The sequence below is a fragment of the Somniosus microcephalus genome, unplaced genomic scaffold (genome assembly GCF_052327205.1).
Source record: "Somniosus microcephalus isolate GS21.2 unplaced genomic scaffold, FLI_Smic_1.0 unresolved_chr6, whole genome shotgun sequence".
In the NCBI taxonomy this organism is placed as follows: Eukaryota; Metazoa; Chordata; class Chondrichthyes; order Squaliformes; family Somniosidae; genus Somniosus; species Somniosus microcephalus.
The window spans coordinates 48617137-48729269 of NW_028225184.1; the positions used below are offsets into that span (position 1 = coordinate 48617137).

Consider the following 112133-nt stretch of genomic DNA (forward strand, 5'->3'; position numbering starts at 1 on the left):
AGCAAGGATATACATGCCTTAGGAGTGGTGCAACGAAGGATCAATAGATTCATTCCTGAGATCAGGAGGAATAACTTCATTCAGAGGGTTATGAATCATTGGACTTCTCTACCCCAGAGGGCTGTGGATGCTGATTCGTTGCGCATATTCAAGGCTGAGACAGATTGATTTTTGCACTCTAGGTGAGCCAAGGAATATATATCTTCTCAGATACCTCGATCTCAATTTTTTTCTGATTACCTTCCTGTGAAACACCTTGGACCGTTTAAGGAAAGGATATAAATGCAAATTGTTTTTATTGGACTTTCAAACCTCATGGGACCTTGTAGTAAATAAACAAACACCACTACTGTGTAATTAGACTTCTGCGAAATTGTAATGCCTTTATTCAGATATTGAACACATGACATTGCTGTACGCTAAAATGCATATGCTATTATAAAGCTATTAAATCATCTTCCATGCCATTAACAGTTATAATTATTTCCTGCAACAAAGCATCACCCGGGCAGAGCGCAGAGAGGAAACTCTGGCAGGGCAGGGGGGAATCGCACAGTTTTAACATAATAAACCCCGTTTTTATCAGTGAAAGGAAAGTCAATCCCATTCCTCAAGGTGCGCGCGATACTCTGCGCCAGATTTAACATTCGGCGCTCTGCTATGGTGAAACTTAGCACCCAGGCAGTAAGAGCAAAAACATATTTTACACCAAATTATTTAGAGCAGAATTGACTTCCTGGAGGAAACTCCAGCAGTAGCGGAGAGGGCAAAGATGTTCATGAAGTTTCCTGATCTATTCTAATTTCCCCAAAGTGAGGTCCGTTCTGTAATGTGCAAGCTTAGTAAGAAGTTTTACTTTACTAAAACACAGCTTCTACCCTCCTGCTGCAAGGTGGTGCCGAGAGTATTGGCGAAATTGATAGCCCCCAATCCGGTGGTTAATCGATTATTCAAATTCATGGACTGGGGGCCAAGTTTGCATTTTGTGCCCGGCTACAGAGAAACAGCGATTCAGTCACAATTATCTCAAGGAACATGGCAAAAAGGATGGAATTTAAACTTGAGCTGTACAAATCCTTGGTCAGACCCGGTCTGGAATACTGCGGTCATTTCTGGTCATCGCTCTTCAGGAAGGATCTATTGGCCTTGGAAGGGGTGCAGCGCAGATTCACCAGAATGTTACCGGGGCTTAGAGAGTTACATTCTGAGGATAGGTTGCATTGACTTGGATTGTTCTCCCTTGAGTACAGGAGATTATTGTGTAAATTAATCATGGTTCTTAAAATGTTTACACTATCTGATAGGTTGGCTATAGGTAATCTATTTCTTCTGGTAATGAAATCTATATCAAGGTAATTATAAAATTAGAGGTAGGCCGCTCAGAAGCAAATTCAGGAAGCACATCTTCACGCGAAGTTTTGTAGAAATTTAGAAGTTTACCCGCAGAAAGGCTCTGTGCTGGGGGACAATAGGAGATTTCGAGAGAGGGATTGAAAAGTTTTGTTAGGTCAGCGTATCAAATGATTAGGCACAAACCGGGTAAACCGAGTTGAGGTTCAGACCAACCATGATCTCATTCCATAGAGAAGGCTCGAGGGGCTGAATGGCCGGCTCCTGGTTACCATGTTCTAAAATGTTTGTTTAAATTACGCACAAAGTAAACTAAATACCTGGAGTGGGGTCAGACATTTCTCACAGATTACATTTCTATAGATGGCTTCTTGCAAACACAAAGTCTCGCTGAATAATATTTTAATGGGTGAAATGCTGATGACCATGGCATTGTCCGGTACTGTTGAGATGGATGTGCCTGGTCTTCTAGAGCTTCACTGCTGCATAGAGGACGCAGTCCTCACCGAGGTTTTGGACGGTGTCTCGCTGACTCTGAAAGGAATGGTGCAAATGGTCAGAAATGCAATCGAACAACTACACTCTGGTAACAGTTCAGCGAAATTCTATCAGCTGATGCTCCAAGGCAGAAGCCGAAAAATGTCAAAAGCAGCGTTGTTGGAGTGAGCAGTATTAAACGGGGAATATTGCACTGCTCTAAAGGGTATTAACTGTCTGCTAACGGTTACATTTGCAGATGAAGTTTTCACCTCAGGTAATGCTGTTTGTTTAAAACAAGAAGGGACACTCGAGCAGCAGCAGGGCAACAGGACATGATGGAAACAGAGAGCGGGAGGAATTTTCTACTTGATCAGAGGTGCTGAAGGGACGATAAGGGTTCGGCCACCGATCACTTTGACATCGATGGAAAGGGACATCAGTAAGGTGTAAAATGGGCGGCTGAATCCAGATCACTGTTTTAGGCCCACTCTAAGCCAAAAGTTCCAGCGCCTATCTCTGACAGCATCGGAAAATGAAGGGACAACTTAACTTTCCAGGTGGGATACTAGGATGTTGTGTGTAAGACGTGGAAACCGCATGTTGGTTCAGTGGGTGAAATAGAAAATGGTCTTGTTTATGTCAAAATGCTCTGCATATTCCAGATATTAACCAATTGTTAAACTGTAAATGCTGTACACTGCCTAGATTCGCTTGTACAGGAGTGTGTTTGCAGCTGCATTCGTGGTAATTGAACTCTGTAATTTCCCTTCAGTTCCTATAGCGGGCCGAAATCTACACCTCACCCCTCAAATATTATTGTTCTATTGCAAATACATTTGTTCAATCCGCTTAGAAAAATAGAGATCCGTTCATTATTCTGCATTGGACATCATTCTGTCGCCGTTTAAAGACATATTGAAGTGTGATCAAAAACATTTTTGTCCTCATGTATATTAATTACTGGACAAGGCAATTGTGATATTTCAAAAGAAGAAGAACTCTGTTGGAGAAGGCAACAAATATTTGGACACATCGTTCCAGGAGATGGAATGAGCGAGATAAAAGTCCACATCAATGGAAAAATAAAATCCCAGTGCATTTTTAACTTACAGCGTTTACTCTCGGCAATGTTTGCAGGTTAAGAACAGCATCTAAACAAAACAAAACACAATAACAAATGGATTGATGTTTAAATACTTAGAGCATTTCCCTCTTTTATTAAAGAGTTTTATTCCTATGGAGGTTTTGTTTATCATCATATGGATGGGACACCATCTCCACACTCAATAGTGGGAACTAGCTGGCCATTGGCAACTACCAATGGGTATTTGACTATCCACTAGGAAGTGAATGCACCTCCTATGCTGAGTTTCTCTTCTCAATTCCTCGGTTTCTCCAGGAAGTGGATGGGTTGGCTGAGGTTTCTCTCGACATGGGCAGTAGATTTTCACTGTATGACTTAATGTTTCTCGGATTATCGCTGATGCAGCGATAGCTTGCCTAATCTAGAGTTGTCCTGTGATCTCAATGAGTGCTAAACTCTCGATTGTTGAATATTAATGCATTTTTATCCATGATAATAACTTTAGCTATTTGAATAAGGAAACACTTGATTCCGAAATATTTACATCATACAGGCATGTTGCTACCTCTCTACAAAATCTTACTTGCTGTTGTAAAAATGTTGTCATCCTTTTTGTTCAATCTTTTCTCATTATAATAACCTATGTGATCCTTTATTCTGGAAACTTTATATGTAAATGTCTCACACTGTTGTTACACCATCTAACCACGGGTGGCACTACAACGCATTAAACGTTACTGGAGAAGAAGTTCGATGCTCCTCCTAACCCAATGTGTTAGCTTCACATCTTTGAAAGGGTTTTGCTATTTAACATTAAATAACAAAAAAACGTGAAGTATTGTACAAAAGGGAAAGACGGCCAACATTGGAATTCAATTACATCTGTGAACCCCGGTCCAGTAATCCACTACCCTACAAGAGCAAAAAGTGGAAGGAGCGCACGTCAACCCATGCAGCCCAGCAACCCACCCCTTCAACCACCGTCTGCCCCACCTTTGACAGAGCGTGTAGTCACCTGAGAACTAATTTTTAGTGTGGAAGCAAGTCATCCTCGGTTCCGACTGACACCCTAAGAAGATGACCCTGCAATGCTGCACTTGAAGACTCTACATAGCCCGGACTCCACATGCCTATTGCACTGCGAATTCGATGAGCAATACCATACAAATCTTTTGTGCTCTTTATAAATCGCACTTCCGATTGTAATTAGTTGCTTCACATTGCTCATGATAAATTCCTCTGCTTGATTCACTTGTGGAATCAAAATCTGCGACAGAAATTTGGCATACTGTAATTACATCTATCCACCAGTGGTGGCGTGGTGCAGCTTCTCAGCATGTTTGCAAAAACCTGTGATGCTATTACCGACTCCACTTGCTTCAGCAATTGCCATCTATTACACTACTGTACTGTAAATATATAAATATTTAAAACAATGCATGATCAGATTTCCTATTAGAAACAAATTAGCACAGTGGGTCGGAATAAAAAAGGGGTTTGTTTTACATCTATGTGCCGGGTCCAGCGACCTCTTTCCGACTATCCTCTCTGCATCTGTTGACGACACTCCCTCATCACTCCCTGTCTGAAAAATCACTTTCATTGAATGATGAAAATATATATTCAGAGTTTATTTTGATTCTTGGTCAGATTCACTAAATGATTCAGAATGATTGACAGTATATGTGATTCACAGTTGGCTTGCTAATACAATAAAATGTCTACAAACGGTTACTAGAAATGTAACAATAATATTGTGTTCATTCCTTTTCGTTAACTGCAAGAAAAGCTAAATGCAAAGGAGAATTTTGGATGTACGAATACAAAACTGAACTTACATGTTAGGGTCTCACTGCTTTGGTCACCAGGAGGCGCTGTGTTCCTTAAAACAACATATATCGTCAATTAATCATTTTATTTTCGATGGCACAGATCATTAAATTTTTGATACAGGTATTGATTGGATTTCAGACATGGATCCCATGTTATATGTAGAAGTATCTCTCTGCCCACGTCCTGGAACATGTGTTTATCCAACTGTTCCCAGGCCAGGTTATTCCTTGTTACCCTGGAACTAATGATTAGTTTGACATCTAGGGTGATTAATGAGGACCTCTCTCCTGCTCTCACCATGTGGAGTGGCACCATTACATAGTTTGTGAATATTTCCTCCCGTTGGACAATCTTTTTGGCGAGCAGAATTTCCATTGGGCTAAAAATAAGAATTTGATGAAATCATCACAAACCGATTCGCGATATCGATTCAGGGAGCACAAAGAGGGATTTCATCTCTCATTGAGCTGTTGTTAATATGGGATCCCCAGATGAGAAAGGCTATAGTTTAATGAGATAATGAACAAAAACACATTTAAAGGGATGTAGTGCAGATGCAAACAAAATTACTGAAGTAAGTGAAAACTGCCTGGATTAGTGTTTGAATATAGTTGAGTTTGTGTGATTGTGTGTGTGTTTGAGTGTGTGTGTGTTTTATTATGATTGTGTGTTTGAGTGTGTGTATGTGTGTTTTAATATGTGTGTGTTTGAGAATGAGTGTATGCTTTATTATGAGCGTGTATCTGTGTCTTTCACTGAACGTATGAGAAAATATATGTGTCCTTGTGTGTGAATTTCTGTGATTATGTATACCAGTCTGTGTATATGTATATGAATTTGTGAGTGTATGTATGTATATACATCTAATTGCGTGTTGGAGTGTGTGCGTGAGTGTGAGTGGGGGAGTTTCTTTCTAATATGAAAAGGAAGTGAAGTATACAGGGTACAATTATTCCTGAACATCTGCATCTGAGTTTTATCTTGGCCAGGTGTGGTTGTAATTGACAATTCAACAGTCAATGATCTCACCTCATTTCTCTGCTGCTTCTCCACTTCCCTGAGAAGAAAATGTAAGTGTTAGAAATCTGAGCCAAATAATGGTTTGCAAAATAGGAATAAGAGTAGAGTCAATGAGCTGAAAAGGTCTTTTGGACACAGAAACCTGTGCCCCAGCACCATAACTGTCCCGACACAACCACCCAATGTTTTATGAAGGAACCCGAAGGGGGTACTTTTAAATTAACCCACCGGTGGGAAACGGTCGAATTCAGGCAGGATTTCCATTGTACACAGCGCCCATCTCCATTGCTGTGTTGCAGATTTTCCTCCTCCATACTCATGTACTACCCTAACCACCTCCACAACATCACCTCTCAGCCATCTCCTTCCAGACTAAGAATACCGAGTTTTTCGATTCATTCGTTACAATGTGACACTGTGGGTTGGAATTCCACTTGACTGGTAAAGGAAAATGGGCGGTATCGCTCACTCTGCAAGTTCTACACCCCACAGGACATTCAGTTCCATACATGGGGAATACCATAGGTGGCAAATGCGATATCATCCATCTTGCACGATCAAGTAAGACACATTTGTACCCCAGTAATGCAGTTGCTCAAAATTAGCAGTAGCGTTGAGCCGCCCATTCTACGTTAAAATCTATATTCTATTGAAATCAATGATACTAAATATCGGATGGAGCAAATAACAGGCGGCTATTTAAAATACTCCCGTTATGTGCTTCCACCAAAGACGCATTTCTACCCAGGACCCTTTCCGATTCGACCCTCGCTATTTCGCCTGTCAGTCAACGATTTCCAAATATTTACAGTCCGAGCTTATGGGTGAAGTGGGAGATGGTTGGAGGAGGTTGTCAGTACTGTGTTCATGGAGAGGCGGCAGTAAGCATGGTCTGCGTGTCTGTAATGAACGGATAATGCATGTTGATTAACCCACCTTTCTTCCAGAAGCACACACCCAACAGAACAAAGATGAGAATCAGACCCACAGCAGAGCCAACACCAGCCTCCAGTGCAAAGGATTTATCTAAGTGAGGTAAAGGGACACAGCGTAACCAAGTTAAACAACAGTTTCTACAAAAAATAGATAATCTGCAGCTTAACAGAAGCCACCGATAGGCAGTGGATCCGGAGTGAATTTCAAAGCAGAAAAAATACATAAGAAATTAAAAGGTTGATATAATATCATAGAATTGCACAGAAAAGAATGAGTCCATTTGGCCCATCGTGCCTGTGAAAGAGCTATACAAATAGTATCACACCTCTGCTCATTCCCCACAGCCCTGCATTTTGTTCTCACTTTCAAGTATATGTCCGATTCCCTTTGGAATGTTACTATTTAATCTGCTTCCACCTCACTTTCAGGCAGTGCATTCCAGATTACAACAACTCGCTTGTTTATTTAATAATTTTATCTCACCTCTGTGTTTTGCCAGTGATCTTTAATCTGTGCCCTATGGTTATCGACACTACTGCCAGTAGAATCAGTTTCTCCTTATCTGCTCTATCGTAAACCCTCATAATTTTGAACCATTCTATTACATCTCCCCTTAACATTCTCTGCTCTAAGGAGAAGGACCTCAGATTCCCTTGTCTCTTCACATAAAATGGCATAGCATTTCCAACACTCGCGATACTTAATGTTAGCGGTTCCTTGGATTTTCACTGTTTCGAAAACGTGCCTCAGATGTTCAAAGTCGTTCTCTCCTCCTCTGTTTTTTATAATAAATGACCCGCATTAAATCAGTGCTGCAATATCAGCGAATCAGTAATAAAGTCGGCGGGGGGTTGGCATGCAGTTGACGTCACAATGCATTGGGAGAACATGACGCAGCACGAAGCTGATTCTCATTGTTCGATTGATTAGTTGCCTCGTTCATTCTTTGATTCTTTCATTGGATATTAACCGTGTTCTGGGACAAAGTGACTGTTCCCAGCTGGCGGCAAAAATATAACAGATTGCACGTAAATTAGTCAGTTTCATTCTGTAAGTTTCATTCTGGTCATTGGGTCAAAACTGCGCATGCGAGGAGAGAATGAGTTGAGCTAATTTTTTCGGCGCGGACCTTTGTCACAACATCCTGCTCTCTCCACAGACGCCGACTGAACTGTTGTATATTTCAAACAGCAGATTGTTTGTTTTGCTTATTGCTTACCAGGTTAAAATGACCTTTTGTTAAAGTCGGTAACGTGAATATTTTTTTTTCTCAGCTTCCCTAGGGTTAATCTTGCACTATTATAGAATCGATGAGGAACTACAGGAGAAAGCGAGTGAATCAAACTTTTAATCGGAGTTGGAGAAGTAAAACCATCCAATGGTTAGCGCTTTAGTTCTGCCATCAGTCACGCAGTAAGTAGCAAACACTTAATGGAATAAGAGTCAAAGGGTATTCAAGCACTGGCATAAAAGTGGGCAGTGTCACATCGCCCACCTGTTCAGTCCTGTATGACGGGGTGTAAAGTGGGCAGCCTATGAGTCAACATCCAATAAGAATTTTAACATATTGATGTCATTTACATGCCAGTTTTAATCCTTAAACAGAACAACTGATGCACACTAACTATGATGCAAGCACCCCTTGTGCTGGGGTCCGATAAATACAGTGACTCTGTGAATCTCACTCACCTCCTACAGTTATATGTACAGGGTCACTCAGAGCCGATGTTAGCCGCCTTCCGCTCACATCCGCTTTGTACAGGCAGGTGTAACTTCCTCCATCGGAATGACCTATATTCCTGATGGTGAAGGTGAGAGAATTACACCCTGCAGCAGCATGCTGGACATCCGAGTGATTCGTTTCTCCATGTCTGTATAAGTAAAATGTGATGCCAGGAAGCTCCCGTGGGCTTGTACAGTTAAAGGTGACTTCTCCACCCTTCACAAGAACATTGGAATCCATTGATATATTTGGTTTGGGTAGACCTGTAATTCGAAAGGAACAAGTAGTGACCATCGATTCAAAATGCAATATAGACTTATTCTTGAGAACCAAAATATGAATGAGCTGGCCTTGTGTACACAGGGGATAACTGAAACGTTTGGAGAAGACAAGACAGTCGAAAATATAGTGAGCAGTGAGGATGATATCAACACACATCAAGGGGACCTGATTCTGCTATTCCTATTTACACTTCCTCTAGGCCCAGCTTTTGTTTCTTTACTGGTCCCATACCATCTCCTTTTGCATTGTACAATCAGACCTACTGTAATTTAATCTTTCCTGCATTCCAACCTAACACAGACCTTCCCATTTGATCTTTCCTCCATTCCCCCATTTCACTGCCTCTGCATTTGCTTAAAATGTTTTATAACTCTAGGTTTTCCAGTTCTGAGGAAAGATCATCGATGTGAAACGTTAACACTGTTTCTCTCTCTACAGAGGCTGCCTGGCCTGCTGAGTATTTACAGCATGTTCTGTTTTTATTTCAGGATTACATAGAGAGACTGGTGAAATTGAGAGAAACATGGCAGATGAAATCTAATGCAGATAAGTGTGAAGTGACACAATTTCGTAGAAAGAATTAAGAGGGAATGTTTAAACGAAATTGTACAATTTCAAACGTGGTGCAGGAACAGAGGGACCTGGGGTGCACATGCACAAGTCTTTGAATGTGGCGGGATAGGCTGAGGTTACATTTAAAGAAAAGCTGTATCAAACAGAGGCTTAGACTACAAAGTCAAAGAAGATATGCTAAAGCTGTAGGAATCACTGGTTAGACGCCATGTAGGAATACTGTGTCCCAGAATAGGGCACTACACTTTAGGAAGGATGTCAATGCCTTACAGATGGTGTAGAGGAGATTTACCAGAATGGTTCCAGGGAAGAGGGATTTCAGTTATATTGAGAGACTGGAGAAGCTGTGATTGACTCGTCAGAGCAGAGAAGGTTGAGTAGAGATTTAATAGAGGTGATCAAAATCATGAAGCGTTTAGATAGATTAAATAAGGAGAACGTTTTTCCAGTGACAGCAAGGTAGGTAACCAGGGGACGCAGGTCTGATTGTACAAATCAAACTTCCTCTCCACCTTCTCTGCTCTAAGGAGAACTACCCCAGCTTCTCTACTCTATCCACGTAACTGAGGTCCGTCCTCCCTGGAATCGTCCTCGTAAATCTTCTCTGCCCTTCTCTAAGGCCTTCCAACCCTTCCTAGAGTGCGGTGCCCAGAATTAGACCCAATGCTCCAGTTGAGGCCGAACAAGTGTTTTATAAATGTTTATTATGACATCCTTGCTTTTGTACTTTATGCTGCTATTTAAGAAGTTCAGGATCCCGTATGCTTGTATAACCGTTTTGTCAACCTGCCCTGCCACCTTCAACAATGTGTGCACAAATACCTCCAGGTTTCTCTGGTTACACATACACTTTAGCGTTGTAGCTTTTAGTTTTTATTGTCTCTCCTCGTTCTTCGTACCAAATATATCATGTCACACTCTTCCACGTTGATATATTTCGTATTGTTACTGCATCTGTGGTAAATGAATGTAAAGAACAACAGAAATGGATTTCTGCATGTTCTTGTGCCATGAAAGGCTGGTAACTCAATAACGATTGTGACGTGTTTAATTGAAATGTTCGTATCGGCAATTGAGATTCGACAAAAAGGGAACTGATGGTTTCAAAAAGAAAATAAATCAGTTGGGGATCTTGTTCCAAAATCTGGGCTTATCGCTGAAATTACCATCTTTGATACCAGGAGAAGATATTTTCCTTTGAAATTCACATTTCTGCTAACTTAGTCGAGCCATAACCTGAATAAAAACAGTGAACAACTCCCATAAACTGATTGGATTTACATTTCACATCAGGCAGTGCAGAGTTGCTGGGCTGTAGGATGTGGGCTTCGCTGGCAAGGCTGGCATTTAGTGCCCGAACCCAGTAGCCCTTGAGAAGATGATGTTCAGTCTTCTTCTTTAACCCATTTATGCTCCCACAATGCTGTTCGGTATGGACTTCCAAGATTTTGAGCGAGCGACGATGAAGGAACGCCAAATATATTTCCAAGTCAGGATGGTGTGTGACTTGGAGGTGGAACTAGGAGATTATGCTGTTCAGATGCTACGACTGCCATCGTCCTTTTTTATGATGGAAGTCGAGGGTTTTCGAGGTGCAGACGAAATCCATTGAGTGATATGAAACCTTAAATGTACTTAAGTTAAAATATTTTGCGTATCAGGGTGTTTTTGTAAATCTCATTCCACTGTTTCGGTTATCTGACTGAGAATCTGTAATCTGACAAGGCCACCCACACTGGCGGTGCCTCGTGAGGTGACCATACATTCAGTGGAGTTAAAACTTTGGCAGGAAGAAGCCATTTGACGTTAAACATTCCACTGTGGTAGTTCCAGACATTTAGTGAGTAAAATTGGAAATCAGGGTCAGATTTTGCGTGATTTTAAGAGATAGCCGGCCGCCCCCTGTCAGAATGTGTTGTCTTCACATCGCTAAATATCCAATCTCTCAGCTCCATCAAACAGCATTCCCTCAGTACTCAGTCACAGGGACAATGGTAAACTAGCACGATATTAGATTCCATTTAAGTCAATGGAGGGTATAATTGGGCGGAGAGTAAAATGGAAGGTCGATCCCTATCCGCCTCTTTTCCACCTGGAGGATGTGGTTAAAGTTACCCTCCAAGTGTCGCCATGGACTGTGAGCTCATGTTTTCCGTCGGGATTGAATGCACAACATTCAGACGCAATGGAGTATAAATTCGTCTTGTACAGTAGCCTAAAGCAGGCGATAGCTCAACATCAGCACGTTTTACACATCGCCGGATTTCCATTTCAATTGCCTGCAATGGAATCAGAAATCTGTCGGGTGTGAATCGGGCGGCTGTTTCGCTTTCGCCTGTTTTACGCTAATTCCCGTGAGGAATGTCACAGTATCTCCAGTAATGCCCTTTGCGGTGAGCAGGTGCACAGCGAGTGATTGCAGGGCATGTTACATGAATCCTGTCAAGAGTTGAGGAATCAGATTAAAACCTAGCCCCACTATGTATGAAAGGAGGGAGAGAGGAAACGAGGAACTACAGGCCAGTTAGCCTGACATCAGTAGTAGGGAAATAGTTCGAATCTGTTATTGAGGAAATGGTAATAGGTCACTCAGAAAATACAAATAGCATTGACAGAGTCAACACGGATTTATGAAAGTGAAACCATGTATGACAAATCTGGTGGAGTTTTTTGAAGTTGTAAATGGCAGAATTGATAAGGGGGAATCAGTGGAGGTGGTGTATTTGAATTTTCAGAAGGCATTCGATAAGGTGCCAAACACGAGGTTACTAAACAGAATTAGGGCTCATGGGATTGGGGATAATATATTTGCATGTATTGAGGATTGGTTAACGGACAGAAAACAGAGAGTTGCAATAAAAGATTCATTTTCGGGTTGGCAGGCTGTAACAAGTGGGGTTATGTAAGGATCTTTGCTTGGGCCTCAGCTTTTCACAATCTACATCAATGGTTTGGATTAGGGGACCAATTGTAATATATTCAAGTTTGCTGATGATACAGAGTTGGTGCAACTTAAGGTGTGAGGAGAATGCAAGAAGGCTTCCAGGTGATATAGACAGGCAAAGTGAGTGGGCAGGGACAGGGCAAATGGAACAGAATGTGGAGAAGTGTGAGTCTAGATCCAAGGTCCACAGTCTCAGGTTAAGGTTTCGGCCATTTAGGAATGAGATGAGGAGAAATTTTTACACTGACTGGATGATAAATCTTTGGAATTCAGTACCCCATAGGGCTGTGAAGGCTCAGTCGTTCAGTATATTCAAGACAGAGGTAGATAGATTTTTGAATATTAAGGGAATCAAGGGATATGTGGATAGTGCAGGACAGTGGAGATGCTGTAGAAGATTGCGAATGATCCTACTGAATGGCAGATCAAGCTTGAAGGGCCAAATGGCCTTTCCTGCTCCTGTGTCTTATATCCTTATGTTCTTAAAACCAATTCTGTTTTATTCCTCTCTCCAAATATTAAACCATTAATTCAGTTACAGTGATAGAAGCATGATTTTATAAACATACCAAGAGTGCTGGAAAAATACTAAAATCCTCTGCTCCCTGTCACTCACCTGCTACAGTGACCATCACAGACTCACTGCGCTGAGTTTCTAACCACCTTCCATTGACGAAGGTCCTATATTTGCACTGGTACCGCCCTCCTTGGTCAGTACTGTTAACCGGGATTGTTAAAATGTTGTCCTTTCTGACCATTTGATCAGATTGCAGGTATTGATTATCTTTGTATAAGTAGAACGATTTGCCTCGATAATCTCCGGTCACATTGCAGGTAATGGTGATCGCCTCTCCTACTACATACACCCCACTCGGTTGATCAAGTGATATCATTGGTGTAGTTAGCGGATCTGTGGTAAAATAAATATAAAGTACAGTTAGAAATGGATCTGCGGATTTCCACGTGCAGTGCAAGGTTGGGAACTCATTGATGATTGTGCGGAGTTGAAGCACAGTTTCCCATCGGATACAGAGATTCAGCAATAGGGGAGTTCGGGAATTGATTATAAAAAAAAGATTGACTAGCATTTCTCTAACGCCATGCATAACCATGGGACGTCCCAAAGCAGTTTACAGCCAATTTAGTAATCTAAAGTGTATTCGCTGTTGTTATGTGGGAAATCAAATGGTGGTGCCAAAGAACCAAAATCCACTCAAGTTCTCGGTCCAAAGTCCGGTTTCAGGCCAAAGATTTTACTCGGGGATGCGAGCGGAATAAGGAAATGGTTGCTTTGAAATGCCCAGTGCTGTTACTTTAGCAAGGTGAAGATGAGATCAGAGAGAGTGAAAGTCTTCATTATTCCCATAGCAGCGACTGGTACCACTGCAAGTATGATACCCCCGCCAACAGAAGGCAGTGAGCAACCAATCTAAGCGAGGCTTTGAGTGTCACACTTTTGAAGTAATTTAGCCGTTTCTGCGAGCACACAATTATTTTTATATATACCATTGTGGTTGTCGCTGGCATGTCCAGCAACTACTGTCAATCCCTAGTTTCCCCTCCAGAAGGTGTGGGTGGCCTTCTAATTGAACCTTAGTGAGGCCAGTGTGGTCAAAGTGCACAACAATGTAATGAATTGTAAGGGTTGGACGTACCAACGATGAAGGAACAGCGATATATGTCCAAGTCAGGATGGTGTGTGACTTGGAGGGGAACTTTGAGGCGGGGATGTTCCCATGTACCTGCTGCCCTTGTCCTTCTAGGAGGAATAGAACGCTGGTTTGGGAGGAGCAGCCGCAGAAGCCTTGGTGACTTGCTGCAGTGCATATTGTAGATGGGAAACACTGCAGCGACTTTGCGCCGGTGGTGGACAGAGTGAATGTTTAATGTGTTGCATGATTTGCCAATCAAGTGAGCTGCGTTGTCTTGGGTTGTGTCACGCTTCCTGATTTGCAGCTGCTCTCACCCAGAGATGTGGAGAGTATTCAATCACACTCTGGAGTTGTGCAAGGAGATGGTGGAAAGGCTTTGTGGAGTCAGGAGGTGAGACACTCGCCGCAGATTTCCCTGCCACAGACCTGCTCTAGTAGCCACTGTGTTTATTTGAAGGTGAATTTGGAGTGGATGTTGTTCCCATGCACCTGCTGCCCTTGTCCTTCTGGCTGGTGGAGGTCCCGTGTAAGTGAAATGCTGCCGAAATGCAATGAAGAGAGAGATATGGAAACCCACAAAGTAATTCGATTAAAATATCATACATAATAGGATCATTTTGAAAGTCTTGGCACGCAGATTCTGTTCTCGGACAGAGAAACCTGTAATCTGTTGTGGCCAGCCCATCTGGAAAGCTTCTGGAGCTGACACTACACTCAGTGGAGTTAAATCCCACACGCTGTGCTTTCATTGTGGCAATAAAATTTAAAGTTTAAACATGAAGTGGGACATTTTTTTGGAGGCGGATCCTTGAACATAGTATTTATGATTCGATTTTTACACATAATTAAATGGAAAGCTTTATCAGGCAGAGCTGAAAACGGGCGGCCGAATCGCTAGCGCCCGTTTTGAGCTACCGCCCGTGACGAATTTCATCGCCTTATCTCCAGTAATGCCCTTTGTCGGTAATGGATTCACATCAATTGAACACAGGTCCAGAATGACATGAATCCTTTCGAGAATTGATCAATAGGTTCAAAACCCATTCGGTTTCTTCCTCTATCCTAATATTAAAACATTCATGTTGTTCCAATGATTAAAGCATGATTTTATAAAAATTCCAAGAGCTTGATAAAATCAAACAAAATCCATTGATCCCTGTCACTCACCTGCTACAGTGACCGTCACAGACTCGCTACGATGAGATTCTAACCGTCTTCCCTTGACAGAGGTTTTATAGTGGCACTGGTACCGCCCTCCCTGGCCTTTACTGGTAACTGGGATTTTTCCAATGTTGTCCTTTCTGATATTTTGATAGGTTTGCAGATATTGATTATCTTTGTAAAAGTAGAACAATTTATCTCGATAATCTTCAGTCAAGGTGCAGGAAATGGTGACCGTCTCTCCTACTACATACACCCCACTCGGTTGATCAAGAGTTATCACTGGTGTTGTTAGCGGAGCTGTGGTGAAATAAATAGAAAGTACAATTAGAAATGCATCTGGGGATTTTCATGTAAAGTGCAAGGTTGGGATCTCAATGATGATTGTGCGGTGCTGAAGCACAGTTTCACATCGGATACAGAGATTCCACAAAAGGAGAGTTGGGGATTCGATTATGAAGAAAAAAAGACTTGCATTTTTCTAGCGCCTTTCATGATCTTGGAACGTCCCAAAGCAATTTACAGCCAATTTAGTAATTTTAAAGTATTTTCGCTGTTGTAATGTAGGAAATCAAATGGCGGTGCGAAAGAACCTAAATCAGCTTCAGTTCACTCTCCAAAGTTCGGTTTTAGGCCGGAGATTTTACTCTGGGGTACAAGCGAAAAAACAAAAAGGTTCCTTTGAAAAGCCCACTGCTGCTAATTTAGCCCAAGTGAAGATGAGATCAGAGAGAGTAAATGTCTCCATTATTCCCATAACAGCGTCCAGCAGCAGTGCAAGTAAGATACCTCCGCCAACGGAAGGCAGAGAGCAACCAAAATCAGCGAGGCTTTGATAGTCACTCATTTCAAATAATTAAGCCGTTTTTGTGAGCACGCAATTATTGTTATCTTTACCGTTGTGGTTGTCACTGGCGTGGCCAACAACTACTGTCAATCCTAGTTTCCCCTTCAGAAGGTGTGGGTGGTTTTCTAATTGAACCTTAGCGAGGCCGGTGTGGTCAAAGTGCAAAACAATGTCGTGAGTTCAAAATTTTTTACCTACCGACGATGAAAGAACAGCGATATCTATCCAAGTCAGGCTGATTTGTGACTTGGAGGTGAACTTGGAGGTGGTGGTGTTCCCATGCGCCTCCTGCACTTATCCTTCTAGGTGGGAGAGGTTGCAGGTTTGGGAGGTGCTGCCGAGGAAGTCTTGGTGACTTGCTGCAGTGCAACTTGTAGATGGTAAACACTGCAGCCACTTTGTGCCGGTGGTGGATAGAGTGACTGTTTAAAGTGCTGCATAATTTGCCAATCAAGTGACCTGCTTTGTCTTGGATTGTGTCACGCTTCCTGAGTTGCAGCTGCTCTCATCCAGAGATGTGGAGAGTATTCAATCCCACTCTTGACTTGTGCAAAGAGATGGTGGAAAGTCTTTGTGGAGTCAGGAGGTGAGACACTCGCCACAGAATTCCCTGCCTCCGACCAGCTCTAGTAGTCACAGTGTTTATGTGGAGGTGAATTTGGAGCGGATGTTGTTCCCATGAGTCTGCTGCCCTTGTCGTTCTGGCTGGTGAAGGTCCCGTGGAATTGAAATACTATCGAAATGCAATGCAGGGAGAGAGATGGAAACCCACGAGATAATTAGATTAAAATATCGTGCATATCAAGGTCTTATTGAAAATCTCAGCACGCAGATTCTCCTGTAAGCTTGCAGAGCTTCTTGAGATGACAGTACACTCAGTGGGGTTAAATCCCTGGCGCCGTGCTGTCATTGTGGCACTAATCGTTGATTGTTCGAACCTCTAGTGATAAACATTTTCTTAGGCGGATCCTTGAATCAGGCGGCCGCAATTTGATTTTGTACACATAATTAAATGGAAAACATAATCAGGCGGGTCATAAAACGAGCGGCAAATCGCTATCGCCCATGTAATGCTACCGCAGGCCATATGTTTCATTCTCCGATATTGTCATTATGTGAGAGACAAGCAGTGATATCCGATTGTATTACAGTGAAAAAATTGATTCTTACCCATTACCGTTACCTCCACGGTATCACTTCGGTCTGAGGTTATCTGCCGCTCTGACATTGTTCCCTTATACACACAGGAGTAATCTTCTGACCCAGTCCCCATGCTGTCCGTGATGTCAAAGATGATCGCGGATTCCCATGAATTGGCTTTGACCATTTTGATTGGATTATTTTGCCCTCCTCTGTACAAATAGAACATGCTCCCTGAATATGGAGATCGGGCTCTACAGGTAACTCTGACCATCTCCCCTCTCACAAATATTTGATCCAGAAGGTTAAGTGATATTAATGGTTTGTGAGGATGAGCTGTGAGGATAACAAGAAATCAATATCCCGCCGGGCGTGAACGGTTCTGCAATCCGCTTTTCACCCCACACTATTATACTCTCCTTGAAGTCAAATGAAAGTAATTTCCGAAAGGTTGTGACCCAATCAGCCGACCCGATTTTACGTTGTACTGAAGTGAATTAATGGTAAAATCGGGCGGAGTGTAAATCGTGAAACCGGCCCGAAACAAGCTCTTTCCCGCTTGGTGGATTTGCTCACAATTGCCCACCATGAGCTGTAAGCTGTGAGCTGGATATAGCCAGGACAATGTAAATGACCACCGGCCAGTTTTCTGCTGAGCGAGTAGGTTTAATATCACACACAATGGAATCGGATAGCGTAAAAACGTGCAGCCGATTCACTTTCGTCTTTTTTGCTCCTCCACCCGAGACAAATTTCAGGTGCAATATCTCAGTATTGCTGTTAATAACAGTAGATGCACAGCAGTGTATTCAGGGCCATTGTTACACGGATCCTGTCAAACTTTGAGCAATGAGATCAAAGGCCATTCGCTTTTATTCCTTTCTCCTAACGTTAAACATTTCATTTTGGTATTGTGAATAACACATGGATTTTTGAAAATACCAAGCATGTTGCATAGACATATTAATAAACTCTGCCCCCTGTTACTCACCTACTATTGTCATCGTAATAGCCTCACTCAGCGGGGAAAATAATTGCCTTCCATTGAAGGAGATTCCATATTGGCATTGGTACCGCCCTCTTTGGTTACGCTGTGTAATCAGGAATGTTGCAATGTTGCCCTTTGTTATGATTGGGCTAGAGGACAGCATTGGGCCATCTCTGTCAAAGTAGAAGGCTTTATTGCGATAATCTCCGGTCACAGTGCAGGTAATGGTGACCCTCTCTCCTACTACATACACCCCACTCGGTTGTTCAAGAGACATCACTGGCTTTGTTAGCGGATCTGAGGCAAAATTGACGGAAAGCACAATTAGAAATAGATCTGCGGTTGTTCATGTCATTTGTTCACTCAAAAGTGATTGTGCTACTTTGGAGGGAAGTCCTTTCATTGGGGACTGAGATTCCACAAAAGTGGAGTTCGGGACCTGATTAAAAGCAAGAGAAAACTTGCATTTATATAGCAGCTTTCAGGAACTCAGCAACTCCTAAATCGCTTCACAGACAATGTAATACTTTGGAGCTCAAGTCACAGCTGAAATGTAGGAAATCAAATGGCAGAGTCAAAGAAAATAAATCAGCTTCGATTCTCTTTCCAAAGTCAGATATTAGGCCAGAAAATTTACTCTGGAATACAGGCGGAACAAGGAAAATGCTTAATTGGGCATCGCTATTTCTGCTAATTTAGCGAAGATGAACATGTGGTAAGATTACTGAACCTCCACGTTAACTCTGCGGATTCGCATTTCAAATAATGGAGTTATTTCGGTGGTCCCAAAATATTTTTGAATGATTCCAGATGAGGCCGCTGATGGTAAGGCCGTCATTTGTTCCCTATATCAAGTTGGCCTTGAGAAGATGGGGGTGGGTATTCTTCTTGATCCGACGCAATCTGTGTGGGGAAGGTGCTCACACAGTGCTCCCGCAGGGAGTTCCACGGTTTAATGCAATGAAAAATGAAGGAATTACAATATATTTCCAAGTCAGGATGGTCTGAGAGTGGGAGGGGTGCCTGGTGGTGATGGTGTTCCCATACACCTGAAGCTCTTGTCTTCTGGTTGGTGGAGGTCGCTGGTTTGGGATTGTGTAATTGTCCTCCGGAGGTCTATTACTGTCCTCCTCATGGCTCACTATATTTCCGAGTTTCCTCTCGTCTGCCAACTCTGAGACTTATGATCTGTATAACCAAGTCCAGGTCATTACTATGCATCAAAAATGTATTCCCTCTTGAATGTTGCTATTGAATATGTCTCCAGCACCCTTCCAGGCTTGGCATTCCAGATCACAACATCTCGCCGTGTAACACATGCCCTTTAGTTCCTCTCTGGATCTTTTGCCAATGATCTTAAATCTGTGCCTTTGGTTCAGTTTCTATTTTATTTACTCTGTCGATAACCCTTATAATTTTGAACATCTCTATTGAGCCGCCCCTTATTCTTTTCAGCTTTAAGATACAAAACCATCTCATCTAGTCTCTCCAGATAAATAAAAAACTTACCAGTTGTGATATTGCAAAAACGCTGCCCGTCTCACTCACCTGTTAATGTTACTCACACCGAGGCACTAAGTGAGGACCAGGTCCATTGCTCGTTGACAAGTTATCCATACTTGCACTGGTAATCTCCTTGCTGATATCTGCTGGTTGACGCAATGTAAGACACTCTGCTGGTAGTGGGAAATGGAAGTTTGCCCCCATCTTTATAAAAGGTATAATCGCTACCCGGGGAATTTATGTCGCCATTGCAGGTAATTGTGATGTTCTCTCCGGGTAAATACACGCCAGATTCTTCATTCAGGGTAATTTCAGGTTCCAGCTGAAGTTCTACGGTAAAAATCATGCTAAACATTTATAAAGCATTGACTTGCTGGCAGCTGGAGTATAGTGTAGTGTTCTGGGCACCAAACTTTAAGAACGATGTCAAGGACTTGTGTAGGGTAAAGTGAAGTTTTACCAGGATGATCCGGGAGTGAGGGACTTCAGTTACGTGGAGAGATTGCAGAATCTGCGATTGTGCAGAGAAGGTTAAGGGAGAACCTTATTGGTGTATTCTAAATTAAGAGGGGTAAGTTTGAGCAAATAGGGAGAATCTGTATCCTCTGGAAACTGGATCCATAAATAGAGCTCAGTGACTTAAAATAATTGAGAAAGGAACAAGAAGGGACCGGCGGAGAATTTCTTCACTCAGATGATTTTAAGATTGGTAAAGCAATAAGTGAAAAGGTGCTGGATACAGATTCCACAGGAACACTCATGATTCAATTGGACATGTATTGAAAGGCGCTAATGTCCAGCTTTAATTTAAAACCTGGGGTGTGGGACTCAATTGTACAGCTCTTTCACACAGCTTTCACAGACATGATGGGTGCAGTGGACTACTTCTGTTCCTGAGAGACGGTATCATGCTTTGAATTTATGCTCTACCGAAATAGAAAGTGATTGATGTTAGTGACCTGCTTTTGTGATGGCGTTGTTCGCCGACAGAAGGCGCTAATGCACTTTTCAGGGCATCTAAAGTTGCAAGCAAATGGTGGGATAACCCATCAAAGCGAGTGGAGAAACATCTTAGAATTCTCCGTCTTTGTGATGTGCGAAGTTCAGTGCAGTAAGTGTTTATCACTCTCTCGTCTCTGAGTCAGATGATTGTGGGTTCGAGCCCCATTCCAAACACTGGAGCTCATAATCTGGGCCGACACGCCCACTGCAGTACTGAGGGAGTGATGCACTGTGGAGATACCAAACCTTGGATGAAACTTTAACCCGAGGTCCTTACCTTCCTCACAGGTGAATGGTAAATATTCCCTGGCACTTTCTGCAGAGCAGGGAGGTACTTGTGCTCTCTTGTGTCAAGGGAGTAGGAGGTGGTGTTCGTGCTCAGAACGAGTTCAGATAGGGCATATGGGGAGATGGGAGATAATAGGAAATAAAATGCAATTCAAGTTCAGGGCAGGGTGAGCGGGATAAGGGGATGGTTTCTTTTGCAGGGCAAGGGAAGGAGTTGAAGGATCAGAGGCAGCTGAGTGGATGATCTTAGGAATAGAGGAGTGTACTGAGATGAAAATTTCTAGGGGAGGTGATGGTGGGTTTGGGTATTAGAGGAGGGAGAGGTTTAGGAACATAGCCGAGCTCCGAACACACGGGGTGGGGAGAGAAACTGACATGGGAACTGAAAACACTGAGGACAAGGACTCGCTCAATGAACAGGTCCTGGGATGAAAGGGAGAAAGCATATCTTAGTAAGAGACTCGGATGGAACTGGAGTTTTTAAGGCAACTATGTCTTGTGGAGAGACCAGGAGCGTGGATCATGTTGAGGGGGTGAATGTAAGTGTAGGTAACAGATGAGCAAGAGTAGAGTCTGCATTGAGATTTGGTGATTAGGGCCACAGTGCTACCACAGGTGCTAGAATGCGGAAGCACGTTGGGAGGCTTCAGCGAGGTTCATGATGTTGCCATTGTGAGTCAAGTCTCAGGCAAAGCCAATAGATCAAAGCAATTCAGCAATCACCCACATGGATTGCAACTGCCTTGTTTCTTTGCATTACATTATACGGCAGCACAGAAACAGGTCATTCGACCCATTAATTCCATGTCTGCTGTTATGCTCTACACGACCCTCCTCCCACCCTCTCCTTCTGACCCCATCAACATATCTTTCTCCTCAACTAGCGAGTTCCATATTCTAACTACTCTCTGGATAAAGAGGTTTTTCCTGGATTCCCTATTAGATACATCAATGACGATCTTATGTTGATGGACCTTAGATCTGGTCTCCCACGGAAGTGGAAAAATGTTCTCTACAACTGCCCTATCAAACCCGTTCATAATCCTAAAGAGCTTTTTCACATCACCCCTTCGTCTTTATATACCTAGAGAAAAGTGCCCGAGCCTTTTCAATCTCTTCTGATAGTTACATTATTTCAGGTCTGGTATCATCGTAGTAAATATACATTGCACCTTCTCCAGTGCCTCTATATCCAATTTATAATATTAAGACCAGAACTGTTGAGAGTGCTCCAATGTGGTCTGCCTTAAGAAATGAATCCCAGGGCGTTCTTTGTTTTGTTATGTGTTAATTAAATTGTGTCTCAAATTTTAGTGATTTGTGCCCTGTTCCCCCAGATTCCTCTGCTCTTCAACCCCATTTCGGAAATTAGTTTCTATGTAGTAAGAGTTATCCTGATTTCACTTACATACGTTGATCCACGTATATCCTTCCACTTCACACTTTGTACATATTAAAATAATAGTGAACAATTAATCCAGATGGAAATTGGTAGCGGTGCTGGTTGACACATTGAACAACCCAAGGGGTTAGTGGTGAATTACTTGACTGGGATGGATAAATAGATTGTGTGATTAGGCTTCAGCAAGAGTGATGGGTGTCGTGATCAGCAACAGAGCAGGAGCGGGACTGGGCGTTGCTGCTCGTATGAAAAGATTGACAGAAATCTCGATGGACCTTTCAGAGAATGCCAGGAGAGGCACAGAATGCCGCTGTGGAATGTTCACCAATAAATCATTCATGCAAATTAAGGAGAGTGGAATGCCAGGGAAGCTGGATAAAAAGGGACTTGAGTTGTTAACAAAATTATACACAGGTTAGATCAAAATAAGTTATCGTAATATTAAGTCGAGCATTTGTCCGGTAAAGCGCATGGAATTGAAAACAAATTGTTGACATTGGTACTGAATTGATTAGCAGTTACGAATCATAGAGCAGCGATAATGTGTCTGTAATCTAACTGGCAAAAAGTGACAAGTGGTGTCCCCAGGATTCTGTAATGCGGCCTCGTGTTTTAACTGCATTGATCTATGAGTTACAGGAACGAATAAAGTTCCAGATATCCAACTCCACTGACGGCACTAAGCTGTATATTCTGGCGATAGCAGCAGACCGTTGTAATGGGACATTGCTACCTTAATGAGTGGGCAAAACTCTGGGCAATTTAGTTCAGTGTCGGGGGCTGTTTGGTCAACCAATTTCGACCTAAGCAAGATATATATTACACCTGGAATACTGTGAGCACTTCAGCAAACCACACCATAATTAGCATATAGGAACATAGGAATCGAACTAGGCCATTCAGTCCCTCGAGCCTGTTTCTGCCATTCAATTCGATCATTGCTGATCGGTATCCTTACTCCTTCTAACTTCTAGCAGATTTCAGTGAACAATTCTGTACTTTCAACATAAAGGAAGCACGGTGGCATAGTGGTTAGCACTGTTGCCTCACAGTGCCAGAGACCTAGATTCAAATCCAGCCTTGGGTGACTGCCTGTGTGGAGTTTGCACTTTCTCCCTGTGTTTGTGTGGGTTTTAGTCCGGGTGCTCTGGTTTCCTCCCACAGTCCAAAGATGTGCGGGTGAGGTTGATTGACCATGATAAAAATAGTGGCCCTTAGTGTTAGGGGGGATTAAATACGCGGGGTTACGGGGATAGAGCTTGTGTGGGATGGCTGTCGCTGTAGGGACCGGGTGCTAGGGTTTGGATGATCAGCCATGATCTCGTTGAATGGCGGAGCAGGGCCGAATGGCCTGCTCCTATCTTCTATGTTTCTAAAACAAACAACATAATCCCTCTATAACGTGGAGAGCAGATTTATTTATTAACAGTCTAAATGATGTCTGAAAAATATATTTTGATACTGGAAATTAACATTGAAAATATGGCTGGGAATGTAATTCTGAAGTTCAACAGCATTACCTGTAGGAGATATAAAACATTGTAAGACTTTTTCTGGGTGTCAAAACAAGAGGTTGTATAGCGAGGGACCAATAGATTGTGGTTTTGATGAAAACAAATAAAACAAACGGCGGATATATAAAAAAGTACAAGCACCAGTTAGTTAAATATTTTTAGAAGTTCTTAGAAGTTTGGAAAGTTTTTTAAAATGTAATTAAAATGGAAGAGACTGAAAGAGTTTAATGTGGGCGTGGCTTAGTTTGCACTGCTTTTGTGGGCGTGTCTTCACTTACTCATTAGCTGTCGGCTGCACGCCTGGCCTTAGTGATGTCATATGCTGCCCACAACTAAGCAGTGCCGAAGAGCAAGTCTCAGTTCTCTGCAGCTCCATCGAGACTGACCGCCATTTTTGGGCCTTCATATCATTCATATGGTCCACTGCCCAGAACTAAATGCAGTTCCACCAGACGGGGTCTATCATAGAGAATATAAGCAGGAGTAGGCCATTCGTTCCATCGAGCCTGCTCCACCATTCAATATGATCATGGCTGTTCCTCTATCTCAATACCATATTCCCACTCTCTCGTCATATCCCTTGGTGCCTTTTGTGTCTAGAAATCTATCTCTCTCCTTCTTATATATATTCTGTGCTATGGCCTCCACAGCCTTCTCCGGTGGAGATTTCCAGAGGTTCAACACCCTCTGATGAAGAAGTTTTTCCTCATCTCAGTTCTAAATGTCCTACCCCGTATACTCAGACTGCGACCCCTCGTTCAATTCCCCACAGTCAGGGGAAACATCCTCCCTGCACCCAGTCAAACCCTGTCAGAATTTTATACGTTTCAGTGAGATTCCCTCTCATTCTTCTAAACTCTAGCGACTACAGGCCTAGTCGACCCAATCTCTCCTCATACGGCAGTTCTACCATCACAGGAACCTGTCTGGTGAACCTTCGCTGCACTCCCGCTAGGGCAAATAAATCCTTTCTTAGGTAAGGAGACAAAAACTGCACACAGTACTCAAGGTGAGGTCGCACCACGGCCCTGTATAACTGTACGATAGCAAAATACTGCAGATGTTGGAAATCCGAAATAACCCAAGATCCACAAACAGGACTGCCCTGGTAGACCCATCGTTTCACCCTGTTCTTGCCCTACGGAACTTATCTCTTCCTATCTTGACTCTATCTTTTCTCCCCTTGTCCAGTCTCTTCCCACCTACATCCGCGACTCTTCGGACGCCCTCCGGCCACTTTAACGGTTTCCAGTTTCCTGGCCCCAACCACTTCCTTTTCACCATGGACGTACAATCCCTCTACACCTCCATCCCCCACCCGGATGGCCTGAGGGCACTCCGCTTCTTCCTCGAACAGAGGCCCGACCAGTCCACATCCACCACGACCCTCCTCCGCCTGGCTGAACTTGTTCTCACATTGAACAACTTCTCCTTTAACTCCACTCATTTCCTCCAAATCAAAGGTGTTGCCATGGGTACCCGCATGGGTCCTAGCTATGCCTGCCTTTTCGTGTGCTATGTGGAACAATCTTTGTTCCAGTGCTACTCGGGTCCCCTCCCTCACCTCTTTTTCCGATACATTGATGACTGTATCGGTGCCGTTTCCTGCTCTCGCCCCGAACTTGACAATTTCATTCACTTTGCCTCCAATTTCCACCCTTCCCTCACCTTCACATGGTCCATCTCTGACTCTTCCCTTCCCTTCCTCGACTTCTCCGTCTCCATCTCTGGGGATAGGTTATCGACCAATATTTACTACAAGCCCACTGACTCCCACAGCTACCTGGACAACACTTCCTCCCACCCCGCTTCCTGTAAGGACTCTATTCCATTCTCCCAGTTTCTCCGCCTCCGCCGTATCTGCTCCGACGATGCCACCTTCCACACCAGTGCTTCAGACATGTCTTCCTTTTTCCGCAACCGAGGATTCCCCTCTACCGTGGTTGACACTGCCCTCGACCGTGTCAGTTCTATCTCCCGCACCTCTGCCCTCACCACTGCCCCTCCCTCCCGGAACCATGATAGGGTTCCCCTTGTCCTCACCTTTCACCCCACCAGCCTCCACATTCAACGGATCATTCTCCGGCACTTCCGCTACCTCCAAAGTGATCCCACCACCAAACGTATCTTCCCCTCCCCTCCCCTTTCAGCATTCCGCAGGGACCGCTCTCTCCGAGACACCCTAGTCCTCTCCTCTATCACCCCAAACAGCCCTTCCCCTTCGCCTGACACCTTCCCGTGCAAGCGGAGGAGATGTAACACCTGCCCCTATACCTCCCCCCTCCCCACTGTCCAGGCCCCCAAACACCCCTTCCAGGTGAAACAGCGATTTACTTGTACTTCTCGCAATCTAGTATACTGTATTCGCTGCTCACGATGCGGTCTCCTCTACATTGGGGAGACCAAACGCAGATTGGGTGACCGCTTTGCGGAACACCTCCGTTCAGTCCGTAAGGGTGACCCCGAGCTTCCGGTCGCCTGTCATTTCAATTCACCACTCCATTCCCACTCGGACCTCACCGTCCTTGGCCTCTTGTACTGTTCCACGGAAGCTCAACGTAAACTCGAGGAACAGCACCTCATCTTCCGATTAGGCACTCTGCAGCCTTCCGGTCTCAATATCGAGTTCAACAATTTCAGATCATAACCTCGGCCCCTATTTCATTTTTACTTATATTTTTCCACTCCTTTCCTCCCCCCCCCCTTTCCTTTTGTTTCTCTCTCACACCTGGCAGCTATCTTTTGCCCTGCCAGTACACTTTACACCTAATCCCAGCCTATTACCATCTCGTCTAGCTTCTAATCTCTTTTACTTCTTTTGGTTCTTTTATTCTTTTGTCCGATCGCAGCCCTGCCTTCGATCTAGTTCCTTTTCTCTCCAGTTTTGAAGAAGGGTCAAACCCGAAACGTCAACTCAAATTTCTCTCCACGGATGTTGCCTGACCTGCTGAGTTTTTCCAGCATTTTCTGTTGTTATCCTGTATAACTGTAGTAAGACATCCTTGATCCTGTGCTCAAACCTCTTGCAATGAAGGCCAACATGCCATTTTCCTTCCTAACCGTTGCTGGACCTGCATGTTTACTTTCAGCGACTGGTGTACAAGGACACCCAGGTCCCTTTGTACATCAACATTTTCCTATCTATTACCTTTAAAGTAGTACTCTGCCGTTCTGTTTTTCATACCTAAGTGGATAACTTCACATTTATCCACGTTATACTGCATCTGCCATATATTTGCCCTCACTCAACTTTTCTAAATCGCCTTGAAGCCTCTTTGCATTCTCCTGACAAATCACAATCCAACCTGGCTTTGTGTCATCAGAAAACTTCACAATAATACATTTTGTCCCTCATCCAAATCATTGGTATATTTTGTGAATTGTTGGGGCCGCAGCACTGATCTCTGCGGTACCCCAATATTCTCTGCCTGCCACCCCGAAACAGACCCATTTATTCCTACTCTCTGTTTCCTGTGTATAACCAATTAACAATCCATGCCAGTATATTACCCCCAATCACATATACTTACTTTTGCACACAAAACTGTTATATGAGACTTTATCAAAGGCCACCAGAAAAGCCAAATGCGACACATCCACTAGGTTTCCCTTATCTATTCTACCAATTACATCCTTAAAAAACTCCAGTAGGTTTGTCAAACACAATTTCCCTTTCATAAATCCATGTTGACATTTTCTAACCCCGTTCATATTTTCTAAGTGTCCGATTACCACATCCTTTATAATAGACTCCAGTATTTTACCTACTGCTGATGTTAGGCTAACCGGTCTGTAGTTCTTGGTTTTCTCTCTCCCTCTATTTTTAAATAGTGGGGTTACATTTGCCACCCTCCAATCTGCAGAAATTGTTCTATAATCTATAGAATTATGGAAGATGACAACCGATGCATCCACAATTTCCATGGCTACCTATTATGGTACTCTGGGATGCAGATTATCAGATGCTAGGGATTTATCGGCTTTCAGTCCCTTTAATTTCTCCAGCACTATTTTTTTACAAATACTAAATTATTTAATTCCTCGTTCTGCCTAGACCTCAGGTACCCTACAATTTCTGGGATGTTATTAATGCCCTCTTACGTGAAGACAGAAAAAAGTATTGTTTGATTGCCCAGCCATTTCTTTGTTCCCCATTATAAACTCGCCCGTTTCTGGCTGTAAGGGACCTACATTTTTCTACACTAATCGTTTTCTTTTTAGATACTTGTGGAAGCTTTTGCAATTCGCTTTTATGTTCCTTCCAAGTTTACTCTCATACTCTATTTTCCCCTCTTTATCAAACTCTTGGTCCTTTTCTGCTGAACACTAAGCTGCTCCCAATCCTCAGGCTTGCTACTTCTGGCAACTCTATATGGATTCTCTTTGGAACTAATTCTATCCTAAATTTATTTGCTTATCCATTGTTGGGCCGCTTTTCCTTTTCGGTTTTTGCACCAGAAAGAATTTTATAACTTTTGCAATTCTTGCTTTCGTTCCTTAAACGTTAATCATTGCAATCCACTCTCATGCAATTAAATTAAGCTCCCAAATCTATTATATCCAACTCCCTCCTCATATTTCGTACTTTCCTTTGTTTAGATTAAGGACCCTACTTTCGGATTAGAAACATAGAAACATAGTAGATAGGAGCAGGAGTAGGCCATTCGGCCCCTCGAGCCTGCTCCGCCATCCAATGCGATCATGGCTGATCATCCAAATTCAGAACCCGGCCCCTGCTTTCTCCCCATACCCCTTGATCCCTTTAGCCTTAAGAAATATATTCAACTCCTTCTTGAATATATTTAATGAATTGGCCTCTACTGCCTTCTGTGATAGAGAATTCCACAGGTTCACCACTCTCTGGGTGAAGAAATTCCTCCTAATTTCTGTCGTAAATAGCCTACCCCTTATCCTTAGACTGTGACCCCTGGTTCTGGACTCCCAGACCATCGGGAACATCCTCTCTGCATCTAGTCTGTCCAGACCTGTCAGAATTTTATCACTTTCAATTAGATATCCTTTCATTCTTCTAAACTCCAGCGAGTACAAGCACAATCGACCCAACCTTTCCTCACCCGTCATTCCTGCCATCCCAAGTATCAGCCTGGTGAATCTTCGCTGAACTCCTTCCATGGCAAGAACATCCTACCTCAGATAAGGCGACCAAAACTGCACACACTACTAAAGATGTGGTCTCACCAAGGCCCTGTATAACTGCAGCAAGACATCACTCTTCCTGAACACAAACCCTCTCACTTAGAAGGCCAACATACCATTTGCCTTCTTAAATGCCTGCTGCATCTGCAGGCTTACCGTCAGCGACTGGTGCACAAGGGCACCCATGTCTGGTTGCACTTCCCCTTCTCCAAATCTATTGCCATTCAGATAATAATCTGCCTTCCTGTTTTTGCCACCAAAATGGATAACCTCAAATATATCCACATTATATTGCATCTTCTATGCTTTTGCCCAATGAGCCAACCTGTCCAAATCATCCTGGAGTTTCTCAGCATCCTCCTCACAGCACACACGACCACCCAGCTTTGTGTCATCTGCAAATTTGGAGATATGACATCTAGTTGCCTTGTCTAGATCATTATTATATATTGTGAATAGCTGGGGTCCAAGGACCGATCCCTGCGGTACCTCACTAGTCACTGCCTGCCACTCGGAAAAAGACCCACTTATTCCAACTCTTTGCTTTCTCTCTGCCAATCAGTTCTCTATCCAATTCAATACCTTGCCCACAATCCCATGTTGGTTAAATTAACACGCTAGTCTCTTAAGCGGGACCTTATCGAAAGCCTTCTGAAAGTCCAAATACAACACAACCACTGGTTCTCCCTTATCTATTTTACCAGTTACATCCTCAAAAAATTCCAGTAGGTTAGTCAAGCACGATTTACATTTTGTAAATCCATGTTGATTTTGTCCGATCCTGTCACTGTTTCCCAAGTGCTCTGCTGTTACATCATTTATAATGGACTCTAGCATTTTCCCCATTACCGATGTCAGGCTTACCCGTCTGTAATTCCACATTTTCTCTCTACCACCTTTTTTCAATAGTGGGGTAATATTAGCTACACTCGAAACCATGGTTACTGTTCCAGATTCCATCGAATTTTGGAAGATGATCAGCAATGCATCTACTTTTTCTAGGGCCACTTCCTTAAGTACACTAGGATGTAGATTATCAGGCCCTGGGGATTTATCCGCCTTCAATCCCATCAATTTCCCTAACACCATTTCCGTACAAATACTGATTTCTTCCAGTTCCTCCCTTTCATCAGGCCCTATGTTCCCCGACATCTCTGGGAGGTAATTTGTGTCCTCCTTTGTGAAGACAGAACCAAAATATGTATTTAATTGGTCGGCCATTTCTTTGTTCCCCATTATAAATTCCCCTGATTCTGACTGCAAGGGACCTACGATTGACTTCACCTATGTTTTTCTCTTCGCATATCTATAACAGCTTTCACAGTCGGTTTTTATGTTCCCTACAAGCTTACTCTTATTTCTATATTCCCTTTCTTAATTAATCCCTTTGTGCTGCTTTGTTGAATCCTAAACTGTTCTCAATCCTCACGTTTACTGCTTTTTCTGGCCAATTTATATGTCCTCTCCTTGGATCTTATGCTATCCCTAATTTCCCTTGGTAGCCACGGTTGAGTCACGTTTTTCGTTTTATATTTATGCCAAACTGGGATGAACAAATACTGTAGTTGATCCATGCGGTATTTGAATGTTTGCCATTGCATATCCACCATCAACCCTTTGAGTGACATTCCCCAAGCAATCCTCCCCAACTTGCGCCTCAGACCATCGTAGTTTCCTTTATTTAAATTTAGGTACCAAGCCTGTGAGTCGACAACGTCATTCTCCATCTGAATGATGAATTCGATCATATTATGATCGTCTGACTCAAGGGGCCTCGTACAACAAGATTGCTAATTAATCCTTTCTCGTTACAAAATACCCATTCTAATATGGCCTGATCTCTGTTTGGTTCCTCGACATATTGGTCCAGGAAACCATCCTGTAAACACTCCAGGAATTCCTACTCCACAGTAATGTTAAAAATTTAGTTGATTGGAATTGTTCACTTTCCATCGTAATGAAGAATTGCATCATATTATGGTAACTCTTCCTAAAGTATCCATAACAACTAAATTATGAATTAACCCCTTCTCATTGCACAATACCCAATCTAGGATAGCATGTTCCCTGGTTGGCTCCTTAACGTACTGGCCTAAATTACAATCTCGTGCACGCTCCAGTAATTCATCCTCCACTCTAATAATGCTAATTTGGTTGGCCAGCCTATTTGTAGATTAAAACCACCCATGATTACTGTACAACCCTTGTTGCACTCATCTCTATTTTTCGGTTTGATGCCATCCCCTACAGATCCACTATTGTTTGGAGGCCTACAGACAACTCCCACCAATGTTGTCTGCCCCTTGGTGCTTCTTAGCTCCACCCAAACTGATTCTACATCTTGATTTTCGGAGCAAATATCCTTGCTCACTATTGCTCTGATATCATCCTTTACTAACAGTGCCACCCCACCTCCTTTTCCTTTTTGACTTTCCTTCCTGAATATCAAATACCCCTGGATATTCAGCACCCAGTCTTGGTCACGCTGCAACCATGTCTCCGTAATCAAGTGCTCTGTACAGCTACAACTTTCTTCCACCACTTCGAATTCCAGCTATCTTGAGATAAAACTATATCTTGAGATAAAACTATATATTGAGATAAAACTATATATTGAGATATAAGCTGTGTCTTTATGCATTCCTCTACTTCACCTGACGAAGGAGCAGCGCTCCGAAAGCTTGTGATTTCAAATAAAACTGTTGGACTATAACCTGTTGATGTGTGACTTCTTACATTTGTCCACCCCAGTCCAACTCCGGCATCTCGACATCTTGAGATAAAGGCTAACATTCCACTAGTCTTTGTAATTATGTTCCTACCTTTCCACTAGATTTTACTAATTTCTGTACTTTGATTCCTAAATCTTTGCGATCCTCCATTTTCCCCAGTTCTTCACCAAATAAGAAATACAGGAATCTTGTTTTACGTCCAAAGTGGAAGATCTCACACTTTTTCACTTTACATTCCATCTGCTACATTTTTCCCACTCACCCAATCCATCAATGTCCCTTTACAACTTTCTGCTCAAGAGTGCATTATTCACTGCGTCAGTTAAATTAATTTCACCAGCACACTTAAATATACGACTCCCTATTCCTTCTTTCAAGTCATTGTTAAATTTACTGAAAATCTGAGATTCAGTTCAGATCCCCGGTGGACACCACTAATCACATCCTGCCAGTGTGATTACAGAGCCATTATTCCTACTATCTGTCTCCAGCAATATAGTAAATTTCCTGTCCTTGAAGTCTATAAGTTTCCTCCAATTCCATGCACAAGCTAGTCGAATGCCTTCTGAGATTCCATTTAAATAACATCCATAGACAGTCCTTTAACTACCACTTTAGGTATCTCCTCAAAACGATGAACTAGGTTCGACAGAGGTGACTTAACCGTTACAAATTCATGCTGGATCTCTCTGATCAGCTCATTTATTTCCGAATGCTCTGTCACTCTGTCCTAATAATAGATTGTTGTACATTCCCCACAACTGAGAGCAGTCTAATGAGCCCATAATTTCCTAGTTGATCTCTCGTTCCCTCTTAAATAATGCTCTGCGTCTTGCTATTTTCCAATCCAATCGTTCAATTCTTCAATCGAGAGACTTTTGGAAGATGATGACTCGATAGGATTACATAGGATTTCATCAGATATACGGCACAGAAACAGGCCATTCGGCCCAATCAGTCCATACCGGCGTTTATGCTACACTCGAGCCTCCTCCTGTCTAAATCTAAATCTGTCAGCGTAACACTCTGTTCCCTTCTCCCTCATCTTCATGTCCTGCCTCCCTGAAATGCATCTATACTATTCGGTTCAACCACTCACTTTGGAAGCGAGTTCCAAATTCTCACAACTGTTTGGGAAAATAAGTTTCTTCTCAATTATCTATTGGATTTCTTGGTGTCACTCTTCTAGTGATGGCCTCCAGTTATGCTCCTCCCCACAAGTGGAAACATTCTCTCCTTATCCAATCTATTAAAACCTTTCATAATATTAAAGACCCATATAAGCTCACTCCTCATCCTTCCTTTTTCAAGAGGAATGAGACCCAGCAATTTAATCTTTTCCTATATGTATACCATCACATTTTTGTATCATTCTTGTAAATCTCATCTGCCCTTTCTCCCTTGAATCTAAATCCATTTTAACATATGGCAACCAGAACTGCAAGCAGTACTCTAAATGCAGTCCAACAAAGGTTCGATGCAGGCTCAGCATAACTTCGCTACTTTTCTGTTGTGTCCTTCTAGAATAAACCCTAGTGCTTGATTTGTTTCTAAGTGGCCTTGCTAACCTATGTCGCAAATTTAAGTGAATGTATGTATTTGAAATCAGTGGAAATGTTGTTCCTCTACCCCACCTAGATTCGAACCTACCAAGTGATAAGTGACCTCCCTATTCTTCCTGCCTAAAGGTATTACCTCGTATGTATCTATGTTGAACTTAATTTGCCAATTATTTGCTCATTCTTCGAGTTTATTAACATCCCCCTATAATGGATTGCACTCCTCCAGATTATTGACTATTGCCCCAATTTGTTATCATCTGCAAATTCAGAAATTGTGTTTTGATTGAATAGTTTAAATCGTTAATGTAAATTGTGAACAGCAGTGATCTCAGCACTGATCGTTGTGGAACACCACAACGCACCTTCTGCCACTGTGAATAGCTAACCTTTACTCCCACTCTCTGCTTTCTGTCTTGAAGCCAGCTAGCAACCTATTCTGCTACTTATCTCCTGACTCCGCATACTCTGACCTTATTCGGTGGTCTATTGATTGGGCAAATCAAATTCGCCAAGGTAGCCTTGAGGAGGAGTTCATAGTGTGTATCTGGGATGGTTACCTAGAACAGTATAGAAACATAGAAACATAGAAGAGGGGGCTGGTGTAGGTCATTCGGGCCCTCCAGCCTACTCCGCCATTTAATGAGATCATGGCTGATCATCCAAATGCAGTACCTGTCCTGCTTTCTCCCCATATCACTTGATCCCTTTAGCCTCAAGAAATGTATCTAACTACTACTTGAATATATTTAATGATTTTGGCCTCAGCTGCCCTATGTGGCAGAGAATTCCAGTTTCACCACTCTCTGGGTGAAGAAATTCCTCTTCATCTCAGTCCTAAATGGTTTACCCCTTATCCTTAGACTGTGAACCCTGCTTCTGAACTCCCCGCCATGGGGAACATCCTTCCTGCATCTAGTCTGTCTAGTCCTGTTAGAATAGTACAAGTTTCAATGAGATCCCCACTCATTCTTCTAAACTCTAGCGAATGTAAGCCAAATCGACCGAATCTCTCCTCATACGTCATTCCTGCAATCCCAGGTATCAGTCTGATGAATCTTCGCTGCACTATCTACATGGCAAGAACATCCTTCCTCAGATAAGGCGATCAAAGCTGCACACAACACTCAAGGTGTGGTCTCATCAAGGAATGTACAACTGCAGCAAGACATCGTTGTTCCTGTACTCGAATCCTCTCGCTAAGAAGGCCAACATACCATTTGCCTTCTTAAAAGCCTGCTGCACCTGCATGCTTACCTTCAGCGACTGGTGCACATGGACACCCAGGTCTCTTTGCACTTCCACTTTTCCCAATCTATTGCCTTTCAGGTAATAATCTGCCTTCCTGTTTTTGCCAGGGACGTAGATAATCTCGCATGTATTCACATTATGCTGCATTTGCCATGCATCTGCCCAATCACCCATCCTATACAAATCGTACTGATGTTGTTCTACATCCTCCTCACAGCACACACGCCCACCCAGCTTTGTGTCATCTGCAAACTTAGAGATATTATATCCAGTTCCCTCCTCTGGATCATTTATATATATTGTCAATAGCTGGGGTCCTAGCACCGATCCCTGCTGTACCCCACTAGTCATTGCTTGCCACTCGGAAAAAGACACATTTATGCCAACTCTTTGCTTCCTGTCTGCCAACCACTTCACTACCCAAGACAGTACCTTACCCCAATCCAATGTGCATTAACTTTACACACTAATCTCTTACGTGGGACCTTATTGAAAGCCTTCTGAAAGTCCAAATACACCACATCCACTGGTTATACCTTATCTATTTTACGAGTTACATCCTCAAAAAATTACAGTAGGTTACTGAACATGATTTACCTTTTGTAAATCCATGTTGACTTTGTCCGATCCTGTCACTGTTTTCCAAGTACTCCGCTATTACAACTTTTATAATGGACTCTAGAATTTTCCTCACTACTGTTGTCAGGCTTACCGTTTCTTAATTCCCCGTTTACTCTCTACCGCTCTTTTTAAATTTTGGGGTTACATTAGCTATCCTACAATCCATGGGAACTGTTCCAGAATATTTAGAATTTTGGAAGATGACCAGCAATGTATCTACTATTTCTAGGGCCACTTCCTTCGGTACTCTTGGATGTAGATTATCAGGCCCTGGGGATTTATCGGCCTTCATTCCCATCAATTTCCCTGACACCATTTCCCAACAAATACTGATTTCATTCAATTCCTCCCTCTCATTATCACAGAAATCACAGAAATCACAGAAACCCCACAGTGCAGATAGAGGCCATTTCGGCCCATCGAGCCTGCACCGACACACATCCCACCCAATCCCCGTAACCCCTACACCAACACATATCCCCATTTAATCCCCCTAACACTAAGGGTCAATTTATCATAGCCAATCAACCTAACCCGCACATCTTTGGACTGTGGGAGGAAACCGGAGCACCCGGAGGAAACCCACGCAAACACGGGGAGAATGTGCAAACTCCACACAGACAGTCGCCCGAGGCCGGATTCGAACCCGGGTCCCTGGCGCTGTGAGGCAACAGTGCTAACCACTATGCCACCGTGCTGCCCTATTAGACCTATGTTACCCGACGCTTGACTTCACCAATCTCTTTCTCTTAACTAATCTATAGAAGCTTTTACAGTCTGTTTTTATGTTCTCTACAAGCTTACACTAATGAACTATTTTCCTATTCTTAATTAATCCCTTTCTCTTCCTTTGCTGAATATTAAGGGCTCCGAATCCTCAGGGTTGCTGCTTTTTCTGGCCAAATTGTATGTCCTCTCCTTGGATCTTATGCAATCCCTAATTTCCCTTGTTAGCTACGGTTGAGTCACATTTTGTTTTATTTTTATGCAAGCAGGGCTGAAAAAATTCTATAGTTCATACATGCGATCTTTAAATATTTGCCATTGCCTATTCACCGTCAACCCTTTAAGTAACGTTCCCCAATCCATCCTAGCAAACTCTTGCCTCATACCATCGTAGTTTCCTGTTTTTTAATTCAGTACCCTTGTCTCTGAGTCAACTACTTCACTCTCCATTTTACTGAAGAATTTTATCATATTATGATCGTTCCTCCACAAGGGGCGTCACACAACAAGATTACTAATTAATCCTTTCTCATTAAATAATACCCAGTCTAAGATGATCTGATCTCTAGTTGGTTCCTCGAATATTGTTCCAGGAAACCATCCCGTATAAACTCTAGGAGTTCCTCCTCCACGGTATTGTTACTAATTTGGTTAGCCCTATCTACATTTAGAATAAAGTCACCCATAATAACTGCTGTGCCCTTATTGAACGCATCTCTAATTCCCGGTGTAATTCCATCGCCAACCTCCGCATTACTCTTTGGGGGTTTGTATTCAACTCCCACTATCGTTTCCTGCCCTTGGCATTTCTCAGCTCTGCACCTACAGATTCCACATCATCAGAACTAATAAACTTCCTTACTATTGTGTTAGTCTCATCTTTAACCAGCACTGCTACCACACCTCATTTTCATTTTTTCCTGTCCTTCCTGAATATTGAATACCCCTGGATGTCGAATTCCCAGTCATCGTCACACTGGAGCCATGTCTCCGTAATCCCAATTATATCTTATCCCTTTACATCTATTTGCACAGCTAATTCATCCACCTTATTAGGAAAGCTCCTCACATTAAGAGACAAAGCCTTCAGGCTTGATTTTTCATCACTCTTAGTACTTTTAGAATTCTTATTTACTATGGCCCGGTTTGATTTATAGCCTTGATTTCTCTGCCTTGCACTTTTGCTTTTCTCCTTTCTGTCTTTTGCTTCTATCATTGCTTCCCTTTCCTCTGTCTCCCTGCACAGGCTCCCAACCCCCAGCCATTTTAGTTAAACCCTCCCCAACAGCACTAGCAAACACTCCCCCTAGGACTTCAGTAATGGAACCAAGCAGGCTACCTTGTATCTGGTACTGTGCAATATGATAGCATTAATTAATGACCTCATACAAAAGGATCCTCTAGGAAAGAGTGATCATAACATGATTGAGTTTCAAATTCAGTTGGAGGGTGAGAAAGTTGTATCTCAAACCAGTGTCCTGCTCTTAAGCAAAGGTGATGTCAATGGCATGAGGGCATAGCTGGCTATAGTGGATTGGAAAAAAACAAATTAAAAGGAAAGGCAGTTGAAATGTAGTGGCAGATATTTAAGGAAATATTTTATAACTCTCAACAAAAATATTCTCCAGTGAGAAAGAAATACTTTAAGAGAAAGCAGCACTATTCGTGGCTAACTAAGGAAGTAAAGGGTGGTATCAAATTGAAAACAAATGCAAACAAGATTGGTGGGAGGCAAGAGGATTCCGATTATCTTTAAACCAGCATTGGATTACTCCAAAAATAATAAAGTGAGAGAATATGAATTACCAGAGTAAGCCAGGAAGAAATATTAAGTCAGATTGTAAGAGCCTCTACAACTACATAATAAGGAAAATAGTAGCTAAAGTAAATATTGCTCCCTTAGAGGGTGAGAATAGGGAATTAATAATGGGGAATGGGGAAATGGCAGAGACTATGAACAAATATTTAGTATGTGTTTTCACGGTAGAAAACATTAACATTAACCCGCTAATGTATAATCAAGGGACAACAGGGAGGGGGGAACTAAAGACTATTACTATCACTAAGGAAAATGTATTTGGTACAATAATGGACTAAACGACGAAAAGTCCCCTGGACCAAATTGGCTGCATTCCGGTGTCTTTAAATAAGTGACTGCAGTGATAGTGGATGTATTGGTTGCAATCTACCAAAATGCACTGTACTCTGGAGAGGTCGCAGCGGATTGGAAAACATCAAATATAACACACCTATTTATGAAAGGGGGGAGTCAGAAAGCAAGAAACTATAAACCAGTTAGCCTTACATCTGTCGCTGGGAAAATGCTGTTGTCCTTTATTAAGGAAGCAGTGGTAGAGCATTTGGAAAATCATAATGCAGTCAAGCAGAGGCAGCATGTTAATATGAAAGGGAAAACATGTTTACCAAATTTGCTGGAGTTCTTTCAGGATGTAACGAGTTGGGTGGATAAGGGTGAGCCAGTGGATGTGGTGTATTTGGATTTCCAGAAGGAATTCGATTATGTGCTACATAAAAGGTTACAGCATATGATAAGAGCACACAGAGTAGCGGGTAATAAATTAGCATGGAAGATAATTGTCTAACTAACTAAAAGCAGAGAGTCGGGATAAATGGGTCATTTTCCAGTTGGGAAACGGTAACTAGTGGGGTGCCACAAAACTCGATTCTGGGGCCTCAACTACTTACAATCTACATTAATGACTTGAACGAAGGGACCGTGTGTCATTTAGCCAAGTTTGCGGAAGATGCAACAATAGGTGAGAAAGCAAGTTGTGCAGAGGTCTAAACGAAGCTGCAAAGGGATACAGAGAGGCTAAATGAATGCGCAAACATATGACAGTTGGAGTATAATGTGGGAAAGTGCGAGGTGATCCACTTTGGCAGGAAAAATAAAAGTGTCTTGATATCACATCCTTTATAATTGACTCTAGCATTTTCCATACTACTGATGTTAGGCTAACCAGCCTGTAGTTTCCGGTTTTCACTCTCCCTCCTTTTTTAAGTAGTGGTATTACATTTGTCACCCTCCAATCTACAGGAACTATTGCATAACCTATAGAATTTTGGAAGATGACAACCAATGCATCCACTATTCCATTCTCCCGGTGTCTCCTTCAAACTTGCTCTGACGATGCCACCTTCCCTACTAGTGCTTCTAATTTGTAATTCGTTTACCTCAGCCGAGGATTCCCCTCTACCATGGTTGACATGGCCCACTGCTGTGTTCATTCCAGTTCCCGCACTTCTGCTTTCATTCCATCCCAACCCTCCCAGAACGACAGTAGGTTTCGCCTTGTCCTCAACTTTCATCCCACCAGCCTGCACCTTCGATGGATCATCCTCCAGGATTTACGAAATCACCAGCGTGATCTCATCCACCAAACACATCTTCCTCTCACCTCTGCTTTGTGCATTCCAAAGGCACTGCTCCCTCGTCGACAACCTGGTCCACAGCTCCACCCCCCCACAACACCCCTCCCCCTTCGCCCAGCACCTTCCCGTGCAAGGGCAAGAGATGCAACAACTGCCCTTTTACCTCCTCCCTTCCCACTGTCGAGAGCCCCAAACACTACTTCCAGCTGAAACAACGATTTACTTATATGTCTTGCAAATTAGTATATTGTATTCGTAATCACGATGTGGTCTTCTCCACATTGGGGATACAAAACGCAGATTGTGTGACTGCTTTGTGGAACTCCCCCATTCAGTCCGTGAGGGTGCCCTGAGCTCCCGGTCACCTGTCACTATAATTCTCCACTTCACTCCCACTCTGAAATCTCCATCCTCGGCCTCTTACACTGTTGCAGTGAAGCTTAACGTAAGCTCGAGGAACATTGCCTCCTCTTCGATTAATCACATTACAACCGTCTGGACTCAACATCGACTTCACCAATTTCAGATCATAACCTCTGCCTGTATCAATTGGTTTCTTTCCCTCACATGGCAGCTGTCTTTAATTCAGCAATTGGCTTTTACATTTCATCTAGAACCATCTTTAAAACACAACAGTAAAATATTTTACAGGCACCTCAATAAGTAAGAAAATTGGGATGGGAATAGTGCCATTAACGGGTAGATAGGATAATACCACAGGTAACGATAGAGAGATGCCAGAAACATTAAATAATTATTTTGCTTCAGTATTTACCAGGGAGATAGAACAGGTGGGCATCTCATTTGATGATGAGATTAGTAACGAGATAAGTGCATTTAAAATAAAAAGGATTTATTAACTAAACTAATCAAACTCAAAGAGAATAAAACCCCTGATCTGGATGGATTGCGTCTACACATTTTAATAGAATCTAGCGAAGTGATAGCAGAGGTATTACAACAAACATTTAATAATTCGTTTAAAAAAGTGTTGTGCCAGAGATTTGGCGGATAGTGAATGTAATACCTATAGTTAAGAAGGGGCATAGAACATGTCCAGGGAATTATAGACCAGTCAGCTTAACATCGATAGTAGAAAAAAATGGAGCACTTACTAAAGGATAAAATAGAAGAACATCCCGAAACAAAAGACATAGAAATGATTAGTCAGCATGGATTTCAAAAGGGAAAGTCTTGCTTGACCATCATCATTGAATTTTTTGAAGAGTTAACAGAAAGTGTCGACAATGATAATGCAGTAGGTTTAATTTTCCTAGATTTTCAAAAGGCCATCCATAAGGTAACCCATAATAGACTGATATACAATATCAGATAATGTGCAGTCAGGGAACAAGTAGCAGAATGGATAGTTAGCTGGCTTCAAGACAGAAAGCATTGAGTGGGAGTAAAGGGTAGCTTATCACAGTGGCAGAAGTGTGTAGTGGTTTTCCACAAGGATCAGTGCTGGGACAACTGTTGTTCACAATTTATATTTTCGAATTAGATTTGAAATCAAAAACACAATTTTTAAATTTGTGGATGACACCAAATTGGTTGGGGTATAGTCAATCCTGAGGAGGACTACAACAAATTACAGGCTGACATGAATAAACTTGCAGAATGGGCATATAATTGGCAAATGAACATAAACACATATAAATGTGATGTATTACGTTTTGGTAGGAAGAACAGGGAAGTCAAATATTAATTGGATGGTGCGAGTCTAGTTTGGGTAGAAGAGCAAAGTGATCTCGTAGTACAACTACACAATTCACTAAAAGTTGCGACACAGGTTAGCAAAGCCATCAACAAGCAAACCAAGAATTAGGGTTTATTTCTAGAGGTTTAGAGTTGAAAAGTAGGGAAGTTTTGCTAAACCTGAATCGAAACGTGGATAGACCACACTAACTGCGCTCAGTTCTGGTCGCCATATTTTAAAATAATATAGAGGAACTGGAGATGGTGCAGAGAATATTTCCAAGGCTGATGCCAGAAATGCGAGGGTATACATATCAGGAAAGGATGAACAGGCTGGGTCTCTTTTCTCTTGAAAAGAGGAGGTGGAGGGGTGACCTGAAAGAGGTCTTTAAAATTATGAAAGGTTTTGATAGATTCGATAAAGAGAGAATGTTTATAATTGTGGGGAAGTTCATAAATAGAGGCCATTAATATAAGATAGTCACCAAGAAATGCAATAGCGAATTCATAAGAAACGTCTTTACCCAGAGAATGGTGAGGATGTGGAACTCGTTATCACAGGGATTGGTTGAAGGGAAAAGTAACGATGAATTTAAGGGGAGGCGAGTTTAGCATATGAGGGAAAAGGGAAGAGAGGTTTATGCTGATAGATTTTGATGAGGTAAACCGGGAGGAATCTCGAGTGGAGCATTAACGTTGGCATGGACTGGTTGGGCTGAATGGCCTGTTTCTGTGTCGTATAACCGACTTAGTCCTATGTAATCCTATGAAAAGTAAATCTCCTCTCAACCATCACTGCTCTCAGCTCAACAACTCCAACTTCTCTGCTGAATCCACGTAACTGATGTAATTCACCCTTTGAATAATTCTCGTAAATCTTTTATGCACCCTCTCTACTGCCTTCACATCGTTTCTATACTGTGGTGCCAAGAATTAGACATAATCGCTTTGAGGCCGAACCAGTGTTTTGTAAAGATTCATCATAACTTCCTTGCTTTTGTACTCTATGCTTCTATTTATGAAGTTCAGGATCCTGTATGATTTTTTAACCGCTTTCTCTACCTACCCTGACACCTTCAACGATCTGTCGACATATAACCCCAGATGTCTATGTTCATGCACTCATTTTGAATTTTACCATTTATTGCCTCTCCTCATTCTTCTTGCCAAAATGTATCACCTCGCACTCTTCTGCATTAATATATTTGCTGCTGTTAGCGAATCTGTGGTAAAGTAAATGAAAAGAACAACAGAAATGGATTGCTGCATTTTCTTGTGCCGTCAAATGATGGTAACTCAATTACCATTGTGACGTGAAAAATTGAAAGGTCCGTATCAGTGGTTGAGATTCTATAAAAGGGGAACTGATGGTTTCAAACAGAAGTGGGACATAAAATAAACCAGCTGGGGATCCAGTTCAATAACGTGGGCTCATCGATGCAATGTCCCTCTTTGATACCAAGAGAAGGGTTGGATTGAAATTCACATTTCTACTAACTTTGTGGAGCCATAACCTGATTAACCAGAGTGAACAACTCCCATGAAACGTGGGGATGTGCATTTCATATGAAGGAATTCATTTTTGCTGGAATTTAGGACGTGGGCGTCGTTGGCAAGGCCGACATTTACTGCCCAACACCAGTTGCCCTTGAGATGATTGTCAGCCCACTTCTTGAATCCACTTGTGTTCCCACAATGCTGTTTGGTACGGACTTTCAGGCCTTTGAGCGAGCGACACAGAAGGAACGCCAGATACAGTTCCCAGTCAGGATGGTGTCTGACTTGGATGTGGAACTGGGAGATGATGCTGTTCCCATGCAGCTGCTGCCATCGTCCTTTCTGATGATGGAGGTCGTGGGTGTGCGGAGTGCCGTCAAAATGCAACCCATTGAGTGATATGGAATGCTACAATGTGCTTAAGTTAAATATTTCACATATCAGGATGATTTTGAAAATCTCATTCTGCAGTTCCGGTTTTCTGACTGAGAATCTGTAATCTGACATGGCCAGCCAATCTGGCGGTGTCTCGTGAATTGACCATACATTCAGTGGAATAAAAAAATATCAGGATGATGACATTTGGCATTAAACATTTCGCTGTAGTAGGCCCAGAGATTTAGGGAGTAAAATTTGAAATCAGGGACTTTGATTGTGTAATTATAATAGCCAGCCTGCAGTTCCCCTGTCAGAATGGCTTGTCTTCACATCGCTAATTATCGGGTCTCTCAGCTCCATCACACAGCATTCCCTCAGTACTCAGTCACAGGGGCAATTGTAAACTAGCACGATATTACAATCCATTCAAGTCAATACAGGTTATAATTGGGCGGAGAATAAAACGGGAGGCCGATCACTCTCCGCCTCTTTCCCGCCTGGAGAATGTGGTTACAGTTACTCTCCAAGTTTGGCCACGCGCTGCGCTGTCATGATTCTTTGGCCGGGTTGAATTAACAAAATTCTGACACAATGAGGTAATCATTAGTCCTGTACAGTAGCCTAAAACAAGCGATAGCCCATCATCAGCCCGTTTTACACATCACCGGACTTTCGTTCCCATTGCCTACAATGGAATCTGAATTCATGGGGTGTGAAACGGGAGGCTGATTTGCTTTCGCTCGTTTTGCGCTTCCGCCCGTGACGATTTTCATCCCATTATCTCCAGTAACACCCCTTGCCGCTAATAGGTTCATAGGGTCTGAATGCAGGGTCAGTGTTACAGGGATCCTGTCAAGATTTGAGCAATAAAAACAAAACGTAACCCCACTATTTAAGAAAGGAGGGCGAGAGAAAAAGGTGAACTACAGACCAGTTGACCTGACATCAGTATTCGATAAAAAGCTAGAATCTATTATTAAGGACTTAGTAAAAGGGCACTTCGAAAATAATAATAGGATTGGCAGAGTCAACATGGATTTATGAAATGGTAAACGTGTTTGCCAAATTTGTTGGAGGTTTTTGAGGTTGTAACTAGCAGAATAGATAAGGGGGAACCAGTGGATATGGTGTTTTTGGATTTGCAGAAGGCATTCTATAAGTTGCCACACAAGAGGTTATTAAACAAAATTAATGCTCATTCGATTGGTGGTAATATACTAGCATGTATAGAGGATCAGTTAACGGACAGAAAGCAGAGAGTAGGAATAAACGGGTCATTTGCAGGTTGGCAGGCTGTAACTGGTGGGATACCGCAAGATCAGTGCTTGGGCCTCAGCTATTCACAATCTATATCAATGATTTGGATGAGGGGACCGAATTTATTATATCTATGTTTTCTGATGATACATAGCTGGGTTGGAACATAAGTTGTGAGCAGGATGCAATGAGGCTTCAAGGGGATACAGACAGGCTATGTAATTGGGCAAGAACACGGCAATTTGAACATAATGTGGAGAAATGTGAGGCTACCTCCAAGGTGCGCAGTCTCAGATTAAGGGGTCGGCCATTTAGGAATGAGATGAGGAGAAATTTCTCCTCTGTGAGGGTCAAGAATCTTTGTAAATCACTACCCCAGAGGGTTGTGAAGGCTCAGTCGTTTAGTATATTCAAGACAGGTAGATATGTTTTTGAATATTTAATGAATCAAGGGATATGGGGATAGTGCAGGAAAGTACAGATGATGTAGAACATTAGCAATGGTCTTATTGAATGGCGGAGCAGACTTGAAGGTCCAAATGGCCTACTCCTGCTCCTATTTCTTAAGTTCTTATATTCGTAAAACCAATTCTGTTATATTCCTCTCTCCTAATATTAAACCATTAATTCTGTTACAGTGATTAAAGCAGAAATTAATAAACATATCACGAGTGATGATAAAACATATCAAAAATCTCTGCTCCCTGTCACTCACCTGCTATAATAACCATCACGTACGCGCTTCGTAGGGAGTCTAACTGCCTTCCATAGACGGAGGTCCTATATTGGCACTGGTACCGCCCTGCTTGGTCTGTACTGGTAACCGGGATTGTTCCAATGTTGTTCTTTGTGACAAATTGTTCGGATTGCAGATATTGATCATCTTTGTAAAAGTAGAAGTTATTATCACGACTATCTCCAGTCACGTTGCAGGTAATGGTGACCGTCTCTCCTACTACATATGCCCCAGTCGGTTGATCAAGCGATATCAGTGGTATTGTTAGTGGACCTGTGGTAAAATACATAGAAAGTACAATGTGAAAGGATCTGCGGATTTTCATGTGCAGTGCAAGGTTGGGAACTCACTGATGAATGTGTGGTGTTGAAGCGCAGTTTCATATCAGATAGAGAGATTCCACAAAAGGGGAGTTCGGAATTTGATTACACAGAAGGAAAGCCTTGCATTTCTATAGTGCCTTTCATGACCTTGTGACGTCCCAAAGCAAGTTACAGCCAATTTAGTACTTTTGAACTGTAGCCACTGTTGTAACGTAGGACATTGAGTGGCGGATCAAAATAACCGAAATAAGCTCCAGTTCTCTGTACAAAGCCCGGTTTTAAGCCAGAGATTTTACTCTGGGATACAAGCGGAACACGTAAAAGGTTGCTTTCAAATGCCCAGTGCATCTAATTTAGCCCAGATGAAGATGCGATCAGAAAGATTTAAAGGCTCCATTATACTCACACTGCGAGCGCTACCAGTTCAAGTATGAAACCTCCGCCAACCTCAGTGAGGCTGAGACCGTCACACATTTCCAATAACTGAATTGTTTTGGTGGGCCCGATATTATTGTTATCGTTACCACTGGAATAGTCGCTGGCATATCCAGCAACTACTGTCCATCCCTAGCTTCCCATTCAGAATGTGACGGGTGGCCTTCTAATTGAATCGCAGCAAGTCCGGTGAGGTCAAAGTGTAAAACAAAATAGTGAGTACAAAGATTTGGATCTAGCGACGATGAAGGAACAGCAGGATCGTGTGTGATGTGGAGTTGATTTTGAGGTGTTGGTGCACCCATGCGCCTGCTACCCCTGTCGTTCTAGGAGGGAGAGGTCGTGGGTGTGGGAGGTGCTGCTCAAGAAGTCTTCATGAGTTGCTGCAATGCATCTTGTAGATGGTATGCATTGCAGCCACATTGCGCTGGTGGTGGTTGGAGTAAATGTTTAAGGTGGTGGCTGGCGTGCCAATCCAGCAGGCTGCTTTGTCCTGGTTGGTGTCAAGGTTCCTGAGTTCGTGCTACACTCATCCAGGCAAGTGGAGAGTATTCCATCACATTCCTGACTTGTGCATGCAGATGGTGGAATGCCTTTTCGGAGTCAGGAGGTGAGTTATTCGCCGCAGAATTTCTCACCTCAGATCTGCTCTAGCAGCCGTAGTGTTTATATGGAGGGAAATTTGCAATTGATGTTTTTGTTTGTGAATTTGTTGGTGATGGTTACCCCATGTGCATGCTGCCCTGGTCCTCCTCGGTGGAGAAGGTCACCTGTTTGTGAGTTGTTGCCGAAATGCAATGCAGAGACTGATCTGGAACCTCACAATGTAATTAGATTAAAATACAGGACCATTTTGCAAGTCTCGGCACGCAGATTCTGTTCCCTGACAGCGTAACCTGTAATGTTTCAACGCCAGTCAGTCTGGAGAGGTTTCTGAGGTGACGTTACATTCAGTGGATGTAAATCCCTGGCGCCGTGCTGTCATTGTGGCATTAAACTTTGATTGTTCGAACATGTAGAGGATAATTTTTCTTAGGTGGTTCCTTGAAACAAGTGGTCACGATTCGATTTTACACAAATAAATAAATGGAAAACATTATCAGGCGAGGCATAAAACGGGTGGACAAATCCTGTCTACAGTTGAGCAATAAGATCAAATCCCATTAGGTTATCTTCTTCTCTCCTAATATTAAACCATTCATATTGTTCCAATGATTAAAGCATGATTGTATAAAGAATTTCAGGAGCTTGAAAAAAACATACTAAAATCCTCTGCTCCCTGTCACTCACCTGTTACAGTGACCGTCACAGACTCGCTGAGGTGAGATTCTAACCACCTTCCATGAACGAAGTTAGCATATCGGCACTGGTACCGCCCTCCTTGGTCTTTACTGGTAACCGGGAATGTTCCAATATTGTCCTTTGTGACAATTTGATCGGAGTACAGCCGTTGATTATATTTGTAAAAGTAAATGGTTTTATAGCGATAATCTCCGGTCACAGTGCAGGTAATGGTGGCTGTCGCTCCTACTACATAAAGCCCAGTCGGTTGGTCAACAGATATCACTGGCGCTGTTAGCGGATCTATGGTAAAATACATAGAAATAGCCTTTAGAATTGGTTCTGCGGACTTTCATGTGCAGTGCCAGGTTGGGAACTCAATGTTGATTGTGCAGTGTTAAAGTGCAGTTTCACATTGCTTACAGAGATTCCACAAAAGGTGAGTTCGGGATTTGATTACAAGGAAACAAAGAAAGACTTGCATTTCTGTAGCACCTTTCATGAACGCGGGACGTCCAAAATCACTTTGCAGACAATTTATTACTTTTGCAGTGTAGTCGCTGTTGTAATGTAGGAAATCAAACGGCGGTGCCAAAGAACCTAAATCAGCTCGAGTTTGCTGTCAAAAGTCTGGTTTAAGGCTGAACATTTTACTCTGGGATACGAGCAGAACAAAGAAGTTTGCTTTGAAAAGCCCAGTGCTGCTAATTTAGCCCAGGTGATGATACGATCAGAGAGAGCGAAAGTCACCATTGTACCCGCACCGTGACTGGAACCAATGCAATTATGAATCCTCCACCAAGGGAAGGGCATTAGAAACCAATCACAGCGAGGCTGTGACGGTCACACATTTCAAATAATTGACAAGTTTTGGTGGGCCCGCAATATTGTTATCATTACCGCTGTGACAGTCACTGGCACGGCCAGCAACTACTGACCATCATTAGTTTTCCCTTCAGAAGGTCGGTGGCCTTCTAATTGAACCCATTCAGGATGGTGTGGAACTTGGAGGGAACTTTGAGGTGATGGTGTTCCCATGTGCCTGCTGCCCTTAATTCGAAAAAAAGGAGTGAACAACCTGCTAAACTCCTTGGATTCACATTTGAAACTGTGGGCCCACCAAAAGCTTTCAAAGAGATTTCCAATTAGTCTCAACCGCTGCCCTTTTCCCGGAGCCATACAGCTATTCCGTTTTTAGGTATTCATTCAATTCTATTTGGAGGGTAATATTCAATCTGTTTCCACCACCAATTCAGGCACTTCATTCCAGAACATAAAAACTCGCTTTGGAAAACAATCCCCTTTTTATCCATCCTGGTTCTTTTGCCAATTAATTTAAATCTTTGTCCTTTGGTTGCAGTTTCTTATTATTGATTCTATCGATATGCGTCATAATTTGGAACAACTCTATTGATACTCCACTTATTATTTTCTGCTCCAAGCGTATAAGTCCACCTTATCTAGTCTGTCCACATCAAACTACCCGGGGTTATAAGGCACAGAGCTATGTGATGGCTAGCAGAGAGAGAAATACAAAGAGAGGGAGAGAGATTGAGACAGAGATAGACAGGAACAGCGTGGGAGAGGAAGAGAGAGAGATCACGACAAATCAAAGATAGCATCCAGAGAGAGGAAAGAACAATTAACAGGTTAAATGGATTCGCAAATGAAGTGGAAGAGAGCACACGATAGAAAGAGAAGACGACAGAAAGATGAATAACAGGATTGGGAGAGAAACAGAGAGAGAAGGACTGCGAGAATCATTGAGCAATGGAACGAGGGGGAATCAGCGAGACTGGATAAGGGAGATAAAGGGAGAGCGAGGGCTGAAGGCCGTACAAGTCTAAGCTCCGGACCGTACTATCTGACAGGGTCGTGGTAACAGATTCCAGAGGAACTCTCGAAAGGCAATTGGACATGTACTTGAAGATGACTAATTTGCAGGATTAAGCGAAAAGCTGAGGAATGGGACTAAAATGGGCCACTCTTTCCAAAAGCCGGGACAGGCAGGCCGGGCCAAATTGCCTCCGTCTGTGCTGTAAATCTTCATGATTCCATGATTGTATGATCAACCGAAATATAAAAGGGATTTAAATTACTGATCTACATTTGCATTGGTGTCTCTCTGGGTAAAGAGTTTCTCTTTAATTCCCTATTATCATCATTAGTGACGAGCTTCTATTTATGGAACTTATTTCTGGTCTCCCCCACATGTGGACTCATCTTTTCTGCGTCTGCCCTGACAAAACTTTTCATAAACTTAAAGACCTACATCAGATCCCCGTCTCCAGTCCTCCCTTTTCTAGAGAAAGGAGCGCAAATCTGTTCCATCTTTCCTGATAGATATAGCCTTCCAGTTCTGGTATCCTCCTTGTCAATATGCATTGCACCTTATTCAGTGCTTCGATATCCATTATATAAAATGGAGGCCAGGACTCTGCACAGTGCTCCAAGTGCAGTAAAACCCTCGACTATAAATTGCACCTTCTCCATTGCTTCGACATCCACTTGATAATATGGAGACCAGAACTCGGCAAAGTGCTCCAAGTGTAGTAAAACCCTAGTCTATACATTGCACCTTTTCCACTGCTTCGATATCTATTTTATACAATGGGGATCAGGACTCTGCATCGTGCTCCAAGTTTAGTGTAACTCAGGTCTATACATTGCACCTTCTCCAGTGCTTCGATATCCATGTGATAATATGGAGACCAGGACTCTGCACAATGTTCCAAGTGTAGTTAAACCCTAGTCTATACATTGCACCTTCTCCAGTGCTTCGATATCCATTTTATGAAATGGAGAGCAGGACTCTGCAGAATGCTCCAAGTGTAGTAATACCCTGGTCTGTACAAGGTTAACTTATAGACATAGAACATAGAAAAATAGGAGCAGGAGAAGGCCGTTCGGTACTTCGAGCCTGCACCGCCATTCAATATGATCATGGCTGATCCTCTAACTCAATACCATATTCCCGCTCTCTCCCCATACCCCTTGATGCCTTTTGCGTCTAGAAATCTATCTATCTCCTTCTTCAAAACAATCAGTTACTTGGCCGCCACAGCCTTCTGAGGTAGAGAATTACACAGGTTCACTACCCTGTGAGTGACGAAATTTCTCCTCATCACAGTCCTACATGTACTACCCCGTATCCTGAGACTGTGAACCCTCGTTATATACCCCCAGCCAAGGGAAATATCCTCTTTGTATCGAGTCGGTCTAGTCCTGTCACAATTTTATACGTTTCAATGAGATCCCCTCTCATTCTTCTAAACTCTAGAGAATAGAGGCCTAGTCGACCCAATCGCTCCTCATACGACAGCCCTGCCATCCCATGAATCAGTCTGGTGAACCTTCGCTGCACTCCCTCTATGGCAAGTATATCCTTTCTTAGGTAAGGATACCTGAACTGCATACAGTACTCCTGGTGTGGTCTCACCAAGGCCCTGTACAGGTGTAGTAAGACAGCTTTTTTCCTGTATTCAAATAAGAACATAGGAACATAAGAAGTAGGACAAGGAGTAGGCCATATGGCCCCTCGGGCCTGCTCCGCCATTCATTAGTATCATGGCTGATCCGAACCTAGACTCAGGTCCACTTCCCTGCCCGCTCCCATAACCCTTACTTCCCTTATAAGCTAGGAAACTGTCTATGTCCGTTTTAAATGTATTTAATGTTGCAGCTTCCACAGATTTGCTACCCTCTGAGTGAAGAAGTTTCGCTTCATCTCAGTTTTGAAACGGCAGCCCCTTATTCTAAGATTTTGACCCCTAGTTCTAGTCTCACCCATCAGTGGAAACATCCTCCCGGCATTCACCCAATCAAGCCCCCTCACAATCTTATATGTTTAGATAAGATCGACACTCATTCTTCTGAGTCCCAATGAGTAGAGGCTCAACCTACTCAACCTGTGCTCATAAGTGAACCCCCTCATCTCCGGAATCAACCGAGTGAACCTTCTCTGAACTGACTCGAGAGCAAATATATCTTTTCTTAATTATGGAAACCAAAACTGTACGCAGTATTCCAGGTGTGGCCTCAGCAGTACCCTGTATAACTGAAGCAAGACTTCCCTGCTTTTATACTCCATTCCCCTTGCAATAAAACCCAAGATTCCTTTGGCCTTCCTGATCACCTGCTTTACCTGCATAACAACCTTCTGTGTTTCATGCACCAGGACCCCAGATCCCTTTGTACTGTAGCACTTTGCAGTTTCTTTCCACTTAGATAATAACTTGCTCTTTGATTTTTCTGCCAAAGTGCATAACCTCACACTTTCCAACATTATATTCCATCTGCCAAATTTCTGCCCACTCACTTAGCCTGTCTATGTCCATTTGCAAGGTTTTTTATGTCCCCCTCACTCACTGCTTTCCCTCCCAAATCATCTTGCAATGAAGGCCAACATACCATTTGTCTTCCTAACTGATTGCAGCACCTGCATGTATGCTTTCAGTGACTGGTGTACAAAGACAGCCAGTTCCTTTTGTACATCAGTATTTCCCAAATTTTCAACATTTATGTAATACTCTACATTTCTGTTTTTCGAACCGAAGTGGATAATTTCACATTTATGCACGTTATACTACCATGTATTTGCCCACTCACTCAACTTGTCTAAATCGCCTTGAATCCTCTTTGCCTTCTCCTCATAACTCACAAATCCCACCAAATTCGTGTCGTCAGCAAACATGGAAATATTACATATTTCCCTCATCCAAATCATTGATATATATTGTGAATAGCTGGCGCCCAGGCACTGATCCCTATGGCACCCTGAAAAGATCAATTTCTTCCTACCCTCAGTCTCCTGTCTGTTAAACAATTTTCTCTCCCTGCCGGTATATTACTCCCAATCCCATGTGTTTTATTTTTGCACACTGAACTCTTGTGTGGAACTTTATCAAAGGCATTCTGAAAATCCAAATACTCCATGTTAACAGTTTCTCCCTTATATATCTGCCAGTTACATCCTCAAACATTCCAGTAGGTTTGTCAAACACGGTTTTCTTTTCAAAGTAAGGCTTTTGACAAAGACTCGCATGGGAGACTGGTCAAGAAGGTTAGAGCCCATGGGATCCAGGCCAATTTGTCACATTGGATCAAAATTGTCTTAGTGGCAGGAGGCAGAGAGTTATGATCGCAGGTTCTTTTTATGACTGGAAGTCTGTGTACAGTAGTGTACTGCAGGGGTCAGTGCTTGTTCCGTTGCTCCTTGTAGTATACATCAATAATTTATGTGAGAAGTCACACAACACCAGGTTATAGTCGAATAGCTTTATTTGAAATCACAAGCTTTGAGAGCACTGCTCCTTCGTCAGCTGAAGTGGAGAGATGCATATCGGCACAGCATATATAGTCAGAGAGCACTGCCAGATGATTACAGGTAATCCTTCTAAGTGCCCTTTTTCACATCTCGGCAGAGAGATAATCACAGCAATCAAAGGTGTGAATCGAGTCCCAACAGGTCAGTGAGGAAAACATTACATCAAAGAACAATGAGGTGGGGTCATAAGGGGTCAAATGTTGTAGATGCTGGGGTCTGTATGAAAAACAATAAACAAGCAAAAAACAATTTTTTGCCTGAAATCACAGCAGGTCTGGCCGCAGCTGTGTAGAGAGAACAAGCCAACGACTACTCGAGTCTGGATGACTATACGCCAGGTGGGGTTAGATGTAGCGTGACATGAACCCAAGATCCCGGTTGAGGCCATCCTAATGAGTGCGGAACTTGGCTATCAGTTTCTTTCGACGATTTTGCGTTGTCGTGTGTCTCGAAGGCCGCCTTGGAGAATGCTTACCCGAAGATCAGAGGCTGAATGTCCTTGACTGCTGATGTATTCCCCGACTGGGAGGGAACACTCCTGCCTGGCGATTGTTGTGTGTTGTCCGTTCATCCGTTGTCGCAGTGTCTGCATGTTCTCGCTGATATACCATGCTCCGGGGAATCCTTTCCTGCAACGTATGAGGTAGACAACTTTGGCCGAGTCACATGAGCATGTACCATGTACCTGGTGGGTGGTGTCCTCATGAGTGATGATGGTAGCTGTGTTGATGATCTGGCATGTCTTGCAGAGTTTGCCGTGGCAGGGTTGTGTGATGTCGTGGTCGCTGTTTTCCTGTAAGCTGGGTAATTTGCTGCGAACGATGGTCTGTTTGAGGTTAGGCGGCTGTTTCAAGGTGAGTACTGGAGGCGTGGGGATGCCCTTAGTGAGGTGTTCGTCGTCATCGATGACATGTTGAAGGCTGCGAAGAACATGGCATAGTTTCTCTGCTCTGGGGAAGTACTGTACGACGAAGGGTACTCTGTTCGTTGTGTCCCGTGTTTGTATTCTGAGGAGGTCTATGCGATTTCTGCTGTGGCCCGTCGGAACTGTCGATCAAAGGGTCGAGCGTCATATCCCGTTCTTACGAGGGCGTCTTTCAGCGTCTGTAGGTGTCCATCGCGTTCCTCCTCCTCTGAGCAGATCCTGTGTATTCACAAGGCTTGTCTATAGGGGATGGCATCTCTAACGTGGTTAGGGTGGAAGCTGGAGAAGTGGAGCATCATGAGATTGTCCGTTTCAGGAAAGGATGCCCCAGGTCATGGAACATCAGCGAGGCCATGCAGAAACTGCGACAACGGATGAGCGGATACCGCACAACAATCACCAGGCAGGAGTGTTCCCTCCCAGTCGGGGAACACTCAGCTCCGAACTTCGGCTAAGCATTCTCCAAAGCGGCCTTCAAGACACACGACAACGCTCTACACATGTGCGGCCGGGCCTGCTGTGATTTCCAGCAAAAAATTGTTTTTTGCTTGTTTTATGTTTTTCATACAGACCCCAGCATCTGCAACATTTGACCCCTTATGACCCCACCTCTTTGTTCTTTGATGTAATGTTTTCCTGACTGATCTGTTTGGACACCATTCACACCTTCGATTGCTGTGATTATCTCTCTGCCGAGGTGTGATAAAGGGCAGTTAGAAGGCTTACCTGTAAACATCTGGCAGTGCACTCTGACTCTATATTCTGTGCTTGTATGCATCTCTCCACTTCACCCGATGAAGGAGAAGCGCTCCGAAAGCTTGTGATTTCAAATAAAGCTGTTGGACTATAACATGATGTTTTCTGATTTCTCACATTTGTCCACACAAGTCCAACACTGGCATCTCCACAATATCAATAATTTAGATATGAATGTAGGAGGTATGATCAGGAAGTTTGCAGATGACACGGAAATTAGTGGAGTGGAAGACAGCAGGAGGGAAGCCTCCTGCTACTGGACGATATAGACGGGTTGATTTGATATGCAGAACAGTGGAAAATTGAATTTAACCCTGAAAATTCTGAGATGATGCATTTTGTGAGGACTAAAAAGGCAAGGGAATATACAATGAATGGTAGGATCGTAGGGAGGACAGAAGATCTGAAGGACCTTGGTGTGCATGGACATAGATCCCTGAAGGCAGCAGGGCAGGTAGATAACGTGGTTCAAACGCATATGGGACACTTGCCTTCCTTAGCCGAGGCATAGAATATAAAAGCAGGGAGGTTATGATGGAGCTGTACAAAACGCTAGTTAAGCCACACTATAGGAAGGATTTGATTGCATTGGAGAGGGCGCAGAGGAGATTCACCAGGATGTTACCTGGGCTGGAGCGTTTCAGCTATGAAGAGAGACTGGACAGGCTAGGGTTGTTTTCGTTATAGCAGAGAAGACTGAGTGGGGACCTGATTAAGGTGTACAAAATTATATGGGGCACAGATATGGTAGATAGAAAGGAACTTTTCCCCTTAGTAGAGGGGTCAATATCCAGGGTGATAGTTTCAAGGTAAGAGGCTGGGGGTTTAGAGGGGATTTGAGGAAAAACTTTTTTACCCAGAGGGTGGTTGGAATCTGGACCTCACGCCTGAAAGTGTGGAAGAGGCAGGAACCCTCACAACATTCAAGAAGCATTTAGATGAGCACTTGAAACGCCATAGCATACAAGGCTACGGATCAAGTGCTGGGAAGTGGGATTAGAACAGATAGGGCTTGATGGCCGGCGTGGACACGATGGGTCGATGGGCCTCCTTCTGTGCTGTATAACTGTATGAATCTCTGATTATTTTGCTCATTTATATCACAATTCCCCTGCCTGATGTCTATGTCTACATTGTCCTTCTCCATAGTAAACACAGACGCAAAATATTCATTTTAAACCTCACCTACATCTTCTGGCTCTACACACAGATTGCCACTGTGGTCCCTAATGGGCCCTACTCTTTCCCTGGTTATCCTCTTGCATTTAATATACTTATATATAGCACTTGGAAAATAGTGACAGGATCGGAAAAAGTCAGAATGGATTTACAAAAGTTAAATCATGATTGACTAAACTACTGGAATTTTTGAGGATTTAACTGGTAGAATAGATAAGGGAGAGCGAGTGCATGTGGTGTATTTGGACTTTCAGAAGGCTTTCGATAAGATCCCGCACAAGAGTTTAGCGTGTAACTTTAAAGAACATGGGATTGGGGGCAAGTTACTGAATTGGATAGAGAACTGGTTGGCAGATAGGATGTAAAGAGTTGGAATAAACAGTTATTTTTCCGAGTGGTAGGCAGTGACTAGTGGGGATCGGTGCTAGGACCCCAGCTAATCACAATATATATGAATGATCTAGACGATGGAACTAGTTGTAATGGGGCAGAAATTCGGGTCGGGGGCTTGCCGCGCGTGCAAGCCCCCGATCTACACTTACCCGACGCGCTGGCCGTTGAGCATCAGCGATGCCTGGAATTCCTGTTTGAAATGTTGACTCCCGGGCAGCGTCTGACGTCACGCCGCCCAGGAGTGCAGCCAGCGCGAAGCCTGGAGCACGCAGTGCGAGTGAGACACGCCCCTTGAGGTCTCATTTTAAAAGGACACGCCCCCAATGTTTCTCACAAGCTGCAAAGCATTTTTACATGTAGAGCAGTATTTTAAATAGGTTTTTGGTATTTTTAAGAAGTTTTTGATAACTTTTATAAACATTTACTTTTTTTGAAGAATCTGAAGTAGTTTTAAACAGAATTAAAGCCTTTTAAAAGCCCTGAAAGCATTTTTTCATTCCATTTATTTAATTAGCAACGTCGTCGTCGTACGTGTCTTCACACTGTTCCCTTTGGGGAAATGTATGAAGTGGTGGAAGGATTTCTGGCCGTGATTAACGCTCCTTCTGTGATCGTAACCATCTCTGTACCAGCCATTCGGGTGGTTAGACCTATGGCGGGAGGGTTTTATGGGCTCCCACAACCTATACGAAGGAGGGGGGCCACCCACACCCACGGACGCAAATATCCCACTGGATGTCTACCCAGAATTTAGAGCCGGAGCTCCGACTCCACTTGCCGGGACTGTCTGGAGCGGTGTTAGAAATCCTACGCCATGTGGCCCAGCGGCGGGGATGCTACTACTACGCCAAAGGCCCACTCACATTAGCAACATGAAATGGCTGGAATGAGCACAATTCACGGCATTAAAATAACTCACAATTGAACTGTTGATGACCTCAGCAATCTCCTCAACGCGGTGGAGGCGCAGCGCCTGCTCATCATTGGTAATGAGAAGTCCAAGGCACCGCAAAAAGGACAGATGATAGCTTGGTCTTTCAAGTGGCAGCATAGGGCTCCAGTCACGGGGAGGGATAAGGCGCAGGAAACGTATGGGTGTCACCTTTTGCACGGAGAGGGCCTTTTGCATAGCGGTAAGCATCCCCGCTGCTGGGCCAGAAGGAATAGGGTTGCGAGCCCCGCTCCAGACAGTCCCGGCAAGTGGAGTCGGAGCTCCAACTATAAATTCTGGGTGGACATCCAGTGGGATACTTGTGTCTGCGGGTGTGGGTGCCCCCCCCCTCAGATGGGTTGTGGGAGCGCGTAAAACCCTCACGCCATAGGACTAACCACCCTAATGGCTGGTATGAAGATGGTTATGGTCACAGAAAGAGTGTTAACTTGGCCAGAAATCCTTCCACCACTTCATACAGATCCCGAAAGGGAGCAGTGTGAGGATACGTACGATGATAACCTCTTGCGCAATGCACCTCCTTGGACCCACAGTCGCAGATGCGAGGGGGCAAATCGTGCAATTGTTAAATTTTTCATTTTATTGACTTGTAAAATGTTGGCCCAGTAATTCCGTTCCAAATGCGTGAGTACGATTGGGGTGCTCACGCATCTGGCAGGAGGAAATGCCGGTTTTCAGCATGCACAGCGCATGCGGGGAAAACCGGCATTTCCTGTCCTCTGAATGAAGGGGTTCAGAGGCAGAACGCATGCAACTGCACAGGCAGCGCGTGCGCAGTAAAATTCGCCGGTTTCATTCATGCTTTCATTGAGGTTAAGTCCTTACAACTTACACATGAAAAAAGCATGAGTACAGTTGCTCCAGAGGCTACGGAGGAAGATATATTTTATCTTGGAGCTTCTGAAAGGCAATATTTTTGTTTGGGAAAGGGAGGAAAGTTATTTTAAGAAATGCTGAGCTAAGTTTTAAAGTTTATTTTTTTTTTTAAACGGTTTTTCAGTACTTTAGGTAGAAGGAGCAATTGTGGCTTTGTGAATTGAATTTGCTGTGTTCATTTAAATGTGAAAATGACGCCAACATTTTTAAGAAAGAAACTTTTCATCAGTAATATATTCTTTTAAGTAATTATGTATGTATGTCTGTATATATTCCTTTGTGTATATGTATGAATATATTCCTTTACTTGTGTATGAATGTATGTTTTTAATTATGAGTTTCAGAGAAAGTAACTTATTGGAATATCATAATTAAATACATACCTTCATACACATTAGTAAAGGAATATATACATATATGTAAAGGAATATATACGGACATACATACATAATTACTTAAAAGAATATATTACTGATGAACCGTTTCTTTCTTAAAAATGTTGGAAATGTTACATTACTCATTTTAGAACAGTCATTTTCACATTTAATAAACACAGCAAATTCAATTCACACAGCCACAATTGCTCCTTCTACCTACAGTACTGAAAACCCGATTAAAAAAAGGAATTAAACATTAAAACTTATCTCATAATTTCTTAAAATAACTTTCCTCCCTTTCCCAAACAAAAATATTGCCTTTCAGAAGCTCCACGATAAAATATATCTTCCTCCGGAGCCTCTGGAGCAACTTTACACATGCTTTTTTCATGTGTAAGTTGTAAGGACTGAACCTCACTGAATCCATGAATGAAATCGACGAATTTCACTGCGCACGCGCTGCCTGTGCAGTTGCATGCGCTGTGCCTCTGAACCCCTTCGTTCAGAGGACAGGAAACGCCAGTTTTCTCCGCATGCGCTGTGCATGCTGAAAACCGGCATTTCCGCCGGCCAGACGCGTGAGTACCCCGACCGTAGGCACGCGTTTGGAACGGAATTACTGGGCCAATACCTCCAAGTTTGCAGACGTCATAAAGCTGGTTGGGCGTGTGTGCTGTGAGGAGGATGCCGAGACAGTCCAGTATGATTTGGAGAGATCGGATTATTCGGAAGATGCATGGCAGATGCAGTATAATGTGGATAAATGCGAGATTATTCACTATCGTGGCAAAAACAGGAAGGAAGGCAGATTATTATCTGAACGGCAATAGATTGGGAGCAAGGGAAGTGCAACGCAACATGGGTGTCCTTGTTCACCGGTCGCTGAAGATAAGCATGCAGGTGCAACAGGTGGATAAGAAGGCAAATGGTATTTTGGCCTTCATAGCGAGAGGATTCGAGTACAGGAACAAGGATGTCTTTCCACAGTTGTACAGGGCCTTGGTGAGACCACACCTTGAGTATTGTGTGCAGTTTTGGTCGACTTATCTGAGGAAGGAGGTTCTTGCCATGGAGGGCGTGCAGCGAAGCCTCACCAGACTGTTACCTGGGATGGCAGGAATGACGTATGAGGAGAGATTGGGTCGATTGGGCTTATACTCGCTGGAGTTTAGAAGAATGAAAGGGGATCTCATTGAAACTTATAACATTCTAACAGGACTGGATAGACTAGATGCAGAATGGATGTTCCCGATGGCGGGGGAGTCCAGAACCAGGGGCCACAGTCTAAGGATAAGGGGTAAGCCATTTAGGACAGAGATGAGGAGGATTTTCTTCACCCAGAGAGTGGTGAACCTCTGGAGTTCTCTACCATAGAAGGCTGTTGAGGCCAATTCATTAAATATATTCAAGAAGGAGTTAGATATATTTCTTAAGGCTAAAGGGATCAAGGGATATGGGGAGAAAGCAGTGACAGGATACTGAATTTGGATGATCAGCCATGATCTCATTAAATGGCGGAGCAGGCTCGAGAGGCCGAATTGCCTACTCCTGCTCCTATCTTCTATGTTTCTATTTTTCTATTATACAACTTGAGATTTTGCTTTATTTTGCACGCCATTGTTTTTTCATGCCCCTCATCGCTCTCCTAATCGCATATATAAGTGCCCACCTGCACTTTCTCTATTCATCTTGGACTCCCAATGTTTTCATTCCTATGTATCTGCCAGAAGCCTGCCTTTTTTTCCTAATCCATTCTTGTATGTCCCTTGACATCCAGTGTGCGATGAGTTTGTTGGCCCCACCGTTGACCTGTACGAGAACATAATGCCGTTGTACTCTCTCTATTTCCTTTCTGAAAGACTCACACTACTCTGATGTGCATTTCCCTACAATTAGCTGGTCCCAGTCCACTTTGGTCAGATCCTGTCTTATCATATTATAATTGGCCTTCCCCCAAATTGAACACTTTATTTCCGGTCCATCTTTGTCATTTTCCATGTCTTCCTTAAATATCACCGAATTATGGTCGCTGTCACCGCAATGAATGCTCTCCTACTGACACTACTAACACTTGCCCGGATACATTCCCTAGAATTAGCTCCAGTACCGCCCCCTCTCTTTCAGAACTTTCTGCATGATGGCTCAAAAAGTTATCCTGGATGCACTGTAAGTATTCTGCCCCCTCTATGCCTTTCACACTCTGACTATCTCAGGTGATATTGGTGAAGTTGAAATCCTCTACTATTATTACGCTATTGTTTCTACACTTCTCTGAGATTTGCCAACATATCAGTTCCTCTATCTCCCCCTGACTGTTTGGCGGCCTGTAGTACACTCCCAGCAAAGTGCTTGGCCCCTTTTTGTTTTTAAGTTCTACCCATATGACCTCGTTAGAGGAACCTGCTAAGATAACCTCCCTCCTTACAGCAGTAATTGACTCCTTGATTAATAATGTGACAACCCCTCCTCTTTTACACTTCCCCCTTCTCGCCTAAAAATTCTATACCTCGGGATATTGAGCTGCCAGTCCGCAAACATATCTCTGTTATTGCAAAAATATCTGACTCCCATGTTTTTATCACCAACATCAATTCATCTGCCTTACTCGCAAGATCCCTTGCATTAAAAAAATGCCATCCAGCGTTGCCATACTCCCATGTGCTGTTACATATTTGCTCTGTCTTCCAGGCTGACTTGTTTTTTCTGATATATGTAGGTGTGCATCACCCGCTACTATAGCTCCACTCCTTATCCCATCCCCCTGCCAAGTTAGTTTGAACCCCCGCCCCCCAACAGTACTAGCAAACTTCACCACAAATATTTTGGTCCCGTTCCGGTTCAGGTGCAACTCGTCTGATTCGTACAGGCCCCATCTTCCCCAGGAGCAGACCTAGTGATCCAGGAAACTGAAGTCCTCCCTCCTGCACCAACTCTTCAACCACGCATTCATCTGCTCTATCGTGCTATTTGTATATTCACTAGCATGTGGCACCGGGAGTTATACAGAGATTACAACCTTTGAGGTCCTGCTTTTTAATCTGCTACCTAGCTCACTACATTGTTGTTGCAGGACCTCACCCCTCTTTCTACCCATGTCGTTGGTACCAATTTGAACCACGACCTCTGAAGGTTCGCTCTCCCCCTTCAGAATGCCCTGCAGCCGTTCAGTGACTTCCTTGATCCTAGCGCCAGTGAGCAAACATAGCAACCTGGAGTCACGTCTGCGGCCACAGAAACGTCTATCTGTTCCCCTTACGATAGAATCCCCTATCACTATTGCTTGCTCACTCTTTTTCCTCCCCTCCTGTGCAGCTGTGCAACTCGTAGTGCCACGGACTTGGATCTTGCTGCATTCCCCTGAGAAACCATCTCCCCGATCAGCATCCTAAACTGAAAATCTGCTGGAGAGGGAGATGGACCTAGGGGACTTCTGCACTACCATCCTAGCTCTTTTACTCTGTCTGGCGGTCACCCATTTCCTGTTTGCCTGTGCACTGTTTAACTGCGGTGTGACGACCTCGTTAAACGTGCTATGCATGAAGATCTCAGCTTCACAGATGCTCCACAGTGACTCCAGCCGCAGCTCCAGCTCCGAAGTGTGGAATTCGAGTAGCTGTAGTAATAGATACTTCCTGCACATGTGTTCGCACTGCACACCGAAAATGTCCCTGACTTCCCATATAGCACAGGAGGAGCACTCCACATTGCCGAGCAGCCATGCCATGTCCTACCCTTAATATACTCCCTTTTCTTCCTATAAATTAAAGAATATTAAATATACTAGGGACCTTACTTCCCTTTAAACATTACTTACTCTGAACTAGAGACTTTACTTTTACTTTAACGACTGGACTGTAGAAATAGTCACCAGGTCCTATTAACAATCAGCTCCTTCCCTGATTGTCACGTTGCTTTTTCGCTTTCGCAGGTTGTTGTTTGACTGCTCCCGCTCTCGGACACTTTCCTTGGTGCAAAGTAAGAAACAATTCCCAACTCGCAGCATCTGTTTAAACCTCACTTAACTTTCAGTCCCATTAAATTCTCCACCACTATTTTTTAATAATACTAATTTACTTTAATTCCTCCTTCTCACTAGATCCTTGGGTCCCTTGAATTTTCGGGAAGTTATTGCTGTCCTCTTCTGTGAAGGCAGAACCAAAGGATTTGTTTAATTGCCACGCCATTTCCTTGTTCCCCATTATAAATTCTCCCGCTTCTGACTGTAAGGGACATACATTTGTTTTCATTAATCGTTTTCTTTTTATATACTTGTAGATGCTTTTACAATACGCTTTTATGGTTCTTGCAAGTTTATTCTTATACTGTATTTTTCCCCTCTTAATCAATCTCTTGGTCATTTTTTGCTGAACTCTCAGCTGCTCCGAATCCTCTGGCTTGCTACTTTTACTGGCAATTTTTTGTGACTCCCCCTTGGATCTAATACTATCCGTAATATATTTTGTTAGCCATGTTTTGGCTGCTTTTCCTTTTCTGTTTTTGCGCCAGAAAGTAATGTATAACTGTTGAAATTCATGCATTCGTTCCGTAAATTTTTGTCTTTTCCTATCCACCTTCATGTCTTTTAATGAAGCTCCCTATTTTATCTTCCCTGCTTTCCAATTCTCGGCCTCTTGAAATGAATGCCAGGGTATTCTTTGCTTTCCTAGAATCATAGCATCACCGAAATTTCTGGCACAAAATGAGGCCATTCGAGCCATCGTGTCTGAGTCTACCGATAAAGTGCCATCCAGCCTTATCCCATTTCCCAGCTCTTGGTCCATAGCCTTGTAGGTTATGGAACTTAAATGCATATCAAAGCCCGTTTTAAATGTGATGAGGGATTCTCCCTCTACCACCCTTTCAGCCAGTGCGTTCCAGAACCCCACTACCCTCTGGGTGTAAAAAAGCTCTCCTCAACTCCATTCTAATCCTTTTACAATTTACTTTAAATCTATGCCTCCTCTTTATTGTCCTCTATGCGAGGCGATGCAGGTGCTTCCTGTCCACTCAATCTAGGCCCCTCATCATTTTAAACATCTGATTCAAGTCTCTCCTCAGACTTCTCTGTTCCATAGAAAACAACGCAAGCAAACCCACCTTAGTTATGGCCTTATTAACCTGCGTCTCAACTATAAGTGATTTGTGTGCCTGTACCCCAGTTTCCTCTTCTCCTCTACACCATTTAGATACTTTTTTTCCAAGGAGTAATTGCCATCCATATCACAAGTATATTGGTTATTCCACGTATACCCTTCCACATCAGACTTTTTATATAAATACATATATAATAGTAAACCATCATTCTGGATGGAAATTGGCAGGGTCGTTCGTTGATCCATTGAAGAGTCCAAGGGGATAGTGGAGGATTCATTGACTGGGACGGATCAGTAGTTGGTGAGATTATGCCTCAGTAAAGGCGATGTGTGTGAGGATCAGTGGAGGATACATTGACTGGGACGGATTAGTAGTTGGTGAGATTTGGCCTCAGTAAAGGTGATGTGTGTGAGGAGCAGCAACAGCAAAGGAGCGGGAACTGGTTTTGCTGCTCGCATGAAACGATTGATAAAACTCTCGATGGGCCTTTCAAAGAATGCCAGAAGAGGCACAGAGGGTCACTGTGGACCTGTTCACGAATAATTCAATTCTAGAAATGCAGGGGATTGGAAACCTAGTGGAGTAGTGAAGTGTTGGGCTATTGGCCGTTAATTAAGGGCAGAATAGAGAAATACAGAAAAGAGCGAATTAATAAAAGGGATATGGGACTCATGGCAGATTGACACTTGAACTCCTGCAGCTCATCTCTGGCTCAAGCCAAATGTCAGTACATGGGGTGCTAACAAAATGATCCACTTGTGTGATCAAAATCAGTAATCGTGACATTAAGTAGAGCATTTGTCCGGTCAATCACATGGAACTGAATTCAACCTATTGACGTTGGTAGCGAATTGATAAGGAGTTAGGAGACAGAGAGCAGGGATGACGGGTATGTAATCTCATTGGCAGGATGTGATAAGTGGTGTCCCCAGGATTCTGTAATGTGGCCTCATGTTTTCACTGCATTGCTCTATGAGTTACAGGAATGAATATAGTTCATTACATCCAAATTAATGTCGAAACTACGTTCGGTGGCATTGCAAATTCAGGAGCTAGCAGCAGAATGTTGCAAGGGGACTTTGCTAGATTAAGTGAGTGTGCAAAACTCAAGTTGATTCACTTCAGTGTGGTTGGAGTGAGAATTCACCCACTTTAGACCTAAGCAAGATATACATTCCACTTGGAATGCTGAGTGCACTTTATAAACCAACACCAGATTAAGGATGTAAGAACATATGAACAGAACTAGGTCATGAGCCCCTCTAGCCTGTTTCACAAATCAATACTATCATTGCTGATCTGTATCCTAACTCCATCTACCTGGCTTGGTTTTATAAAACGTATTACCCTTTCTTAATACAAATCTACTAATCTCACTTTTGACATTTCCTATTGATCTAGTCACAACCGTAATTTTGAGTGAGAGTTCAATGTTTTCAGCTTACTTTGTGTATAGAAGTGCTTCATCACATCACCCCTGAAGGACCTAGCTATAACTGTAAGGTTATGCACGCTTGTTCTGTACTCTCCCACCAGCTGAAATAGTTTCTCTCTTTCTAACAGATCAAATCCGTTAATGAACTTAAACAGCTGAATTAGATCACCCGTTAAGCTTCTGTACTCGAGCGAATGCAAGCCTAGACAATGGAACATCTCCCCATAATTAACCCTTATTGACCTGTTATCATTCTGGTCAATCTCCGCTGCACCCCCTCCAATGCCAATGGGGCAGATTTTGCGGTGTGTATGGCGGCGTACTCTGAGAGTGCTCCGTCACATTTACTGCAAGTTCGGGATTTCCACAAGTGCTTGCACAGGCACTAACTCCCGAAGTTGTGATTGTTCCAGGTTCGCCTTAACACATGATCTGCACCGATGGGGAAGTACTAATGAAAGGTGCAGATTTGGGCGAATTACAAACTGCCTAGCAATTACATCCGCAAATCTTATGGTTACTGAAAATGGGCACAAGAGGCTGTGTCACATTTTAAAAGATCTGTGACTGTAAATTGTGGACGTTTTGGTGGAGGAGACTTTTTTGTTGTTTGAGTTTAATTTTACTTATTTGGGAAGTTGAAAAAGAAAGTAAAATAAAATGAAATTCTAACAAATTTCAGTGAAAAAATTATTCCAAATAATAAATGAACAAGATAACTTATATAATAATCTCTCTTTATCATGGAGAATAGATTTGTTTATTACCAGCCTAAATGAGGTATGAATAATATATTTAATACTGAAAATTAACTTTGAATATATGGTTGGGAATCTCTTTCTGAAGTTCAACAACATTACCTGTAAGAGATAAAGGACAATTTTAGCCCTTTACTGAGGATCAAAAAAGGAAGTTGTATCCAAAGGGACTAATAGATTGTGGGTCTGGATGAAAGCATAAAACAAAGGATTGATATATGAAGTAAGACCAGATAAACTATCTTTTTTTATAAGTTTTGATAAGTTTTGAAAAAATAGTGTCAATTGAAGAGACTGAAAGAGCCTTTTCTGGGCGTGGTTTATCTTTAACAGAATTTATGGGTGTTTCTTCCCTTACGCAGAGGATGTACGCTGCACTCCTGGCCTTAGTGATGTCATACGTGGCACACAACTCTGCATCGCCAAGGAGCAACTATCCATTCTCTGCATCTCTATATCTGTATCTATGCGCCCGATGCAATTGTTGGGCCATTATATCCTTCCTGAGGCCCGCTTCCCTGATCATAATGCAGTTACTCCAGACGGGGTCTAGCCATAGCTCTGTACAGCTCCAGTTACTCCAGATGGGGTCTAGCCAGACTCTGTACAGCTCTAACTTAACTTCCACCGCCACGTATTCCAGCTCTCTTGAGATGAAACACATTATTCCATTAAACTTTGTAATTATCTGTACCTCTCCACTAGATTTTAGCTATCCCTGTACTTCGACCTTTAATTCACTCCATGTTTCCAATTTCCCGAGCTTTTTAGCAATTAGAAAATCGAAGAATCTTGTTTGTACGTCCAAAGGGAAAGCACTCACACTTTCTCTCTTTAAATTCCATCTGCTACTGTCTTCCCGCTCACCCAATCAAACAATGTCCCTTTACAACTTTTTGCTCACGTGTGCATTATGTACTGTGCAACCTAACTTATTTTCGCCAGCGAAATTTGATATATGGCTCTCTATTCCTTCATCCAAGTCAGTTATAAATATGGTGAAAAGCTGAGTTCCCAGTACAGATCCCCGGGGACACCATTATTCACATCCTGCCAATGTGAGTTCAGAGCCATTATCCCTACTAACTCTCTCCAACAAAATAACCATTTCATTTCCAATTCAATACGTTGCCTTCAATTGCACGCATGGCTACTCGAATGCCTTCTGGATGTCCCTATAAATAGCACTCATAGACAGTTGTTTAACTCCAATTATGTACCTTCTCAAAATAACAATTGGTTCGATAGATGTGATTTGCACTTTACAAATCCATGCTGGATCTCTCTGGTCAGTTCATGTCTCTCCAAATGCTCAGTCACGCTGTTCCTAATAATAGATTGTAGTGCATTCCCCAAAACTGATGTAGACTGATGGGCCAAAAATTTTCAAGTTCATCTCTCCTCCCGTCGTAAATAAACAGTGCCTGTTAGTTTCCAATCGAATTGGCCAATTCATCAATCGAGAGACTTTTGCAAGTTCATGACTAACACATCAGCAATTTCCTCACCTAGTCATATTAACCTCCCCCACCCCTCCCGCCACACGCCCATCGGGTAGAAACACTCGGGTCCTGGAATTTTTTTCTATCTTTGATGTCATTATCTTCTCCATCACCATTTTTTTACGTATATTGAACCTAGATATGTCTTCCTATATTTATTGTACTTTTCCTTGAATCGCTGACCAAAATGTTAGAAAATAAAGACATCTCTCATAGTACCTGAGCAATGAAAGCTACTGAGATGCAGACATGCATTACTGCTACAAACTTCACAAGATGATGCATTACAGCAATGAATTTCAATTACATAATAACAAATTCATTTATTGAGCAGTTTGATATTTAATTGCTCAATTTCATTATATTAGAGAAAAGCGTCGACACTAACCTTGAGAAACGATTCTCCGAGCCCCAAAAACCACTAAAAAGAGAGAACATGAATCAGTTACTCAAACACCAAAACCTTTAGCGGCTGAATATACTGACTGACTGCCGTGTATTGTTTTATGGACATTTCACAGTGTAACTGAGTTGGTGATATTCTGGCTCCTTTTACTTCAACTCCCGCTCCAGTACATGAACACATAATGTAGGCAGACACTAATTACAGAGAGTTCCAGATTTACACTACACTTTGTGTGAGAAAGTATTTCCAGTTTTCACTCCAAATTATTTAGCATCAGTTTAGATATCCTGCTCCTTGTTATAGATTCACCCACCGTGACTGAAGAAATTCTACCGAGATGTTCATTTGCATCTAATTCCAATAATGCACGGCAATTAACAAAATGTGCCCTTGGGCCTAATGACACAAAACACGTGAAATGATAACAGATCCATTTTGTGGCTTTGTGACAACGGCACTGAAAGACAAATGAATGCAACTGCATGGAATGTGGGTGCAAACACTGAGCATCTTTACAGATCTCCACATGCGGCTACACCACGATACAGAATGGCAATGGCAGAGCCGGAGCTCCATTATTGAATGGATTCAGGCATTACCAGTGGCAATTTTGTTTGGAGACGTTGTTGATTAAGAGGTTAATGCAGCTCTGTGTCTTAGTAGTGTATTAGTCTCCGCGCACTGTGCAGATCTCTGTCTCAGTGATATGCTCAGCTCCAGCAGACTGAATGAGGAAATGGAATTAAAATACATTCCTGGATCTGAAAGCTGCCTGAATTATTCACCAGAAAGCATTAGTTGTACAGACAGTACACAGACGCTCAACTATATCAAAGAGCACCTAAAATTGTGATGCAAGACGGAAAAGAGAAAGAAGTATAATCAAATAAAGGAAAATGGTCAGTACTGCAGACAACAGTAGCAGCAGTTAGGTGTGAAAACGGAAGCCTGCGGTTTCAAGCCGAAGGAGCTTTAATTCATAAAAAGCGGCACTTAGCTGCTCACAGAAAGAACAAAGTCTCAGAACCAAAGAAAATACTAAAATATATTTACTACAATATACAGTGACTGTGTTAAAATCATTCTCATCCAGTTTCTCTCTCGAAATCTTTAATGCCCCCGGCATTATCTGTTCATGTTTGAGTGCAGACACTGAGTGGGTTGCTTGACGCGAGTTCAGCAGTGGTGAGCCCGGCAGAACTTTAACCTCCTACCGCACATGCTCGCTCTGCAGCAGGCAACAGGTATCAAAGAGCTACATCACGACATTTGGCCGAGGCTTCCTTCAGTGGCCTCGGAGCATTAAGCTGAATGGTAGCGCCAGTACCTCCGCTTGTTGGAGATCAGGGAACACAGCAAGGAGCGGATGTTAATCATTCGGTCTTACTATGATTTATTTCTTAGCTCTGCACTGCAGGCACTTACTGAGCTATCAGGAGACCAATATGCTCCACTATTCTCCTGACAATATACACAATTCTCCAAATCCATTCCAGTAACAAATTAAAAAGTGCCGTATAAAACCGAGAGATGATCATTTACTTCAACTTTTCCAAAAAGGAGATTAGGAGACCCATCAACACCCAGAGAGTGGACACAATGTGGAAAATGGGACCACATGGTGTAGTTCCGGTGAATAGCATAGATGCATTTAAGATGAAACTAGTTGCTAAAATGAGGGAAAAAGGAATAGGAGGATATGTTGATAGTGTCATCTGAATTCGATTGCGAGGTGGCTGGTGTTGTGTAGACCTGTTGGGGCCGAATGGCCTTGTCTCTGTGCTTTTATTTCCATGTAAATCTATTTAATTTCAGGCTGAAATTAACAATGACAGCAAATGCTGTAAACGGAAGCCTGTGGTTTCTGCTCTGAAGCATTTCTCCATTGGCAGGTAGTATGTTAACCCCTGACAGTAAGTACAATACATCAGAATCAAGAATGTATATATACACTTCGAAAAAGTATTTTGTGGCAATCTTTCTTATACACTTTCAACCGTATAATTCATTAATTGGTGTCCATAATTGTGAAAGGACATACTTGCTCTCGAGTCAGTACAAAGAAGGTTCACTCGGTTAATCCCGGGGATGTGGGGATGTACATATGAGGAGAGGTTCAGTAGATTGGGACTCTACTCATTGGAGTTCAGAAGAATGAGAGGCGATCTTATTGAAGCATATAAGATTGTGAAGGGGTTGGATCGGGTGGATGCAGGGAAGATGTTCCCGATGATGGGTGAAACTAGAACTAGGGGGCATAGTCTTAGAATAAGGGGCTGCTCTTTCAAAACTGAGATGAGGAGGAACTACTTCACTCAGAGGGTGGTAGGTCCATGGAATATGCTGCCCCAAAAAGCTGTAGAAGCTACATCATTACATAAATTTAAAACAGAAATAGACAGTTTCCTAGAAGTAAAGGGAATTAAGGGTTACGGGGAGCGGGCAGGAATTTGGACATGAGTCTAGGTTCGGATCGGTCATGGCCCTGTGGGTAGCGGAGCGGGCCCAGGGGCCGTGTAGCCTGATCCTGCTCCTATTTCGTGTGTCAAATTTTGTTAGATTCAGGAGATGGTTCTGTGATAGTGGATTGGCGGTTAGGATCAGATCAGCCATGATCTTATTGAATGGCGGAGCAGGCTGGAGGGGCCGATTGGCCTACTCCTGCTCCTATTTCTTATGTACTTATGTTCTTATGTTCTTAATTATTGGATAATAATTAAGGAGTCAATTACTGCTGTAAGGAGGGATGATATATTAGCGGGTTCCTCCAATGAGGCCATATGGGTGGAACTTAAAAACAAAAAGGGGGCAAGCACTTTGCTGGGAGTGTACTATAGGCCCCCAAACAGTCGGGGGGAGTTAGAGGAATAGATATGTAGGCAAATCTCAGAAAAGTGCGAAAATAATAGGGTAATAATAGTGGGGGATTTCAACTTCCCCAATATAAATTGGGACAGTCAGAGTGTGAAAGGCTTAGAGGGTGCAGAATTCTTAAAGTGCAACCAGGAGAGCTTTTTGAGCCAACATGTAGAAAGTCCTACAAGAGAGGGGGCGGTACTGGACCTAATTCTGGGGAATGTAGCCGGGCAAGTGGTGGAAGTGTCAATAGGGGAGCATTTTGGCGACAGTGACCATAATTCAGTGAGATTTAAGGTGGTCATGGAAAAAGACAAAGACGGCCCGGAAATAAGGGTTCTAAATTGGGGGAAGGCCGATTTTAATATGATAAGGCAGGATCTGGCCAAAGTGGACTGGGAGCAGCTACTAATAGGAAAATCCACATCAAAACAATGGGAGACTTTCAGAAGGGAAATTGAATGAGTACAACGTCAACATGTTCCTGTAAAGGTCAAGGGTGGGACCAACAAGCAAAGGGAACCTTGGATGACAAGGGATATACAAAAATGCATTAGAAATAAAAGGGGGGCTTTTGGCAGTTACAAAAGACTAAAGACAGAGGAAGCCCTAGAGGAGTATAAAAAGTGCAGGGGCATATTTATAAAAGAAATTAGGAGGGCGAGGAGGGGCCATGAAATAACACTGGCGAGCAAAATAAAGGAACATCCTAAGATGTTTTATAAGTATATTAAGGGCAAGAGGATAACCAGGGAAAGGGTAGGGACCATTAGGGACCAAAGTGGCAATCTGTGTGTAGAGCCAGAGGATGTAGGCGGGGTTTTAAATGAATTTTTTGCATCTGTGTTCACTATGGAGAAAGACGATGCAGACATAGAAATCGGGCAAGGGGACTGTGACATATTTGAACATATTAGCATCGAGAGGGAGCAGAGGCTAGCGGTTTAAGCAGGCCAAAACGTGGATAAATCCCCAGGCCCGGACGAGATGCATCCCAGGCTGCTGTGGGAGGCAAGGGAGGAGATTGCAGGGGCTCTGACACTAATTTTCAGAACCTCTCTGGCCACAGGGGATGTACCAGAGGACTGGAGAACAGCTAACGTTGTACCATTATTCAAGAAGGGTAGCAGGGATAAACCAGGGAATTACAGGCCAGTGAGTCTAACATCTGTGGTGGGGAAATTATTGTAAAAAATTCTGAGGGACAAAATTAATCTCCACTTGGAGAGGCAAGGATTAATCGGGGATAGTCAGCATGGCTTTGTCAAGGGTAAATCATGTCTGACAAATCTGATCGAATTTTTCGAGGGGGTGACTAGTGGGGTGGATGAGGGAAATGCTGTGGATGTGGTTTACATGGACTTCAGTAAAGCTTTTGACAAAGTCCCGCATAGGAGACTGGTTAAGAAGGTAAGAGCCCATGGGATCCAGGGTGCCTTGGCGCGTTGGATCCTAAACTGGCTGAGTGGCAGGAGGCAGAGGGTGATGGTTGATGGTTGCTTTTGTGACTGGAAGCCTGTGTCCAGTGGGGTACCTCAGGGATCGGTGCTGGGTCCCTTGTTGTTCGTGATCTACATAAATGATTTGGATGAGAATGTAAAAGGTATGATCAGTAAGTTCGCAGATGACAGGAAAATTGGTGGGGTGGTAAATTGCGAGGAGGAAAGCCTCCGGCTACAGGACGATATAAACGGGTTGGTCAGATGGGCGGAAAAGTGGCAAATGGAATTTAACCCTGAAAAGTGCGAGGTGATGCATTTTGGACGGACAAATAAGGCAAGGGAATACACAATGAGTGGTAGGACCCTAGGAAGTACAGAGGGTCAGAGGGACCTTGGTGTACATGTACATAGATCCCTGAAGGCAGCGGAGCAGTTAGATAAGGTGGTTAAAAAGGCATATGGGATACTTGCCTTTATTAGCCCAGGCATAGAATATAAGAGCAGGGAGGTTATGATGGAGCTGTACAAAACGCTGGTGAGGCCACAGCTGGAGTACTGTGTGCAGTTCTGGTCGCCTCACTATAGGATGGATGTGATTGCTTTGGAGAGGGTGCAGAGAAGATTCACCAGGATGTTACCTGGGATGGAGCGCCTCAGCTGTGAAGAGAGGCTGGACAGGCTGGGGTTGTTTTCCTTGGAGCAGAGAAGGCTGAGGGGGGACCTGATTGAGGTGTACAAAATGATGAGGGGCATAGATAGGGTAGATAAATAGGAACTTATCCCCTTAGTGGGGGGGTCAATAACAACGGGGCATAGATTCAGGGTAAGGGGCAGGAGATTTAGAGGGGATTTGAGGAGGAACTTTTTCACCCAGAGGGTGGTTGGAATATGGAACTCAATGCCTGAAAGGGTGGTAGAGCCAGGAACCCTCACAACATTCAAGAAGCATTTGGATGAGCACTTGAAATGCCATTGCATACAAGGCTATGGACCAAATGCTGGAAAATGGGATTAGACTGGACAGGGATGGATGGGTGGCGCAGACACGATGGGCCGAAGGGCCTCTTTCTGTGCTGCAAAACTCTATGACTCTATGACTCTATAACCACCACCATGTGTGATGGAGTAGCAGACTGAAACGCCATACTGTCATTTATTTGTGCAATTCAATTCAAGTCAATTTAATAAAATAAAAAAGCTGTTTCATATTCCACTAGCATCTTGTAACCTGTATAAAAGCAGATGTGTTGAGGGACATCACAGAAACAGAATGGGATAAATCGGAGGATACTATCAGGCACAATGCAGTTTTGCGATAATTCGATACTTCAGCTTGTTTAAGGCCTGAAAGGAAGTTAGATGGTCAGCTGTTCACTAACATAAGTTCAAGGCCAAGGTGGTGGGTTTCACAGGCACATTAAACAGGAGAAGTGCATGTGTGGGGATAGGAGAGACATTAAGGAAAGATGCAGAATCAGAGCTCAGAGAGGGCGGAGCCTCAGGTGTTTGAACGTCGTGACCAGGGGAATTGTGTGATGTAGCATCTGAACTGATGGACTTGATCTTAGAGACTTCAGCTTTGTAGAGAGATTAGAGAAGCTGGGATTGTTCTCCTTAGAGCACAGAGGTTTAAGCGGAAATTCACCAGAATGACTTGGATTTCTGTCATTAGAGCAGTGAATATTAAGTGGAAATTTAACATAAAAATACCGGGAATGAAGGATTTCAGTTATGAGGAGAGACTTGAGATTTACGTTGATCTCCTTAGAGCAGAGAAGGCTAGGTGGAGATTTAGTTGTATGATTCCTGGGGAAAGGGGCTTCAGTTATGAGGAGAGATGAGAGAAGCTGAAGTTGTTCTGGTGCAGTCTGCGAGGAACTAAGAAGTGGATTTAAATACAGTTAAAAATAGTTTTTGAAAATATTTCAGGCTAAAGCTAACACTGAAAGAAAATGTTGAAAACAGAAACCTATTGTGTCAGCTCAGAAGCACTTTAACTCGGACAATGAGGAAATGAATTTAAGGAGGAAAATACATTTTGACAATATTTCTTTTATGTTTCAGGCCACATAATTAATTAATTCTGTGTTTACCACCACAGATAGAATCAGCAAATTACAGAACATTCCAGCAGCACTGGAACCACAGCACCATCGTGTCTGTGCTGACTCTTTGACAGACCAATCACATTCGTCCCACTCATATATTTTTTCTTCAACGTCCTGCAAGTTTTTCACTTTGGATCATTTACCCCATTCCATTTTGAAAGTTACAATTAGAGTTCCATAGAGGGAGTGCAACGATGGTTCAACAGACTGATTCCTGGGATGGGGGGATTGTCCTATGAGGAGAGACTGAGTAGTCTAGGCCTATTTTCTCTAGAATTTAGAAGAATGAGAGGTGATCTCATGGAAATATATAAAATTCTTAAAGGGCTTGACAGGGTAGATGCAGGAAGGATGTTTCCCCTGGCTGGGCCGTCTAGACCCAGGGGCCACAGTCTCAGAATAATGGGTCGGCCATTTAAGACAGAGGTGAGGAGACATTTCTTCACTCAAAGGGTGGTGAATCTTTGGATTTCTGTACGCCAGTGGGCTGTGGTGGCTCAGTCGTTAATTATATCCAAGCCGAATATCGATTAATCTTTGGATATTAATTGAATCATGGTGTTTAGGGATAGTGCTGGAATGTTAGATGTCCTACTCCTGCTCCTATTTCGTATGTTTTTATGTTCTTAATATACATTTAGAGATAATATTCCACTTTACATCTCGTAAACTGTAAATTTAGTGGTATTATATACAAACACAATGGATGAAATAGAATGATACACTCCGCCTAATAACCCTGTATTGTGCGGCAAATGTAACTGTGCATTGAAATCAATGTAGTTTGTTTCTGAGTCCAATTAATTTAAAGAAATTAGCCGACTTTGAAACAACAAGAATAAAACTCAATTTTGACGTGAATGAAATCCATGTGTTTTATATTCACCATTTCATTCAACTGAAAATCAAGTCAGCTTGGAGCTTGGTTGGAAATGCAGTAAACTTTAAATTGTAGTAAACAGTGAGGGGGATAGCAGCAGACTTCGGAATAGAGACAGTGTTGTGAAGTGGGCAGGTACATTTAAGGTAGTGAAATCTGAAGTGATGGAATTTAGGTAGACGAATGAGGAGAGACAATGTATAGGAAATTAAAATATATTACAGGGCGTTCCGAATCAGAGCGCACATTCACAAATCTTTAAAGGTGGCAGGACCTATTGATCAATATGTTAAAACAACCTTTAAGATCTATTGCTTTAATAGTAGAGACATAAATACAAAAGGAAGGAGGTTTGCTAAACCTTTGTAAATCACAGGTTAGGCCTCAGCTGGAGCATTGTGTCCAATTATGGCCACCACACATTAGGAAGGATCTCATGACCTTATAAATGATGCAGAGGAAATTTAGCAGAATGGTAGAAAGATTGACAGAAGTTAGTTATGTGGAGAGACTGGTGAAGCTGGGATTGTTCCCCTGACGGTAGAGAAGGTTAAAGGAAGATTTACCAGAATGGTACCAGGGATGATGGACTTGAGTTATGTGGAGAGAGCGGAGAAGCTGTGATTGTTCTCCTCGGTACAAAGCAAGCGTGTACCCATAAGGAGGAAATATGGGGCTTCCAAAGCTATAATGCTTGGATGAGAAAGACAATGGAGGTTAAATTAAATTATGACAAATGTCAATTGCAGAATACAGCAGAACACTAGGTAGAATAGGGAGAGTGCAGGCGGAAATTGAAAAATTACATAAGAAGGGAAAGGGGAGCAAATGGAAACAAATTAGCGGGTAAAATGTATCATTTATAAGCACATTAAAGTAATGTTGGGGCCGATTAATGTCAAAAGAGGAAAGATTCTTGTGGAGGCAGAGAGCATGACTGGGGTACTGAATGAATAGTTTGCAGCTATCTTCACTTAGGAAGATGATGAAGTTAATGTTGCAGTAGATGTACTGGATAGGATAAAATAGATAGCAAGGATGTAGAAAATAAGTTGCCGATATTTACATTAACAATTCGCACGATCCATATGGAATGTATGCTACATTGCTGAGGGAAGTAGTGGAGGAGATAGCTGAAGTTCTGACCACGATTTTGCAAAGCTCCTTGGAAATCAGAGTGGTGCCCAAGGACTGAATCATTGCAAATATCATGTGACTGTTCAAAAAAGTGGCGAGAGATATACCGGTTAATGCCAGGCTAATCAGTCTACTTTCAGTGGTGGGAAAACTACTGGAGACCATTGTTAAGGACAATATTAAGTCTGACTTACAGAAGCATGGTGTAAAAAGGAACAGTCAACTTGGAGCTGTTCAAGAAATATCATGTTTGACTAACTTGACTGAGTTTTTTGAAGCAATAACAAACAGGTCATGCAGCCGATTTTGTATATCTGGAATTTCAATTAATATGACATAACAGATGCGAAATGTAGAAGCAGATGACAGTATAGGCAGGATGGTAAATTGAGTAGGTAATTGTCTAAGGGATAAGAGGCAGAGAGTAGTGATGGACGGATGTTTCACTGATTGTGTGGAATTACACAGTGGTATCCCCCAGGGGTTGGCAATAGCACCATTGGTTATATTATTATATAGAAATTACCTCGACTTGGGTGTAAGGGGTAACATTTCCAATATTCCGTCTGATGAAAAAATGTAGCAACGTTGTCGGTAGTGATCTGGATAGCAGCAGACTTCAGGAGGATATAGTCAGAGTGGTGAAATGGGCAGACTATGCCAGATGCAATTTACTGCGGCTAACTGTGCAGTGAAGCACTTTGGGAGAAACAACATGGCGAGGCAGTATAATATAAATGACAATATCTTCAAGGGGTAAAAGAACAAAAGTGTATTGGGGGAACATACTCACAAATCATCGAAGGTGGCAGGACAAGTAGATAAGGCCACTATGACCGTGTATGTGATAATTGGCTTTGATACAAAGACGCACTAAATAGAGGAACACAAAAGTCATGCTAAATATTTACAAACAGGTCTCAACTGGAGTATTGTGTACAATTCTAAGCACCACACTTTTGGAATGATGTCAAGTGCTTCGGGAGGATAAGATAAATTTTCCAGGATAATTGTATGCATGAGGGCCACCCATTGCAGGAACTGGATTTGCTCTCCTCACAGAACATTTTAATGGGAGGCGCAATAGAGGTATTGGCAATAATATAGGGCATTGATAGAGCAAGGAGCGATAAACAGTCCACAAACAAATCTCAAAGATTTCTGATAATTTACTGAAGGTGCAGAGGGGAGATGAGGTGAAATGATTTGGCACAGAGGGTGAAGATCTGGAACACACCAACTGAAAGCCTGGTGAAATCAGATTCCATAGAAACTTTCATAAGACCATTGGACATGTATTTGAAGAGCACTAATTTGCCTGTTTATGGTCTAAATGTTCGAACCTGGGACTAAATGTCCCCCTTCTGCACTTTAAGAGAAAATGACTCTAACTAAATAAGTTCTATCGAAACGACATAGTGTAAACTATTCCAATAATCCATGGCTAGGATCAAGATGTGTATTTGCCTTAAAGGAGCAAAACACCATTAAGGGATGCACAGATACAAAAATGGTCAATTTTTAATGGTGTGAAACCATCATTTAAAGACAAAGCAAGCACCTGGGTGGAGTCTGTGTACAAATAATGAGCATCTTTACAGATTTCCACATGCGACCATACCACAAAACACAATGCTGTCGTGGAATCTCCATTATGGATTAGATGGAGGCAGTAACGGTAGGAATTCAGATTGGGATAAAATTGAGTTTAAGAGATAAAGTCTAAATTCTGAGCACCAAAGGCAGCTGCAGCATTGTATTGCTTGAAGGACATTCGTCTCAGCCCACTGTTCAGATCTGTTTCTCAGTGATATGCTCAGTTCCAGCAGTCTGAATGAGGAAATGGAATTGAAATAAACTCTTATATCTGAAAGCTGCCTGAATTATTCACCAGAAAGATTTAGATATGCAGGCAGTATACACACGCTCAATGATAGCAAAACGTGCCTGAAGTTGAGAGGCAAGATGCTAAAGAGAATGAAAAATAAGCAAACAAAGGGAAATGCTAAATACTGCAGAGAACAGCAGCAGCAGTTAGGTGTGAAAACGGAAGTCAGCGGTTTCAACTCGAAGGAGCTTCAGTTCAAAGAAAGAGGAACAAAGCTGCTCGCAGAAAGAACAGTGTCTCAAAACAAGCGAGACAACTACAATATATTTAGTATAATATACAGTGACTGTATTATAAATTCAGTTTCTCTCGCGAAGTGTCCAATACCCCCGGCATTATCTGTTCATGTTTGAGTGCAGACACTGAGTGGGTTGCTTGACCTGAGGTCAGCAGTGGTGAGCCCGGCAGAACTTTACCCTCCTACCGCGCATGCTCGCTCTGCAGCAGGCAACAGATATCAAAGTGCTGCATCACGACTTTTGGCAGAGGCTTCCTTCACTGTCCTCGGAGCACTGAGCTGAATGGTAGCGCCAGTATCCGCTTGTTGGAGATCAGGGAACTCAGCAAGGAGCCGATGTTGACCATTCGGTCTTACTTTTATGTACTTCTTAGGTCTGCACTGCAGGCACTAACTGAGCTATCGGGCGATCAGTATCCTCCACTATTCTCCTGACAATAAACACTATTCTCCAAATTAAGTCCAGTAACAATTTAAACCGTGCTTTTTCAAACCGAGAGATGATGACTTAGTTCAATTTATCCAATAAGGCGTTTACGAGACAATTGTTCATGCAGTGATTGGACACAATAAGGAAAATGGGATCACATGGTGCAGTTGCGGTGAATAACATAGATGCATTTAATTTGAAACTATTTGGTAACATGAGGGAGTTAAGAATAGGAGAATATGCTGATAGTGTCATCTGAATAGATTGGGAGGTGTCTGATGTGGAGTATAATCAATGGCATAGACCTTTTGGTGCCGAATGGCCTTGTCTCTGTGCTGTTATTGCAATGTAATTCTATTTAATTCTCAGGCTGAATTTCACAGTAACAGTAAATGCTGTAAACAGAAGCCTATGGTTTCAGCTCTGAATCGCTTCACCTCGGACAGAGAGTAATTTAACCCCTGACAGTAAGAACAGTGGTTCAGAACCGAGAATGTGTTTAAACACATTTAAAGAAATACATTGTGGCAATCTTTCTTATACAATTTCAACTGAAAAATTAATTAATTCTTGTATAATCCACCACCGTGTGCGTTGCTTCAGCCGACTGGAAATCCATACTGTCGTTTATTAGTACAAATTGATTCAATTATTAAAATAAAAATAGTTATTTCATATTCCACCAGCAACTTCCAAACTTGAAAAGGGGATGTGCTTAGGGACATCACACAAACAGAATGGGATAAATCGGAGGATGCTATCAGACAGAATGCTGTTTTGCAAGAGCATTACAGTCACTGAAGTGAAAATAATTCAATACATCAGCTTGTTTAAGGTCTGAAAATAAGTCAGATGGTCAGCTGTTCACTAAAAATAAGTTCAAGGCCAAGGTGATGGGATTCACAGGCAAACTAAACAGGGGAAGAGCATGCGTGGGGATAGGAGAGACATTCGGGAAAGACTCAGAATCAGTGCTCAGAGAGGGCGAAGCCTCAGAACTGTTTGAGCGTTGTGATCAGGGGAACTGTGTGATTTAGCAGCTGAACTGATGGTCTTGATCTTACAGACTTCAGTTATGTAGTGAGATGAGAGCAGCGGGGATTGTCCTCGTTGGAGCGCAGAGGTGTAATTGGAGATTCACCAGAATGGCACCAGGCCTGAGCAACTTCAGTTATGCGGAGAGATTAGAGACACTTGGATTTGTCTCCTTAGAGCAGAGAATGTTAAGGGGAGATTTATCATAAACATACCGGGAAAGAAGTACTTCAGTTATTAAGAGAGACTAGAGAAGATTAACTTTTTCTCCTTTGAGCAGAGAAGGCTAGGTGCAGATTCGTCAGTATGATACCAGGGAAATGCACTTAATTTATGAGGAGGGATGAGAGAAGCTGGGGTTGTTCAGATGCAATCTGTGTGGAAATAAAAAGTGGATTTAATTACCGATAAAAATAGATGATGAAATTATTTCAGCCTGAGGTTAACAGTGAAAGAAAATGCTGACAACAGAACCGCTGGTTACAGGTCAGAAGCGCGTCACCTCGTACAATGAGGAATTCAACCCTGACAGTAAGGGAACGGCATCAGACCCAAGAATGAGGATAAACATATTGAATGAAAATGCACTGTGACAATCTCTCTGATGTGGTTTAACCGTATAATTAGTTAATTCCTTGCTTACCACCACAGATAGAATCAGCGAATCACAGAGCCTGACAGCGGAGCAAGAGGACATTCGGCCCCTCGTGCCTGTCCTGGCTCTTTTTCAGGCCCAAAACATTAGACCCCCTCATATGTTTTTCCTCATAGGCCTGCAAGATTTTCCATTTGAAACATTTACACTATTCTGCTTTGACATTTACAATTAGAAGTGCACTAACAGAATGATTCTCAGACATTCAATTGTTAATGAAATTGAATTCAAGACACTTATTGCAATTATATAGGGCCCCAGTGAGACCAAACCTTCAAATTGTGTACAGTTTTGATCTCCTTACCTAAGGCAGGATATACTTTCCATAGAGGGACTGCAACGTTGTATCAACAGACTGATTCCTGGGATGGGTGGATTGACCTATGAGGAGAGATTGAGCAGACTAGGCCTATATTCTCTAGAGTTTAGAAGAATGAGAGCTAATCTCATTGAAATATATACCATTCTTACAGGGCTAGACAGGGTAAATGCAAGAAGGATGTTTCCCCTGGCTGAGGCGTCTAGAACCAGGGTTCACAGTCTATAAATACATACTCAGCCATTTAGGACTGAGATGAGGAGTAATTTCTTCAATCAGAAGGTGGTGAATTTTTGGAAATCTTTACCCCAGAGGGCTTTGGAGGCTCTGTCGTTAATATATTCAAGTCCATGATCGATCATTTTTTGGTTATTAAGCGAATCAATGGGTATGGGGATAATGCGTGAAGGTGCAGTGGGGTTCAAAGATCAGCCAAGATCTTGTTCAATGACGGATCAGGCGAGAACGGCAGGATGCCCTATTTCTGCTCCTATTCTTATGTTCTTATGTTCGTAAAATATATGAAGAGAAAATGTTCCACTTTACCTCTCGTAAACTATAAATTAGGGGAATTATATAGAAACACAATGGAAGAAATAGAAATATACAAACGATTACTACACAACTATTGTGCTGCAAATACAACTGAACATTGCAATCAATGTAGTTTGTTTCTGAGTCCAAATAATTTAAAGTAATTAAACGACTTTGAAATAAAAAACTTTAAATTGCATTTGGAAGTGCATGAAAGCCAAGTGCTTTATATTCTCCATTTCTTTCATCTGAAAAGCAAGTCAGCTTGCAGCTTGGTTGGAAAAGTAGTAAACCTGAAATATGTAGTAAGCAATGCGCTGAATAGTAGCAGACTTCCGGAGGACAGAGAGAAACTGGTGAAATGGGCAGGTACATTGCAGCTGACATTTAATACAGAGAAATATAAAGTTTTGGAAATTGGGCAGACGAAAGAGGAGAGGCAGTGTATAGGAAATTATAAAATGTTACAGGGCGTTCAGAAACAGAGCGCACATAGAAAAGTATTTAAAGGTGGCAGGACTCGTTGATCAATGTGTCAAAAAAATCTTTAATATCTTTTGTTTAATATTAGCGACATAATATATAAAAGGAAAAAGGGTTATGCTAAACCTTTGTAAATCACATGTTAGTCCTCAGCTGGAGTACTGTGTCCAATTCTGGCCACCACACATTAGGAAGGACCTGATAACCTTGTAAACGGTGCAGAGGAAATTTGCCAGAATTGCAGGAGGATAATCAGAATTCAGTTATGTGGAGAGTCTAGTGCATTTTGGATTTTCCACCTTATGGCATAGAAGGTAAACGGAAAATTTACCAGAATGGTAGCAGGGATAATGGACGTCAGTTATGTGGCGAGATTAGTGAAGCTGGGCTTGTTGACCTCATGGCAGAGAAGGTTAAGCGAAGATTAACCAGAATGGTAGCAGGGATGATGAGCTTCAGTTATGTGGAGAGACGAGTGAAGCTGGAATGATTCACATTATGGCATGGAAGGTTAATGGAAGATTAACTAGAATGGTAGCAGGGATGATGAACTTCAGTTATGTGGAAAGACTTGAGATGCTGGGATTATTCACCTTATGACAGAGAAGGTTAAGTGAATATTTACCAGAATGGTACCAGGGATGATGAACTTCAGTTATGTGGAGAGACTAGTGAAGCTGGGATTGTTCACCTTAAGGCAGAGAAGGTTAATGGAAGAATAACCAGAATGGTAGCAGGGATGATGAACTTCAGTTATGTGGAGAGACTAATGAAGCTGGGATTTTTCACCTTATGACAGAGAAGGTGAATGGAAGATTAACCAGAATGGTAGAAGGGATGATGAACTTCAGTTATGTGGAGAGACTAATGAAGCTGGGATTTTTCACCTTAAGGCAGAGAAGGTGAATGGAAGATTAACCAGAATGGTAGCAGGGATGATGAACTTCGTTTATGTGGAGAGACTTGTGAAGCTGGGATTGTTCACCTTAAGGCAGAGAAGGTTAATGGAAGAATAACCAGAGTGGTAGCAGGGATGATGAACTTTGGTTATGTGGAGAGACGAGTGAAGCTGGGATTGTTCACCTTAAGGCAGAGAAGGTTAATGGAAGATTAACCAGAGTGGTAGCAGGGATGATGAACAACAGTTATGTGGAGAGACCAGTGAAGCTGTGATTGTTCACCTTATGGCAGAGAAGGTTAAGGGAATATTAAAAAGAATGGTACCAGGGATGATGGGCTTCAGTTCTTTGGAGAGACTAGTGAATCTGGGATTGTTCACCTTCTGACAGAGAATGTTAAGGGAAGATTAACTACAAAGGTAGCAGGGCTGATGGACTTCAGTTATGTGGAGAGACTAGTGAAGCTGGGATTGTTCACCTTATGGCAGAGAAGATTAAGGGAATATTAAACAGAATGGTACAAGGGATGATGGACCTCAGTTATGTGCAGAGACCAGTGAAGCTGGGATTGTTCACCTTAAGGCAGAGAAGGTTAATGGAAGATTAACCAGAGTGGTAGCAGGGATGATGAACAACAGTTATGTGGAGAGACCAGTGAAGCTGTGATTGTTCACCTTATGGCAGAGAAGGTTAAGGGAATATTAAAAAGAATGGTACCAGGGATGATGGGCTTCAGTTCTTTGGAGAGACTAGTGAATCTGGGATTTTTCACCTTCTGACAGAGAATGTTAAGGGAAGATTAACTACAAAGGTAGCAGGGCTGATGGACTTCAGTTATGTGGAGAGACTAGTGAAGCTGGGATTGTTCACCTTATGGCAGAGAAGATTAAGGGAATATTAAACAGAATGGTACAAGGGATGATGGACCTCAGTTATGTGCAGAGACCAGTGAAGCTGGGAATGTTCACCTTATGGCAGAGAAAGTTAAGAGAACATTTACCAGAATGGTACCAGGGATGAGGGACTTCAGTTATGTGGAGAAGCTGGAGAAGCTGGATTTGTTCTCCTCGGTACAAAGCAAGCATGTGCCCATAAGGAGGAAAGATGGGGCTTCCAAAGTTAGAGTGCCTGGATGAGAAACAGAATAGAGATTACACTAAGCGGAGTTCAGGAGGCTTATGACAAATGTGAATTGCAGAACGCAGCATAACACCAGGTTGAATAGGGCGAGTGCAGGCAGAAATGTAAAAACGATATAAGAAGTGCAAAGGAAGCCCATGAAAACAGATTAGTGGGTAATATACACCTTTAATAAATTTTAAAGGAATGGTGGGGCCGATTAATGTCAAAAGAGGAAATATTCTTGTGCACGCAGAGAGCATGACTGAGGTACTGAATGAGTAGTTTGCATCCGTCTTCACATAGGAAGAGGATGGAGTCCATTTTTGCAGTAGATCTACTGGATTGGATAAAATACATAAAAAGAATATGAAAAATAAGATTGCGTTAATTACATTAACATGTCAGCCAATCCATATGGGAGGTATCCTACATTCCTGAGGGAAGTGGTTGAGGAGATAGCAGAAGTTCTGACCGCAATCTTACAAAACCCCTTGGAAATGGGAGTCGCGCCAGAGGAATGAAGGATTGCAAATATCACGTGACTCTTCAAAACCGGGAGAGCGATACACCTGTTAATGCCAGGCTAATCAGTCCACCTTCAGTGCTGGGAAAACTACTGGAGACCATTGTCAAGGACAACATTAAGTTCTCACTTACAGAAGCAAGCTTTTTTCAAGAATAATTGTGTTTGACTAACCTGATTGAGTTTTTTGATGAAATATCCCTGAGGGCTGATGAAAGTTGTGCAGTAGATTTTGTATATCTGGAATTGCAATTAAGTATCACATAACAGAATCACCCGAACTGCAGAGGCTCATGGTATTATAGGGGCGATAATATATTGATACGAGGGAGTGAGCAGTGGTGAATGGAAGTTTTACTGAATGTGTGGAAATATGCAGTGGTATTCCTCCAAGGGGCGGTATTAAGACCATTGATAATCGTGTTCTACCTACATGAATTGGACTTGTGTATAAGGGGTAACATTTCGAATTTTGCACTGATGGAAAATTTGGCAAGGTTATATATAGAGAGCTGGATAGCAGCAGATTCAGGAGGAAATAGACAGAGTGGTGAAATGGGCAGACTATGACAGCTGGAATTTACTGTGGCTAACAGTGCAGTGAAGCACTTTGGTAGAAACTTCATGGCGAGGCATTATAATACAAATGACAATATCTTCAAGTTGTCAAAGAGCAAAGGTAACTGGGAGCACATGCTGACCGATCATTGAATGTGGCAGGGCAAATTAAAGAGGCAGTTAAGAGCGTGTACGAGATATTTGGCTTTGGAAAAAGATGCACTTAATAGATGAACAAGGAAGTCCAGCTAAACATTCACAAATTACTGGTTAGGCCTCAACTGGAGTATTGTGTAAAATTCTAAACACCGCATTTTAGAAATGATTTCAAGTGCTTCGCGAGGGATCAGAGAAAGTTTCCAGGATAATACTAGGTATGAGTGCCATCCATTGGAGGAGCTGAAATTGCTCTCCTTACAACAGAGTTATTAGCAATATATGGGGCTTTGATAGAGCAAGGAGTGATAAACTGTCGGCAAGCAAAGTTCAAAGATTTCAGATAAACAGCTAAAGTTCCAGAGCGGAGATGAGGTGAAATGATTTGACACAGAGGTTTTTTAAGATCTGGAACACACTACCTGAAAGTGTGATTGAATCAGATTCCATATAATCTTTCATATTTTGCATGGTTATGTGTTAAAACCTCGATCCTGGGACTAAATGTCTTTCTTCTGCACTGTAAGATTGAATGGCTAAATAAATAAGGCCTATCGAGACGACCATGTGTAAACAATTTCAAAAATCCATGGCTGGTATCAGGATGTGCCTTTGCCTTGAAGAAACAAAGCCATGGTAAATGATGCACAGATACACACATGGTCCATTTTGTGACTGAGTGAAACCATTACTGAAAGACAAAGGAAAGCAGCTGGGCGGTGTGTGTGTGAAAAAACTGAGCATTTTTACTGATCTCCACAATCGACCATAGCACGGAAAAGAATAGCAAGGCCACCGTGGAATCTCCCTTATGGAATGAATGGAGGTACTGACGGTGGAAATTGAGATTGAAAAAATGGAGTCTAAGAGATAAATTATCAGCACAGCAGGGCAGATGCAGCCCAGCATTTGTTAGCGGACATTAGTGTCCGCACTCTGGGCAGATCAATATCACAGTCAGATGCTCAGCTCTTGCAGACTGAATGAGGAAAAGGGGTTAAAATAAATTTCTAGGTCTGCAAGCTGCCCGAAATATTCACCAGAAACATTTAATTGCACAGACAGTACACGCAGGCTCACAAATATCACAAAACGCCTTACATTGAGATGAAAGTGTGAAAAGAGAATGAAAAATAAGCAAACAAATGGACAATGTTCAGTCATGCAGAGAAAAGTAGCAACAGTTAGGTGTGAAAACGGAAGGCTGCGGTTTCAACTCGAATGTTCACGGAAAGAAAAGTGTCCCAGAAACAAAGGCAGTGCTAAAAATATATTTACTGTAATATCCACTGTCAGATAATATTGTTCTTCACTCTTTCCAAACCTCCTAAATTGTAGAAACATGGAAACGTACGGCACAGGAAGCCATTCGATCCATTGTGACTGTGCCGGCCAGAAAGCATCTTCCTTTGCCCACCGGGTACATTCCTGTTCTTTTCCACAGATTAGCCGGCATTACTGAACCGACAGAAGAACCTTTAAGTCAACCGAACAACATTGTGAAACCGCACACCTCATCAGGTGATATTGTGATTTATCAGGCATACTCTTAACCGTTTTATTTCAATTACTCTTATCTTTCCCCTCTCCTTTGTGAAGAAGGAGACTCACCCTGGAACATGGCTGTAAGGGCGGCGGTTTTCTGTTTTGCCCTTGGGGAGAGTGGATACATTGCATATCTGATCTCCGACGCTGCAAATCTCTCACCTCTCCCGAAAACTAATACCACTTGCACTGTCTCAATGTTACTCATGGAGAATTCAGCACAAACAAATATCCACTCTGACAGATTGCCGATCTAAAGTGGTCCACTTAGTTTGCCAGGAGTTGCTTTAATCCACTGAACTACCGGAGATCGGTCACCACCGGATTCAGTCCCACTCTCCTGCTTACATTTGCCCACTCAGTTACCTCGCAGACCCAGAATCCAGCAAAGCAGGTATTAAATTGATCACGACTCACCAAACAGCATTAACATGGCGGCTCTCTCCATGTTCTAGTGTGAGCTAAATTGAGAGATGAGAGCTGTAAGTAACGGCGACTGATTGTTATGCTCCGCCTCGCAGAAGTTCATACCAGGAAGCGTTGAGGCACTGAGAGCAGAAAGAGAGGCTGGCAGGAAGTGAGGTCATCCCCACAATTAAAGCAACAGCACTGAGTTTGTTTACAAGCTGGAATGCAGTACGGATTGGAACGTTGCAAGCTCCAGCGTTACAAAATTTGAATATTAGACAATAATAACCGGCAACAACAATCATTAGGGTTGAAAACGGGCTGCAAAATCGCTACCACCTCTTTCCACCCTGCGGTGTGACAATTCACCCCAAACAGTTTACTATCATTCTCTTCCCTGAAGGACCTTAATTATCTAGTTGACTATGTACGACCTCCCGTTGTTTCCTGTTTATTTTCCTGCCGTCAACTAATCAATTACCCCAATTTAAGATTTAACTTTCCTAAAGTGGGATTATGAACTCATCACCTGTGAGCACCTCAACAGACTCCGGTCCATTAATCTCGGGGTGAGGTTTGTTATTGCTGTTGGGGAGGATTTACACTAACTTGGCAGGGAAAAGAGCACCAGCATATTCAAGTAGAAAAGAGGAATAAGGTGCATAAAAGAGTGCTTGTGTTAGCTAGTACTAGAGAAGACAGTACTTGAGGCGGCAATAATACAATTTTATGTAGGAGCAGACTAAAAAAGACAATGACAAATTCAGAGATGGGTTTAGAATGCATGTACGTAAACTCTCAACGTGTGGTGAGTAGCGTTTTTGAGCTAAAATCAAAATAGCTGTGTGGCAATATGATGTTGTGGCAAGAACGGAAACGTGCCATTAAAACTGTGAGGACGGGACACTTATTATTCAAGGGTACAAGGAATTCAGAAAAGAGAGCAAATGAAAAAAGGGAGGTGGGATGGCAGTGCCGATTAAGGAAAACATTGTACTGTTGGAAAGTGTGGATGTTCTTGAGGGGACAATGACATAATCCATTTGGTTAGAGTTCAGCAGCAAAGAGCGTATGATGACGGTATTCGCGTATTCTATAGGCCTCCAAAGAGTTAGAGTGATATACAGGAGCTTGTGGCGTTGCCACATTGGGGAAACACTGTGTGTATGTAGATAAACCTATAAAATCCCCTTTTAACTGCTGTATTCCCCTCCCCCCGCAAGACAGTTGCAAGCTGAGAGGAATAAGGCACGTTCAGACTTGCCTTCTGCTGATAGAAGGAAAACCAATCAGGTTCCAGCAGGTGACCAATCCGTGAGTCATCACAGGTTTGCGGGCTTCACGAATTCAGTACTGTGTTGTGAGAGTTGGAGTAAAAACTTATTTATTGTAGCTCGCTGTGTTGCCTATTTCTTTACGCAGGAGACTGTAGTCCCCCACATTGGTGACCCTGGATGCCGACCGTCGAAGCCCCCGACTCACGCAGCCCAACAGAGGCCAGTAACGACCCGATGGCAACCAGCAGCAGCTTGATGTCGGCCGGCGCCGCGTCCTTGAAGCACCTCACCTTCTGGGAACACTAAGCACCAGCTTGGTTCGCGCACTCGGAGGCCCAATTCACCCTTCGCAGGGTTCAAGATGATGAAGAAAGGTACCTCCACGTAGTCTCAGCACTAGCAAGCTCTACCACCACCGAAGTTCTCGACCTGCTGGGGAACCAACCACAGACCGGCAAGTACTCAATCATTAAGGGCCGCTTGCTGCAGGCTTATGGCCTGTCCAAGTAGGAGAGGGCCCGCAGGCTTCTCTGACTACCAGGCCTCGGCGAATCTACCCCAACCCAGTTGATGAGCCGGATGCTTGCGCTCCTGGGCTCTGTACCGCAGTGCCTTTTGTTTCGGGCCCTTTTCCTCAGCCATCTTCCTCAGCAGGTACAGACTGACCTCGCGGGGTCCCCGATCAAGGACTGCGTACAACTGGCAGCCGCCACGGACAAAGTTTTCACCATCGCCCAACTCGGCTGTGCAGCCGCGAGGCTCCACGACACCACCGAGCGCGCGCCGCCACGCCAGGCCGCAGAACTATGCTACTACCACGCGCGTTTTGGCCACAAGCCCCAACGCTGCAGAGCACCCTGCTCTTTTGATCAAACCAAGGTGGCCGCCCAGCCCAACGCACCAGCCCCGGGCCACCGCCTAGGCCCGCTTGACCGCACCCCCGCCACCACGATGGCCATTGGCACCACAGTTAAGCTGCTGTACATAACCGACTCTCTTTCTGGGCGCAGATTCCTTTGCGAAACCGGAGCCTAATGCAGCATAATTCCTGCCTCACAGCTCGACATTTAGGCAGGCCACAGCAGCCCACCCCTCGTGGCGGCAAATGGTGCAGCCATTGCTACTTTCGGAAAGCGACGGGCCGAGGTTTGTTTCAATGGCCAGCGATTTATGTCGGATTTCGTGATGGCCTCGGTGGCACATCCTTTGCTGCGCGCCTATTTTCTTTGCGCCCACGGACTCCTGGTCGACGTCCGCGACAGGCGCCTGATCGATGCAGCAACTTTCACTTCACTGGCCTGCCAGCAGAGCAACAGCCCAGCCCTCGTCGGGTCCTGCTCCGCCCCGGCGCATGACAACTACGCCCGCCTACTCGCAGATTTCACTAGGCTCACACAACCAACCCTCTCAGCCACGGCAGCCAAGCATGGGGTCGAAGATCAGATCGCCACTACGGGACCACCAGTGTTCGCTCGAGCCAGATGCCTGGATCCAGCCAAGATGGCGGTGGCCAAGAAAGAATTCACCACGATGGAAAAACTGGGCATCATCCGCCGCTCGAACAGCCCTTGGTCATCCTCCCTCCATATTGTACCCAAGACGGGCGGTGGCTCTCGCCCCTGTGGCAACTACAGATGGCTCAACGACGCCACCACGCCCGATAGATACCCCATTCCGCACATCCAAGACTTCTCGGCACACCTAGCAGGAAAGTCCATCTTTTCCAAGGTCGACCTGATTCGCGGCTACCATCAGGTCCCCGTCTACCACGCAGACATCCAGAAGACGGCGGTCATCACCCCCCTTCCGACTGTTTGAGTTCCTGCGCATGCCCTTCAGGCTTAAGAATGCCGCACATGCCTTCCAACGGCTCATGGACTCCGTCCTACGGGACCTGAGCTTCCTGTTCGTCTATCTGGATTATATCCTCGTGGCCAGTACCAGCAAGGCCGAGCACATTGCGCATTTGCGCTCCCTTTTCCAGCACCTCAGCCTATCGTCAACCGTCAACCCGGCCAAATGCCAGTTCGGAGCAGCCCAAATTGACTTTCTCAGCCACAGAATCTCGCCAAGGGGAGCCATTGCCCTACCTTCCAAGGTGCAGGCGGTGGCGGACTTTCCCCAGCCCACCTCGGTTAAGGCGCTGCAGGAATTTTTGGGGATGGTCAATTTCCATCATCGGTTTGTGCCCAGTGCCGCCGCACTCATGCGCCCCCTCTACAAAGCCACCAGGGGCAAAACGGGCAAAGAGCAACTCACCTGGTCCAGCGAGATGGCGACAGCCTTCCACCAGACCAAAAGCGCCTTTGCCAACGCCACAGTACAGGCCCACCCCATCCCGGGCGCCAAGACCACCCTCACCATGGACGCTCGGATTACGCCGTCGGCGCCGTCCAGCAACAGTGGGTTGAAGGCGTGGCAGCCACTGGCATTATTCAGCTGACAGCTGCGCAAGAACGACAAGGCTGACAGCACATTCGACAGAGAGCTGCTGGCCCTGTTCCTGGCAATCCGGCACTTCCATTTCCTTCTGGAAGGCCGGCCGTTCACCGCATTCGTGGACCACAAGCCGTTCACTTTCGCCATGGCCAAAGTAACCAAACCCTGGTCCGCGCGCCATCAGCGCCAACTCAACTTCATCTCGGAGTTCACCACGGACATCCGCCACGTCGCCGGCAAGGATAATTTGGTGGCCGACTGCCTCTCAAGACCCTCGTTCCACGCAGTGCACCTGGGCATCGACTACGCCGGCATGGCGAGAGACCAGGCTGCCGACGCGGAGATCCAGGCCCTCAGGACGTCAACTACCAGTCTCACCCTGGCCGACATCCACTTCCACGCAGCTGGCACAACCCTCCTGTGTGATGTCTCAGTCCCTTCGCCTAGGCCGGTGGTTCCATCCGCCTGGCGCAAGCGAGTTTTCGACATCATCCACGGCCTCTCACATCCAGCAATGCGTGCGTCTCAGAAACTTATGTCCGCCAAGTTCGCCTGGCCTGGACTCCACAAGGATGTGAGAGACTGGACCAACACATGCATGCCGTGTCAGCGTGCTAAGGTCCAGCAGCACACCAAGGCACCATTGGAGTGTTTCCCGGTTCCCGAGAGGCGTTTCGAACACGTCCACGTCGATCTGGTAGGCCCCTTGCCGCCATCGCATGGTTTTACACACCTGCTCACGATCGTCGACCGCACCACCAGATGGCCCGAGGTGGTTCCCCTCGCCTCCACCACCACGACCGACGTCGCGCGAGCATTCGTCTCGACATGGGTGGCCCGGTTCAGTGTGCCGACCGACATAGCACCTCCAGTTCACCTCCCAGTTGTGGAATGCCATCATTGCCGGCCTCGGCACCAAGTTGCACAGGACAACAGCCTACCACCCGCAGGCCAACGGGCTCTGCGAGCGCTTTCATCGTTCTTTGAAAGCCTCTCTCTGCGCCAGCCTGGTCGATACCAGACAGATCGACAAGCTACCCTGGGTTCTCCTCGGATTGCGTACCACGCCCAAAGAGGACCTCCGCGCCTCTGCGGCCTAGATGGCCTACGGCTGACCACTCAGAGTACCAGGCGACTTCCTCCCCCTGACAACGGAGCCGTGGTCGGCCGCCAAACAGCTTTCCCTGCACCAGGACGCGGCCCAGCAACTCTGTCTAGTGCCCACTTCGCAACACGGCCCGCAGACGTCCTACGTGCCTCGAGACTTCCGACATGCGGAGTTCGTCTTCGTGCGCCGGGACATGCACAGAGGCCCACTGCAGGCACCATACACCGGCCCCTTGCCAGTATTGGAGACAGAGGAAAAAGATTTTCTTATCGATGTCGGCGGGAAGCCGGACCTTATTTCAGTCGACCGCCTCAAACCGGCGCACCTGGACCTTAGCTTCCCGTTTCGGTCGGCTCTTCCCCCATGGCAGGGCAGACCTCCTGTGTTGGCGGCGGCCCCAGCAGAGGACCAAGACACGCCAGAACCTTACTTTCCGGCCGCCGCCCCATCTTCGCCGGCAGCCCGTTCAGCCAGCCCACCAGCAGACCATCCGCCAGACCAGCCGACGAACCAACCGGCCGACCTCCCAGACAGCCCTCCTCACATGCCAGATCGCTACTACAACCGCTACGGCCGCTTGGTCAAACCTCCGCAGAGACTGACTTTTACAGTTATCGAGGATTCTGGGCGGGCGTATGTGCCGTTGCCACATTGGGGAAACACTGTGTTTATGTAGATAAACCTGTATAATCCCCTTTTAACTGCTGTATTCCCCTCCCCCCGCAAGACAGTTGCAACCTGAGAGGAATAAGGCACGTTCAGACTTGCCTGCTGCTGATAGAAGGAAAACCAATCAGGTTCCAGCAGGTGACCAATCCGTGAGTCATCACAGGTTCGCGGGCTTCACAAATTCAGTACTGTATTGTGAGAGTTGGAGTAAAGACCAATATCTTGTAGCTCGCTGTGTTGCCTATTTCTTTATGCGGGAGATCTTAGTCTCCCACAAGCTAATCTGCAGGGAAATTGCAGAGATATGCAAGAGCTTTAGAGTGGTGATATTGGGGCACTTGAGTTACCCAAATATCGATTGGGATATTGCTCGGGTAAAGGGAAAGCAGGGGCAGGAATTTCTGAAATCAAGAGTGGAGTTTCTATACTGGAATAGGGCTAACTTCAATGGGATGTGAAAGGATCTAGCCCTGGTAAAATTGAAAAACAAAGACTGACAGGGAAAACTGCAACGGAACAATGAGTGATCTTTAAGGAGGAGATGATCCATTCCAACAAGGGCTCCTTGGATGACGAGGGAGATAGAGAAGATAATGAAACAAAAACGGGGTTGCTTAATGCATGTCAAGTGAATTCTTCAAAGGAGAACCAGACGAAATGCAATAAGTTGAGAGGGGAAGTGATGATGAAAGGAAGATTGACAAAGAGATAATATGATAGTAGAATGGCAGTTCACTAAAATCTTCTACCAGCCTGTAAAGTGTAAGCGGATAGTAAGAGACGGTGTGGGTCCTATTAGAGACAAAGAAAGTGCTATTATGCTTAGAGGCGCAGGGCAAGGCTAGAATATTCAATGAGCACATGTTATCAGTGTATAATAAAGAGGTGAATGCTGTCAAAATAACGATAGAAGAGCAAAAGCGAGAAGCAACAGAAGGGTTGAAAATTGATAGACAGGATGTACTAGAAAGACTGGGTATGCTTAGAGCGGACAAGTCGCCTGGTCTAGATGTCTTAAATCGCAGGTTGCTAAGGTAATTGGGGGAGGAGATAGCGGAAGTGTTTGCCATAATTTCCCAATCATTCCTAGATGTGGGGGTGGTGCCTGAGGATTGGAAAGTGGCAAATGTGACACCATTGTAGAAGAAGGGTGTAAGGAAAATCCTAGTAGCTACACCTGGTCAGTTAAAATAAGTGGTGGGTAAAGTTGTAGAAACAATGACCAAGAAATAAATTACCGGGCACTTAGAGACGTTCAAGCTAATTAAGGGGAACCAACAGGGATTTGTGAAAGGCAGAACGTGTTTGACTAATTTAATTGAATTTTTTGCTGAATTAACAAAGAGTATTGGTGAAGGGAATGCAATGGATGTTGTCTACATGGATTTTCTGAATGCGTTGATAAAGTACCCTATAGAAGGCTGGTTATCAAAATTGAGGTGCATGGAATAGGTGGGGCAGTGGCAGCTTGGATAAGGAATTGGCTTAAGGACAGAAAACAGCGAGTTGTGTTAAATGGCTCTTTTTCAGAGTGTCTGATACCAGACAGTTGTGTTCCTCAAGTGTCAGTGCTGGGGTCACAGCTTGTTTTGAGATATATCAATGACATGGATATTGGAATGCAGAGCAAAATTGCTAAATTTGCTGATGACACCAAACTTGGGGATATGGCAAACAATGATGTTAATACCAATCGAAAGCATCAGGACATAGAAAGTCTAGCAGAATGGGCAGACAAGTGGCAGATGGCATTTAATACAGAGAAGTGTGAGGTGATGCATTTTGGCAGAAGGGACAGGGAGAGGCATTACACACTTAATGGCATAGTTTTAATTAGTGTGCAAGGAATGAGGGGCCCTGGAGTTAATGCACATAGTTCCCTGAAGGCAGCAGGGCACATTGGGAGAATTTTTAAGAAAGCATATGGGATCTTGGGCTTCATAATAGAGGTATTGAGTACAAAAGTAAATAAGTTATGCTAAATCATTATAAAGCACTGGTTAGACCACAACTAGGGTATTGAATACAGTTCTGGTCGGCCCACTTTAGGAAGGATGTGAAGGCCCTTCAAAAGGTGCAGCCGAGATTTACCAGAATGGTTCCCAGGATGGGGGATCTTATCTACAAGGACAGGTTAGAGAAGCTGGATTTTTTTTAGCAGGGCTACGGGGATAAGGCGAGGGAGTGGGACTAACTGGTTCACTCAGCAGAGATCCGATAAGGACTCGATGTAACAAATGGCCTCCTTCTGTGCCGTTGTGACTCTATGACTGTAGTGCGTGAAGTTGGATTTGATGTAGAGGATCAGCCATGATCTTATTGAATGATGGAGGAGGGGCAAAGGGAAAAGGGCCTAAATCTGCTCCTATTGCTTATGTTCTTAAAATACATGAAGAGATAATATTGCACTTAACATTTCCTAAACTATAAATTTAGGGGGTTTAAATACAACACAGTGGAAGAATTTAAGGTTACAAGCCGCCTATTTTCGCTGTATTGTGCTGCAAATGTAGCTGTGCATTGAAATCAATGTAGATTGCTTCTGAGTCCAATTAATTTAAAGTGGTTTAACGACATTGGAACAACAAGAACTAAATTCTGTTTCGACGAAAATTAAAATGATGTTGTCTGCATTCCGCATTCTTTTCATCTGAAAAGCAAGTCAGCTTGGAGCATGGTTGGATATGTAGTAAACTTGTAATTGTAGTAAGCAGTGAGGAGGATAGCAGCAGACTTCAGCAGGACAGAGGGAGACTGGAGAAAGGCCAGATACTTTGCCGCTGACATTTAAGGCAGAGAAGTGTGAAGTGATGAATTTTGGGCAGACGAATGAGGAGACGCAATGTACAGGAAATTGGAAAATATTCCAGGGCATTCAGGAACAGAGTGCACATACACAAGTCTTTAAAGGTGGAAGGACCATATGATCAATCTTTAAAAAAAATCTTTGAAGACCTTTTGCTTTAATAGTAGAGATATAGGCCCAGAAATTCGGGTCTCCACGGGTGTGTACACATGGATTACTCACCCGTAAGCCCAATGGAAGTGCCGGTTTCCTGCTTGCACTGCGCATGCGCAGGAAACCGGCACTTCCGTTACCCTGAAGGAAGGGGTTCAGAGTTCAAACAAGTGCACAGGAGAGGCTGTGCATGTGCATCGAACTTACATTTATTTTGCAGGTTTTCCTGGGAAGGTAAGTCTCCAGGAGTTGCACATATACAAAGCAGACGCAAGGCCTGCTCTTTACAAGGTAAGTGATTAATTAATCAAAATTAAAACATTTTTTCCACGGATTTATTATTTTTAAATACTTTAAAGAAAGGTAAATTCATTTTTAGCCCCGTTAGAATATAAAATTAATTTTATTCAAAAATTTAAATTAGTTGAAATAGTTATTTCATGTATTTTAAAAATGTGATTTTGTAAGAAAAAACTTTGAAGATTTAGCGATGTTTTGGGGCTTATAGCTTTTATAAGTTTGACAGCCCTTCCTGTCAAACTTAGGAATGATGCATTCTCTGCTACCATTGGCGCTACAAGGCCCACGTGATCCCAGGGGACGCATCGAACTAACTGTGCCCCTGGGATAAGCAAGCACTGTGCGCTGGCAGTTGGAGGAGGCCCAGGATCGCAATTCCATGGGGGCCCACAGCTCAACGGCCGGCACGCAAGGTAAGAGCAGGTCGGGGGCTTACACCCGCGGGAAGCCCCCGACCCGAATTTATGGGCCATAATGTACAAAATGAAGGAGTTATGCTAAATCTTTGTAAATTACTGGTTAAGCCTCAGCTGGAGCTTTGTCTCCAATTCTGGCCTGCAAATATTAGGAAGGATCTCATGACTTGGTAAATGGTGCAGAGGAAATTTACCAGAGTGGGAGGAGGGTTGACAGAATTCAGTTTTGTGGAGAGTCTTGAGAAGCTGGGATTGCTCCACTTGGTACAAACCAAGCATGTGCCCATAAGGAGGATAGAAGGGGCTTCCAAAGTTAGAGCGCCTGGAAGAGAAACAGAATAGAGATTAAACTAAACAGAGAAAAGGAGGCTTATGACAAATGTGAAATGCAGAATACAGCAGAACACCAGAATGTGGACAGTGGAGGCAGAAATTGGAAAACGATATGAGCAGCGAAGAGGGGGCGCATGAAAACAGACTGGTGGGTAACATAAATCTTTTATAAACATTAAAGGAATGGTGGGGCCGATTAATATCAAAAGAGGAAATATTCTTGTGGAGGCGGAGAGCAAGGTACTGAATGATTAGCTGCATCTGTCTTCACATAGGAAGAGGATTATGTTCATGTTGCCGTAGATCTACTGGACAGGATAAAATAGATAGGTAGGATGTGGAAAATAAGTCGACGTTATTTACATTAACAATTCACCCGATCCATATGGGATGTATCCAACATTGCTGAGGGAAGTGATGGAGGAGATAGCAGAATTTCTGACCACAATATTACAAACTTCCTTGGAAATGAGACTGATGCCAGAGGACTGAAGTATTGCAAATGTCACATGATTGTTCAAAAAAGTGGAGAGCGATATAACTGGTAACAGCAGGCTAAACAGTCTGCCTTCGGTGGTGGGAAAATTACCAGAGACCATTGTCAAGGACAATATTATTTCTCCCTTACAGAAGCATGCTTTAATAACGGACAGTCAGCTTACAATTGTTCAACTGAAATCGTGTTTGACTACCCTGACTGTGCTTTTAATGAAATAACAAATAGGCCGTGCAATCTATTTCGTATATCTGGAATTTCAATTAAGTATCACATAACGGACTCACTCGAAAAGTAGAAGTCATGGTATTATAGGCATGCCGGTAAATTGAGTACTTAATTGGAGAAGGGATAAGAGGCAGAGAACAGTGATGAACGGATGTTTCACTGACAGTGTGAAAATCCGCAGTGGTATCCCCCGGAGGTCGCTGTTAAGGCCATTGATTATCTTGTTATATGTAAATAAATTGGAATTGTTTATAAGGGGTAACATTACGAATCTTGCATTTGCAGCAAAATTTGGCTACCTTGTAAATAGTGAGTTGGCTAGCAGCAGACTTCAGGAGGATATTGTGAGAGTGGTAAAATGGCCAGACAGATGCCAGATGCAATTGACGGTGGCTAACTGTGCAGTGAAGCACTTTGGGGGAAACAACATGGAGAGGAAGTACATTGTAAAGGAAACTGTCTTCAAGGGGTAAAAGGGCAAAACGTAACTGGGGAAACATACTCACAAACATTGAAGGTGACAGGTCAAGTAGATAGATCAGATAAGGCCGTGTATGGGTTAACTGGATTTGAAAAAAATAGGTTCTGATTAAAGAACAATGAAGTCATTCTAATTACTTACAAATCCCTGGTTAGGCCTCAACTTGAGTTTTGTGTACATTTCTAAGCACCACACTTTAGGAACGATATCAAGTGCTTCCGGAGAGTTCAGAGAATGCTTGCACGGTAATATGAAGCATGTGGGCCGTCCTTTGGAGCAGCTGGAATTGCATTGCGTACAACAGAACATGCTAATGGGAGAACCAACAGAGATAGTGGCAATAATATGGAGCTTTGATAGAGTATGTAGCGAGATATATTGTCGGCAAGCAAAGTTCGTGGATTTTGGCAAAGGGCCCAGAGGGAAATGAGGTGACATTATTTGACAGAGTCTGGTTAAGATCTGGAATGCACCACCTGAAAGTGTGGTGGAATCAGTTTCCATAGCAACTTTCATAAGACCATTGGACATTTACTTGAAGAGCACAAATTTGCATCTTTATGGGTTAAAAGCTCGAACCTGGGACTAAATGTCTTCCTTCTGCACTGTAAGATTCAATGACTCTAACTAAATAAGATCTATTGAGATAAACATGTGTAAACAATTCCAATGCTCCATGTCTAGGATCAAGATGTGCCTGTGCCTTAAAGAAGCAAAACACATTTAAATGATGCCCAGATACACAAATGATGAAGTAGTTACACAGATACACAAATTTTGAAGTAGGGTTTAAACCCGAAACGTCAACTCAAATTTCTCTCAACGGATGATGCCTGACCTGCTAAGTTTTTCCAGCATTCTCTGTTGTTATTTTACACAAATGATCAATTTTGTGACTGAGTGCAACCATCACTGAAAGACAAAGGATAGCAGCTGGGTGGAGTCTGTGTTCAAACAATGAGCATCTTTACACATCTCCGCATGCGACCATACCAAGAAACAGAATTGCAAGGCTATCGTGGAAAGTCCATTATGGAATGGATTGAGACATTATCGGTGGGAATTGCGACTGAAAGGATTGGAGTTTAAGAATTAAATTCTGAGCACCAAAGGAAGCTGCAGCAGTGTGTAAGTTGGAGGACATTAGTCTCCACCCACTGTGCAGATCTGTAATTCAGTGATATGGTCAGCTCCAGCAGACTGAATGAGGACGTGGAATTAAATTATGTTCCTTGATCTGAAAGCTGCATGATATATTCACCAAAAAGCTTTAGATGTACAGACAGTACACACACATCCAAAAATATCAAAAAGTGCCTGAAATTGAGATGCAAGATCGAAAAGATAATGAAAAAACGCAAACAAAGTGAAAATGGCCAGTACTGCAGTGAAAAGTTGCAGCAGTTAGGTGTGAAAACGGAAGGCTGCGGTTTCAACTCGAAGGATATTCAGTTCAAAGAAATTGCAGCTAAGCTGTTCACAGAAAGAACAGTGTATGAGAACCAACGGCATAGACACAAATATATTTACTATAATATACAGTTTCTCTATTTTAAAACTTTCTCATCCAGTTTCTCTCTCGAAATCTTCAATACACCGACCCCGCGCATTATCTATTCATGTTTGAGTGCAGACACTGAGTGGGTTGCTTGACCTGAGGTCAGCAGTGGTGAGCCTGGCAGATCTTTGCCCTCCTACTGCGCATGCTCGCTCTCCAGCAGGCAACAGATAATAAAGAGCTACATCACGGCATTTGGCCGAGGCTTCCTTCAGTTGCCTGGGAGCACTGAGCTGAATGGTAGCGCCAGTACCTCCCCTTGATGGAGATCAGGGAACCCAGCAAGGAGCGGAAGTTGATCATTGGGTCTTACTTTGATGTATTTCTAAGCTCTGCACTTCAGGCAATAACTGAGCTATGGGGAGACCAATATGCTCCACTATTCTCCTGATAAAATGCCCTATTCTCGAAATCCAGTCCAGTAAAAAATTCAAAAGTGCCTTTTCAAACCGAGGGATGATCATTTATTTCAACCTATTCAATAAGGAGTTCATGAAACACTTCTTCACCCAGAGAGTAGACACAGTGTGGAAAATGAAACAACACGGTGTAGCTGTGGCGAATAGCATTGATCCATTTAAGGTGAAATTAGTTGGCAACATGATGGGGAAAGGAATAGGAGGATATGCTGATAGCGCCATCTGAATTAGATTGGGAGGTGGCTGGTGTGGTGTATAATCAATGGCATAGACCTGTTGTGGCCGAATTGCCTTGTCTCTGTGCTGTTATTTCCATGTAACTCTATTTAATTTCAGGCTGAAGTTCACAGTGACAGCAAATGCTGCAGACGGAAGCCTGTGGTTTCAGCTAAGAATCGCTTCACCTCGTGCAGAGAGCAATTTAACCACTGACAGTAAGAGCAGTGCATCAGAACCAAGAATGTGTATAAACACATTGAACAAAATACATTGTGCAAATCTTTCTTATACACTTTCAACCGAATAATAAATTAATTATTGGATAAACCACCACCATGTGGGGTGCAGTAGCAGACTGAAACTCCAGACTGTCAGTTATTAATACAATTCAATCCAAGTCCAGTTATTAAAATAATAAAAATATTTTTCATATTCCACTGGAATCTTCTAAACTATATGAAAGGGGATGTGATGAGGGACATCACAGAAACAGAATGGGATGAATCGGAGGATACTATGAGGCACAATGCAGTTTTGCAAGGGAATTACCATAACTGAAGAGAAACTAAATCAATTTTTCAGCCTGTCTCAGGCCTGAAAGGAAGTTAGATGGTCAGCTGTTCACTAAAACAAGTTCAAGGCCAAGGTGGTGGGTTTCACAGGCAAATTAAACAGGAGAAGAGCAAGTGTGGGGATAGGAGAGAGTTTGAAGAAAGACTCAGAATCAGAGCACAGAGAGGTTGGAGACTCAGAGGTGTTTGCACGTTGTAACCTGGGGAACTGTGTGATGTAGCATCTGAGCTGATGGCCTTAATCATAGAGACTTCGGTTATGCAGAGGGACTAGGGACGCTGGGATTGTTCTCCTTAGGGCACAGAGGTTTAAGCAGAAATTCACCAGAATGGCACCAGGGCTGTGCAAATTCAGCTATGCGGAGAGATGAGAGACACTTGGATTTGTGTCATTAGAGCAGTGAATATTAATGGGAGATTCAACATAAAAATACCTGGAATGAAGGACTTCAGCTATGAGGAGAGTCTAGAGAACATTAACTTTTTCTCCTTAGAGCAGAGAAGGCTAGGTGAAGGTTTACCAGCATGGTACCTGTGGAAATTCACTTCGGTTATGAGGAGAGATGAGAGAAGCTGGGGTTGTTCAGGTGTAATCTGCGTGGATCTAAATAGTGGATTTAAAAACCGATATAAATAGATTATGAAAATATTTCAGACTGATGTTAACAGTGACTGGAAATGCTTACAACCGTAACCTGTGGTTTCAGCTCAGAAGTGCTTCACCTCGGAAAATGAGGAATTTAACCCCTGACAGTAAGAGCAGGGCATCAGACCCAATACTGAGGATTAACATATTGAATGATAATGCAACGTAGCAATCTCGCTGAGATGGTTTAACCGAATAATCAGTTAATTATTTGTATACATCTACAGATAGAATCGGGAAATCACCGAAACTGACAGCAGAGCTGAAGGCCAATCGGCCCATCCTGACTGTGCTGGCACTTTGGCAGACCACTCACATTAGTCCCTCTGATATTTGGTTCCTCATAGCCCTGCAAGCTTTTCCCTTTGAAACATTTAGACAATTCCCTTTTGACAGTTACAATTAGAGTTGCAACAACAGACTGATTCTCAGACATTCAATTAATAATAACATTGAATTCAAGACAATTAATGCAGTTATGTAAGGCGTTGCTGAGACCAAACCTGGAGTATTGTGTACAGTCTTGGTCTCATTTCCTAAGGAAGGATATACTTGCAATAGAGGGAGTGCAAAAGATTGATTCATAGAAACATAGCAACATAGAAGATAGGAGCAGGAGTAGGCCATTCGGCCCCTCGAGCCTGCTCCGCCATTCAATGAGATCATGGCTGGTCATCCAAATTCAGTACCCTGTCCCTGCCTTCTCCCCATATCCCTTGATACCTTTAGCCTTAAGAAAAATATGCAACACCTTCTTGAATATATTTAATGAACTGGGCGGGGGTGATTGTCCTAGGAGAAGAGATTGCGTAGACAAGGCGTTCGTTCTCTAGAGTTTAGAAGAATGAGAGGTAATCTCAATGAAACATACAAAATTCTTACAGTGCTTGTCAGGGTTGTTGCAGGAAGGATGTTTCTCCTGGCTGTGCCGTCTAGAACCAAGGGTCACAGTCCCAGAATAAGTGCTCGGCTATTTAGGACTGAGATGAGGAGAAAATTCTTCACTCAGAGGGTGGTGAATATTTGGAATGCCCTACCCCAGAGGGCTGTGGATGCTCAGTCTGTCCAGTATATCCAAGCAAATATCGCTAATTTTTGGAATATTAAGCAAATCAAGGGGTATGGGGATAATGCAGGAAGGTGGGGTTGAGGTCGGAGATCAGCCATGATCTTGTTAAATGCGGATCAGGCTGGAATGGCAGCATGTCCTAATCCTGCTCCTATTTCGTATGTTCTAATGCTCTTAAAATACATGGAGAGATAATATTCCACATTTATCTCGTAAACTATATATTTAGGGGAACATGCAGACAGAATGGAAATTCTCTCTTCACAAAGGACGACACAAATAACCACCCAGAGATGGTGGGGAAAATAGTATCTAATGAGAGGGAGGAACTGAATGAAACAGTATTTTTCGGGAAATGGTGTTAGGGAAATTGATGGGATTGAAGGCCGATAAATCCCCAAGGCCTGATAATCTATATCCTAGGGTACTTAAGGAAGTGCTCCTAGAAATAATAGATGCATTGCTGGTCATCTTACACATTTCTATAGATTCTGGAACAGTTCCCATGGATTGGAGGGTAGCTAATGTTACCCCAAATGTTCAGTACTGCGGCAAACAGTAACAGCAGTTAGTTGTGAAGACGGAAGGCTGCGGTTTCAACTCGAAGGAGCTACAGTTGAAAGAAAGAGGAACTGAGCTGCTCACAGAAAGAACAGTGTCTCAGATCCAAAGTCAGATCTAAAATACATTGAGAGTAATATCCACTGACTGTTAATGTTTTTCTGCTCCTTCTCTCTCCATACATCCTGAATTATAGAATCATTGAAGCGGAAGGCACTGGAAGCTATTCGGCCCATCGTGTCTGTGCTGGCCGGAAATGATTTTCCTTTGTATACTGGACACGTTCCTGTTCTGCTCCACAAATAAGCCAGCGTTACAGAACCGACTGAAGAACTTTTAGTTCAACTGATATCTTTGTGAACCCTCAAACCTCATCAGCTGATATTGTGCATTATCAGACACTAAACTAACCTTTTTCGTTCAATTAATATAATATTCCCCCTCCCCTTTGTGAAGGCAGCGGCTCAACCTGGAACACCTTTGTAAGGCCGACGCATTTCTGTTTTGCCCTTGCGTAGAGTGGACACTTTTCATATCTAAGCTCAGACTCTGTGTGTCCGTGAACAGTCTGATTACAGAATGTGTAATCATGGAACCTGACAGTGTCCTCAGTGGACATCCACTAATCAACACTGTACACCGGGGCCAAGAGGTAATGATCAGCAGCGGGAACTTTACTTCTCTCTAACTCACAGTGTCCTCAGTGGATATCCAATAATCAGCACTGTAAACAGGGGTCACGAGGTAACGATCAGCAGCGGGAACTCTCTCTACTTCTCTCGACGCACTAAATCCCCCACCTTTCCCAAAAACTGATACCACTTGCACTCTCTCAATTTTACCTACGGAGAATTCTGCACAAGCATGTAACGGCTCCGACAGCTTTCCAAACTAAAGTGGTCCACACAACACTAGGAGCTGCTTTACTCCACTGAGTTACCGGAGATCGGTCACCGCCAGACTCAGTCCCACTCTCCCGCTTAAATTTGCCCACTCAGTTACCTCACAGTCCCGAAATGCAGTAATTTAGGTATAAAATTCTTCACGACTCAGCAAACAGCATTAAAAAGGAGGCTCAGTCCATGTTACAGTGTCAGTTAATTTGAGACATAAGAGCTGTAAGGAACAGCGACTGAGTCTCTTGCTCCACCTCGCAGAAAATGATACCCAGAAGCTTGAAGACAATGAGAGCGGCAAGAGATGCTGGGAGGAAGTGAGGTGGTCGCCACAATTAAAACAACTGCACTGAGTTTTTGTACTTGCTGGATTGCAAGATGGATTGGAACCTTGCAGGGTCCAACGTGACAACATTTGAATATTAGACACTAATCACCGCAAACACAAATCAGGATGGTTGTAAAACAGGCTACCAAATCTCTACGGCCCATTTCCACCCGGCAGTGTGACAATTCACCGCATACAATTTACTAAAATGCTCTTCCCTGAAAGACGTTACTTATCCAGTTGACTTTTTCGACCTCCCGCTTGTTTCCTGATCACATTCCTGCCGCTAGCCCATCAACTGCCCCAGTTTAAGATTCAGTTTCCTAACCTGTTACAGTGGGATTATGAATTCATCACCTCTGGGCAGCTGGTCGTCTGGGATTGACAATACAGAATAACGACATGTTTACCTCTGAAATAGAAACATAGAAAAATTACGACACAGAAGGAGGCCATTCGTCCCATCGTATCCGTGCTACCCAGCCTAATCCCACCTAGCAGCACTCGGTCCGTAGCCCTGAAGGTTACCTCTCTTCAAGTGCACATACAAGTACTTTTTAAATGGGATGAGGATTTCTGCCTCTACCACCCTTTCAGTCTGTGAGTTCCAGACTCCCCCGCACCCTCTGGGTAAATAAGAAATCCGCATCTCGACTCTAATCATTCAATCAAGTACTTTAAGTTCCCCCCCCTGGTTCTTGAACCCTCCTCTAATTGAATTAGTTCCTTCCTAGCCACTCTTGCTAGGCCCCTTATAATTTTATACATTTCAATTAAATCTCCCATCAGCCTCCTCTGTTCCAAGGAAAACTACCCCAGCCTATCCAAACTTTCCTCATAGCTAAAGTTTTCCAATACTGGAAATATCCTCGTAAATCTCCTCTGCAACCTCTCCAGTGCAATTACATCCTTCGTGCAATGTGGTGACCAGAACTGCCCACAGCTCGCAAGCTATGGCAGAACCAGTGTTGTATTCAGTTATAGGATAACTTTCCTACTCTTATATTCATGGCCTCGGCTTATAAAGGAATGCATTATCTACGCCATTTGTAACTACATTATTGACCTGTCCTGCTACCTTTAAGGATCTGTTGACATACACTCCAAAGTCCCTCTGTTCCTGCACTCCTCTCTGTATCCTCCCATTAATTGTGCCTTTATGGCAGTCCCCAAATGCATTGACTCACAATTTTCCAGTTGAATTCCATTTGCCACATTTCTGCTGATCTGACCATTTCATCATATCTTCCTCCAGTCTAAAGCTTTTCTACTCATTGCTAACCAAACGGTCAATTCTTGTATCATCGACAAATCTATTTATCATGCCCCCTTCATTTAAGTCTAACTCATTAATTTATACCACAAAAAGTAAGTGATCGAGAACCGAGCCCTGTGGATCCCCACTGGAAACAGCTTACCAGTCGCAAAAACACCCCTCACCCATTACCCCTTGCTTCCTGCCACTGCGTCAATTTTGAACCTAGTTTGCCTCTCTCCCTTGGATCCCATGGGCTATTACATTTTTAATGAGCCTGCCATGTGGGACCTTGTCAAAAGCCTGCTAAAATCTATGTAGACAACGTCAAATTCACTGCCCTCTTCGACCCTCCTTGTTACCTTCTCAAAGAATTATATGAAGTTAGTCAGATACGGCTTTACTTAATAAACCCATGCTGACTGTCGTTGATTGCTCTCTGTCTTTCTAATTGAAGGTTGATACTGCCTCGAGAATTGATTCCAGTAATTTGCCCAACACCGAGGTTAAGCTAACTGGCCCTTAATTGCTCGGTTTAACCCTTCCCCCCTTTTTAAATACAGATACAACATTAGCAGTCCTCTGATCCTCTGGCACCACTCTTGTAGCCTGGGAGAATCGTCAGAGCCTCCGCATTTTCCTCCCTTGCTTCCTTTAATAGGCTCGGATATATTTCATCCAGCTCTGGCGATTTATCTGTTTTAGGGATGCGAAACCCATTAATATTTCCTCTCTTACTCTGTTTATCATCTCCAATATTTCACTATTTTACTCCTTAAATTCAACGTCGGCATCGTCCCCCTCCTTTGCGAGGACAGCTGCAAAGTTTTCATTAAGTACCATACCCATATCTTGCGCCTCCACACAAGGATCACCATTTTGGTCCCTGATAGACCCTACTCGCTCCTTAGTTACCCTCTGCTCTTTATGTAATTATACAAAATCGTTGGGTTTCCTTTATTTCTACTTGCCAGTTTTTTTAATGCCTTCTTTTTGCTTTCGTAATTTCCTTCTTAATGTCATCCCTACATTGTGTATATTCTTCTTGACTTTCTATAGTATTGAGCTGATGATATCTGATATAGGCTTCCTGTTTTTGTCTCACCTTACCCTGTTTGCACCTTGTCATCCAGGGGGCTCTAAATCTGGCGGTTGTTCCCTTTTTCTTTGTTCACCCTGAAATCCCTGTATCTCCCTCTTGAATGCCTTCACTGCTCTGACACTGATTTAGCTTCAAGTGACTGTTTCCAGGCCACTTTTGCTAAAGCACTTCTCAACATAGAGAATTGGTCTTCACCCAATTTAAAACACTTTCTCCTGTTTTCTTCTTTGTCCTTTCCACAATTGTGCTAAACCTAACTGAATGATGATCATTAGCACCAATGTGCACACCCACTGATACACCTTCCAGCTGCCCAGCTTCATTCAGTAAAACTGAATAGAGAACTTCCCCCTCTTCACCTATTAACCTGGTAGTATCCCAGTTAATTATTGTGGTAATTGAAATTCACCATTATTACTGCTTCCTGCTTCTGAACTTGTCAGCCATTTGCTTAGCAATTTATGCTTCTATCTCCTTCAGACTGTTTGGGGGTCTATAGTCACTCCCAGCAGTGTGAGTGCCCCTTTTTTGTTCTTTAGTTTAACCCATATGGCATTATTTCATGATCCTTCTAACATATCATTCCTCCTCACAGCTGTAATTGTCTCTTTAATCAATATTGCGACAGCCGCTCCTTCTTTAGCTCGCGCTCTATCTCGCCTGAAAACCCTGTAACCAGGAATGTTAAGCTGCCATTCCTGCCCTTCTTTCAGCCATGTCCCAGTAATGGCTTTAATATCATACTCCCACGTGTCTAACTGTGGCCTTAGCTCATCTCACTTACTTCCTAGACTCCTTACATTGAAGTATATGCCACTTAGCAATTCCAAGCTGCCTTGTTGTCTATTTCCTAGCCGTTGTTTCCTCAGCCTTGCAAACGCACTTACTAATATTCTGACCTCCGCTTCCAGCTGTGCTTCTCTCCAATCTGAAAATAATTACAGGTTCCCGTCCCCCTGCCAAGCTAGTTTAAAATCCTCCCCAACAATACTAGCATACACCCCCGCGAGGATTTAGGTCCCGGCTCTGTTGATGTGCAAACTGTCTGGCTTGTACAGGGTCCACCACCAACCAAAAACGGTCTCAATGCCTCAGGAATCTAATGCAATCCCTCCTGCCCCGTCTCTCCAGCCACGCAATCATCTGCTCTACCCTATTATTTCTGTACACACCAACACCTGACACCGGAATAATCAGGAGATTAGTACATTCGTTTTCCTGCTTTTTAGGCTCTCTCCTAGCTCTCTACAATCTGCCTGCAGCACCTCATGCCTCTTTCTACCTATGTCGTTGTTAGTGATATGAACAACGACATCTGGCTGATCACCCTCCTCTCTCAGATTGTCCTGCAGCCGTTCAGTGACACCCTTGACCCTGGCACCAGGGAGGCAACATGCCATCCAAAGGATTGCAGTTTGTCCATGGTGGATGCATTTTAGTTATAGGTCTGAAGTCTTGGGTTTGATAACCGGCATCTCCAAAGAAAGTGCCTTTATGACGGCAGCGAGTTGGACCATCTGATAGCTCCACATGTTCACTCAGCTCACACGAGCCGCAGGCTGACTGGATTGTGTGACTGCACAGTGAACAGTCATGTCTTATGTTCCTGTTTGAGGCCCTGTCGTTCTTCCAGCTCACCTTTTGCTTCAGAGATCTGATGTCAGACTGGTCACTAAACATTGGCCATTGCATTCATGCCGCAGGCTTAATTATGAAATGTTCAAAGTAGAGGAGCAGAAACCCCGTGAAAAGAAGTCAAGGTTAAAAACCGTGGGCTTGTGGCATCGTGAGACCGCTGGTTTTCTGGCTGAGACTGTACAGAATTAACACGTATTTGCCTCTAAAACGTAGCAGCTGCTACTGGGGATGTAGTTTCCATGGATGAAGGCGTGGATTCAATCCATGACATTTCTAGCATTGATTAAATTTCCCCACCTCACAAGCTGACCACGCATCCCATCTGCATTTACATGAGGAATTGAAACGCCATAGCATACAAGGCTATGGACCAAGTGCTGGGAAATGGGATTAGAATAGACAGGGCATGATGTCCGGCGCAGACACGATGGGCCGAAGGGCCTTTTTCTTTGCTGTATAACTCTATTCAATCTACTCTCGGTAAAAGTTGAACCTCCCACCATCGTGTCTACTCCTACACTGCAGAATCTAAATGCTTGATCCGTAGTCCTCCAAATCTATTGAACTGGAATAATCTATAACTCGGCAGGCAACCCTGACCGGGCTTGTGAGCCCATGAATTGGGGCATGGGCTTTTTCAATGAATTATTTCATGTGAGGATCATCCGGGTTGTCTCCAGGTAAAGAAATTCAGGCAGTCATATGCTTTACTACCATTAAGTTCATATTGACTCTCAACATTCCTTCTACCAAAATATATCACTCTCCACTTCTCTGTGTTAAATTTGATCATCCTTGTGTTTGCGCAATCACCAGTCTGTTCACCCTGTGTCACGATCTCTACCGCAGTAAGGCACTCAGTCTTTCTAAAATTGATTAAATTCTATGAGGAGCTGGGGATGTCGCTCAGTGGTAGATCACTTGCTTCGCATATATGAGGTCCTAAGTTCAATTCGTGCCATCTACCAAGCAGTAATTTTTCAACAGAAATATAATTTATGAGGGCAACGAGTTCCAAACTCTGAGATTCCAGAAACATTAAACTTGCCCAGAGTTCGGCTTCATCCCAAGTTCCCCTCAGTAGCTCAGCTGATTGATCGGATTGTGTGTGAGGGTGCAATGCCGAGCGAGCAGTCACAGCTTGCAATACCAAGTGAGCAGTCACATGTTGCAATGCCGAGCGAGCAGTCACAGCTCTTGGTCCTGTATGAGGCCTGTCGGTTAGATTCAGAAATCATATTTCTGCCTGGTCACTAAATCTTAGCTATTGCATTTATTCAGCTGAATTTTTTTGAAATTTTCAAAGTAAAGTGGAGCCAAATCTTTATGAACTGAAGCCCATCCAACAGCCTCATTTCTCTCTCTGTCTTCCCTTCCGACAGCATCTGCATCCTCTTTGAGCACTCGGCATCGCTGGGCAGCTGGTTGCCTGGGAGAGATAATATAGAATACACACTCACTTGCCTCGAAACTATTCAACTTCTCAGCGTGGCTGTAGCTCATTGGTAGAGCGCATGCTTCATATGAGAATGATAGCCCTCTGGATCAATCCCCGGCACCACCAATAATTTATAGTTTGAAAAGACCCTCTTGGAGTCGCCTCACCTTTGCACGCAAGGATTGTTAAAGACAGCTTGGACGATCGGCATAGAATATAATTCATTTAAGAACCCCACACACCATTTCATTGGCTACCAACCAGCACTGGGTTGCATGCAGAGTTGTAGATTGTTCCATTTCGAAAGTTTGGGAGGACCACGAAACTTGAGTTTGGACTCCGCTGTGATAGGAATATATCGGAATTTAGGTGGTTCTACATATCAGAGACAGCAGTGAAACTATGGAATGCTTTGGTAGATGGTTTGATTGATGCTGCCTCTCTGATCGCCTTCAAGAGGGAGCTAGACCGATTCCTGACTGCGGCAGAGATCGCACCTTAAAGAAGACAGTATGGTGAAATGGCAGCTGAAATCTAATGCAGAGAAGTGTGAAGTAATATATTTCGATAGGACGAATGAAGAGACAAAATACGAACTAATTGGCACAAGTTAAAATATGGTGCATGAACAGAGGGACCTGGGTGTGTATGTGTACAAATCTTTGAAAGTGGCAGGACAGGATCAGAGTGCTATTAATAAAGCCAAGCATATGAGATATTTGCTTTAGAAATAGGAGAAAAGAGCAAAGAAACAAAGCAGTTATGCTAAACATTCATAAAACGCTGGTTAGATTTCAACTGCAGTGCTGAGTTCAATTCTGGGCACCAGAATTTAGGAAGGGTGTCAAGGCCTTGTAGAGGGAGCAGTGGAGATTTAACAGAATGTCGCCAGGGATGAGGGACTTCAGTTTTCTGGAAGACTGGGGAAGCTGGAATTCTTTTCCTTGGAGCAGAGAATGTTAAAGGGAGATTTACCAGAATGGTAACAAGGATGAGGGGCTTCAGTTCTGTGGGGAGACTAGATGCAGCTTGGCCTGTTTTCCTTAGAGCAGAGAAGGTTCAGCGGAGACTGAATAGAGTTATTCAAAATCATGAGGGGTTTTGGTAGAACAAGTAGGGAGAACTATTTCCACTGGCATTGGGTGGGTAACCAGAGGTCATAGATTTAACATAAATTAGCAAACAGAGGGTTGCTAATTTCAGGAACGCACTACCTATAAAGGGAGTGGAATCAGATGTGACAGCAACTTCAAGGGGCATTTGGACATGTACTTTAAGAGAACACACTTGCAGTGTTCTGAACAATGCTTGGGTCTGGGATGAAATTGGACATCTCTTTCAAAGAGCTGGCACAGGTACGACTGGCCGAATGGCCCCTGTAGTGCTGTAAGATTCTATGAGTCTAAATCCTTCATAATGTTAAGGGCCTACATGAGGTTTCCTATTATTATACTTTTTCCCAGACGGAAGAGGCAAATTACAACCCTACGTCCTCCTTCACAACGCCCCTTTCTTCATTCATTGAGTGACGAGGCCTGATTTCCCCTCTTCACACACATGTAAGATTTGGATCACAGGTCACACACTGACTCTTAGGAGTTGTGTGGCATTTTATTAAGGAGCAGCAGTTTAAGTTAGGTGCAACACTCAATCAAGGTAGACATAGTCGACATACGACCGTGACAAGCAGTTGGTAACGGTTCCAATCGGGCAGAGGTCTGGCCAGTGTGAACAGCTCTTTCCTTCCATTCACCATGTGCTAAAAGCCCCGTAGATGTCTCTTTTACTCTCTTTTTAGGGGTGGGCCTCGGGTAGAATACCAAAGACACAGTAGCAAACTTTCTAGCACACGAACAGAAAAGAGCCAGTCTGGAAACTAGGTCAGCCCCACGGTGCAGAATGTTCTAACATCCTCAGGGAACCTAGAACATCAGCACATTATAAGCATCTATCCAGTTATTCTAAAACCAGTCTGAAGAGACTTTTTGTCTCATGTTATTTCTTCCAATTCACGATTTCTTACATACAGTTGCATCAGGTGCACATAGTTCTGTACAAACTTAGAACAATAAAGGCGATTATTTTAATTCCAGTAAATCATCGGCTGGCATTACAAAGCTAAGTCACTCAGTCCTTCTCTCCTTGAATACAGAAAGCTTCTGTCTGTGGATGTATCTCAGTGGGTTAAATCCACAACATTTCTAACAAGCATCATATCACCAGATTTGCCCACAGAACGAGGAATGATGCTTTATGAGAGAAGAGAGTTCCAACATTGAGGCTCCACAAACATTGAATTGGCCCGGAGCTGGTCTTCATCCCAAGGGCCCGACAGCCACTCAGCTAACAGCAGCCTTAGACTGACCGGATTGTGTGATGTCACAATGCAGCGCGAGCAGTCACAGCTCTTGCTCCTGTTTGACTACTTGTCGTTCTTCCATCTCACTTTCTGGTTCAGAGATCGGATTTCACTCTGGCCTATAAACCTTGCCCATTGCATTGCCTCGATTTTCAAATGCTCCTCCTTGTTTTCAAGTTCCTCCATGGCCTCGCCCCTCCCTCTCTCTGTAAACTCCCGCAACTCCAAGTCCTCTGCGCTCCTCTAATGCTGGCCTTTTGTACATGCCCGATTGTAATCGGTCCACCATTAGCGGCCGTGCCTTCGACTGCCTGGGCCCTAAGCTCTTGAATTCCCTCCATGACTCTCTCCACCTCTCTTCCTCTCTTTCCTCCTTTAAAAGTCTCCTTGAACATCCTTCTGTGATGATGCTTTCGGTCACTTGCCCCAATTTCTCCTGAAGTGGCGCAGTGTCAGGTTGTGTTTGAAAATCTCTCCTGTGAAGTGCCTTGGTACGTTTCACTGCCTTAAATGTGCTGTATAAATACAAGGTGTTGTTGTTGTTTGGCGTCAGGAGGAGTAGAATCCCCTTGAACTGAAGCCCAGGTTGAAAACAATGAGACCTCAGCATCGCTGAGCAGCTGGTGTTGCCTGGGGGAGAGAATAGAGAACGCACACATCTAACACCGATCCATCAATGCTCTGCGATTGCTCGAGGGAGATTTCCATTTCTCCAAGGGGCAGCGTTGAAATTTAAATTAGAGCATCGTTGTTTCATATGAATGGAAACGATTCGTTTATGGAGAGCCTCCAAATATAGCAGTGGAGCTCGAGAAATTTGATAGGCAGGTACATTATCGGTATCAGAAGAAATAGCAAAGAGGGTATTTCAGGAAGGGCATTCACCCTGGATGGTCATTAAAGCAGACAGGCAGGGCTGGGATTGGCCTCAAGGATCCTGTTTACTGCACATTTACGTTGATCAGGTGAGACCTGGACTATCCAAGCTCTGCTGCCTTCAATTTCATCACGAAGCACAAATACTGCATCATGACTCCAAATAAATGTCTAAACATCTTGTAATAACTCAATCTCAAACCTGCACAATCATATAGATTGTTATGTGTCCCATTATCTCAGTTTGGTAGAGCGTGCCTTTCAATCCATAAAGCAATTCGCTTGATCAGCGTCCCCTCTGCTAGGAGAAAACTTCGCTCCCTCCACCACCGGTGCACTGTGTCTGCAGCATGTACAATCCACAAGATGAACTGCAGCAACTCGCAATGTTTTCTTTTACAGCACCTCCCAAACCAACGACCTCTACCACCTAGAAGGACAAGGGCAGGTGGTGCATGCAAACATCCCCTCTGTGTTCCCCTCCAATTAGACAGCATGCCTAATTGGGCATGTATTACCGTTCCATCATT

General features: G+C 43.4%; 2 protein-coding genes and 1 long non-coding RNA gene across 3 annotated transcripts; all 3 read right to left on the reverse strand.

Annotated features, from left to right (window-relative positions):
- Nucleotides 1-371: 371 nt before the first annotated feature.
- LOC147087279 (uncharacterized) lies at nucleotides 372-4799 on the reverse strand. The gene is made up of 3 exons (XR_015075607.1): nucleotides 4753-4799; nucleotides 2941-2981; nucleotides 372-1884 (listed from the first exon to the last, which is right to left on the reverse strand). It is a non-coding gene; the product is annotated as an uncharacterized LOC147087279 (long non-coding RNA).
- A 3414-nt stretch (nucleotides 4800-8213) lies between these two features.
- On the reverse strand, nucleotides 8214-17212 carry LOC147087280 (leukocyte immunoglobulin-like receptor subfamily B member 3). The gene is made up of 4 exons (XM_085978142.1): nucleotides 17056-17212; nucleotides 15045-15386; nucleotides 12842-13135; nucleotides 8214-8689 (listed from the first exon to the last, which is right to left on the reverse strand). Exons 1-4 carry the CDS (start codon nucleotides 17210-17212, stop codon nucleotides 8385-8387), a joined length of 1098 nt encoding a protein of 365 aa, XP_085834268.1. The 3' UTR covers nucleotides 8214-8384.
- A 796-nt stretch (nucleotides 17213-18008) lies between these two features.
- Nucleotides 18009-86113, reverse strand: LOC147087281 (Fc receptor-like protein 5). The gene is made up of 5 exons (XM_085978143.1): nucleotides 85971-86113; nucleotides 66728-66760; nucleotides 46776-47069; nucleotides 44707-45000; nucleotides 18009-18310 (listed from the first exon to the last, which is right to left on the reverse strand). Exons 1-5 carry the CDS (start codon nucleotides 85999-86001, stop codon nucleotides 18009-18011), a joined length of 954 nt encoding a protein of 317 aa, XP_085834269.1. The 5' UTR covers nucleotides 86002-86113.
- Between the last annotated feature and the right edge of the window lie 26020 nt (nucleotides 86114-112133).

Excerpts from the sequence above, each read along its gene's own strand:
- LOC147087280 (XM_085978142.1), bottom strand. The coding sequence starts at position 17,212 with ATGGTCAAAGCCAATTCATGGGAATCCGCGATCATCTTTGACATCACG. Across the intron at positions 15,387-17,055 it reads CGTGGAGGTAACGGTAATGG|AATCCCCAGATGCATTTCTA; the intron begins GTAAGAATCAAT and ends ACTTTACATGAA. Across the intron at positions 8,690-12,841 it reads TGTGATGGTCACTGTAGCAG|GTCTACCCAAACCAAATATA; the intron begins GTGAGTGACAGG and ends TTCGAATTACAG.
- LOC147087281 (XM_085978143.1), bottom strand. The coding sequence starts at position 86,001 with ATGGAGAGAGCCGCCATGTTAATGCTGTTTG. Across the intron at positions 66,761-85,970 it reads CGCCATGTTAATGCTGTTTG|TGGTTTTTGGGGCTCGGAGA; the intron begins GTGAGTCGTGAT and ends CTCTCTTTTTAG. Across the intron at positions 45,001-46,775 it reads TGTGACGGTCACTGTAACAG|GTCCACTAACAATACCACTG; the intron begins GTGAGTGACAGG and ends ATTTTACCACAG.